At 47.6% G+C, this 131,565-nt stretch overlaps 1 protein-coding gene and 1 long non-coding RNA gene across 2 annotated transcripts; one reads left to right on the top strand and one right to left on the bottom strand.

The window, feature by feature from the left end:
- Positions 1–11,938: 11,938 nt before the first annotated feature.
- Positions 11,939–34,962, bottom strand: LOC144889487 (uncharacterized). Its single transcript, XR_013621799.1, has 3 exons — positions 34,939–34,962; positions 13,710–13,755; positions 11,939–12,590 (listed from the first exon to the last, which is right to left on the bottom strand). It is a non-coding gene; the product is annotated as an uncharacterized LOC144889487 (long non-coding RNA).
- FAF2 (Fas associated factor family member 2) lies at positions 34,935–95,504 on the top strand. The gene is made up of 11 exons (XM_068098184.2): positions 34,935–35,253; positions 35,518–35,586; positions 37,893–38,033; positions 38,130–38,206; positions 69,394–69,532; positions 75,866–75,951; positions 79,134–79,225; positions 83,996–84,176; positions 90,695–90,866; positions 91,272–91,415; positions 93,958–95,504. Exons 1-11 carry the CDS (start codon positions 35,197–35,199, stop codon positions 94,135–94,137), a joined length of 1,338 nt encoding a protein of 445 aa, XP_067954285.1. The 5' UTR covers positions 34,935–35,196; the 3' UTR covers positions 94,138–95,504.
- The last annotated feature ends 36,061 nt before the right edge of the window (positions 95,505–131,565 follow it).

Below are 131,565 nucleotides of genomic sequence, written 5' to 3'. Positions count from 1 at the left end.
TGGAAACCCATACATTCGTCAGAAAGCTTCACTTGCTGAGATGTAGCGGGCATTCACAAAGGTCTCAATTTCATCCCTGACCTGTGCATCGTTTCCGGCCTCATCCCTAACTGTGAAGGTGATTTGATCACTGCCCTTGCATACAGTATATATTTATACAAATACTTTACGGCCTGTACGCTGTGCACAACTTCACAGTTAATGTGCGATTCATATTGAAGGGAGAGAAAGGGGATGTGGGGAAGCATCAACCTATTGTCCACAATGAAATGTGGTTGTCCTCTTTTTTTTGAGCATATAGGTCAATCCTCCATTTTCTGAAGAGCGCCTCCTGTATTCTGGATAGGAATTCTCTCCCACAGTTTTTGCATTTCTGAGTGGCGTTCCTGCCCTTGTCTTTTCATGCAAGGAGAATGCAGATTGTTGGAACCACATGGACCATGAATGTTGTTGGATGTGATTACGTCATGCAACTTTGGGTTATTTTCTTTGTCATGGATTTCACAGCAAACCACATGGTCAATATCCTCTGGTGTTCTTGGCTTGCCATCAGCATCCATAATGAGCAGTATGTGAGCATAGGTTAGTCCTTGTTTTTGCCACTCAAATGTCGCTACGTGTGCCTTCACTTTATCAAGCACGTAGTTATTGAGCAGATATTCCATCAAGTTGTCGCATTTCAACTTGAAGACCCGTGCACATATGTCAGGTCTATCTCGGGGCTCTTCACCTTCAAAAAGGTTTCCTTTGATCTCTTTCCACTTGGGGTTGGTAGTGAAAGTAATGAAGTAGTCTGGCTTACCCATATGATGGACCAAAATCATGTTGTTTTGGAAAAGGTCATTGTAGAACCTTGGTGGTGAACCATAGATTGTTGGAGGTATGATGACCTTTCTGCCAGCATTTACTCCATACCTTCTGCCACTGCATCATACAGACATTGGTAGTTTTCTGCTTGGACGGTGCCGTAGTTGCTTTTTGCCCAATTCAATCGGCTGTGCTCAATCTTGGCCTGGGCATCAACAGCATACTGTGCATCAGTCGCCTGCTCCTCATAATTGTGTTGTTTGGGTCATTCTGTCTCTTTTGAAGACGATATGAATATAAGTCTGTTGCACTCAATGATCTGCCATCTTTTTGTCCCCCGTCGCACTGCGGAGCGAAAGGGGGACTATGGTTTTCCCCTCCGTCCGTGTGTGCGTGCGTCCGTGTGTGCGTGCATCCGTGCGTGCATGCGTGCGTCCGTGCGTGCATGCGTCCGTGCATGCGTGCGTCCGTGCATGCAGGCGTGCGAACGTGCGTGCGTGCGTCCGTGCGTGCGTGCATGCGTAAGCGAAGGACCGAATTCTAATTTGGTGTGTGGGTGCAACCCACGTCAAAATCCAAGATGGCCGCCGCCATATATGTCTGACGCCATGAATGTCTGAACCTTGTGAGCGGAATATCTTGAAAAATAAGCGAAGTACCAACTTCTAATCTGGTGTGTGGGTGTATCTAGGCATAAGGAATAACGCTATTGAAAATTGGGTCACCACGTCAAAATCCAAGATGGCCCTTCCCTCCTAAACCAAGATGGCCAAGATGGGGCAGATGGCCGCCACCGATGGGGATGGGGCGGATGGCCGCCACCATAGATATGTCTGAACCTTGTGAGCGAAATATCTTGAAAAATAAACGAACTACTAACTTCTAATCTGGTGTGTGGGTGTATCTACGCATAAGGGAGAACACTATTGAAAATTGGGTCGCCACGTCAAAATCCAAGATGGCCGCCTTGCGTCTTCCACTTTGTCAACTCACATCACTTCACCGACGGGGGACCTAGGCGTAACGCTTGTTTCAATCCAAGTTGCCATCCATCAGTACCATATGGAAAAAGCAATACATAATGCAACGGATCATAGGATCAGAGGACTTGGTTGATTCTTTGCAGTGCTCCATCCCTGCAGTGTATCACTACATCAAGTTCTCTACTTTTGGCCCAGGAATGATTGCTGCCACCTCTGAGGCTTGTGGAAGGTTGTAGGTATGACAATGTGCATCTTTTGGTTTAGAATTTTTGTTGGCAGAAGCGCCACTTGTAAGTCGCTTGATGTGTTTAATTCAATTGCAGCCTTGAAGCTCCTGATCAAGTGATTATGAATGTGCAGTTGCTCTTCAAGGTCTTGGCCAATGGCTGGTTCAAGCTGAGCATGTAGCAAGCAGTTCTGAAGCTCATTATCGGAGTCATAAAAATAGAGTTGGGCAAACTTTGGGGGACTTCCACCGGTGCTTGGCAAGAGAGATCCAATCTTGTGGCGGAGTTTCCGCTGCACCTTGAACGTGGGGTTAAATCCATAATATGTGATCTCTTTGCAGGCGATGGAGGCCAGGGATAGGTTTTGTTGTATGCCCTGATGGTGACGGAGGAATCTCTTTCCTGCTTGTGCGATGTCAAAGTATTGCTTTATTTTTGGTGGAGGTGCAGGACCACAGCACATTGATGTTAGCTCTTTCTCCCATATGCATGCTGTGCAATGCATGCAAAGATTTATCTTTGAAATTTCCTGCATCATGCTGACCGTCACACATTGTAGACAGAACATGGTTTTCGTCGAACAACTCCACATTGCTTCTGTGGTTGTGAAAAGTAGCAATGGCTTTGTTTTTGTCTGTGCTGTTGTGCCATCTTAGCCAAACGTGAGCTTTTTATTGAGGGCTGTTCAGCAGCAAGTTAAACTCGCTCACCCTGTGCCTTGCATTGTAGCCTCCTGCTTCTTGTCTGGTCACGTGATTCTACAGCTCTTTGCTTGTGTACTTGTGACATTACCTCATGATGTTCTCTCCTCTGGTCACGTGATTCTACAGCTCTTTGCTTGTGTACTTGTGACATTACCTCATGATGTTCTCTCCTCTGGTCACGTGATTCTACAGCTCGTCACTTGTGTAATTGTTGTGACATTACCTCATGATGTTCTCTGCTCTGGTCACGTGATTCTGCAGCTCGTCGCTTGTGTACTTGTGACATTACCTCATGGTGTTCTCTCCTCTGGTCACGTGATTCTGCAGCTCGTCACTTGTGTACTTGTGACATTACCTCATGGTGTTCTCTCCTCTGGTCAGGTGATTCTGCAGCTCGTCGCTTGTGTACTTGTGACATTACCTCATGGTGTTCTCTCCTCTGGTCACGTGATTCTGCAGCTCGTCACTTGTGTACTTGTGACATTACCTCATGGTGTTCTCTCCTCTGGTCACGTGATTCTGCAGCTCGTCACTTGTGTACTTGTGACATTACCTCATGGTGTTCTCTCCTCTGGTCACGTGATTCTGCAGCTCGTCACTTGTGTACTTGTGACATTACCTCATGGTGTTCTCTCCTCAGGTCACGTGATTCTGCAGCTCGTCACTTGTGTACTTGTGACATTACCTCATGGTGTTCTCTCCTCTGGTCACGTGATTCTGCAGCTCGTCACTTGTGTACTTGTGACATTACCTCATGGTGTTCTCTCCTCTGGTCACGTGATTCTGCAGCTCGTCACTTGTGTACTTGTGACATTACCTCATGGTGTTCTCTCCTCTGGTCACGTGATTCTGCAGCTTGTCACTTGTGTACTTGTGACATTACCTCATGGTGTTCTCTCCTCAGGTCACGTGATTCGGCAGCTCGTCGCTTGTGTAATTGTTGTGACATTACCTCATGATGTTGTCTCCTCAGGTCACGTGATTCTGCAGCTCGTCACTTGTGTAATTGTTGTGACATTACCTCATGATGTTGTCTCCTCAGGTCACGTGATTCTGCAGCTCGTCGCTTGTGTAATTGTTGTGACATTACCTCATGATGTTCTCTCCTCTGGTCAGGTGATTCTGCAGCTCGTCGCTTGTGTACTTGTTGTGACATTACCTCATGATGTTCTCTCCTCTGGTCACGTGATTCTGCAGCTCGTCACTTGTGTACTTGTGACATTACCTCATGGTGTTCTCTCCTCTGGTCACGTGATTCTGCAGCTCGTCACTTGTGTACTTGTGACATTACCTCATGATGTTGTCTCCTCAGGTCACGTGATTCTGCAGCTCGTCGCTTGTGTAATTGTTGTGACATTACCTCATGATGTTCTCTCCTCTGGTCAGGTGATTCTGCAGCTCGTCGCTTGTGTACTTGTTGTGACATTACCTCATGATGTTCTCTCCTCTGGTCACGTGATTCTGCAGCTCGTCACTTGTGTACTTGTGACATTACCTCATGGTGTTCTCTCCTCTGGTCACGTGATTCTGCAGCTCGTCACTTGTGTACTTGTGACATTACCTCATGGTGTTCTCTCCTCTGGTCACGTGATTCTGCAGCTCGTCACTTGTGTACTTGTGACATTACCTCATGGTGTTCTCTCCTCTGGTCACGTGATTCTGCAGCTCGTCACTTGTGTACTTGTGACATTACCTCATGGTGTTCTCTCCTCTGGTCACGTGATTCTGCAGCTCGTCACTTGTGTACTTGTGACATTACCTCATGGTGTTCTCTCCTCAGGTCACGTGATTCTGCAGCTCGTCGCTTGTGTAATTGTTGTGACATTACCTCATGATGTTGTCTCCTCAGGTCACGTGATTCTGCAGCTCGTCACTTGTGTAATTGTTGTGACATTACCTCATGATGTTGTCTCCTCAGGTCACGTGATTCTGCAGCTCGTCGCTTGTGTAATTGTTGTGACATTACCTCATGATGTTCTCTCCTCTGGTCAGGTGATTCTGCAGCTCGTCGCTTGTGTACTTGTTGTGACATTACCTCATGATGTTCTCTCCTCTGGTCACGTGATTCTGCAGCTCGTCACTTGTGTACTTGTTGTGACATTACCTCATGATGTTCTCTGCTCTGGTCACGTGATTCTACAGCTCTTTGCTTGTGTACTTGTTGTGACATTACCTCTAGATGTTCTCTCCTCTGGTCACGTGATTCTACAGCTCTTTGCTTGTGTACTTGTTGTGACATTACCTCAAGATGTTCTCTCCTCTGGTCACGTGATTCTGCAGCTCATCACTTGTGTACTTGTTGTGACATTACCTCATGATGTTCTCTGCTCTGGTCACTTTATTCTGTTGTCAAGTGTTACCCTCGCCAGAGGGGAGGGTATTGCATTAGAGTCCGTTCGTTTGTTTGTCTGTTTGTCCGCACAGAATAAATATGATTTTCTCTGCAACCGTTGGTCAGATTGACAGTAAAGTTTCTTCACCTGTGCAATATTTTAATGATACCGTAATTATGAAATCATAGGTCACGTGGTTCGGCGCCATCTTGGAAAACCCGAAAAACTTTGCACCTCTATATCTCCGAAATGGCTGAATATAAAAAATTGAGACATGGCTCATTGTAAAGAACTCTCCATAGCGAATAAAATGGTAATGATGATGTCATCGGTGCCTCCATTATGACGTCATAATTGGACAAGTACAAAACTTCATCCGATCAAGATGAAATTTATTGAGCATCATCTAGAGCTAAATTTGGTGGAGAAAAAAAACAAAGGATGACGTTATCGGTCACGTGGTTCGGCCACCGTATTTGTTTCAACACAAAAGCCTAAAAAAAAAAACACTGAAAACACCTCCTGGTGAGGGTCTGCAGTCTTTGATTGCTCTTTCCTGTTGGTTTGTGATATTTGTTGAAGTCTCTTTGTCATTTGTTCAATGGATTATTTTGTAAGCTTTTCTTTCTGTTTTTTTCTTTTTTGCCTTCTCGGCCTTTCTTTCTTCTTCATTTTGAAACCTTCTAGGCCTTCTCATTGATGAAGATGGGAAAGTTCCTGTGGGAGTTGGGGGGGGGGGGGTGAGGGCATGGGGGAGGGGGTTATTTTAAATATGAATAAAAAGGAACTCAACACAAATTATTTGATTTTAAATTATCAGTTAGAGCTGGAAGGGAATGTCAACACAAATTTATCAAAAACTGGAATGGAATTTTGAACTGCCAGCCTTACAGAGCAGACATACCCCCAATATACACTGCTTTGCCACGTGGGACAGGTAAGTCACGAATGTGTTTCTCAGGTGAGCTTTGTATATATTGTTGCGCTTGTGCCATAAAAGCAAATTCCCTATAGTCAATTGCACGACAACATGTAGCCTGCAGTAGTCAGTTATGTTTTATTGAATGTAAAGATTAGCCCTTTCCCATTGAGTAGTAAAAAAAGACCAAATATGCGTTGAGTTAGGCAGAATGTCAAACCCTTGTGTGGTTAAGGGAAGCCATAACACCAGATGTGCAGAAAGGCGTGGCCAAAAGCATGGCCCATGTGACCAATGGCGAGCCGGGAACCCGTCGCCATGAAGCGACAAGCCTCAGCAAATGGGAGGCTGTGGAACATTTTGAGGGGCGTGGGCGGATCTAGTAAAAGCCCACCCGGATCGCAATTTCATTCTCCTTTGCTTGGGATTTCGCCACGTCGACGACCTCCTGCTCTGTTCTCTCTTTGCCTCATGGACGACATCATTCTCTGGCTTTTTGGACTTCGCGAGGACACACCTGAGCTCTTGCCCTTTTCGCCACTCCAACGACGAGGCCTTGCTTGCTTTTTCGTTCCTCCCACGACACGTGTTTGACCTGTGTGTTCTTGGTCGACACCCATCGTGTCTGCGCCGATCTTTTGCGCCATCCGGCTGACCTGCAAGCGTGGGCATTTCTACATGACTCACCTGCACTGAAGTTCATCTACCTGTGCTGAGTTCGTCCGTGCCAACTTCGAGGCGGCGGTTCGTCCTGCAGACCTGACGTCACGATCGAACTGCGAGCCACGCACACACACCAGACCACGTGGTCACCAGCAAGGAATCCCAGCACGTACATCGGTACGCCCTTAACCAGAGTGTCTTTTGTCCCTGTGAGTGTATGAGTGTGTGTCAGAGTGTGAAGGCGCCAGTGGGGTTTATTAAGATAGGTAAGAATGGTTAAGGTAAATCTTCGTCTCTGTTTCTCTGTGCCTTCCAAATAAAAGGCTGTACATTTTGTTCTTACTTCCAACCTGTTCGGTACGTCTTTTCTCCATTGGCCTAGCATCATCCGGGACCGAATTTGGCTGGACTCAGGTCCATAAATCTCGTGGGGTAACGCCACTTTCCACACCGTGCAAAACCGCTCGGCACGCAATTGAATAAGGTGTGTGAAAGTGAGGGCTCGATCGCCGTCTTCGGTGACGTGTGCACCTTGAAGGTATTTGTGATTTTCCGGTATTAACCGAGGGGAATCACGCAACAAAATTGTTGTGCAAGAAGGGGGGTTTTGAACCCGACCCCCCTCAACAAACTGGCAGTCATGAGTGGGATTTGAACCACCCGGCACCACCGCAACAAATTGGCGTGCGGGAGTGGGATTGGACCTGCAGTACGTTTTTACGTACTGCGAAATTACGAGCATGTGCAAATTTAGTTTAAAACAAAATTAAAATTAAATTCGGATGATGTCGGGCCAAGACGTGCAGGTTCCGGTGGGTATAGAAAATGTAGAGGATAAGGAATTAATGGCCCAGGACATAAACGAAGAGATTGACCTTGGAGTTAATCACGGCGCAGCAAGGAGAGGAGAAATGGCGGCGCTTCGCACGCGGAGGCCGGGCCCGTTGTGCAAGCGGGTTTTAACATGGAGTTATTCATGACTCAAATCAGAGCATCCTTTGAGGTGCAAATGGAAAAGATGAGTGAGAAATCAACCAGGGAAATGAACAAATTGGGTGATCAGATGGACACCATGGGGGAAGAATTTTGGCGAAGAATGAGCGAGGAGTTCGTGGGTGCACGTCACGAGGTAAAGCGGAGTGAGATGAGCGTCCAGCGAGGGCTGAAGGACAGCACGGCCAAACTGACTGGGGCAATGGAAGTATTGACGCGTGAGGTAGAGGAACCGACGAAGGTAGTGATGGAGCAGGAGATTTTGGGAGCACAGCGGGAAATAACGAAGGGGAACCAGAAGCTGGAGGAGGTGGAAAAGGAAAAAATAGGTATAATAGAAATTGAAAAGACATAAGACGAGATGGGGAATGAATTAGGAAAGGAATTGCAGGAATGTATGCAACAGTGGTGCTCGGACCGTGATGAAATGCCTGTTAATGAAATACAAAAGATTGCAGGTTCATGAAGAGGACCAGGAAAAGGTGAGTCCCGAGGTGAGTAGTGATATCGGGAATGTGTTTGGTGCGAGTGGGTGCTCGGCGAGCTTGGGAGAAAGGCCAGACCCGGGGGTTCGTGAAGGGCCCATTGTGAGGGTTACGAATGAGACGGAGTGTGTGGAGAAAGTGTGCGCAATGGTGTGTGCGATGACGGAGGGTGTGGAGAAAGTGTGTGCACCGGTGTGTGCGATTACGGAGTGTGTGGAGAGAGTGTGCGCACCGGTGTGTGCGACTACGGAGTGTGTGGAGAGAGTGTGTGCACTGGTGTGTGTGATTACGGAGTGTGTGGAGAGAGGGTGCGATTACGGAGTGTGTGGAGAGAGTGTGCGCACCGGTGTGTGCGGGTACGGATTCTGTGGAGATAGTGTTGCGCACCGGAGTGTGCGATTATGGAGTGTGTGGAGAGTGTGTGCGCACCGGTGTGTGCGGGTACCGAGTGTGTGGAGAGTGTGTGCACCGGTGTGTGCGGGTACGGAGTGTGTGGATAAAGTGTGCGCACCGGTGTGTGCGATTACGGAGTGTGTGGAGAGAGGGTGCGCACCGGTGTGTGCGATTACGGAGTGTGTGGAGAGAGTGCGCACTGGTGTGTGCAGGTACGGAGGACCGCGGCAAGAGCTTTGTGTGGAGAGAGTGTGCGCACCGGAGTGTGCAAGTATGAAATGGAGTGCGAGAAATCATGCGGCTCAGGCATTGACACCGACCGGGGTAGTGCTTCGTGGGACGAATAGAGTACACGAGCCCCCGATGTATGGTGCACCGTGGGGACCGGAGGGAATCGGTGCTGCGTCGGTCTCACAAGGACCGGCGTACACGATTCGTACCTCCGGCACCCACACGGTATTGTTGGCGCCGTACCGCGGCAAGAGCGATCGGCGAGGTTCGAGGGGAAATTCGGAGTTTCGGACAAACGTGCCTTACCGGGTGAGGTGCTCTAACCGTGGCTGGTTGGGTCATCGTGCGTGGAACCGCAGGGCCCTGCGCAGGGATGGACCCCGGCACCTGTGCTCACCAATTCCCCCCCACCCCCCTCAGATCGTCAATGCCGGCCTGATATCACCCCATACAGGCGTCCAACCACTCGCATGGATCACTCGGCCCTTAGAGGCCGCGCCGCGACCAAGTACCTCCATATATGGGGGCTCATAGTTTAGGGGACTGGGGGAAGTATGTGCCCCACGTGGGGGTGTGGTGGTGAGACCATTCCCCGAGTGCACGGGGCCCATGAGCACTAGTTTAGGGGGATGGCATTGTTAGGCCCATGGAGGGGCCAGCAATGGTTGCTCCATGGGGGCACCGAAGCACTAGCTGAGGGAGGGCTAGGATAATGATTAGGGATCTAGAGAGACCATAGAGACAGAGATTTAAGTAGTGACAATGAACAGTAGTGGGGACATAGAGAGTTCAGCTGGTTGCTAACAAAGGGGGTGCGTCGTGTAAAGGGACGACGGGGAAGCACGAGTGATAGGGGATATCAGTTAGATAGATGATGCAGTGTGTTTGAGAATAAATGGAGTTGTGGTGTGGAAATAGTGGTGTGCAAATAATTGGTGTGGAATGCATGGTGTGGAATGCATGTTGCGAAGGATTGAATGGTGGGAGTGGAACCCATTCACGAAGGCCCGGGTGGGTAGTTTAAAGTTAGATAGAGGGTGCAGGTAAATTACCTGGATATTGACACCTGTGGTGCTGGTTTTGGAAATAGTTTTTTTTTTGTAAGGTGCATGAGGCGGTGGAATGGCTGGGTGTGTGGCTTAATTGGTAGAAATAGTTATTTGGGGCACTCCATCACTGGGAGCTCGTCGGCCAGGTAAGGCCACAGGTAGGCTAAGGGAGCCAGTTAGGTTAGTATGAGTGGGGCCCGAGGATCCAAGGAAGGACCCGGGTTGCCCAATGTCAAGGTGGGCATCAGGTGGTAAGCATCAGGGAGGGCCTCCCCAGATAGATTAGTGTGAGGAGCAGGCAAGCTCGGGAGGCAGCTCCAGTGAACGGAGGGGTGCAGGTAGGTAGACCTGCTAGTGGGGCCACACGACCCAGCCCCAAAATTGTGCGAGCGCACGAATGGAAAATTGATGGGGTAAGACCCAAATTCGGAGGGCACCACAGTGTGGGTAATGTGAATTCTGGTTCTTAGAACCACATAGTTTAAAGAAGGCCGATTCGCAGGGTGCAACCCGGCGAGATTAAAATGTGTAAATGATGTTCGTGTTGTGAGAATTTTGTGAAGACCCCTTCGCACCATCCACAACCATCCACAAGGGGATGGATTTCGCACCATGGGACTCAATGTTTGATTGGTAAGATGCATCACAACATGAGTACGAAACATTGTGTTCATTCCGCCTTTCCTTCCTGGGAGAACCTGGGGGGATTTGGGGACGAATTTGGCATGAAGAGGGGACGTGGGAGACAAGACGTAGAGACGAATTGTAAATACAAGGAGGGCATGGGTAGTGTCGTTAATGGTGGGAGGCACGAACGGGTATGGCGAGGCTCGACTTCACTCTGCCGGCATTCCTCTCACCCGCTTGTTTTTTCAAAATTTTCATGTCTTTTCCTTTTTGCTCGTTGCGTCTTCTCTTCCTGCCTGATCCAGGACCATCACAAGGACTTACCTTGCTGTCGCAGCAACTTGCTGCCATCCACACTCACATCCATCCACTCATCACCTTATGGACCACTTGCTCAGTGGCCACACCCATTTCCATTGTTTCACCTCTTGGCTGCCCCATCATCTTGCCACACATGGATCACCTGTTGAGTGGCACTGACGCCACGCATTTGGACCACGATTCGAGTGGCCTTGCTCAAGAAATAATAAAGTGATCCATTTGTGCAATTATGAAGATTTAGATGGCCCTGATCTTTAAATGGCCTGCATGCCAGTCAGGGCCAGCCGGTTATGTTAGCCCGCCTACCAAGGCAAGAAGCATGAAGATGACTCCAGCTACAAGTGCTCCAAGGGTTATTCCTCAAGTCCAGGTCCTGGGTCATAGTTTTTGTAAAATAAATTCTGTGTCGTGTAAAATGTAAAAATGTTTCCCACCTTAGGAAGGTGTTTCCCACCTTTTGCCTTCGTCTTCCTCTTCTTCACATCCGTGTCGTCTTTGTGATTTCTCCATTGGGCACCTGTGGCACGATTTGGCCGACGTTTCAGGATCGGGTCTAGTCTTGGTGAATGGCTCACGCCGCGGATCGCTTCGCTTGGCGCAACATCCATTACGCTGCGGCCGTGAGCGGGGAGTGTTCCTTCGCGTACCGGGAAGTGCTGGTATTTAGGTCATAGGACTTGTGGGCCTAAAACCCTACCCAGCGCCGACCGGGCGTGGCGTCATACCCCCGGGACCACGTCGGTCAGTAACAGATGAGGGGCTTAATCCCCCCTCGAAGGGGAACCATAGGCCGACGTCAGGTCTCTACGCCAACCCAATGTACCCTTTTTCGTTATGTGTTTAGTTTCAAAATTCCGGCAATACGTGAACAGTATAAGGTTGTGGGTGTGAATCTGTTAGGTAGTTTCTCAACGCATTAGGAGGGACATATTTAGTTTAAAAATGTACATTTAAAGGTTTAAAAAAATTCAAAAAAATTAAAAAATGTCGCACACACTGGGATTAGAGTTAAAAATGTTAGGGGAATCACATCTACGTGTCACACTAAAAGTAATGTTTAAAAGAATGCCAGCTCACCCCAGCCGCTCCATGTGGACGACTCGGGTCGAGTCTTGGTGAGAGAGGGGGGTAGTGTTGCGGTTGTGCCATAAAGGCAAACTCCCTATAGTCAATTGCATGACAACATGTAGCCTGCAGTAGTCAGTTACGTTTTATTGAATGTAAAGATTAGCCCTTTCCCATTGAGTAGTAAAAAAAGACCAAATATGTGTTGAGTTAGGCAGAATGTCAAACCCTTGTGTGGTTAAGGGAAGCCATAACACGAGATGTGCAGAAAGGCGTGGCCAAAAGCCATGCCCACGTGACCAATGATGAGCAGGGAACCCGTCACCATGATGCTACAAGCCTCAGCCAATGGGAGGCTGTGGAACATTTAGAGGGGCGTGGGCGGATCTGGTAAAAGCCCACGAGGATCGCAATTTCATTCTCCTTTGCCTGGGATTTCGCCACACCACGACCTCCTGCTCTGTTCTCTCTTTGCCTCATGGACGACCTCATTCTCTTGCTTTTGAGACTTCGCGAGGACACACCTGAGCTCTTGCCCTTTTCGCCACGCCCATGACGAGGCCTCGCTTGCTTTTTCGTTGCTCCCATGACACGTGTTTGGCCTTTGTGTTCTTGGTCGACACCCATCGTGTCTGCGCCGATGTTTTGCGCCATCCTGCTGACCTGCGAGCGTGGGCATTTCTACATGACTCACCTGCGCTGAAGTTCATCTACCTGTGCTGAGTTCGTCCGTGCCAACTTTGAGGCGGTGGTTCGTCCTGCGGACCTGACGTCACGATCGAACTACGAGCTGCGCACACACACACCAGACCACGTGGTCACCAGCGAGGAATCCCGGCACGTACATCGATACGCCCTTAACCAGAGTGTCTTTTGTCCCTGTGTCGAGATGGTTCTTCTTCTTCATGACAGTCGGAGCATGATACCTACACAGATCTACCTGATGTATATATCACTCTACCCCAAAATTCATAACACAGTCCACCACCTGGAACCTTAGCCCCTGCTAGGTTCACTGCAGGCGCTACCATTCCAGTCTTAACACTTACTGTCTCACACGTAATTAACCAATGAAATAAATTAGGAGGGCTGTGGGAAGTGAGCCGAAGCTACCTACATATTCTCCTTAACATGCTACCCCCTTAAACAACCATCACATTTCAAATATTTACAAAATTATTGAAGTTCATGCTCCTGGCGAGGAAGAGAAAAACAACACGCAAACCTAACTTAAACACAAACCTTAACCCTATGCAAAACTTTTAAAATTCCTAAAAACATTTGTACAACCGCAGTCTTCAGACCGCGTCCCCCGGTGGATACCACAACACTCAACGTTACCTGCGGGGCCAACCCAATGTACCCAAATTTCCACGTGACCTGTCCTGGTCTTACAGGTGAGTGACATGGCTCAGTGGATTTCATCCCCATTCACTCACACAAATCACATAACCATTCCCACATGTTTCAAAAATCATCAAAGCACAAAATCATCAAAGCACATATTTCACCCCCCCTGCAAGACGATGGCATCGATGTCAATTTATATGCGTGTGCATTTCTACTTGGCAGCGGGGAAGAGGGAGGGGTACAAGCAAGATGGTGGGGACGGTTCAGGCTGTGGTGCTCGCAGTTCAAAAACAAGTCGACCGACATATGACCTCTTCACCAACCACCCCTTTAACTCTTGCCCTCCCCCCCCCCCCCCCCCACCCCCCGTGACAGCCAAAACAGCTCCTTGTGCTGTTGTCCCGTTGGGCTGGTCTCCACACCAGGCTTCCACACCTTAGGCTTTCATACAGCCTCACGGGTCGCCGAGGGTCTCCACACCGCAGGGCGCCCAAACAGACCCCCCCCCCCCCCACCAACGGGCTCCCAATTTCCACCAATGGCCACCAGTGGCAATTACCGTAGAGGGGGCCGCAGTCACCACTCCTCCAGAGCTTGATCCATACCTGCAGACACACACACCTTCTCCACCGACAAAATCCACGATAACATTTCCTTACCCACTGCCATTCAATTCTCCCCCACATATTTCCAATAAAAGATGTCACAAAAAGATGCTGCCATGGCCTATTTACATGTGAAATCCCCATTCACATTTTAACCACATTACACAATAATCACAAGTCATTCTCCATTCTCACGACCACACAAAAACACAAAACTTTGACACTTAAACAAACGCCACCCACAAGACACTTTGTGGCACATACACCAATCCCCTCATGCCATGTCATGTCATAGCCATGTCATCACTCAAATCCGCCCCCCCTTCCACATTCTCATGTCCCAATTTATAAGAGCAAGTACTGAAGGCTGGGACAGTACACCTCAAGGCATTTACCTCAAGTGCAGGTAGTGTAGGTTGGTCGGGTCCAATAGTGACATCCACCACACCCAGTTTCCCTATTTATCCCATGGGCCTATCAAATTTCACCAAATTTCCTTTTGTCCTCGGTACTGGCAAGTATGTGGATCTGCCGCCACCGGTGTCCTTTACTACACTACTGCCCTTGGCTATGACAGCACTGCCCCTTTACAGTGCAAGCGTCATTGGGTAAGTGGAGCAGCCGAAACGCCAACATGGCCACGAGTGCCCACAAGGGCGCAAACGCTACCTGCCCCAAATATCGGCTTGGGCCACCTGCGAGGAACACGGCTCCACTAGCCCCAGCTGGCCAATGTGGTGAGCACCTGCTGCCAACTCCACCATTCCCAAGGCCTTGGACATCGGACGGTCGCAGTGCGTGGCATCCACATCACATCCCCTGCACCTCTCACATTCCCCAGTCCACTCACATGCAGCCCCCAGTGCCCACCCACACTTGACCACGCCCAAGGTCTAGTCGACAGCCATGCTCCAGCAGGAGACTCGATCTAAGAAGACATGGTTCACACACCAAGGACACCCATAGCACCACGATGACCTCCAGACTACCCAACTACAACTCCATAATCCCGCGTCCCAAATATCGGCGCCATCGTCCCCGTAGCCAGTTGAAGGTTGTGTCCTGCGAGTCTATCCATTCTTATTTTCCCAGCCTCCAACAATTTGGTTGAACACACCTGGATCAATAATGGTGTCACTGTTGTCAGTTTCCACCTTGACCTCACAAAATTCACCTTTAAATTTACATCTAACCCTCAGATTTCCCATGTCAATTATTTTTCACAATTCACTAATTTCACCAAAGAAGGGTGCTGCTCCATATCCCTACCCCCCACAAACGTAAAAATATATATATATACATACACTACATGACCAAAAGTATGCGGACACTCCTAATTAGTGGATTCGGCTGTTTCAGCCACACCCATTGCTGACAGGTATATATAATCAAGCACACAGCTATGCAATCTCCATAGACAAATATTGGCAGTAGAATGGGCCATACTGAATAGCTCAGTGACTTTCAACGTGGCACCGTCATAGGATACCACCTTTCCAACAAGTCAGTTCGTCAAATTAATGCCTTTCTAGAGCTGCCCCGATCAACTGTAAGTGCTGTTATTGTGAAGTGGAAATGTCGAGGAGTAACAACAGCTCAGCCAAGAAGTGGTAGGCCATACAAGCTCACAGACTGGGACCACAGAGTGCAGAAGCGCATGACGCGTAAAAACTGTCTGTCCTCGGTTGCAACACTCACTACTGAGTTCCAAACTGCCTCGGAGTGGTGTAAAGCTCGCCGGCATTGGACTCTGGAACAGTGGAAATGCATTCTCTGGAGTGATGAATCACGCTTCACCATCTGGCAGTTGGATGGACGAATCTGGGTTTGACGGATGCCAGGAGAACGCCACCTGCCCAAATGCATCGTGCCAACTGTAAAGTATGGTGGAGGTGGAATAATGGTCTGGGGCTGTTTTTCATGGTTCGAGCTGGGCACCTTAGTTCCAGTGATGGGAAATCTCAATGCTACAGCATACAATGACATTCTAGACGATTGTGTGCTTCCAACTTTTTGGCAACAGTTTGGGGAAGGCCCTTTCCTGTTTCAGCACGACAATGCCCCCTTGCACAAAGCGAGGTCCACACAAAAATGGTTTGTCGAGATCAGTGTGGAATAACTTGACTGGCCTGCACAGAGCCCTGACCTCAAACCTATCGAACACTTTTGGGATGAATTGGAACGCCGACTGTGAGCCAGGCCTAATCGCCGAACATCAGTGGCGGACCTCACTAATGCCCTTGTGCTGAATGGAAGCAAATCCCCGCAGCAATGTTCCAACAACTAGTGGAAAGCCTTCCCAGAAGAGTGGAAGCTGTTATCGCTGCAAAGGGGAGACCAACTCCATATTAATGCCCATGATTATGAAATGAGATGTTCGATGTTCGGGTGTCCGCATGCTCTTGGTCATGTAGTATATATGTATATGTGTATATATGTATATGTGTATATATATATATATATATATATATATATATTGTTGCGGATATGGGACTTGGCCTCAATATCCGCTTGTAAATACTCCCCTATTTCCCCAATACTCCCCAACTATCCCCAATCCCCCATTCCCTAGTCCCATTGCCTGTAAATAACACTCTGTAGAACCGACCTTCCCCTTTTTCCCCCATTAAATGTCGTGCCCAGGTCCACCGCATCTCACGTAGACAACTTTCGGACATCTTGCTAGTTATTCTTAGTCTATGTCAGTTAAGGACTCGTTTCCATTAATTCTGACTCTTCGTTGCACCAGAATGTGATTGTATGGCACCAGTAGTGAGTTTAGGACCTCCCCTTACCTCCTCCCATCTTCCCCATGAAACAACAACAACAACAACAACAACAACAACTACAACAACAGAGGAGATTGGGGGCGGCGCGGCGCGGGGAGTGTGCGTCCTCACTCCGGCGTGGTTAGCCGCCATTGCCCATGCGCTCCACGGGGTTACCACGAAGGGGCTGGCTGTCAGCTCCTCGTCAAGGGCGGAGCCGGTAACCCCCCGCAGCCAGTAAGAAGGGCGGACTGATTCCATCTGGGGCGGAGCTAACTAGCCGAGGGCGTGTCACTCCCCGCCGGATATGCGCAGCGACTTACCGGACGTGACGTCAGATGCGCCCCGAGCTTGAAGAAGAGACAAGTCGCGACCTCCGAGCGCTGAGCGACCTCCCCGCATCTACTGGACCGGACCGGGTCGATTTTGCCCCTGAGCCAAGGTGCACCTTGAGCCATCGACTACCCGCTTTCCTTGCCATCAATCCCCGTGTGAGTCAGTTTTGTCCTGTTTATCTGTCGTCTGTCGGGGCTACTATATAAGACCGTAATTAAGTGCCTACCTTACTATGCTGTCCCTCTCATTCCTGTAATCTAACCTTCCGCCATATTATAAACTCCTCCGGAGGTCTTGAGAACCGTATCCCTGGTGTCGTGTCATTTTAATCCCAGCCGTTGTGTCCTTTTCCTCAATTGATTTAGCGTAGCGCGACTCGGCCAACGTTCGAGTATAATCGGGTAAACGTGCAGACGCGGTCATACCAAACCGCTCGGTAAACCAACATCCACAACCGCGTCTGTAACAATTGGTGTCAGGAGTGTCGGATTCGGACCTGGGACTAAATTCATTTAGCCCAAATTTTGGAACACCAATTGTACCACTAGGGTAACAATTGGTGTTGGGGAGGTAGAATTCGATCCGGAGCGCGTTTCCCGCGCTCGAAATTATAACGGCGAAATTTGATTTTGTTTTACGAAAATAAAAACCCGAATTTTGAAAGTCGCGCTATGGCGGATCAAGACAGCTGGGTTCCGGTAGAGGAGGGTGAGGCAGGGTCGGTCCAGGACCAAATTGAGGGACGCGAGGAGAGCGAAGCAGCGAGAGTAGCAGACGCACAAAATAGCGTCGTTGCGCCCGACGTTGCGGGTGCGCAAAATGGCGCCTCGCTGGTCGCGGCGCCCGCGACCGTGGCAGCGCCCCTGGTGGATTCGAACCTTTTTATGTTGCAAATGAGGGCCCTTATGGAACGAATGGGAGACCAAATTGTGGGAATGAGGGCTGATAGTGAGCGGTTGGGAAACCAAATGGGGGTAATGGGAAACCAAATGGGGGTAATGGGGAACCGGATGGATGCTCAGAGTGAGCAATTGGGGGTAATGGGAAACCAAATGGGGGTAATGAGGGACGAAGCGAGGGGTACCGGTGAGGGATTAGACAATAATTTTAAGGGATTAGACAAGAAATTTGGGAAGTTAGACAATAATTTTGAGGAGTTAGACAAGAAATTTGGGAAGTTAGACAATAATTTTGAGGGGTTAGACAACGGGATAAAAGAGGTGAGAAATGGGTTAATGGGGGTAGAAAACAGAATGGCCGCTCAAGAGAATCAAATGGAAGGGATGCAACAGGGGTTAGAGGGATTAGAAAACAGGATGGAAGGCAAATTGAGGGACATGAGGGACCAAGCGGAAAGGGAAGTTAAACAAATGGGGCAGCAGATAGAGGGGGTTAGAATGGGGGTAGAAACCAAACTGGATGCTCACAGGGAGGAAATGGAGCAGATGAGGGTGGCATCTGGGCAGGAGATGCAAGTGATGGGAGAGGAGATCAGAAGAGGAGTGAGTGAGGAGGTCGGAGGAGTGCGCGAGGAGGTGAGGCACTGTAAGGAGCACATGGAGAAGGAGGTGAGAAAGGGGACTGTAAAGTTACAAGGGGGCATAGAGGACCTGACGCAGGAGGTGGAACAGCTGACGGAGGGACAAAAAGGACTAACGGAGCAGGTTCAAAGGAACACTGCGGTATTAGGAGGTTTAAAAGCGACACAAAACGACATAAAAAACGACTTAATAGCGACAAAGAGGGAATGTCAGATGGTACGTGAGGGACTGACAACGAGGTTGGACGAGGTGATAGAGGTAATGGAGACGACGGACCGGCATGTGAGGACGCACATGGAAACGGTCAAGGTAGCCTTAGAGGATGAGCTTGAGGAGACGTACCGGGGAATAAAAGAGGTGAAGCAGAAATTAGAAGAAGTGGAAGAAGGGGTGAGCGAAATTAAGAAGCGACGGAGAGAGGATAAGAAAGAGATAAAAGAGGAGGTAAAAGAATTGGTCCAAAGTCTGTGTTTGGATCGTGATGATGTGCTCATTAACCGGATGAGGGATTCGCAGGTGATGGAGGAGAAGCGAAGAGGAAGAGGACCCGGTGTAAGTGGTGACCAATATGGTCGTGCGTATGATGCGCCAGGTGATTTAAGAAGCTTGGGGGTCGAGATGGACCCGGGTGTTCGTGAGAGGCCGTTGGTGAAGTGTGCGACAGGTCTGGTGTGCGAAAGAGGAGGTGTGCGAGAAAGTCCGACTCTGGGGTGTGTGAGGAAAAAGTGCGTGCCAAGGAGTGAGGGTGCTGGCGAGAGTGAGTCGGTCGTAGCGCGTGTGCGAGGGGGCACATGGAAGCGCGGTGTGGTAAGTGTTACAGAGGGTGTGACGGGAGAGTGTGCGTGAGAAAGGTGTGTGACGGACAGGTGCATGGGGAAAGAGTGCGCTGTCAAGAGTAAGGGTGAGTGCGCTGTCAAGAATGGAGGTGAGAGTAGTGAGAGTGACAAGGAGAGTGAGTTGGTTGTGACAGGTGAGCGAGGATGTACACCTGGGATGGGAGGATGCACACCTGGAATGGTAGAGCGTGAGTGGGAATGCACGCTGGAGTTGGTGGTGAGGCACGTGGTTGGGTGTGCGAATGAGAGCACACCTGTGATTGTCACAGAGGAGGTGACAGAGGAGGGGGCGCGAGGAGGTGTGTTGGTGGGGTGTGCGGCCAACGAGTGTGTGCCGGAGTGTTCGGTGGTCGGGTGTGTGACCAGGGCTGTGAGTGGAATGAGGGTACCTGGGTGTGTAAGGAAAGGTACGAGGAGCATGGAAACGGCTGGATGTGTGAGCAAGGAACGGGCTGCGGGGTGTAAGCGTCCAGGTGAAGCATCGACGGTAACCGGTTTAGAGGTTAGAGCGACTTTTAGCCGAATCGGGCCCTCGGTGCGTGCTGGGCCTCGCTTTGAACGGCCGCGTCCGTGCTCCACTAGGCGGAGCGGGCAGCCCGATAGAAAGGGTCGTCATGGCGACCACTTTTTGTTGAGGCAGTCCGGCAGGTCGAGATCGGGACATTGGATGGCTCCACGCCGAGATGGTGCGTGGGATCTCGGCCCGGGTAAGCCCCCGTCCCTGCACCGAGTGCCGGACGCATCCAGCCGCTGGCACAGAACAACCCGCATTCATGGCTTGGCTTTACGAAGCCGGGCTTTGGACAGGAATTGGCGCACCGAGAGGCATTAGTGAGTAGACTGGGTGATGAGGATAGTGTTTTGGCCCCAAAATTAGAGAAAAACAAAATTTGATGATTGGCAAGGGATTGTCAGTAGTGATTGGCAGATGATGGGCAGTGATTGGCCAAATTTTTGATTTGTTGAAATTTGATGTGCAAAATTGGTAGTGAGCGATGGGCCCGGTGGGTAAGGGGGGCATCCCTGCCACCCTTCCCATGGGGGGCAAAGGAGCAATAGCTTATGGGGTTGATGGCAGTGAAAACTAGCCCGGGTGGGTTAGGATATGGATAGGGATCTAGCGAAGATGACATTAGGTAACGTTAAGTTTAGTTAGTGACTGATACCTGTAGTGGGGACGCAGGTAGATTAGTATGGATGATAATGACGAGGGAGCGCAATAGTTTAAAGGGACGACTGGGAAGCGCAAGTTTCAGAAGGGAGTAGTTAGATGAGATGATGCCGTGTGTGTGAGAATTGAACAGGTGTGATTGCACAGGTGTGCAACTGGACAGGTGTGTGGAACAGTGTGTGAGTAATGAGTGTTGTGGATCAGCGCGAATGCGCTTGGGGAGAGAAGGGTGCAGGCGGCACCAAGAATGAGAGCACAGGTGTGCAAGTACAGGTGTGTGGAGAGAGTTGGAGTAAGTGGTACGGAGTGGTGTGCATGGTGCGAAGGTGTGGATGGGGGAAGAGTGGACCCCTTTCACGAGTACCCGGGGCGGGTAGTGTAAGTGTTAGGTAGAGGGTATAGGTAAATTGTGGTTGGATATTGGCATTTGTGGTGCGGTTGCAGAATGGTATTGCGGATGGGTGCATTAGTGTTGTGGAAATGGCTGGGCGTGTAGCCTGTTAGTGTGTGTAGTTGGTTGGGCACTCCACCACTGTGAGGATGTCGGCCAGGTGAGGCCGCAGGTGGGCTCTGGGAGCCGTTAGTGTCAGTGGGTGCCTGAGGATCCCGGGTGTGGATCGGGTAGCCCAGTGCCAGAGAGGGCACCGAGTGGGGAGAGCGCCAGAGGGCCTTCCCCAGGTAGTTAGGTTAGGGTAAGGAGCAGGTAAGCTCGGAGGCAACTGCAGTGGTGGAGGTGTGCAGGTGGGTAGACCCGCTGGGAGAGGTACTCGCCACAGCCCAGAAATTGTGCGAGGGCACCGGGAGATGAATCGGGGGAGTGAGACCCCCAAATTGAAAAGCACCACAGTTTGGCCAATGGGAATTGGTTTTTAGAACCCATAGTGTAAGAGGGCCAATGGTTTGGCCGGAGAAAGACCCCGGGTAATGTAAAGTTGTTAAAGTCATTTAGGAAATAGTTAGGATTGATGAACCTGTCGCACCATACGCAGCCACTTACCTGTGGTGATGATGACTCCACACCTGTGTTTTCTTTGTTTTGTTGCAGGAAATGAGATTGCTGTGGATTTGTGAGACGCATCACGACGTGGATGAGACATTGGGGTGATTCCATCTCTCCCTCCCTAGGAGGGACTGATGATGAATTGGTGATAGCAAATTATGATGTTCAGTTGGAGATGGCAAATTTTGATGAGAGTTGAAAATGGCAAATTTGATTGGTTAGGAGGGAGAGAAGACGAATTTGGTTTATGGGAGGAACGGGGAAGACAGTAGGGACGTTTGTTGATTTGTAAAGTAGATGTTTATGGGTAGTGTTGTGTTTTGTGGATACAGTAAGGGGTAAGGGAGGGGCCATGTAGGTTACCTGGTGGGGGGGGGGGGGCGTACGGTAGGAACGTACCTGTCTCACCTGGTTCCCATGTGCCCCCAGTGTGCATCATCTTATATTGCGTGCACTTTTGCGCCCTTACCACCTTACTCACTTGTCTGCTTCTTTTGTCTCCCACCTCCGAGGATCTGGCTTTGGGGTAGAGAGAGAGGAGAGAGAGGTGCTGGCTATGCAGTTGTGGGCCTGCACTTTCGCTGCTTGCTGCCTGGATCGATACACCATATGGACCGCAATGTTGGTGGCCACCCACAATGGACCGCAGTTCTTTTGCGGCCAAGCACCACCCATGGATGGACCTATGGGTCAACGTGGCACCTATGCCATACAGGTGAACCACTTTTAGTTGACACCACTGAAGGCCACAATACAGAAATGGACGCGGTTGGCGCCTTTCTTTATTTTTGAAAGAAGCCAGAAGGCCAAGTGCACCACACGAAGAGCAAGAGACACCTGCAGGGTTAGGGGTTGTTGTTTTTATTTTAATGAACAATGGTGACTGCACCGATTGGTGCTGGGGTGGTGCTGTTGGTGCTTGGAAGGGGTGCTCTGCACATTATTAAAGGCCGTAAGGCCACAGAGCACTCGTGGGTTGGTGTATCGATGCTGGCATGCGTGCTCTCTCTATGCATAACATCTGCATGTGTTCCTCCAAAAACAGGTCCTGGATCGTAGTGTAAATAGCAGCGTAGTCTTGTAAATAATGCTCCCTACCGGCTGTATGTTTAGTTTGCGAATTCTTTCCGCGATTCGGTTATCCTGTGGGCGTGTTTCTGTGAGGAGAAGGGTGCAACGTCGCAGGGGGACATATTTACTCATTTGTGAATATCTGTAAAACTGTCGCACTCAGGGTAGAGTTAATAGTAGAGGGAACTACATCTGAGTGCCACACTAAAATAGGTAAAAATTTATCGGGTCGGGACGCCCCGAGGGTAGAGAAGGGTGCAATGTTGCGGATATGGGACTTGGCCTCAATATCCGCTTGTAAATACTCCCCTATTTCCCCAATACTCCCCAACTATCCCCAATCCCCCATTCCCTAGTCCCATTGCCTGTAAATAACACTCTGTAGAACCGACCTTCCCCTTTTTCCCCCATTAAATGTCGTGCCCAGGTCCACCGCATCTCACGTAGACAACTTTCGGACATCTTGCTAGTTATTCTTAGTCTATGTCAGTTAAGGACTCGTTTCCATTAATTCTGACTCTTCGTTGCACCAGAATGTGATTGTATGGCACCAGTAGTGAGTTTAGGACCTCCCCTTACCTCCTCCCATATTCCCCATGAAACAACAACAACAACAACAACAACTACAACAACAGAGGAGATTGGGGGCGGCACGGCGCGGGGAGTGTGCGTCCTCACTCCGGCGTGGTTAGCCGCCATTGCCCATGCGCTCCACGGGGTTACCACGAAGGGGCTGGCTGTCAGCTCCTCGTCAAGGGCGGAGCCGGTAACCCCCCGCAGCCAGTAAGAAGGGCGGACTGATTCCATCTGGGGCGGAGCTAACTAGCCGAGGGCGTGTCACTCCCCGCCGGATATGCGCAGCGACTTACCGGACGTGACGTCAGATGCGCCCCGAGCTTGAAGAAGAGACAAGTCGCGACCTCCGAGCGCTGAGCGACCTCCCCGCATCTACTGGACCGGACCGGGTCGATTTTGCCCCTGAGCCAAGGTGCACCTTGAGCCATCGACTACCCGCTTTCCTTGCCATCAATCCCCGTGTGAGTCAGTTTTGTCCTGTTTATCTGTCGTCTGTCGGGGCTACTATATAAGACCGTAATTAAGTGCCTACCTTACTATGCTGTCCCTCTCATTCCTGTAATCTAACCTTCCGCCATATTATAAACTCCTCCGGAGGTCTTGAGAACCGTATCCCTGGTGTCGTGTCATTTTAATCCCAGCCGTTGTGTCCTTTTCCTCAATTGATTTAGCGTAGCGCGACTCGGCCAACGTTCGAGTATAATCGGGTAAACGTGCAGACGCGGTCATACCAAACCGCTCGGTAAACCAACATCCACAACCGCGTCTGTAACAATATATATATATATATATATATATTGTTACGGATCCGGGGGACGGCACTCCCGTTAGCAAGGGGGGGGGGGGTTAATCCCCTTGTCCTGTTAAGCTGGCCGTTCGAACGGTCCTGGGGGTATGACGTCACTTCCGGTCGATGGTAAGTATGGTTGTAAGCCCAATTTGTCTTAATACCTAAATACTACCACCGGCCGTAAGCGAGGAAAGACTCCCACCCGGGCCGCAGCGTGATTGGATTGCGCCGAGCGAAGCGAGCTGGGACTCGGGCCGTTATCAAGAGACTAAACCCGATTATAAAGCGTTGGCCGAATCGTGCCACAGGTACTCAATCGAAAGAAAGGACTAAAGCGATCGGGGGAGAATGAAACCAAAGAATAAGAAGGAACAGGTGTAATTTTATTAATTATGTACAAAACCAAAGAAACCAATGAAGAAACGAAAGCAATATACAGAAGAAGAAGAAGACACAGGGCAAACCTTAAAACAATCTTATATTATTTCCCAGACAACAAACAGGACAGACAAACAGACTTACACGACAAGGGAGTATCAGGCAGGAATGACTGGAAGAAGGGATGAGAAGGCCCAGGCAGACGGTGGGCATCGAGGTCCGGCTCCAGGATTCGACTCGCGTCGTGGCGGGAAACCCTGGCAGGCAGCGAGCGCGTATCGTTCACCGCGAGCGGACGTTGCATACAGTGATGGGATTGGGATGCTCCGTCTTCTTACGCGTCTCCCCTTGTTCATTCCTCATTCATCTCCCAACCGTGCCTTCTCACCGACTCTGGATCATGTCTCTCTCTGCCTTTTTCGTAAGAAGGCTTCGCGCCCGCGCTTATATTACGCATGTTGCAAATCAATGCGCGCTTCATGGAGCCACGCCCACGATGGTACCTTGCCAGCCCTGGTTGGTCGGTAGGGGCTCGCTGACTCCACCTCGGGTGGTGCGTCGGCGTGCCACGCCCGTGATCTGGCGGCTCTGCCCCCTTCTTTCTCGGCTTGACCGCATGGCTAATGGTGGCATGGTGCCAACCCGAATCAAGGCAAGGAGCAGCGAACGCTGCTGGCAAACGAAGTACTGGGGCCTATCTTATTTGATTAATGCAACGCAGATTCAACTACTGGGAACAGATCCTTAACTGAAACACATAATAATGAAATAACTACGAAGAGGTCCTATGGTTCGCTCCGTGTTGTTCATGGACTAACTAGGGTGCGATCTTTAACAAACCAATTGATGGGGATATTTACAGGGGAACATTTATAAGGGAAACACTTACTAAAATTTACTAGTGAAGGTTCTAAAAACCGTAATAATATATATATATATATATATATATATATATATATATATATTGTTACAGATCGCGGTTAGATGTTATAGACCGAGCGGTGGTGTAAGACCGCGACCTAACAAACTCACCCGATTCACCCAGACTTTGGCCGTATCGCACCGTAGCTGCCCAATGGGGAAAAGACAAAGGCGACGAATGCAAAGAGGAAAAAGAAGGCCAAGACGAAAGACAAAAGGTTTGAAATATTACTACTGAATTTATTTACTATTTACACACAAGCAACAAAAAGCAATTCAGTTTATTTACAAGTACAAGACGCAGATGACACAGTGCAAATTTAGCTTATCTACAGACTTAACTAACCCAGGACAGCACAAACAGAACACTGACTCACGCGGGGAATTGATGATAGGACTGGCGGGAGATGGATGGCTGGCGGGATAGGGAGGTCCACTGGTCCTTCAGCACGATTGACTCGTTGGGCAGCCGCCGCTCCTCCGCGGCCGTGCTCCAAACTGCCGTCCAGGCCTCACGCTGCTGTGGCTGCTGTTTCGGTGGCTCCAGCTGCAGCAAATGCAGTTGCGGTGGCTCGAGCTGCAGTTCAACTCTGGACTTCTTGGTTGGACTCAACTCCTTGGACTCCCTCTCGTCTCTCGGTAAAGGCTCATCTCCCGTCTGCCTGTCTGGTCCAAACCCTCACTATTTCTTCTTTTCTCTCACTCCTCACCACCGCAACCACTGACCCTCCTCTGGCAACCGACTCAGACCAACTCATCTCTCGTTGCCACACCCCTGCCTTGGGTTATATAGGCCCCCGCCCCTCAACCTTTGCGAACCTCCCCCACCGCTCTTCCTCCGCCCTCTGTAGCCAAACCCCTGGCTCATGGTTGGTCGAGCGGGGCTGGTTCACTCCTCCCCCTCTATGACGAGGTGGAGACACGCCTTTCTTCCCCAACCCTGCCTCGTGGCCAATGGCGGCAATTGGATCGGAGGGGAGGTAATATGGGCAATCGAGGCTTTTGGGGATGGGAAGGAAAGGGGGTCTATTCTCTTTCACTGGTGCAATGGAGTACTTTTAATTAATGGGAGACACAGCCTTATCCTAAAACACAGAATAAGAGATAACTATCAAAAGAAAAGATATATCGTGACCTACATGTATGTTTTTCTATGGACTAACTACGGGAACGCCCTTTGACCTTTATACAACCACAACGGAGGGAGGAGGGGTGATATTTTACAACAACCTTTTACAACAACCTTTTACAACATTTTACCACCACCACAAAATAAAAAAAAAACACATTCTCATATTCACAACAATATATATATATATATATACACATATACATATTATATACAGTGCATTCAGAAAGTATTCAGACCCCTTCACTTTTTTCACATTTTGTTATGTTGCAGACTCATACTGAAATCTTTTTAATTTTTTCCCTCATCAATCTACACTCAATACCCCATAATGACAAAGAGAAAACAGGATTTTCGAAAGTTTTGCAAATTTATTAAAAAGAACAAGCGTTACGCCTAGGTCCCCCGTCGGTGAAGTGATGTGAGTTGACAAAGTGGAAGACGCAGAAAACATGCTATGATATGATATTTCGCTCACAAGGTTCAGACATACATGGAGGCGGCCATCTTGGATTTTGACGTGGCCACCCAATTTTCAATATCGTTCTTCCGTATGCCTAGATACACCCACACACCAGATTAGAAGTTGGTACCTCGCGTATTTTTCAACATATTCCGCTCACAAGGTTCAGACATACATGGCGGCGGCCATCTTGGATTTTGACGTGGCGACCCAATTTTAAACAGCGTTCTTCCTTGTGCCTAGATACACCCACACACCAGATTAGAAGTTGGTACCTCGCGTATTTTTCAACATATTCTGCTCACAAGGTTCAGACATACATGGTGGCGGCCATCTTGGATTTTGACGTGGCGACCCAATTTTCAATAGCGTTCTTCCTTATGATGCGATACACCCACACACCAAATTAGAAGTTGGTACTTCGCTTATTTTTCAAGATATTCATCTCACAAGGTTCATACATACATGGCGGCGGCCATCTTGGATTTTGACGTGGCCACCCAATTTTCAATAGCGTTCTTCCTTATGATGCGATACACCCACACACCAAATTAGAAGTTGGTACTTCACTTATTTTTCAAGATATTCATCTCACAAGGTTAAGACATACATGGCATCAGACATACATGGCGGCGGCCATCTTGGATTTTGACGTGGGTTGCACCCACACACCAAATTCGAATGCGGTCCTTCACTTACGCAGGCATGCACGCCCGCATGCACGCACGCACGCACGCCCGCACGCAAACACGCACGCCCGCACGCACACACGCACGCACGCACGCACGGACACAAGGACGGAGGGGAAAGCCATCGTCCCCCTTTCGCTACGCTGTGCGACGGGGGACAAAAAACTGAAATATCACATTGACATAAGTATTCATACACTTTGCTATGACACTTGAAATTTAGATCAGGTGCCTCCCATTTCTCTTGATCATCTTTGAGATGTTTCTACACCTTGATTGGAGTCCACCTGTGGTAAATTCAATTGATTGGACATGATTTGGAAAGGCACACACCTGTCTATATAAGGTCTAACAGCTGACAATGCATATCAGAGCAAAAATCAAGCCATGAGGTCGAAGGAACTGCCTGCAGAGCTCAGAGACAGGATTGTGTCTTGGCACAGATCTGGGGAAGCCTACAAAAAAAAAATCCCTGCTGCATTGAAGGTTCCCAAGAGCACAGTGGCCTCCATAATTCTTAAATGGAAGAAGTTTGGAACAACCAGGACTCTTTCTAGAGCTGGACGCCCGGCCAAACTGAGCAATCGGGGGAGAAGGGCCTTGGTAAGAGAGGTGACCAAGAACCCGATGGTCACTCTGGCTGAGCTCCAGAGATCCTGTGTGGAGATGGGAGAAACTTCCAGAAGGACAACCATCACTGCAACACTCCACCGATCTGGGCTTTATGGCAGAGTGGCCAGACGGAAGCCAAACAGTTCAATCTTGGTTTGCATCAGACCACAGAATCTTGTTTCTCACAGTATGAGAGTCCTTTAGGTGCTTTTTTGCAAACTCCAAGCGGGCTTTCATGTGTCTTTCACTGAGGAGTGGCTTCCGTCTGGCTACTCTGCCATAAAGCCCAGATCGGTGGAGTGTTGCAGTGATACTGGGATGTTATTTGCTGAATTAACACATTGGCCACACCTGTGTGGAAGCCGTCGCTTTCAATATACTTGGTGTCCCTCATTTACCCAGGTGTTTACATCTTTTTGTACACTACCTGGACATATGTGATGAAGGTCAGTCTTCTCAAGCTCTTGTTCTGAAGGTCAGGTCAGTCACCCCTCAGGTGAGGTCCGTCTTTTGAGACTGCCACTGATGTAACCCAGTGCTACCTGCTGCATTGTGTTAACATCTAAACCGACACCCCACACTGGCTTTGGTAGTGGGGAGGGTGACTGTGACGCCCTGTCAGGAACAAAAACAACACCTGGCAAAGGGCGGATGAGCTCCTGTAGGGAGCCAAAGGTCATCTAGTAAGGAGATGGTTTGTCCTAAAAAACACCCATCCGGTTTGGACCGGTTCAAGTCATACCAAATACTTTAAAAATGGTATGTGCTGCTTCATTGCTTGAAAAGGACAGAGTACAGACAATCCCCATCGGTTGGCTTCCATGGAGAGGCGGAAATTCCTCGCTGAGTGAGTACGGTGAGGCAAACGGCGCCATTGTTATGACGTTTCTGGTACCCAGAGTATCCCGGGAAGTGACGTTAGTAACGGAACTTCCCCCAAGCCCAGTGGCTGTGTTAAGTGTTTGTCTCGTCAGTATGTCTGTGTGTGTGTGTGTGTGTGTGTGTGTGTGTGTGTGTGTGTGTGTGTGTGTGTGTGTGTGTGTGTGTGTGTGTGTGTGTGTGTCTGCTCTATGACGAGGCTTAGACCAAGTATAAAAAAAAATTTAAACAACTAAATATTTCTCATACCGTAGCCAAATTTGCTAGCATATCAAACTTTTCCCCATAAAAATCGAAATTCATGTCAATTGAACATAATCCTCATCCCCAAAATGTTGAAAACATTTATTATTAATCACAGGTGAAATATCCTTCATATAGTAGACTGCGATAAAAATGTTACTGATTAGTTGCTAAAAATCAGGCAAAAATAATATATTTTGATAACCATTTTTACGCTAGTCAGAGGAGAGGGTATTGCATTTGAGTTGGTTTGACTGTCTTTGTTTGTTTGTCTGTCTGTTTGTCCGCACAGAATAAATGTGATTTTATCTGCAACTGTTGGTCCGATTGACAGGAAATTTTCACTAAAGGTATGCTTCTACGAATTTTAAAAGGCTAATTATGATGTCATAGGTCGCGTGGTACGGGCGCCATCTTGGAATAACCAAAAAACTTTGCACCTCTATATCTCTGACAGTGCTACATTGTAAAAATTGAGACATGGCTCATTGTAAAGAACTCTCCATTAGGAATGACATATGTTAATGATGATGTCATAGGTACCTCAATTATGACGTCATAATTCGACAAGTACAAAACTTCATCTGATCAAGATGAAATTTGTTGAGCTTTGAGCGGGATAGAGCAGGCCGCCTGTTGAGCGGGATTAATTTGTTGAGCGGGATAAATTGGTGGAGAAAAAATAAATAAATAATGATGACGTCATCGATCTCGTGGTTCGGCCGCCATATTTGTTTTAACACCTGGAAATATATCCTGGCGAGGGTTTGCAATCTCTGATTGCTCTTTTTCTTTTTAATTTATGGAAATGATAGGATACCTGTTAAAGACTGTAAGTGTGGCGGACACAAAAGCCCACTGGCGTGGTGACATCATTCCGCGCACCAAGTGGGCGGTGGCCACGCCCGAGGGGTAGGCGTGGCCTCATGATATACACCGGGCACGCAGCCCGGAGCGCCAGTGTTACAGTGAGCTCCTGAAATAAAGACGCTTATAAGTTACCGCTTGTCCGCTTCCTCCTTGCTCGCAAGCAGCGCGCGTAATGCCGCGCTTTACTGGTGACCCCCTCGACGTTGGATCTGCCGGAGCGATCCTTCCACACGCGACGCCATTGCCATGGCCAACTTCATCAAACTTCCCGAATTTTGGGAGGCTCAGGCCGAAGTCTGGTTCGTCCAGACCGAAGCCCAATTTCAGCTTCGGCGCCTCACCGGCGATGACACGCGCTATTGCCACGTCGTCGCCTCCCTCGGGCCCGGCACGGCCGCTCGAGTTGTGTCCGTCCTTCGCCACCCACCGGACGGCCACAAGTACGAGGCACTCAAGCGGCTACTCCTAGCCACGTTCGGCCTCACGGACGACGCACGGGCGGACCGCCTCCTGGATCTCCCCGAGCTCGGTGACACGCGCCCGTCGGTCCGAATGGACCATATGCTGTCACTGTTGGGCGACAAAGCCCCCGGTTCTCTATTCCGGGTGCTTTTCCGTCGCCAACTTCCAGCGCAGGTTCGCCTCGCGTTGGCCGGGACCGGGCTAACGGAACCCCGCACATTGGCAGCCGAGGCGGACAGGTACTTCGCCGCTTCGGACACGCGGGCGAGAGTCGGCGTGGCCGTCACGGCCCTCGAGGCTGATGCTGCTGTTGCTGCTGATGCTGCTGATCCACAGCATCAGCTTATACAGCATACGCAGCATGCTGATACGCACCTCGTGACCGCCGCCACGCCCCGCCCACCGCCGCGGCAAAAACCGCCACCGCGGGGAAACCCGCCAACTCCACCGGCCTGGCAGAGCCAGCCGCGCTCCTCCAGCTCCACCACCTGGTGCTGGTTCCACGCCAAGTTCGGCCACGAAGCTCGGCAGTGTCATCCGCCATGCTCCTTCAACAGGTCGGGAAACGCCCGGGCCGGCGCTCAATAGTGGCGATGAGCGCCGGCCGTTCGAGCAGCCTGCTGTTCATAACGGACACCTTCTCCGGGCGCCGTTACCTGTGCGACACGGGAGCGCAGGTGAGTGTCATTCCCGCCGGCACGTCAGACAAGCACACCGCGGGTGGGGGCCCCGCGCTGCTTGCCGCAAACGGGACGCCCATCCGTACGTACGGAAAACGCTGCCTCTCTCTGCGGTTCGGAGGGCAGGTTTTCCGATGGACGTTCGTCACCGCCGACGTGCCCATGGCACTGCTTGGCGCGGACTTCCTGTGCGCTAATGGGCTCCTGGTCGACGTCAAGCGCAGACGTCTTGTCCAGGCCGAGATGTTCAGCTCGCTCGCTTGTGCGTTGCCCAGCTCGTCGAGCAGCTCAACGAGCGGCTTGCCAAGCGGCTGGCCAAACGGTTCGGTTCCGGCCACGTTGGTCTGTACACTTCCGGCAGCGGACGCATTCACCCGCCTCCTCGCCGGCTTCCCGGCCCTCACACGGCCCACCTTCTTGGCGGGGGCCGTCAAGCACGGGGTGGCCCATCACATCCCCACCGTCGGGCCACCGGTCTACGCCCGGGCACGCCGACTCGAGCCGACGAAGCTGGCGGTGGCAAAAGCGGGGTTCGCTACCCTGGAGCGACTCGGCATCGTTCGGCGCTCAGAGAGCGCTTGGGCGTCGCCGCTGCACATCGTGCCGAAGCCCAGCGCGGGATGGCGACCGTGCGGGGACTATCGCCGTCTCAATGACGCCACGACTCCCGACCGCTACCCCGTCCCCCACATTCAGGACTTTTCCACCCGTTTGGCGGGCATGTCCTTCTTCTCGAAGGTGGACCTCATACGCGGCTACCATCAGGTCCCCATCAGGCCGGAGGACGTCCCGAAGACGGCGGTCATCACGCCATTCGGACTCTTCGAGTTCCTGCGCATGCCCTTCGGTCTGAAGAATGCGGCTCAGGCATTCCAGCGACTGATGGACAGCGTCCTGCGCGACTTGGATTTTGTCTACGTCTACCTGGACGATATCCTCGTCGCCAGCGCGTCCTGCGAAGAGCACCTACGCCACCTCCGCACGCTCTTCGAACGCCTGGGCCAGCATGGCCTGATTGTGAACCCCGCAAAGTGCCGGTTCGGCGCCGCCATAATCGATTTTCTGGGGCACCGTGTCACCAGGCACGGAGTCGTCCCCCTGCCGGCCAAGCAGGAGGCGGTGAAGGGGTTTCCGCGCCCCCGCACGGTCAGAGGGCTGCAGGAGTTCCTGGGCATGGTGAACTTTTACCATCGGTTCCTGCCCCGTATCGCCCAGTTCCTGCGCCCCCTGCACGAAGCTCTCCGAGGTAAGCCGGGCAAAGGCGACGTTACCTGGACCGAGCAGATGGACACGGCGTTCACGGGCGCGAAGCTCGCCTTGGCTAACGCCACCATGCTCGCGCACCCGGCGCCCGATGCACCGATCGCCCTCACCACCGATGCCTCGGACTACGCGGTGGGCGCGGTGCACGAGCAACGGGTGCGTGGAGCTTGGCAACCGCTGGCGTTCTTTAGCCGGCAGCTTCGCCCGCCCGAACGCCGTTACAGTACCTTCGACCGCGAGTTGCTCGGGCTTCACTTGGCGGTCAGGCACTTCCGCCATCTGCTCGAGGGCCGTGCGTTCACTGCCTTCGTCGACCACAAGCCGCTGATCTTCGCGATGGGCAAGGTCACCGAGCCGTGGTCGGCCCGGCAGCAGCGTCACCTCTTGGCCGTGTCCGAGTACACGACGGACATCCAGCACGTCGCGGGGAAGGACAACCTGGTGGCGGATTGCCTTTCCCGGGCCGTCGCCCACGCAGTCCACCTCGGCATCGACTATGCCCGGATGGCAGCGGACCAGGCCGCTGACCCCGACGTCCAGGCCTTGCGGACCGCCGTCACGGGCCTCCGCGTCACCGAGGTGCCGTTCGACGGCGCGGGCGCGGCCCTCTTGTGCGACGTCTCCCTCGGGCGTCCTCGCCCCATCGTGCCCGTGGGCTGGCAGCGCCAGGTGTTTGACGCCATCCACGGCCTGTCCCACCCGGGCGCGAGGGCCTCCCAAAGGCTGATCGCTGACAAGTTCGTCTGGCATGGCCTCCGGAAGGCCGTCCACGGCTGGGCCTGGACGTGCGTCGCGTGCCAGCGCTCCAAGGTGCACCGGCACACCCAGGCCCCTTTGGCCCCGTTCACGGTGCCGGAACGCCGGTTTGACCACGTCTACGTGGACCTGGTGCGACCTCTGCCCCCCTCGCGGGGTTTCACCTACGTCCTCACCATGGTGGACCGCACCACCCGGTGGCCGGAGGCCGTGCCCTTGGCGTCGACAATGGCGGCCAATGTCGCGCAGGCTTTCATCGCCACCTGGGTCGCCCGGTTCGGCGCCCCCTCAGACATCTCGTCCGACAGCGGCCCCCAGTTTACCTCGGAGCTCTGGGGGGCGGTCGCGCAGGGGCTCGGGGTCCGGCTGCACCGAACCACGGCCTACCACCCCCAGGCTAACGGCCTGTGTGAGCGATTTCACCGCTCATTGAAGGCCGCGCTCCGGGCCACCCTCCGTGACGGCTGCTGGGTCGACAGGCTCCCCTGGGTCCTGCTGGGCCTCCGGACGGCGCCCAAGGAGGACCTGCGCGCATCCGCGGCGGAGTTGGTCTTCGGGCAACCGCTGCGGGTGCCGGGCGAGTTCCTCCCTGACTCCACGGCACCATGGTCCGCGGCACAGGAGCGCTCCGCTCTGCAAGAGACCGCCCAGAGGTTCGCCCCGGTGCCAACGGCATGCCACGGGCACCCACCGACGCACGTCGCCCCGGAGCTTCGCACGGCGGAGTACGTCTTCGTCCGCCACGATGCCCACCGGACACCACTGCGGCCCCCGTACGACGGGCCTTTCCGCGTGCTGGAGACCGGGGCGAAGCACTTCACCCTGGACATCGGCGGTACTCCTGACCGCGTTTCGGTAGACCGCCTCAAGCCGGCCCACCTCGACGTGGACCATCCACCGCCAGTGGCCCGACCCCCACGTCGTGGCCGCCCCCCTGCGGGCAGACCCCCGGCACCGCCCAGCCCCGCCGCCACGCCGCCCCCCGGTCCTGCACCCATCCCAGGGGCAGCCAGGGGCATCCCACCTGGCATCCCTGCACCCCGGACGCCGCCGATCGCCAGGGGGCGCTTCGGCCGGGTTATTCGTCTGCCCCGCAAACTGGCCCTCCAGGTGCGCGGGAATTCTGGGGGGGGCGCGTGTGGCGGACACAAAAGCCCACTGGCGTGGTGACATCATTCCGCGCACCAAGTGGGCGGTGGCCATGCCCGAGGGGTAGGCGTGGCCTCATGATATACACCGGGCGCGCAGCCCGGAGCGCGCGGCGCGCCAGTGTTACAGTGAGCTCCTGAAATAAAGACGCTTATAAGTTACCGCTTGTCCGCTTCCTCCTTGCTCGCAAGCAGCGCGCGTAACGCCGCGCTTTATAAGTGTATATAATGTATTCAGTATGTCAAAGGCATGGTTTAACATGTTTAAACATTGAAAATAGCTTGATTACAAGTGAAAATGTGGTCAAAACTATTTTATGACTAATAGTAATATTGTAGTTGTCATCTTGGATTTATGTAAATATGCTATTCCACGAGCGGTACTTTTGGAGGACTTTTGCTATGTTTTTCTGTGGTATTTTCTGAGAAGAATCGTATTTTGCAATTTGTGGTGGTTCATTGCACACATTGACAAATATATTCCTAAGAGCTCTTGTGTTAACAATAAGTCAATCCATATTGACCTCACCCATTGTGAAGAGAAGGGAAGAGAAGAAGAAGAGCAGAAGAATATAAATGGTGGAGAAGAAGAGGAGCATACCTAGAAGAAGAAGACGCTCATCGCACAGGCAGTGCAATTCGTATTACGATTCTCAAGAAACGATGCTCATGACGGGCGGGCGGTATATTAGACGTCACGCGAATGCAATAAATATGTACAAGTACGTCGTAATTTAAAGTCGTTTTAGTTTTCCGTTATCCGAAGTTCGGGGAAGCGGAAAATAATGACAATTCACGTGAGAAAAAAAGTGACAGGAAGTTGGGAAACCCTTGCGTTCCGAGGCCGGCGCCTTGCAAAATGGCGGACCAAGAAGGTTTGTCTGCTGAACAGACGGAGAAGTTGTTGCAGTTTCAGGTAAGACGTGAACTTTATGAGTTCATGAGATTCGTGGTCCCGCATTTTTGTATTATATTTATCGGTGGTTGAGGTGTGGGATGTTATGTTTATCTGTCCAGGTGGAGATTGTGGTGGTGAAAACGTGTTTATTCGCGTTGTGATTCCGATCCCGCGCCTGATGTTTGTATGAAACCGCAGCGTCATGTCATGTTCGTTTTCGAATGGGACAAATGTACAGTTTGAGTTGCTAAACTTATCGGTTTCATCAACTGCTTCCTGCAGGATCTCACAGGTATCGAGTCAATGGACCAATGCAGACAAACGCTACAAAGACATCACTGGAACATCGAGGTACATACATTGAAATGCCTTTGGTGTACTTATACAAAGTTAACAAACACCGGTTTCTATCCTTTTGAAATGTTACTTGTGAAGTTTGTACTCTTGTTGTAAACGCCTTTGTAACGTGTCCTTGTGGTTCATTGAGTGGACAATTCCATGAAAAGTTTGGATCCGACGATCACACCTGGAAATCTCGTTTCGAGTGGATCGCAATTTCTATTTTCTTCCATAAACATTGAATGGCTTTCGTCCTCGGCTTCTTGCTCCACCTTTTCGTACCAGATTATAAGCATTTTTTGTGGATTATGTCCTTTGCTTCTTCCTCTGTCCTCTTTCCCTGTATGTTCGTGGGATTGAAATGCGACCTTTATTAATATTAGCCTCTCCACCCGCGCAGTTGGACACGGGGTTGTGTGTGTCTGTGTGCCTGTGTGCGTGTTTGTGCGCGTGTGTGTCTGCGTGTGTGTGTGTGTGTGTCTGTGTGCGTGTGTCTGTGCGTCTGTGCGTGTGTGTGTGTCTGTCTGTCTGCGTGTGTGTCTGCGTGTGTGTGTCTGTCTGCGTGTGTGTCTGCGTGTGTGTGTCTGTCTGTGTGCGTGTGTGTCTTTGTGCGTGTGTCTGTCTGTGTGCGTGTGTGTCTTTGTGCGTGTGTGTGTGTGTGTGTGTGTCTGTGCGTGTGTGTGTGTGTGTGTCTGTGTGTGTGTGTGTGTGTCTGCGCGTGCGTGCGTGTGTGTCTGTGCGTGCGTGTGTGTCTGTGCGTGCGTGTGTGTCTGTGCGTGTGTCTGTGCGTGCGTGTGTGTGCGTGTGCGCGTGTGTGTGTGTGTGCGTGTGTGTGACTGTGTTTCCAAGGCATAACCTTTTTTTTTATATAATAATAATAATAATTGGGTCAAAACAGCAAAGGGTAATGTCACAGTAAGTACAAATAGCCCATATTAGTCCGGCCACCGCTGGCGCTGCACAGCGCGAGACGGCCAGGTTTTTAAAATCACTTCCGTGTTTCTCTATTTATTTACCAATGAGCTTCAGTGTATCTGTTTAGGCCATAGCCTTTTTACCATTTGAGCTTTTGTCATAAATTTTTCACCTGCCCTTTCTTATAAGAATACGGATAACTATAATATTAACTAGAACGTCACTCAGTAGAGAGCATAACTCCGCTTGGTTGGCCATATCACTCAATGGTGAAAAATCACTTTAAAAATTCGACTCGCTGGTTCCGGATCCGCATCTTCACCAAAATTGAATCGATTCTTCCTTGTCTCACACACACAACCTGTCCAACAAGTTTCGTCCAAATCCATCCAAAACATTTTGAGATATCCTGCTATGTGTCGTTTTTGGCCCTATCTCTCAATGGCGAAGAATCACAAAAAAAATTAGAGTATCTGTATCCGAATCCGGATCTTCACCAATATCTAATAAATTCGTCCTTGTGACATACGCTACATCTCTGCCAAATTTCGTCCGAATCCATCCACAACTTTTTGAGATATTTTGTTCACAAACAGACAGGGGTGAAAACATAACCTCCATCCACCTTTGGTGGCGGAGGTAATAATTGTGTCAAAATATTAAACGACAAAGTCACAATAAGTACAGACAGCCCTTATTAGCCCGTCCTCCGCTGCACAGCACGAGATGTCTGGATTTTTTAATCACGTCTGTGTTTCTCTGTTTTCTCGGCTTACATATTCAGATATATGCTTTTTAGTTTACTGTTTGAGCTTTCGTCATCAAATTTTCAACAAACTGTTATGAGAATTTGTAGAACGTTATTACATTTTTCTGTATTATTTATATATATTATACATTATTTTACATTATTTACGTTATTACAAGCATTATTACAAATTTTTTTTTTTTTTTGCTGTCCTTTAGTTTGAGTACAAAACAGACTTGTACGGTCTTTACATTTTGGAATGCTTTCTAGTCTTTTGTTTTATCTTCTTCTTCAGTTCAACCTTATCTTGAAGACCATGCCTAAAATAATAAATTGGTATAGTTGTAACAATCACCATGTGTGTAAACATTTGTTATCCTTCGAGTTGAACTGGGTCTTTGCATCTTGTGCTTGTGCTTTCCATCTTGTGCATCTTTACATGTCTCTCTAGATTTATCAAAAAGTTTAATATTCGACCCCGGAATGAAACTAACTCCTGCCCCAACCCCTCCACCCTCTCCCCCCAAAATGCTTCCACCATATTGTGTAGCATGATTGGTATTGATAGTCAGTTGTTTTGGAGTTGGGGTTGGGGTAGAAGTGAAGGATTTCCGAAGAGCACAAACAGCGTCTACATTGGCTGCTGTCTTTCCAGGCAGCTGTGCAAGACCGATTGAACGAAGAAGAGGGAGTACCACGTGTATTTGACACACCGCTTGTTGCGGCTCACCTTCCAATTGTGAACCCGATGGACAACCGCATATATAGCTACATTGTCCCTAGACCCTCTCCTCGGGTAGGTGGTTGTGACCCTTCTTTGGAACCCCAGTGTGATAACACATCTCAGTGTCGATTTTGCTTCTAAGGTGCATTTTCTTCTCTTCTCATGAAGGGTTTTTTTGGGTGGAGTTACTACTTCTTGATGATTCCCTTCCGGTTCACTTACTACACAGTCATGGACATTTTAAGGTACGAGGTAGATAAAAGTGCGAGTGGTTAAAACTATAAACTTGTACGAGTAATTAACAAATTGCATCCTTTGCAGGATGAAGTCAATTTTCACTGTTTTGGCTGATGTTCCTGAGATTAATTATTTTATGTCAAAGTCTACAATCTACATATATTGGGGGACTGGCACCATCGACAGGTGCAAATAAGTGAGATTCCTACTGTCTCCTCCCCCCGCTCCCTCCCAAAAAACACCATCTTCCCTCCTCTCCTTGTCCTGTTCTGCATATACATTGCGACTGTCATTTAGCCATGAAAAACGTGAAACGGAAAACGTGAAAGATGAGGAAGTTGTTGTGGTAGGAGGAGACCTAAATGGACATGTGGGAAGGAGTATGGATGGTTTTGACGGAGTTCATGGGGGTTACGGATATGGTGTGAGAAATGGAGAAGGTGAAAGGATTTTGGAATTTGCTGATGGAGCTGATTTGTTGATTTGTAATACTCAGTTCCAGAAAGAGGATAATAAGCTTGTTACATACACGTCAGGTGGGTCGTCGACAACCGTTGACTACCTGATGGTGCGTAGGCGAGATAGGGGGCACCGCCGGGACACAAAGGTGATCCCGGGGGAGGAGGCTGTTTCACAGCACCACTTGGTTGTCTGCGACATAAGGGTGAAAGGTGCGAGGAGAGCTCGGCGGGTGAAGTACCAACCGAGAATGAAGGTGTGGAGGTTGAAAGATGACAGTAAGGGAGGCATTAAAAGAGAGGCTGAGTAGGGTCGAGGATGATGTGGTTGAGCTTGAAAGTGGTTGGATGTCAATGAAAGCTAGTCTGTTGGGAGCCGTTGGTGAGGTATGTGGATGGACAAAAGGACCACCGAGGCACTCGGAAACATGGTGGTGGGATGATGAAGTTGGAAAGAGGATTGACGAGAAGAGGAAGAAGTTCAAGGAGTGGCAGAAGGCGAAGGGTACGGGAGCAGAAACAGCAGAGCATGAAAGTTATAAGGCAGCCAGGAAGGCTGCAAAGAAAGAGGTAGCAAAGGCGCAGAAGGCATGTAGGAAAATGTTCAGAGAACGCGTGGATTCGGAAGAGGGTCAGAAAGCAGTATTCAGGATTGCAAAGCAGATAGCGAAAGAGGTGTGATGTGATGGGGGTGAGTTGCTTGAAGGATGAAGTGGGAAAAATCGTTGTCGACCCAGATGGAATTAAAGGAAGATGGAAAAGATATATGGAAATGCTGTTGAATACAGAGAATGAATGGGATGGCAACATAGAGAGTAACCCAGTTTTAGGACCGGCAGAGAAGATAACTGAGAAGGAAGTTGAGGAAGCGATAAAAGCAATAACCACCTTTAAAGGTGGTTGGATGCGATAAAGCGATAAAAGCGATGTTGAAGCTATAAAAGCAATGAAGGGTAGAAAAGCGGGAGGGCCGACAGGAGTTGTGGTAGATATGTTGAAGGCAGCAGGAAGTTGGGGTGTGAAGAGAATGACAGAGATCTGTAATCTGGCGGTGAAAGAAGGCCGCATTCCAGTGGATTGGGAACTGAGTACCCTCGTCCCTCTATACAAGGGGATAGGTGACCCTCTGGAGTGTGGCTCGTACCGAGCGATAAAGTTATTGGAGCATGGAATGAAGGTATTGGAAAGGGTGTTGGAGAGGAGGATAAGGAAGAAAGTGAAGATTGACGAAATGCAGTTTGGATTTATGCCAGGAAGAGGAACGATAGACTCGCTTTTCATTGTGAGGCAGTTGCAGGAGAAGTACATGGAGAAGAGGAAGAAGTTGTTTCTTGGGTTTGTTGATCTGGAGAAAGCATTCGATAGGGTTCCATGCAAAGTATTGACATGGGCATTGAGGAAGTTAGGAGTGGAGGAATGGTTGATCAGAGTAGTGATGGCAATGTACAAAAGAGCGTGCACAGCTGTAAGGACGAAGGACGGGAACAGTGGTGAGTTTGAGGTGAAGGTGGGAGTGCATCAGGGGTCGGTACTAAGTCCACTACTATTTGTAGCTGTGATGGAGGTGCTGGCTCAGAACGTAAAGGAGGGTTTAGCGTGGGAGTTGTTGTATGCAGATGATCTGGTGTTGATTGCGGAAAGTATGGATGGACTGAAGGAAAAGATGAACAAGTGGAAGGAATGTATGGAGACAAAAGGTCTGAAGGTGAATATCGGAAAGACGAAGGTGATGGCAAGTGGTAAAGCATGTGGTGAGGTGGAAAGAACTGGGAAGTGGCCCTGTGCTGTGTGTAGGAAGGGTGTCGGAGTGAACTCCATTCAATGTACAATGTGCGCTGAGTGGGTTCATCAAAAATGTAGTGGTCTGAGAGGGTCATTAACCAGTGTGGCAGCTACATTCAAATGTAAGGTCTGTACAGAGGGAGCTGCAGATGGAGGAAATGTTGAGTTGGATCTTGGAGACGGCGTGAAGCTGGAAGGTGTGAAAACATTTTGCTACCTCGGAGACATGCTGAATGGAGAAGGTGGATCAGACTCGGCAACGGTTGCTAGAGTGAGATGTGCATGGAAGAAGTTTCGGGAACTGAGTGGCGTGCTGATGAGGGGAGTGTCATTGAAGCTGAAGGGAAAGGTGTATGCTGCATGTGTGAGAAGTGTTATGATTTATGGGAGTGAGACATGGGTAATGAACGTAGAGCAGCAATGAAGGTTGGAAAGGGTGGAAATGCGAATGGTTCGACGGATGTGCGGAGTGTCGTTGAGAGAGAGGAAGACAAATGATGAATTGCGAAAGATGATGGGAATAGAGCCTGTGATTGATGCTGTGAAGAGGAACAGGTTGAGATGGTTTGGTCATGTGTTGAGGAAGGATGAAAGTGACTGGTTGAGAAGAGTGATGGAAATGAATGTAGAAGGAAGTAGAGGACGGGGAAGACCGAGAAAGACTTGGCTGAAGATGGTGGAAGAAGAAATGCGGGCAAGGGGGTTAACAAGGAGAGATGCAGGAAATAGGGCAAAATGGAGAAGATTGTCATGGGGACCGCAAGGCTAACCCCCGCTCTCGTCGGGAAAATGGCCTTTAAAATGCATGTTGTTTGTTGTATTTAGCCAATGCAATCCATGTGCTTCTTCAATATGAGCTGATGTCTTCAGTAATTGTTCCAAAAAAATTGTTTGTTGTGTCAACGTCCACAGCGTCCATCCCTGGTGTTGGCTTAGCGGTTAGGGTGCTGGCTTAGGATCCGAGGATCCTGGGTTCGAATCCCGGTCGATCGCTGAATTAATGCCGGGGGGTTGACTCAGCCTGTCATCCTTCCGAGGTCGGCAAATTGAGTACCAGCTTGCTGGGATGAATGATCCTGGTGTGTACCCCGGTTCAGAATAGGTACACCGTATCCCTGCGCATCGTAAGAGGCGACCAAGGGTTGGCGTCAGGAAGGGCATCCGGCCATAAAAACATTGCCTCAAACAGGTAACCATGATTGTCATGGGGCCCGCAAGGCTAACCCCCGCTCTAGCGGGGAAAATGGCCTTAAAAAAAAAAAAGACCATTCATTCATTGTCAACCAGTTTGCTTTTTATCTTGCCCAATGCAAGGCACAAACGTAGCATTTTTGCTTGCTTATTTCGTTTCCTTCTGGCTTGATTTTTTTTTTTTTGTCCTTTCGGCTTCATAAAATTTAAATATAACCTTTTACATTACTTCATTACCAGACACGGTGGTGCAATGGTTAGAGCGTCTGCTCCGACTCTGGGAGCTCTGCAGTTCAAATCCAGGCTGGGTCATACCAAAAACTTTTTTAAATGGTATGTGCTGCTTCCTTGTTTTATGATCAGCATTTAAAAGGATAAAGCACAGACAATCCCCATCGGTCACCAACTATGGGGAGGAGGAAATTACTCCTTAAGAAATGCCTCGCTGAGGGCAGCGAGATTGGTGCACCATTATTGTGCAGTTACTTGTATACAAAGTAGCCCAGGAAGTGCCAATACTTCTCCACAGCTTCGTGCCTGTGTTCATGTTCTCGTGTGTGTTTTGTGCATGTATTTGCACTCAGCTAGTCAGCTCCATTAGAGCCTTAGATCCTGCAAAAAAAAAGAAAAAAAAAAAAGAGTAAGGTACTGGACATCAAAAGTTACTTAATTTGGCCAGTACACTCGGTGGGCCAGTTCTCTCATTGGTTGTTCCCTCCAATTATGCGTGAGATACGTGATTGGGCATTTGGTATTTATATATTGACATATATTGTATATATATAGACCGGTGACCGGTGTGTACCCTGGTTTAGAATAGGTACACCGTATCCCTGCGTGTCGTAAGAGGCGACTAAAAGGGTTGGCTTCAGGAAGGGCATCCGGCCATAAAACATTGCCTCAAAAAGGGAACCATGACAATTACAACTACATATGGGCAGGGTACAGCCCAAAGTACCCCTTGGGGGACCTCACTCCCTCCAGTCAAAAATCAGGTGGGGAACCCGATCGAAGCAAGGGTGGAAATCACTCCATTTATGACGACGAAACGTCTGATGCCCCATGTGGAGATCGGTTTCTGAGGTTTGGGACATGGAATGTAGGGACAATGACAGGCAGATCAGGAGAAGTGGTGGAAGTATTGGTCAGAAGAAGAGTGGACATATGTTGTGTGCAGGAGACGAGATGGAAGGGAAGTGGTGTGAGAATGGTGAAGGGTAGGCAGGGGCAGAAATACAAGTTTGTGTGGCAAGGGTGCCCGGAAGGCGTGTATGGTGTTGGTGTCCTGTTTTCTGAGGAGTTTGTAGACAGTGTGGTGAGTGTGACTAGAGTGAGTGAAAGGTTGATGATGGTGAAAATGATGATTGGAAAGCTCTTGGTGAACGTCATCTCGGGATATGCTCCGCAGGTCGGTCGGAGCAATGAAGAGAAGGACAAGTTCTGGTGTGCAATAGAGAAGCTGATGGAAAACGTGAAAGATGAGGAAGTTGTTGTGGTAGGAGGAGGCCTAAATGGATATGTGGGAAGGAGTACAGACGGTTTTGAGGGAGTTCATCGGGGTTATGGATGTGGTGTGAGAAATGGAGAAGGTGAAAGGATTTTGGAGTTCGCTGATGTAGCTGGTTTGTTGATTTGTAATACTCGGTTCCAGGAGGATAATAAGCTTGTTAGATGCACGTCAGGTGGGTCGACGACAACCGTTGACTACTTGATGGTGCGTAGGCGAGATAGGGGGCACCTCCGGGGCACAAAGGTGATCCCGGGGGTTCACAGCACCACTTGGTTGTCTGCGACATAAGGGTGCAAGGTGTGAGAAGAGCTCGGCGGGTGAAGTACCAACCGAGAACGAAGGTGTGGAGGTTGAAAGAGGTGACGGTGAGGGAGGCATTGAAAGAGAGGCTGAGTATGGTAGAGGATGATGTGTTTGAGCTTGAAAGTGGTTGGAAGTCAATGAAAGATAGTCTGTTGGGATCCTTTGGTGAGGTATGTGGATGGACAAAAGGACCACCGAGGCACTCGGAAGCATGGTGGTGGGATGATGAAGTTGGAAAGAGGAGTGATGAGAAGAGGAAGAAGTTCAAGGAGTGGCAGAAGGTGAAAGGTACGGGGGCAGAAAAGACAGAGCATGAAAGTTATAAGGTAGCCAAGAAGGCTGCAAAGAAAGAGGTAGCCAAGGCGCAGGAGGCATGCAGGAAGATGTTCGGAGAACGCTTGGATTTGGAAGAGGGTCAGAGAGCGGTATTCAGGATTGCAAAGCAGATAGCAAAAGAGAGGTGCGATGTGATGGGGGTGAGTTGCTTGAAGGATGAAGTGGGACAAATCGTTGTGGACCCAGATGGAATTAGAGGAAGATGGAAGAGATATATGGAAATGCTGTTCAATGCAGAGAATGAATGGCATGGCAACATAGAGAGTAACTCAGTTTTAGGACCGGCAGAGAAGATAACTGAGAAGGAATTTGAGGAAGTGATAAAAGCAATGAAGAGTAGAAAAGCGGGAGGGCCGACGGGAATTGTGGGAGATATGTTGAAGGCAGCAGGATTTTGGGGTGTGAAGAGAATGACAGAGATCTGTAATCTGGTGGTGAAACAACAACAACAACAACATGCATTTTAAAAGGCCATTTTCCCTGCTAGAGCGGGGGTTAGCCTTGCGGTCCCCATGACGATCTTCTCCATTTTGCCCTATTTTCTGCATCTCTCCTTGTTATAACCCCCTTGCCCGCATTTCTTCTTCCACCATCTTTAGCCAAGTCTTTCTCGGTCTACCCCGTTCTCTACTTCCTTCTACATTCATTTCCATCACTCTTCTCAACCAGTCACTTTCATCCTTCCTCAACACATGACCAAACCATCTCAACCTGTTCCTCTTCACAGCATCAATCACAGGCTCTATTCCCATCATCTTTCGCAATTCATCATTTGTCTTCCTCTCTCAACGATGCTCCGCACATCCGTCGAACCATTCGCATTTCCAACCTTCGTTGCTGCTCTACGTTCATTACCCATGTCTCGCTCCCATAAATCATAACACTTCTCACACATGCAGCATACACCTTTCCCTTCAGCTTCAACGATACTCCCCTCATCATCAGCACGCCACTCAATTCCCGAAACTTCTTCCATGCACATCTCACTCGAGCAACCGTTGCCGAGTCTGATCCACCTTCTCCATTCAGCATGTCTCTGAGGTAGAAAAATGTTTTCACACCTTCCAGCTTCACGCCGTCTCCAAGATCCAACTCAACATTTCCTCCATCTGCAGCTCCCTCTGTGCACACCTTACATTATGAATGTAGCTGCCACACTGGTTAATGACCCTCTCAGACCACTACATTTTTGATGAACCCACTCAGCGCACATTGTACACTGAATGGAGTTCACTTCGACACCCTTCCTACACACAGCACAGGGCCACTTCCCAGTTCTTTCCACCACACCACATGCTTTACCACTTGCCATCACCTTCGTCTTTCCGATATTCACCTTCAGACCTTTTGTCTCCATACATTCATTCCACGTGTTCATCTTTTCCTTCAGTCCATCCATACTTTACGCAATCAACACCAGATCATCTGCATACAACAACTCCCACGGTAAACCCTCCTTTACGTTCTGAGCCAGCACCACCTGGTGAAAGAAGGCCGCATTCCAGTGGATTGGGAACTGAGTACCCTCGTCCCTCTATATAAGGGGAAAGGTGACCCTCTGGACTGTGGCTCGTATAGAGCGATAACGTTATTGGAGCATGGAATGAAGGTATTGGAAAGGGTGTTGGAGAGGAGGATAAGGAAGAAAGTGAAGATCGACAAAATGCAGTTTGGATTTATGCCAGGAAGAGGAACGACAAGACGCGCTTTTTATTGTAAGGCAGTTGGAGGAGAAGTACATGGAGAAGAGGAAAAAGTTGTTTCTTGGGTTTGTTGGTCTGGAGAAAGCATTCGATCGGGTTCCACGCGAAGTAGTGACGTGGGCATTGAGGAAGTTAGGAGTGGAGGAATGGTTGATCAGAGTAGTGAGGGCAATGTACGAGAGAGAGCGCACAGCTGTAAGGACAAAGGACGGGAACAGTGGTGAGTTTGAGGTGAAGGTGGGAGTGCATCAGGGGTCGGTACTAAGTCTACTACTATTTGTAGCTGTGATGGAGGTGCTGGCGCGGAATGTAAAGGAGGGTTTACCGTGGGAGTTGTTGTATGCAGATGATCTGGTGTTGATTGCGGAAAGTAAGGATGGACTGAAGGAGAAGATGAACAAGTGGAAGGAATGTATGGAGACAAAAGGACTGAAGGTGAATATCGGAAAAACGAAGGTGATGGCAAGTGGTAAAGCATGTGGTGAGGTGGAAAGAACTGGGAAGTGGCCATGTGCTGTGTGCAGGAAGGGTGTCGGAGTGAATTCCATTCAATGTGCGAAGAGTGGGTTCATCAAAAATGTAGTGGTCTGAGAGGGTCATTAACCAGTGTGGCAGCTACATTCAAGTGCAAGGTGTGCACAGAGGGAGCTGCAGATGGAGGAAATGTTGAGTTTGATCTTGTAGACGGCATGAAGCTGCAAGGTGTGAAAACGTTTTGCTACCTTGGAGACATGTTGAATGGAGAAGGTTAATCAGACTCGGCAGCGGTTGCTGGAGTGAGATGTGCATGGAAGATGTTTTGGGAACTGAGTGGCGTGCTGACGAGGAGGTGGCGAGCCGTTGAAGCTGAAGGGAAAGGTATATGCTGCATGTGTGAGAAGTGTTATGACTTATGGGAGCGAGACATGGGTAATGAACGTAGAGCAGCAACGAAGGCTGGAAAGGGTGGAAATCCGAATCGTTCGGTGGATGTGTGGAGTATCGTTGCGAGAGAGGAAGACAAATGATGAATTGCGAAATATGATGGGAGTAGAGCCTGTGATGGATGCTGTGAAGAGAAACAGGTTGAGATGGTTTGGTCATGTATTGAGGAAGGATGAAAGTGACTTTTTTTTTTTCTTTTTTTTTTGTGTACTGAATCGAGGCTCGTGAAATAGCTGACATTTACTTCACAAACAAATCAACCAGACAAACAAAATATACAAAAAGAGGGAGCGGAAGACAAGATGGGGAGAGAAGGGGAAGCACACAAACACTTGAGAGCACACAACATTTGAGAGCAGGAAAATGTGTGGGAGGGAGAGGGCTTGGGGGGAGGAGGTGAGGGAAGGGGGGGGGGGGGGGGTGGGAGAAGTATAAAACACAAGGACACCAAGGACTTCCAGGACAGAAGTTGGTATTTCAAAAAAGTGGAATTGGGGTGAAATTAGCGGGGGTAGAAAAGATCAAGGTTTCGGATGGGGGAAGAAAAGAGATGGTGGTGAACAGCTGTTTTAAAGACCTGGAGGGTGGAGTGGGATTGAAGAGAGTGAGGGAGTTTGTTTTAGAGGCGGGAGAAAGGAGGATGAAGGTGAGCAGAGAGTCTTGATTTTGGCTGGCTGAGAAGAATGATAGAAATGAATGCAGAAGGAAGTAGAGGACGGGGAAGACCGAGAAAGACTTGGCTAAAGGTGGTGGAAGAAGAAATGCGGGCAAGGGGGTTAACGAGGGGAGATGCAGAAAATAGGGCAAAATGTAGAAGATTGTCATGGGACCCACAAGGTTAACCCCCGCTCTGGCAGGGAAAATGGCCTTAAAATGCCTGTTGTTGTTGTATATTGACAGCTGTGGTACATTGCATTGGTGGGGCATGGTTCTTTCTTTGCTGTTGCTGTCTATTTGTCAATATGTATTGAAAACGATCCGTGGCTGATGTGGTGCATGTATCACTGGGGTTCCCATGCATGTGCTGCTTGGAAATGTCAGCAGCTGTGGAGGAACTCTCGTCGAGTTGAAATAGCAAAGGGATTACTTTGGGTTTGCATTCTTGGTTTTTCGATGCAGCTTCCTTGACTTGAAGGGCCACTTGTTGGAAGATCTGTGTGTACGTATATATAATGTGTATATATATATTTTGATGTACCATACTTGTTACAGAATGTCGATGGTGCTGATTCAGTTTCTTGGCCTAGGGTTGTACTGGTTGGTTTGTCATTGCCTTCCCAGCAGTAGTGTCGACAAGGACCAAAGGTTATTAGAACTAAAGTCGGTCGTCTAACAAGGAAAAATAACAGAAATCAGAGTGTACCTGTCAGCTGGTCAAACTGGACGGAGTAGTGACTTCTTTTGTATGCAGCACAAGGCTGCTGGTTGGTGTCATTGACTGAGAGCATGGGTGTGCCTCTGATGCAGTGCCCTCTGTAGGTTAAGGCAGGTATTTGGAATTTGTTCAGGGTACGGCGATAGCTCGCCTACTCTTCGTGAAAGACATCGTGGGATATTTAACGTTCAGCAACTAATGGTGGCAGACGGGATGCCCAGTTTAACATTTATCCGGGGGATGGCACCCATATTGATGAATCGCCCTGCCTGTGAAACACTGGGATGACAGTTTAGAGCTGGGTCGGGATTCATACCCAGGCTAGACAACTTAGAGGTGTGTGCCTATCTCTAGGCCATCCCGTCAGCCTCCGACAGGTTCTATTCAATCCTGCCTAGTCTCTGTCTCGTCAATCTTCCGCTGCGTATTGCGTGTTTTCCCCACATGAGTTTCTTAGTGAAGTTTAGTAATTAATCAAAGTAAGTTTAGTAATTAAGCCTCCGATCAATCGTGGGCATGTTGGGTATTTATTCAAATTAATTTGTTACTTCTGCCGCCGAAGGTAGATGCATTTATTTATTCACCTCTTTTTGTTTGTCTGTTTGTCTGTGAGCAGGATATCTCAGAAAGCTGTAGACAAATTCAGACGAAACTTGGTGGAAGTGTTAGGTGTGTGACAAGGAAGAATTTATTAGATTTTGGTGAAGATCCAGGTGTGATATTTTAAAGTTGTTCTTCACAATTGAGAGATGGTGCCAAAGAAATATGTGTCGCACGATATCTCACAAAGTTGTGGACGAATTTGGACGAAACCTGCTGGTGGAGTTGGGTAAGTGACAAGAACAAGCCGATTATATTTTGGTTACGGTCCGAATGCACATCCAGCCTATCAGTTGGATACAAAACGTAAACTGTTCAGCCTGGCTGAGGTATACGATCTTAGAGTGCCGTTCTATTTTTCAATTTGTTTCACCGCATGTGTGGTCGTGTTCTTCTCTTCTCTCCCCTGCTTTGTTAATACGTTCCCTTGTTAATGAGACCATGTTTTGTAGTCATTTTGCAACGGGAACTCAATAGCACATGTAGAATTTGTGATTATCCCGTTAACTGAAGTTTGGGTTTGCGCACTCGTCAGCGGATTCCGGACAAAGCTCCGCTTGGTTATTCTCGTTAGGCAGGCCTGCCCATGGTCGTGTGGTTTTAAATGCTGACTCACACCTAAATTATGGGCGGCTGCAGAGACCTTCCTGTACCCTACCCTGCCGACAGGTGCACCCGATGTTAGAAACTCACAGCCATGTATATATTTCAATATATATATATATATATATACAGTGCATTCAGAAAGTATTCAGACCCCTTCACTTTTTTCACATTTTGTTATGTTGCAGCCTTATGCTGAAATCATTTAAATTCATTTTTTCCCTCATCAATCTGCACTCAATACCCCATAATGACAAAGAGAAAACAGGATTTTAGAAAGTTTTGCAAATTTATTAAAAATAAAAAACTGAAATATCACATTTACATAAGTATCAGACCCTTTGCTATGACACTTGAAATTTAGCTCAGGTGCCTCCCATTTCTCTTGATCATCTTTGAGATGTTTTGAAACCATGATTGGACTCCACCTGTGGTAAATTCAATTGATTCGACATGATTTGGTAAGGCACACACCTGTCTATATAAGGTCTCACAGCTGACGATGCATATCAGAGCAAAAACCAAGCCATGAGGTCGAAGTAACTGCCTGCAGAGTTCAGAGACAGGATTGTGTCAAGGCACAGATTTGGGGACGCCTACAAAAAAAATTCTGCTGCATTGAAGTTTCCCAACAGCACAGTGGCCTCCATAATTCTTAAATGGAAGAAGTTTGGAACAACCAGGACTCTTCCTTGAGCTGGCTGCCTGGCCAAACTGAGCAATCGGGGGAGAAGGGCCTTGGCAATAGAGGTGACCAAGAACCCGATGGTCACTCTGGCTGAGCTCCAGAGATCCTGTGTGGAGATGGGAGAAACCTCCAGAAGGACAATCATCACTGCAACACTCCACCGATCTGCGCTTTATGGCAGAGTGGCCAGACGGAAGCCTCTCTTCAGTGAAAGACACATGAAAGCCCGCTTGCAGTTTTTTTTTTTTTTTTTTTTTTTTTTTTTTTTGTATACAAGATCGAGGCTCGTGAAAGAGCGAACATTAATCACACAGAAAGACAAACAGACACATAAAACAAATAACATCGGGAGCGGTAGACAAGATGGGGAGAGAGGGGGCAGGACACAAACACAACATTTGAGAGCAGGGACCGAGAGACATGGAGACATCGAGACATCTGTGGGAGGGAGAGGGCTTTGGGGGGGAGGCATGTGAAGGGGGTGGGGGGAGGCATGTGAAGGGGGGGGGGGGGTGGGAGAGGTATAAACATATGGACACTGCCAGGACTTCCAGGAAAGAAGTTGGAATTTCAAACAAGGTGGATCTGGGGTGAATTAGTGGGGGTAGAAAAGATCAAGGTTTTGGATGGGGGAAGATAAGAGATGGTGGTGAACAGCTGTTTAAAAGACCTGGAGGGAGGAGTGGGATTGAAGGGAGTGTGGGAGTTTGTTCCAGAGGCGGGAGAAAAGAGGAATGAAAGAGTGAAGGTGAGCAGAAAGCCGAGATTTCGGCAGTTTAACCATCAGAGGGTTGCTGGCAGATCTTGTGCGACCTGTAGGAATATTTGGGGGACAGACCACAGAGAGAGCTGGGGGAGCAAGGCCGGAGAGGAGTCGGTAGAAGACAGAAAGACCACCTACCTGCCTGCGGTGAGTGAGTGAAAGGCCCTCAGAGGTAGCTTCATCGCGGGAGATTCCAATGATTTTGAAAGCTTTGGATTCAACAGCGTGAAGCCGGGCCAGGTATGAGGCAGGAGCACCAGCCCATAGGGGAGAACAGTATTCCATTGAACTGCGGATGAAAGCCTTGTATGTGGTGAGGAGCTCAGGTGTGCCGAGGAAGGACTTCGCACGACGGAGGATGCCCAGTCGGCGACTGGCTTTGGAGGCCAGCTTGGAAATGTGGTTTTCCCAAGAAAGATCCTGGCAGATAGTGAGACCCAAAAGCTTGAGCGACAGAACTTCTTGGAGAGGATTGTTGAGAAAGTAGATGGGAGGGTTGTCCAGTCGATCTTTTCGGAGAGACATAGTAAGAGAGTGAGATTTGTCAGGATTGAAAGTAGTGCTGTTAGCTAGATTCAAAATCCCGTCTCGGAACCGTCTCGATAAATTTTCAATTTTCATAACGGGATCTCCGCTCGGCTCGGTTCCTGGCAAAGTAAAAAATAAAAAAAAATTTTTTAAAAATAAATAAATAAATAATAAGGCTTCAAAAATAATGGAATTTCATTACAATGTATAAACAACAATGAAAAAAATTCATTTCTGATGTTGAGTACTTAAATTCCGACTTAGCTTCCATTTACCGGGATGAAATAAAATACACCGCCTACATGCAGATGATCGGCCACCGATGGGACCGGGTTATCTCATTACAGTTTGTATTGTCGTGTAATTTCTTGCTCGGAATGTCAGAGAGAGGGAGAAAATGTTTCTGCCCAGGCATATTCGAGTCCCGGTTGGAGTTTCATTATCATTTTGTGAGTTGTGATCGCCAAGGGGCTCGCTCCCCCCCCCCCCCCCCGTTCCCCTCCCCTCCCCCGCCCGGCAATGCCGGGTACTTCTGCTAGTAAATTATAAAGCAGGCGGTGTAGTGATCACCCCCCCCCCACCCCCCCTCCTTATTTTGACTCTGTGACTAAAGTAAACGTAATCAACTTATCAGGCCTAAAGTGGAGATAAGATAACCAAAATACTTTCACATTCAAACCGTCACACCAAACCCCGAGGGATTCTTACAATTTATAGATTTAGCGTTGCAATTAAACATAAACGTTCATCAAAAACTCATTTCATAAAACTACATAATGTATTGTACTTGTATTAATACATTGTGTGTAGAATAATCCGTTATAAACGTGTTTTTAATCTAAATAAACATCGTCCCTCCATTCACGGGGCCTCGAGCGAGTCCCTCGATATTAATGTGCAAAAGACCATAGCAACCACATCCTGTAACTCGTCTCCAAGGACGGACACGTGACCGCAGCGGGGCGGGGCGAGGCGGAGTGATACAGCGGAAGGATTCGACGGTTTAAATAAAGTCGCGATGCGGGGGATTTTCATTGGGACCTTTATCCTGATTTCGTTACCTCCGCCACCAAAGGTAGATGGAGGTTATGTTTTGACTCCTGTCTGTTTGTCCGTTTGTTTGTGAACACAATATCTCAAAAAGTTGTGGACGGATTCGGACGAAATTTTGTGGAGATGCAGCGTGTGTGACAAGGACGACATGATTAGATGTTGGTGAAGATCCGGATTCGGAATTCGGATTCGTTTGCAGTGCATTGTTTGTTGACGAGGGGAAAATCCTGGAACAGTGAGTTTACTTTATCTATCATCGTTTGTCAGTTCAGCTGCACTTGCGAAAAATGATGCTTGTGCAGAAGCAGAGTAATGAAAGCAAGGCTCAATAAATGCCTCTATTATGGAAAATATCTGCAAGAAGTTGGAATTTTAACCGGGATTTTTTTACCGAGAAATTGCGTCAATCAATTTATCTCGGGACCGTCCCGAGACCGTCTCGAAAGCCGAAACCGCCGGGATTTCGTCCCGGTCTCGGCTCGGTTGACAGCCCTAATTGAAAGACATGTTCCACTTGTTTGACCAGTCTGTGATTTTGTCCAGGTCTTCAGAGAGTGAGGAGGCTGCAGACTGCCGATCTGAGGGAAGAGGAATGGAGCGGCAGAGAGTGGAGTCATCAGCAAAGAGATAGAGAGGATTTTCCAGAGAGTCGGAGAGATCATTGATAAAGACCAGAAAAAGCACAGGGCCCAGCACACTGCCTTGGGGAACTCCAGCCTGAACAGGAAGGGGAGATGAGAGAAATCCATTTAGGGCCACATGTTGACTACGACCAGAGAGGAAGTCCGCAAGCCATGCATGGAGATTTCCATGGATACCATAGGAGGAGAGTTTGGTGAGCAGAGCTGGGTGCCAGACCGTATCAAAGGCACGTGATATGTCAAGGGAGACAGCTCTGATTTCCTGTTTGGCATTGAGGACCTCCATCCATTGTTGAGACAGCAGAAGCAGCATGTCCAGAGTAGAGTGACCTGGTCTGAAACCAAATTGATGATCAGAGATCAAGCCATTGGAGAAGAGGAAAGATTTCATATCCGAAGCAATGATGGATTCCATGACTTTGCTGATAATTGGGAGCAGGCTGATTGGTCTGTAGTTGCAAGGATCTGTTTTTGCACCTTTTTTGTGTAAAGCGGTAATGTTAGCTGATTTCCAGGATGCTGGCAGATGACCTTGAGCAAACGATAGGGTGAAAAGAACAGAGAGAGGGTGAGATAGAGCGGCAGAGCAGGATTTTAGGACCCGTGGGCTGATGCCGTCTGGTCCAGTTGCAGAATCAGAGTCGAGGTTTGACAAAAACTCCTCCACCTTGTCAGGAGAGAAGGACACAGAGTTCAGGAGCAGTTGGGTTCGACTGGGAAAGGTGGGAACAGAGAGAGATGGGTTTGGGACTAAGGATTTTGAGGCAAACACAGAGTTGAGGCATTCGGCTTTGTCACGTGCAATGTCAACTGTGTGGCCATTTGAGGTAAGGGAGGGGATGGAGGGGGAACAAACACCAGAAACGGATTTGACCAGACGCCACCAGGATTTGGAGGAAGGAGACAGGTTTGAGAGTTCATTCTTGAGTGAGGAGAGATAGTGCTTCCTGGCACTCCTGAGGGTAGACACACACTTGTTCCGAGCTTGGTGGAAGGAACTGAGATTGCCTTCAGTTGGATTAGCCTTCCAAGAGGCAAAGGCAAGTTGTTTCAGGGCAACTGCCTCCCCACAAGATTCAGTGTACCATGGACGGGAGGAAGGGTAAGACAACTGAAGGCGAGATGGGATAAATCTGTGCATGAGAGAGATCAGTTTGCTTTGGAAGAATTCCCAGGAAGAATTGATGTCAGAGGCAGTGGAGATGGGAGACCAATCCAGACGATTGATGGCTGCTTGAAGACCGTCCCAGTCGGCCTGAGTGAAATGCCAGACTCGTCGACGCTGAGGAGGCTCTCTGAGAATGGCCAGAGAGATGTCCACTTTGACAAGCACATGATCAGAAGAACCGATTGGAGCAGAAGAAGAGCAGCAGACATTAGCAGGGAAGTTTGTCATAAACAAGTCTAGAAGAGAAGATACTCCATTGGCTGAGATCCGGGTCGGGAAATTGACAGATTGTGTCAATCCCAGTGAGTCACAGAAGTCCTTTGCTGAGGTGCCATGACTGGTGAGAGAGGAACCCACACCCAACCAGGTGGCATGCTGACAGTTGAAGTCACCACATATGAGGAAGAGAGAGTTGGGATGAGTGGATAGAAGTTGGTCCATGTTGTCAGACAGTGAAATGTAGATGGAGTCATCACTGTTTGGGGGATGGTACAGAACACATATGAACAAAAGGTGGGAGCGGAGAGGGAGCCGTAGCCAGAGGTACTCCTGGGGGTGAGGAGGAAAGAGGGCAGTGCAAGGAGAGTGAGGAAGAGAGTTTTTGATAAAGATAGACACCCCACCACCAGGCCGAGGCTCAGGTCTATCATACCGGAGGAGGGAGTAACCAGGAAGAGATATTAAGGAATCAGAGACATCTTGAGGGAGGAAAGTCTCTGTTAAGCAGATCAAGTCTGGATTGTCAGAAGCAACCTGTATGGAGAGATCAGTCAGGTTTGAGCGAAGGCCCCGGATGTTTGAGGTCCATACCGTTAATGAAGAGAGAGGGGGAGCATCAGGTACAGGACAGGGGAGGGGAGGAGTAGGGTAAGATGAAGGATGAGAGGGGGAGGTAGGGAGAGCAGTTGATAGTGTGTCAGATATTGCAGAAGAGTTCCAAGAAAGGGAAGGATGAGGAGGATGAAAGGTTTGATGGTGAAGGGATGAGGTACAGTGAGGGGTTGTTTGAGGGGGGGCAGAGGAAAGTAGAAGGTTTGGGGGGGTGGAGGTATGAGATAGAAGGGAGACGAAGTGGGGAGGAGGCAGCTTGGAGGAGGAGGAGGGGGGAGTAGGGAGAATTAGAGAGGAATGGTATGGGGGGGAGAATTGAATGGGAGGGGTTAGGGGGGAGTTTTGAAGGGGAGGAGTGAGGGGGGAGTTTAGGAGGGGAGGCGCAAGGGGGGAGTTTTGGAGGGAAGGGGCAAGGGGGAAGTTTAGAAGTGGAGGGACAAGGGGGGAGTTTAGAAGTGTAGGGGCAAGGGGGGGGGATTTGGAGGGGAGGGGCAAGGGGGGAGTTTAGGAGGGGAAGGTCAAGGGGGGAGTTCAGGAGTGGAGGGGCAAGGGGGGGGGGTTTGGAGGGGAGGGGCAAGGGGGGAGTTTAGGAGGGGAAGGGCAAGGGGGGAGTTCAGGAGTGGAGGGGCAAGGGGGGAGTTTAGGAGTGTAGGTGCAAGGGGGGGGGATTTGGATGGGAGGTGCAAGGGGGGGGATTTGGATGGGAGGGGCAAGAGGGGAGTTTAGAAAGTGGATGATTAATGAAAGACGAACATTGATAACAAATTGGGTTTGTTGTGATTTTCAAGTTAGCAATCCGATTCAGAACGATGGAGGAGGGATGGAATGAATGTGAATTTAGACCATGTAGTGAGGGAGACGTATAAGATATTGAATTTCTTTTTTTTGAAGTGGAATGCGTTGGAGAGGAAATTGAGAAAAGCCTTTTAAATAGGAAGAAAAACAGCGTGTTGTAATATACCACTGAAATAAACACAGAAGGGGAAAGGTTAAACATATTTAAATAATATTTAAACAGAACTGTGAACAATCTTCTATGCACAAAATACCAACGGGGGGAGAGCCGAGAGGGACCACCACGAGTCACGTGAACATGGCAAATGGTGGATGGCAAAGAGATAATGGGGGCGGGGCGAACAGCACACCTGGACAGAAAATACAGGATGAGACAACAGTACACGTGGAGAAAGGAAAATAAATGTTTGTTTTTTTTTTTTTTTTTTTGGGGGGGGGGGGGGGGTGGGTGGGGATTTAGAACGTTAGACAGAGTATTATGTTCGGGGTAGAAGGGAAAAAACTAAGAGCCAAGCAAAACACGCTTAAGTTAACAAAACACCGACGGGGGTACAACTACAAGGCCACACACGAGGAGCAGAACACGATTAATTAATTACGAGTTACAGGAAATTCAAACCAAAACTAACTATAATCAAACAATAACGCATGGACGATAAAATAACGAGTTGAAATTTGACAATCTATCTGGGGAAATGGGGGAGAAACACGTGGTCAAAGAACGAACGAACAAATAAGAATGAATAAACGAATGAGCACAGAGAAGGTAATGTCTTATTTTTTTTGTTTTTTTGAGTTGAGATTTACATAAGGAAGTAGGCTATGGGGTGAAAAGACTGGGAAAACAGAGAACGAAAGTTATTGGTTTCACAAACGACGGACCGCTGAGAGAAAAACAAAGCCTCAAGGTTGTACAGTGTTCACTGTACAAGGCCTCAAGACACGACACGAATTAACACGATTTTCAATACAGGTATGAAAGATTTGCACCGAAAATCTTCGTCGGGACAATATACGTACATACACCATAAAATAAATACAGTTAACGAAAATACAAATGGGAACAATTACTTAACTTCGATTTCGATGGAGAGCGTGTGGAGCTGCGAATAAACGAACCCTCGCCAGCAAGACCGGAAACGGAAGTCCCAAAAAAGTTTGCAAAAAAGCACCTAAAGGACTCTCAGACTGTGAGAAACTAGATTCTGTATTGTATATACTAGGGCATGCCCGTACTATATATATGCCCGTACTATATATCTATCTAAAATTATATCCCCCCCCTCTATTTACATGAAATGGTTTGGTCCATTCGCAACGCCAAAGCGAACGGCGAACGGCTTGCGAGTACAGTGACAATGCCCCCCCTCTATTTACATGAATGGTTTGGTCCATTCGCAACGACCACAGAACCCCCCCCCCTCTATTTACATGCAATGGTTTGGTCCAAAGCGAACGGCTTCCGGAGTTTGGTAAAGAAATCGCCATCGCGTGCACAAACGCGCAGGAAAGCGAATGAATCGCAAATTCGTTTTTATTAGTTGTAAAACATAGTTTAACGCCAACATAGTTTGCAAACGTGAAATAAATGAATACGCTCTCAAATGTGCCATCCGAGGCAGAGTGTGCCCGCCACGTTCGGCACACGCGATCGTTCGCTGCTCTCTGATTGGTTGAATCGTTTTTTGGACATAGCTCGGTAAGTAATTGTCCGATTAATATGAAACCTTGAAAAGGCACATCCTCGGGTCCCCAGCAATATACCTGGCAAGTTAAAAGTATATCGGACCCGTGGTTGTCGAGAAACAGCGGTCACAGACAAACGTACAAACGTACAAACGTACAGACAGAGATTACTGGAATTATAGATAGATATCCAGTCACGTGAAAAAGTAAGTACACCCCATGTAAAATTTTGACTTTTTCAATATATTTCAACATATTTCAACATACAGCTATTTGGTCTTCATTTCAACAATATTGATAGATAAAGGTGATATAATATAACAAATATCATGAAACATTTACATTTTGTAGTCCATTGTATAATTTAAATAAACATAAACGCAAATTTCGCATGTGGAAAAAGTAAGTACACCCCTACATTTATCACTACTTCAAATACCTAAAATTAGAATCAGGTGCACCAGCTCAGGTGCTAATTATTAGAACATCGTTGGAGAGGATCTTGGAGGTACCTGTCTTATTTAAACCTCAGACATTTAGTTTGGTTTGCTCTTTGTTGTTGAAGTGTGTGGCGTCACCATGCCTAGATCAAAAGAGCTCTCTGAGGCCTTCAGAAAGAAGGTCATAGATGCCTACGAGTCTGGGAAGGGATTTAAAAAGATCTCCAAACAATTTGAAATCAATCATTCGACTGTCTGGAGGATCATCTACAAGTGGAGAAGATTCCAAACATCTGCCAACTTGTTCAGGCCAGGCCGCCCCAGCAAGTTCAGCCCGAGAGAAGACCGCAAGATGCTGAAAGAAGTCTCTGAGAACCCCAGAATTTCATCACGGGACCGACAGGTAGCTCTTGCTCCTGTTGATGTCAAATTGCACGAGTCTACCATCAGAAAGAGGCTGCACAAATTTGATCTACATGCAAAGTGTGCCAGGAGGAAACCTTTGCTGTCCAGAAACAACATCAGGGCAAGACTAAAGTTTGCCAATGAACACCGAGGCAAAGACCTGCACTTCTGGAACAATATGCTCTGGACAGATGAGTCAAAGGTAGAGCTATTTGGCCTCAGTACCAGAAGACATGTTTGGCGAAAACCAAAGACAGCATTTGACCACAAGAACCTGATACCAACTGTAAAGCATGGTGGTGGAAATATGGTTTGGGGCAGCTTTGCTGCATCAGTGCCTGGGCAGCTCACCATCATAGAATCCACTATGAATTCTTCATTGTACCAGAGGGTGCTTGAGGATAATGTGTGGCCATCTGTCGGAAAGTTGAAGCTCAACCGAAGGTTGACCTTGCAACATGACAATGACCCTAAATATACCAGTAAATCCACCAAGGAATGGCTGAAAAGAAAAATGGTGGGTTCTGGAATGGCCAAGTCATAGCCCGGATCTAAATCCCATCGAGATCTTGTGGGGGGATTTGAAACGAGCTGTACATGCAAGAAACCCCTCAAACATCACACAGCTGAAAGAATTCTGCATGGAGGAGTGGGCAAAAATTTCTCCCAGTCGATGTCAGAGACTGGTAGACAGTTATAAGAAACGCCTACTTTAGGTTGTTCCTGCCAAAGGGGGCAATACCACCTATTGGAGCCAAGGGTGTACTTACTTTTTCCACATGCGAAATTTGCATTTATGTTTATTTAAATTATACAATGGACTACAAAATGTAAATGTTTCATGATATTTCTTATACTATATCACCTTTATCTATCAATATTGTTGAAATGAAGATCAAATAGCTGTATGTTGAAATATGTTGAAAAAGTCAAAACTTTACATGGGGTGTACTTACTTTTTCACGTGACTATATATAAATATATTTATGCCGTGAAGCCGTATGGTTAATATATGCATTCATTATGTACTGTGTGAACGCCGGTTGAATCCTGCCTCTTAATTCTGTACGTCTATTAATTACGTACTGTTGGAATATACCTTTCGACCCATTCGACTGCTGAGATCTCTTCGACCTTTGACGACCATTAAGACCACAAAGACCCTGAAATATTCAAAAGACCCAGAGGACCCAAAAGTCGTCGGATACCCAAAAGATCCAAAAGACCGTGAAGATCCGTAAGTTCCTTTAGACCCATTAAACTTCAAGAACCCCAAGATCCAAAAGACCACTTTTACCTTTAAGACCCTTTCAATCCTTTAGACATATTTAGATCCCTTCACCGTTCCAACCTTTTTATACCTTTGAAACCTATACACTCCAGTCCCTTTTGACCCCTTAGATCCTAACACCATTAAGACGCCTTACTCCCTTCAGACTGATTGGACAGGTTGGACCTTATGGTGGAGCTTAAAAAATTTAAAATTTTTTTTTTTTATTGTTGAAGGTCTTACCCCCTTCATCTGTTCCATATAATATAGAAACACTGTATAAAAAGTTTGAGCACTAAACTATTATGTTTAGGGGTAGCTCAAGGGCCGCAAAGATTATGAAAATTATAAAAATTCAACGAATTACGAGTATATCAGACTATATCGTAATTTATTTTAAACAACACACTTGAACACAGTATTTATTTTTGAACACGTTAATAGTGAATTCTTTGTTCAGTTTCTGACAGTTCATAGTATCAGTCTGACAATGTCCAGCAAACCCCAAATTTATTATTTTCATGGCATCCCGGACAGTGTATGTTTTCTGCTATCAGGGTACATTCTGCGATGGTCCTCGACAACTTGCAGCAGGAATTGCAGCTGAGTTTCATCGCGGGTTATTAACCCACTCTACTCCTGAATGAGTGCCACTCCACGTTCAGCATAGTCATTGACAACTTTTAGAGAGTTGACTGTTTCTGCAGCCTGCTTGTAGTCGTCTGTCATCCCACAAGTCCGGATCAACCGCAAGAAATCCATCTGGAAGTTCCATCATTCGCAGAAGTTTCATTGACCTTGCTGTGACGAAATCTTCCAAGTTCTTGTCCTTGAATGAATCAAGAGCAACAGTGATTCGCTTGGAATGATCCTGATCTTGGTCTTCTTCATTCTTCATGGCACTCACCATCAGTCTCTTGGTTGCCGAACTGACCCGACTGTCGAAGAAAGCCAAGCTAACAAGTTCCTGTGACAAGTACCACACGTGATTGGAAAACTTGCGTGATGTTGACTTTGAGATGGCTGGATGGATTGATGAGTATTCAAGCAGTGACTTCAGCAGCAGCAGGTCACTGTAAGGAGCACCTGATGCTTGTGGTGCAGAGATCCAGGCTGTCAGGTAGACACATACTGTGAATACACACACATCATGTAATCCTCTCTTTTCTGCAGGAGTCAGTTTGAATTGAGCCTTGAACATCCAGATCTTGAGACAGTATATTACTTTGGAGATCCAGCGGGCGTGGTGCATTGCTCCGGGTGACATGAATCGCACTCCTCTGGCAGGAGCAGCACCGAGAAAGACAATCACAAGTTCCAAGAATTCTTTATAATCATCTCTTGGCTGACTCTGTTCAAGATGCTTGTTGGCATAATCGATAGTGCCTTGCTTTATGTCTTCCACTAGACTTGCCACATCATCAGCTGCAATCCCTGGTTCATACTTGGCCGTGTCTATGAATCCCCAGTATTCCTGGAAGCGTTTGAAGAGTGGAACCTCGGGAGAAGATTTGGCTCCCAATCCCATACACACTTGGAACACTGCACCAATTATCAATTCCATAATGTGATGCCTGCAAGCTAGTGACAAGAGCTCCTTCTCAAGCTTCTGCTCTAGGAGGACACAGGCACCAGCGATCCGACCAGTGTTTGAGCTGGTCGTGTCAAAACACATAGCTCGGATGCTGTCGGCTACGCCCCAGTCTTCAATGGCTCCAAAGACAGCAGCAGCCTGAGCCTCGCCTGTTCCAGATGGAAGCTTGGCAACTGTGAGTAGCTGAGAAACTCCTTTCCCTGAAACCAATTCTGGCAGGCGATCAACCTTCTCTTTTCCAATTAGATCAAGGATCAGTTTGCCGTCCCAGTGAACAACAAGGGGAACGTTACCCTGAAACTCCGCCTTTATATTTGCAGATCTCCGGACTCGGTGTTGTACTCTATGTCGGCGAATTGAGTCTCTGTTTAGAGCAAGTTCATCAATGTTCTGTCCCAAGCTTTTGGCAGTTTCTGCTATAACAAAAACGGCTTTGCGGTCTGACACTTTTGTGCGATCTAAAGCGGCTGCGAGTTCTTCAGTAACAGTTTTTCGCCCCTCTTTCTTTTTCATGTCTGAAATGTGATGCCTCCAGCAGCTCCCTCACTTGCATTGTCCCCAGTTTCCATCTTTTCACTATCTTCTGCTGAGCTGTTTTCAGATTCAGAACCAGATGAAATCAGTTCAGCTGTAGAAGCTGCTAACTGTTTCATTTGCTCCATTCGCTGTCACCTGGCAAGCATTTCCTCCTCTCTTTTGGACGCCGTTTTCTCCTTCGCAGCAAGCTTTACATCTACTCCAGCCAGCGACCCCCTTCTTCCCTTTTATCGCTGGGCTAACAAGAAATCCTTGTCTTGTAATACTGACGTATTGGTCAGAGCATCAGCATGAGCGACATCAAAAAGGTCTTCAAGCCTGGAAACAAAAGCCGACTCTCTCGCGAGTTGAGTTGGTGACGTTCGCGCTTTGTTCTTTTTCAGAAGACGCCATTCTTCAAATGTCTGCTCAAGCTTGGTTTGGCAGTTTTGATGAGCTCTCATCGGGATTCTAGCTTTCTTCCAAAAGTTAGCTATTTCCGTGATGGTAACATCCGACGATTGTCTTACGGTCTCCTTCAGATCGAGATGGTGATGTAGGAAGAATCCAAGAGCCATACGCAATGATGGCAACTTGCTGCCACTTAATTCAGTCACAGAGTCGCCAAGGAGATACAACTTGGTTTGAGATCTTGTTGCTTTTTCCACAGATGACATTTTCAATCAGATATGAATCTGAAAGAAATAGAACATAGCATTAAGAAATTAAGAATCAAGAAAATTCAAACAGTTCTATTAATAACTGAGCAGTGAGCACAATGCCTCAAGCAATTACACAAACATACTGCTGCAACAGTGTTGCAGCTGTTGCTTAGTCAGCATAGTCAGTCCATTGAGTCCAAACAGTAAACAAGTCTGAACATGTCTGGAATATAAATTCATGGAAAATTTGCATTATCAATTTATCAGCAAAACAATGGGGTTCGGATGATTGGTTGGATAAATAGATATTGTTACAGACACGACTTTGATGTTAAAGTGGGCCGAGCGGAATGGCCGTCGTGTCCGCACAAATTACCCGACTATACTCGACGTTGACGAAGTCGCGCGATGCTGGCTCAATAAGAAAAAGAAGACACCCGGCTGGATTACAATAACACAATACGACACCAGGGGTTCAGTTCTCAAGACCTCCGGAGGAGGTTATATTAAGGCGGAAGGTTAGATTACAACTACAAGAGGGACAGCATAGAAAGACAAGCACTTAGACACAATCTTATATTATTCCCAACAGACGACAGATAAACGGGACAAAGCAGACTCACACGGGGATTGATGGAAAGGACAGGCGGGTAGCGATGGCTCCAGGTGCACCTGGGCTCAAAGGTCAGAATCGACTCGGTCCGGTCCAGAGATGCGGGGAGGTCGCAGCGCTCGGATGGCGTCTTGTCTGCTCAAGCTGGGGGTGCATCTCTCTCAGCGCTCGCAGGTGGCTTTCCTTCTCCAAGCTGGGTGCGCATCTCTCTCAGCGCTCGCAGGTGGCTTTCCTTCTCCAAGCTGGGTGCGCATCTGACTCAGCGCTCGCAGGTGGCTTTCCTTCTCCAAGCTGGGTGCGCATCTGACTCAGCGCTCGCAGGTGGCTTTCCTTCTCCAAGCTGGGTGCGCATCTGACGTCACATCCGGCGCGGGGCCGCGTATATCCGGCGGGGAGTGACACGCCCTCGGCTCGTTAGCTCCGCCTCGTGGAATCGGCACGTTGCTTCTCATTGGGTGCGTGCGGGGGGTTTACCAGGCTCCGCCCTTGACGAGGAGCTGACAAGGAGCCCCTTCGTGGTAACCCCGTGGAGCGCATGGTCTATGGCGCTAATCGAGCCGGTGTGAGGACGCATCCTCCCCCGCTCCGCCGCCATCTCCTCTGTTGTTGTTGTAATTGTTGGGGAAGAAGATGGAAGGAGGTATGGGAAAGGTCCTAAACTCACTACTGATGCCATATAATCACATTCTGGTGCAACGAAGAGTCATAATTAATGGAGACGAGGCCTTAACTGACATAGAATAAGAATAACTAGGAAGATGTCCGAAAGTTGTCTACGTGTGGTGCGGTGGACCTGGGCACGACATTTAATGGGGGAATAAGGGGAAGGTCGGCTCTACTGATTGTTATTTACATGCAATGGGACTAGGGAATGGGGGATCGGGGAAAGTTGGGGAGTATTGGAGAAAATAGGGGAATATTTACAAGCGGATATGGAGGCCAAATTCCATATTCGCAACAATATGAACCAGTTGAACCACAATGATTATGCTTCTATAATCTGTGATAATATTATACCATGTTTATACACCCATTGTGTCTGTGATTCTCTGCAAAGCCTGTGATAACTTCGTTTTTATTTTCAAATAGTGTTCTGTGATACACCTATGTACAGTGTTTACTTTTAGATACTATGGTGATAAGCGTTCCCAGGTCAGCGCAACATCTCATTTTAGCATTTATTGTCTAGCAGACTCTAGCTCAACGAACATTTTACTCTTTTATTATAACAGATATTGTGTATGTACAATGTACATATTACTACTGTAATTATTTATTTAATGGAGCACAGAGTTTTATAACTTAAAGGTTTTATCTGTGTTCCCAGTAATTAATTTTACCACAATGATTGCATGTTGTGTGTATGATGATAGGAGAGAGTGTCAATTTACTTAGTAGTTAAAATTGGGTTCTTAATTTATCAACGGAATTAATCTATTATCGGTAGTATGCGAAATAAAAGGGCGGCCGCAGCTTTGGGGTATCAGAAACTTTACCATCATTGAGCTACCCCTAAATATTGTTCACTTGTGCTCATATTTTGCCTGCATTCTTATTTCATATATAGGAACACATTGAGAGGGTAAGAGGATCATATTTCAAAAGTTCAAAAATAAGCTCCACCCTGTTAGACCTGTGTTACGTGTTCCTCTACGATCTCCTGGTCTCGTTACACCTCCGAACCCGAGAGGGGCCACGGCAGAAAAATATGTTACTCTGTGTTAGAAATCAATAGTGAAACCACACCAATGATTATTATAAATGAACAAATAATATATTGAAAATCACACAGGAATAACAGTACAACAAATGGCAATTAAGAGTGCACTCTATGTACCATCAATAAAAAACCACCGTTTAGAGGCCATTTTTCCCCGCAAAGCGGGGGTTGGCCTTTTCGGGGACCGTGGTTGTTGTTGTTTTTTTGGTCCCCTTTTTGAAGCAATGTTTTACGGCCGGATGCCCTTCCTGCCGCCAACCCTGTTTGTCGCCTTTTACGACAAACAGGGAATTACCAGTGAACGGGTCCTCAATTTGCCGACCTCGGAAGGATGACAGGCTGAGTCAACCCCCCTGGCGTTAATTCAGCGATCGACCGGGATTCGAACCCAGGATCCTTGGATCCTAAGCTGGCATCCCAGCCGCTAGCCCAACACCAACACTATGTACCATCAATAAAGTCGGATAACTCACTGCGCTCCCAGCGAGTGAAACTGACACTCCTCAATGTCTCTAACCTTTTCCAAGGCGAATGTGATTCGCTCCAGCGGTCACTAGAACGATATCCAGTTGAAGCCCGAATCTCGCTCTCCAGTCGATATTCGAATCGCGTTCAGTTGACAATGGTGATCGCCCCGCCGAAACTGTACAACGGCGCCCTTCAGAGGGGCACCTTCACCGCTCACTCAACGAACCGCAATGTAATTGGAGACGAAGCGGTCACACACACACATCCCCGACAAACGGTAGGATGTTGGGGTGAAGATGACGCGAGGCAAAACCTTTGTAGGTGTCCGAAGCACAGTGTTCAAAATGGCCGACGGCTCTTACTTGAGCCGATGCGACTAGGCGAGGATTCGTCGAAATCTCAGCACCCAAATCTGACTACGCCGATTTTCCACTCCAGCGATAATTCCTATCGCCGTATGTCCCTTCAAGGAACTCAAAATTCCCTCGCGACTTTCGGTAGACCAGCCTCGCTATGGAGCCTTGACGTCACGCGTCTTCTCCAACTTTGCTCGCGCCGCCTCCTCCTCTTCACCTCCTCGTCTTCCGGTTCGGTTTCCTGTATCATTTTAAGTTAACCTTTTTAACTTTAGATAGCTGTTCCTGAATAATAAACCTTTTGAGAATAATAATAGTACATAATATCAGAAATATGTCCAGTGGGTGAAAACCACAACAGCGGAAGTGACGAATCCGTAACAACCTGTGACCATTTAGACTTTAGAGCTTTGCACCACTTGAACCTTTTTTGATTACAAATAAAAAATATCACCAATATTACAAATAAATGTGTATTAAAGAAATGTTTGTATTTTGATTGAGTGTAAATCATGACATCACAGCAACTCAAATTCACTCACGTCATTATCCTCAGTTAAAACAAGAACGTGCCTCATATAGACACATATGTACATATACATATAGACACACATACATAAATCAGGGGTGATTATGGGGTCTTTGGCCCCTCTTGATGTAATTTTTGAGTCACACGTAGTGCGAAATAATATCGAGACCATGAATGAAAAACAAGTCCACTTATAAAGGAAAGAGGAGAAGAAGAACAGAACACTGTAATTTACGAACCAGAAACTAGTGCACCTCGTGTTGCAGAGTAGAGAACATACATTGCAGTCCAAAGTGTCATGGAATGTTTGGTATGTTAAGGATATAATATGGCAAACGTCATGGTAAGAGGCCTGAAGCAGCATGCCGTGTAATAAAATGCACACACGGACAAAATGATTATTTCTCCATGTCATTTACTTGAACATATTGCCGAGAAAAACAAGTGGTCACTTTTTTTTTTGCAAACTAAGTCGAGGCTCGTGTAAGAGCTAACACATGGAACATATAATAAAGGAAGTGGGAGACAGGGGGAGAGAGAGGGAAGCACAACAACAGTAGAGAACAGGGACATCAGGAGATCTGTGGAAGAGAAAGGGCTGGGGTCGGGTTCATGGGATAAACAAGATGGACACTGTAGGGACTTTCAGGAAAGAAAACGGAATTTTGAAGGATGTGGAGTTGGTGTGGATTAACAGGGTAATAAAAGATCAAGGTTTTGGATGGGGGAAGATAAGAGATGGTGGTGAACAGCTGTTTTGAAGACCTGGAGGGAGGAGTGGAATTGAAGAGAGTGTGGGAGTTTGTAGTCCGGCAGCTAAGCTAAATATAGCATAACAATTGTGCATTTTGTGAGGAAAGCACCAAATTTGGCACACTAGTAGACTATCATATTATGAAAAGATCTGGATATTGGGCCATCTCATATTCAGAGATTTGATTTTTGCAAGATTTGCAGATTTTGCAGATTTTCAAGCTGAGATTGCAACGCCAGGGACGGCCGACTCCTTCCTGTGAGCTGCCCACGTCACCCGCACAATAAGAGCTCATCAAATCACTGCAGCGGCACTGCACATCCTGCAACACCATGCGTATGAACGCCACTGTATGACATATGCTGATGATGCAGAAGACCTGCCTGAGTTCGAAGACTGGTATCACCAGAGAGGAGAAGACATTCCCAACTTTCAGTACTGGGCAACTGTGCTGGAACTAGAGATGTTGGTACTGGTCTACGTGCGTTCTCTGCGGCAGGCTTCATTCACGATGTACCTTGATGCCCTGACGGAACTGGTCCCATGGTTCCATGCCTTAGACCACACACACTATGCCAGGTGGGTCCCTGTTCACCTGAGGGACATGGTTGCACTCCCAATGAAGCACCCAGATGTAGCCAGAGAATTCAGGACTGGCAACTTCACTGTACAGAAGACGAAGAAGGTGTTCTCTTCGATCCCAAACGAATCGAAATCTTGCAAAAATCAAATCTCTGAATCTGAGATGGCCCAATATCCAGATCTTTTCATAATATGATAGTCTACTAGTGTGCCAAATTTGGTGCTTTCCTCACACAATGCACAATTGTTATGCTAAGTTGCCCCACTATTGTTCCATAGATAGGAAAAAAGAGGAATGAATGAAAGATTGAAGGTGAGCAGAGAGTCTCGGTTTTGGAAGTTTCACCAGAAGAGGGTTGCTGACAGATCTTGTGCTTCCTGCGGGAATATTTGTGGGACAGAGGTCAGACAGAGCTAGGGGAGCTAGGCCGTAGAGGAGTCGGTAGAAGATAGAATCATTTTAGCTGTGTGATCTAAAATAAAGATAGCGGGACATTTGGGCCGACCAAGTGAATTCGCACCCTCGTCGATTCAACACTATTTCTCTAAGATTAGCAAAAAATACATGTGAAGATTGTTGTTAATTTTTTTGACAAAATATACAAATCCAGTTTTTATGTAACATACATTTTTAATGGTTAATAACCATTTACTGTAAAGTTTGAAACTTCAGCTTAACACCGGTAAATGTTGTTTATAGCAGGTAAAATGTTTGACAGCAAGAAATGACTTTGCTTCATTTTTTGGGGGGAATTGATCGCAATCGACTCTCAACCCTCAATTAATATTCTATGTGTTATTATACGTTCAAAAATCCCTTTCATCTCCTATTTCTGAAAATGTAAACTTTTCCCTGAACTTCTAATTTATTTTTTTTGTGCATGGGCCCCGTGATGGCCTGGGCCCTTGCTCGGTGCCTGGCTGCTCATTCCTCCCCCCCCCAACCCCCACCCCCCCTGATGTACATATATGCATATGTATACTTGCGAGGTACCCTTGCTATGCACGGTTGAGGCCAAATGCAACAACGAATGCTAAACCATGAACCAATAAATTTTACATTCCTGTGACACCTTCAGTCGAACGTCGAGCATTGACAGCCGGTTCGTGAATGACTTGGCGGAAAAAACGTACTTCAGCTGAATGCTTCTATACCCGGTCAATGGCGAATCCACAGATGTCACAGGTAGAAACCCTCACATTTCCTCATCCTGGTTTGAACGCAATCTCTCCATATTTTCATTCCCAACAGCATCATTCCAATCACAAATTAATACTATTCCATTAATATAACAAAATACAATGTTGCAAACACTCATGAGGTAAACGTATATGAACACCATTCTAACGTGATAACCAATACAGATGAATCTGCCGACAGGTCATGGCAGATACGTAACACCTCCTACGGATGGAAAATCAAAATCGTAATTGTATTTAGATATTATCAAATCAGCGAATGTTTATGCCGAACTCGTGATTGCACCCGGAGACGGAGCAGTTTCATATGGATCAAATCTCAAAATCCTAATTGTATTGAGGAATTTTTGAAACCACCCTAGGACACCCGCTGGGACTCCAAAATGTTCCATAGAAGGTATGGCGGTGATAGCCCCGAAATTGAGGGAGTAGTTCGGGGATGGGCTGATACTCCTGCTTTATAATATATTGGGCCTGGCTAGATAGCTTGAGGTATGCAGACTCACAATTGATCTGTTTAACCTGGTTTCGAATTTCAGCAAACCTGTCTGTGTCTGCTACCATCGTTGTTCATGGATGTTGAAGATGCCAGGGTGTCTTATGCTAAGAGTCGGCAAATTATCTTCAGCAAAAAGATATACCACTTATCATCATTCTTGCCAAGAGACTCCTTCGGCCGCACCAGTGCTTTGTTAGGAGCGTGGTACGTTGACGATTCTGGTGGTAGCTGAATCAACTTGTTCAACATCACTTATGAACCATGGTGTACCCTATATTACTACATCTCCTGTTGTTGCTGCTCCTGAACTACAGCTGTCTTTCAAATATAGAAAATGTGCAGGAATTTGAACAAGATGAAATGCCCTTGAGGCAAGCTGCCTTTCTTTGAAGTACGTTGCCACATTTATTTTTCTTTTTGAAATCGTCCTTTGAAATCAGGTTGAGACCTCAACCCACCCCTTCCTTCACCCAAATTGTAGTTGTTTAAGATGTTGTGCATTTAAAGCAATAAATTCAAGTACAGTACTTCGTTTTTGGCTGATTCCTGTGATGTAATCATGGAAAGCCTCAAGTTAAAAATATTATTAACATGTTAAAATTATTGATTATGCTTTTGACTTGTGAATTCATTACCACGTGCTGAGCAGGTTAGCTCTACGAATGCTACGCCCAGATCCCCGAGCGCAGGTGACAGACCCCGTGGGTGACGTCTCCTCATTCATCCAGTACTTTGAGGAACAATATGACCAGCAGCATCCTGTGTTTTATCACGGATCTTACAGTCAGGTAACACAGCTGCCAACCCTTTATTGGTCCCACTTATTTGTGATTATCTTTTTTCTCCTTCTTTCCTTTCTGTTCTGTTTCCTCCCTCCCCCTCTTGCTCATTTGTCCTTTTCCCCTCCTCATTTGGTCTTTGCCTCTTCCTCTTTTTTTTTTTTCATCCCCACCTCTTCATTCATTCATATTCACCGCTTGTCATTCGCTCCTCTTTTATCATGACCCTCCCCTCTTTTGTCATTACCCTCCCCTCTTTTGTCATTACCCTCCCCTCTTTTTCCGTTACCTCCCCTCTTTTGCCATTATCCTCCCCTCTTTTTCCATTACCTCCCCTCTTTTTCCTTTACCTCCCCGCTTTTTCCTTTACCTCCCCTCTTTTTCCTTTACCTCCCCTCTTTTGCCTTCACCTCCCCTCCCCTCTTTTGCCTTCACCTCCCCTCCCCTCTTTTGCCTTCACCTCCCCTCTTTTGCTTTCACCTCCCCTCTTTTGCCATTTCCCACACCTCTTTTATTCTTTCTCACTCTATTTGTCCTTTCCACAACCACTCTTGCCAATGTTTAACATCTATAAATTTTGATCTTTACCTACCTGTAAATAAATGCAATTGTGAGTTGGTTGTCTTCCTTCTGCCATTCTTGTGCACTTGAATATTTGGGAATTTGTATCATAGGTTTATCTGTAAGTTCTTAATTCGTAGTGATCTGGCTTATCCAAAATACCTTGCACCATCCAAGAATAAATCAGCAATTTGCTTCCCTTTATGCTTACTCGTTTGCATCTCTGTGAAACGGACAGTCAGAAGATCTAATCTTCAATAAAATTAAATGGCCACTATCTTTTAATCCACATTCGACTGTTATTGGCTTCATGTTACAAATATCATACATAGCTTATATTTCAAGATTTTGACAATAAGCCCTTCTGCCTCATTTGTCAATAATTAATTAACAGGATATCGCAAATCACTCAACACATTTCCATCGAGTTACATGGGGAGGAGGAAATCCAGACTCTGTGTCCTCTGCTAGGGAAATTACTTCCTGGTCCTGTACAAGAAACGTAAACTTTCATTGATTATGAAGCTATTGAGTGCAGACATACTAGAAATGGACAGTGTGGAATTACCCCAGTTCACGCTAGGTGCACATGTACCGTGTACTCACTCAGTTTATGTATGTGTGCAGTCTGTACTGTTTGCAACAATTAAAGATCCTCACGTATATCATAGGGGTTCAGAGATTAGGTTTTGAGTTTGGAGTGACCCATCCAAAAAAAGTGAACTATCCCAATATCAACAAGTCATCTTGTCTGAAATATGGCATGCAGACTGGCTTTCTGCCTCGTGATGACTGGACCAACTCTTGACTGTGGTAAGGGAAGTGGGAGGATTTGTCTCTGATGTGTCGTGAGGTCACAGCCTTCCCTGATTTACAATGCTCTGTGAACCACAATTTTAAAGTCTCCATTCTGAAAATTTCAGGGCTTGAAGAGCATGCATGGCGATCCAAATATCTGAAATCTAAAAAGGGGGCAGGAGGGTCGGGGTGGGATTTGGGGAGGTGTTTTGTGTATGGTTCAGTCAAAGGCCACAGAACAAATCGCAGTCAAAAAAGGAAGAAGTTAAATCTCAGAAAAAACATAGAGCAAAACATTTATTTCTCTCTGAGCAATGCATGAGCCCTTAACGTGCTTTTGTGTTCTAAAGCTGCCCACCCTTCAAGAACCCTCCTTGGGAAGTCATAACACTGTCCTGCTATCTCACCGTAAGAGTTCTGGCTGCACTCCTGCGATTCAATTTTCTATCTGGACCTTTACATGATGGCCCATGTCACGTTAGCTGAGCCCTTTCCTTTCGAAGGCAACTTGGACAAATATATTCTGCCCAGGAGAGTGATAAGACAGTTGCAAACCAACAAGCTTTGCACTTTATGAACAATGACACCGACCACATGTTATTTTCCCATCACACAGACGATTTACTTTTAAAATAAGGGCCAGATCCCTGGGCGCTCACCTGATGGAATAAAGCAGTATAATACGCCGAATAAAGGTATTTTAACAGTATCGCTGTAATTTTAACCAATTTCAATGGTTGCTAGAAGACAGGGCAGCATGGAGAATCGTACTAAAGAAATCATAAGATTTTAGACAAACAAAAAATACCGATGTGTTTTCTCTTTATGTCTTTGTGTTTATGTGTTGCTCTTATACGAGCCTCGACTTTGTATACACAAAACAAACAAACAAAAAAGTTGTGTGTGAGTGCGTTAACAACAATAAACTTCTGGAATTTTTTATATGACCTTTAAAATCATTATTTTATTTCAATTGAATTATATACAGAGACATGACAGAAGTAAATAGACACCTTAAATTTAATCATTTCTTCTGCATAGCGCAGTTTTACTCAGTGATTTGTACTAATATTGGACTTTTTTGCAGAAACGAGTTCCTTGTATGACAATTAACTATGCCTCGTGTTACGTGCTCCCCGACCCCCTGGTCACGGTGTACCTCCGAGCCCCGAGAGGAGTCACGTCAGAGAAAATGTGTTATTCTGTATGTCAAAGATCAATGGTGAAGCCACACCAATTGTTACTCACAAACAAATATTGTATTAAGATCACACAAGAATAACAATACAACAATAAGATGAATCAAAAGTTAAAGTACAATCAATATTCTATGATGGTACCATCAGTGTTATAATATATAACTCACTGTGCTCCAAGTGAGTGAAACCAGAACATCCCCAATGCCTCTTATTCCCGGCTTCAAGCCATAGTTGATTCGCTCCAGCGATCGCTAGAATGAGGTCCAATCAAAACCAGAATCCCGTGCGGATGGCAAGAACAGTCACACAGCCGAAGCTGTACAAAGGCGCCCTCAAGGCGACTGGGAAATCCAAAGGCGCTCTACAGGCGACTGAGAGATCACACCCTCGGGTATGGACGAAGTAACCTTCAAAAAGCCACGTCACACACACGCCCCAGATCGACGTCTGAATGCGGTGACAATGGTCGAAAAGAAACGAAACCGCGAGCGAAGCACAAGTCCTGCGGAGTCAAAATGGCCGACGACCCGCTCTTGAGACGTACCGGCCCGGCGCTAATTCTCCTCGGAATCCAACGCCCAAAACCTGACATGCAGGTTGATCGATCACAGCGATGACAACTCTGTCGCAGGAATTTCCTATCCTGGAAACCCGAAAGTTCGCTAGTGACTCGAGCTCGCCAACGTTCGTTTCAGAACTCGGAGCAACTCGGCTTTCTTGTCCGACTCGACTCGCTCCGCCTTCTTTCTTTCCTCTTCTTCCTCTTCATCGCCGTCCGGTTCCTGTTTCATTTTAAAACATTCCTTTTACCTTTTGACAATAATAATTGCTATTTCCCTCAAACAACAATAATAATAATACATGGAACCAGAAATGTCTCAAGTGGATGAAAGCCACCACAACAGAAGTGACGAATCCATAACACTTGAACCCAGGGAGCACACAAACTTTCTGATTTTCAAAGAGGACGAATTGTTGGCCATTTGGAAGGTGGACTCAGCCAGCGTCAGATAGCTCAGAACCTTGGCAACCCGCTTTTTACGGTCAATCGGGTGATTGTGCCATTCACCCACGAAGGCAAGGCCAACATTCAAACATCTTGCCGTTCTGGTCGACCTGGGCCCTCAGAAAGGTGTTTTTGAGCTGTCAAGCGATCAATTGAGAAAACATCCCGTTGCAAGGCAGCAGATGTTGCAGAGGAGGTCCAAGTTAGCTCAAGCACTGCCATGCAGTACCTTCATCAACGGGGCTACTATGGGAGAGCAGCTAGGAGAAAACCTCTTCTTAGACCAGCCAACATTCAAATGAGAAAGAAGTTGGCTGACGAGATGGCCAACAGACCCTTGGAGTTTTGGCAAACTGTCATTTTTTCAGACAGTGGACGCGTACAGGTCTGGAGACTTCCCAGTCCAGAGTTTTCTTTGAACCGATTGCAGCCAACTGTCAAACACGATAGTTTTTCAGTGATGGTGTAGGGGAGCAATCTGGAATAGCTGGTCGGTCAGACCTTGTTGAGTGTGTTGGCAACATCAACTCTACAATACACATTTCTATCCTTGGGATGGACTTCTCCTTGTCTTCTCCACTGGTCAGATGGTCAAAAAACAACACTGTTCATGGAAGATGGAGCGCCATGCCACACTGCAAAAAAGACCAAAGAATGGCAGGACAGAAATGGGATCAAGCGACTTCCATGGCCAAGTCAGTCTCCTGATATGAATCCATTGAACACCTCTGGGCCATATTGGATCGAGCTGTGCGGAAAAAGTCCAGGAAACTAACATCACGGGTAGAATTGCTAAACCTTTTGCGTGAAGCCTGGGCAGAAATACCACAATATAAAATTTCAGAACTCGTTAGTTCTATGCCTGAAAGAGTAAAAGCGTTGAAATCTACAAAATACAAATATATTTATTAAAATGGATCAAATGTACTTCAGAACTACTATATAAGAGAGGTGTGTGTGTGTGTGTGTGTGTGTGTGTGTGTGTGTGTGTGTGTGTGTGTGTGTGTGTGTGTGTGTGTGTGTGTGTGTGTGTGTGTGTGTCGCCATTTTTCTCAGAGATGGCTGAACGGATCTTCGTCAAACTTTCAAAAGTTCATCAGTGAGTGCCTGGGAGTGTTTTGGGCAAAAAAAAAAAAAAAAATTTGTTTTTTTGGATTTAACAAAAATCTATAGTGCCTAATCCTTTTTGATTGATGACAGTTATAATTATATACAAGTACACATTCACATAAATAAATACAAAACAATTCACAAACATTTGAACACAAATAAATCAAACAATTCTGGAAGTGTACGAAGTTGGTAGTAGAGCTTCTTCTTCTTCCTGAATGTCATTTATACTTTTTTTTTTTCTTTTTTTTTTTGTATACAAGATCGAGGCTCGTGAAAGAGCGAACATTAATCACACAGAAAGACAAACAGACACACAAAACAAATAACATCGGGAGCGGTAGACAAGATGGGGAGAGAGGGGGAAGGACACAAACGCAACATTTGAGAGCAGGGACCGAGAGACATGGAGACATCGAGAGAACTGTGGGAGGGAGAGGGCTTTGGGAGGGAGGCATGGGAAGGGGGGGGGGGGGGGTGTTGGGAGAGGTATAAAACATATGGACACTGCCAAGACTTCCAGGAAAGAAGTTGGTTAAATAGGAAGAAAAACAGCGTGTTGTAAAATACCACTGAGTAAAACACTGAAGGGGAAAGGTTATACATATTTAAATAATATTTAAACAGAACCGTGAACAATCTTATGTGCACAAAAATACCAACGGGGGGAGAGCCGAGAGGGACCACCACGAGTGTTTGAGAGGGACCGAGAGGGACCACCACGAGACCACCACGAGTACTTAACTCAGAAACGTGATGAACGGCACATTCAGCAGCAGATATTCAACGAAAAGGTAAAATTGTGATTTGACATTTGTGATGGATTCTGATTTGGATGTAATTGTGTTTCCATTATATTTGCCCTCATTTCAAATATGTTAATGTTTCTTTTTCGCTTGAGTAACGCCGGGAACTCCAGCTATAAACACTTATATACTTTACTCGGGGTACAAATACAAACACAACTTTGGCTGGGGGGTAACATAGGCTATGTGGCTGCGGCCTCATTCAGGGGTGTGGGGGACTGGGAGAAGAGCGTAAATTCTCTTTGTAAATGTGTACCTTTAGCGCCACCTGGTGATTGTGGCAGAGGGTATTACAATTTCCTTTTTTACCTGGACAACACTGAGGTTAAAGCACTCTTTGCACGGGTAAATTCTTCCTCCTTCCCTTCCCCCCCCCCCCCTCCTCCAAAACGGAGGAGCCTGTCAAAGCCCCCCCCCCCCAAAAAGATGTATATGTAGTATATCTTTCCCCTCCTACTACCTTCCCAACCCCATCCCCTGCCGCTTACCCCACTCCCTTCCTCAACCCTCCGTCTCCAGCCACCTCCTCCCCCTCAACCGGCAATGCCGGGTATTCCTAGTGTTCAACAAATAAATTTATTTAAAACCATGGTGTCTATTTACTTCTGTCATGTCTGTGTACTTAAACACTGTGCGGGGTAAGGTGTTCTATGAACTCCTTAGTGTTTTTCCTCCTCTTGATGGAGCAGTAGTTTTCATCTTTAAAAGGACAACTTTCTTAAAGTGTCAGGTGAATGCTCTTATGTCAGTAATCGTGAAACTAACAAACATCAGTTGCACATGCTTCTCCGTTAAAGGGTGAGGTGGTTGCTCATTTGCTTCTTTTTCGATGTGGAGCTTTGAGGTGCGCGCACTTGTGCAGGCACTGAACGATGCGAAGAGAGAGCTGCGCTTCCTGCTTGTTTACTTACATGCTGATGGGAACACAGACGCTGCGCTGTTCTGCAGGTTGGAAATTCTACCGGAGCAATATTTCATGTTTGTTCTTCATTTGCATGCATGCATTGATGGAAAACATTGTGCTCTGTCTGCTTCTTGCTTTGCTCACTGGTTTCTGGTTTTGCTGATTACTTCAGTGGATGGTTTGAGGAACATTTATTATGTATTGAATCTGTTGCGTGCAACTTTGGTTTTGGTGAATCAAATTATAAGAAGCATTTTGCATACTTTTAATCTTTGCATTTCCTTTACTGTAGTTTATCATCAATATCCCCACACTTTTTGAAAAAAAACGGGTGATATTGTAATTGACTCTGTCTGTCGCTCTCTGTCTGTCCGTCTGTCATGCAATCTCCTAAACGTTTGTACAGAAATTCACGGTAGTTATGATTACCACATGGCAAGAAGGTGCAAGAGCAGGACTTATTATTTTTAGCTCCACCCACCTGGGGCAGGTCAAATACCAAAAAATGCAATTATGGTCACATTTTAAATTAAACTTTGTACAGTGCATTCAGAAAGTATTCAGACCCCTTCACTTTTTTCACATTTTGTTATGTTGCAGCCTTATGCTGCAATCGTTTAAATTCATTTTTTTCCCTCATCAATCTACACTCAATACCCCATAATGACAAAGAGAAAATAGGATTTTAGAAAGTTTTGCAAATTTATTAAAAAGAAAAAACTGAAATATCACATTGACATAAGTATTCATACCCTTTGCTATGACACTTGAAATTTATCTCAGGTGCCTCCCATTGCTCTTGATCATCTTTGAGATGTTTCTACACCTTGATTGGAGTCCATCTGTGGTAAATTCAATTGATTGGACATGATTTGGAAAGGCACACACCTGTCTATGTAAGGTCTCACAGCTGACGATGCATATCAGAGCAAAAACCAAGCCATGAGGTCGAAGGAACTGCCTGCAGAGCTCAGACAGGATTGTGTCGAGGCACAGATCTGGGGAAGCCTACAGAAAAAAAATTCTGCTGCATTGAAGGTTCCCAAGAGCACAGTGGCCTCCATAATTCTTAAATGGAAGAAGTTTGGAACAACCAGGACTCTTCCTAGAGCTGGCCGCCCAGCCAAACTGAGCAATCGGGGGAGAAGGGCCTTGGAAAGAGAGGTGACCAAGAACCCGATGGTCACTCTGGCTGAGCTCCAGAGATCCTGTGTGGAGATGGGAGAAACTTCCAGAAGGACAACCATCACTGCCACACTCCACCGATCTGGGCTTTATGGCAGAGTGGTCATTTCACCAGGTTGGGACACATTGTGTGACATGAAAGTGAATTTTTTTTAATGGCAATGAATTACATCCTCTTGCACCTCAAAGGACAGAGTACATACATTGCTTTCATATTCCAAGAGATTTAGTGGAAAGCTTGTTGCAAAAAAAATGTAAGCATGTGCACATATTTGATCTGTGTGTGCACATATTATGCAGACTTAACGTGGACACCATATTTTTAACTTTTGCTCCTGTAAATTTTTATTGCATACGTATTTCTCTCTCTTCAGTCACTGTCACATAACATTATGGGAGGGGGTTATTGTAATTATAACCATTCAAAGAATGAAACCAGTGTTTTGAGGAAAAATGGATTTAAAAATCCATTTATTGTGGCTTTTTCAATAAAATTGAAACATTAACATGAAAGTTTCAACATCAATGGAAAAATTGCTTCAAAGGAAAACAAAATGTCTAATTTGCCTGTTCGCAAATTGTTGAACCTTTTATGCAACATTCATTTACAAAGAAAGGTCTAAAAATGATATTGTAATGTCAGTTAATCACTTTCATCAGGACGTCAGGAAGGGCATCCGGCCGTAAAACATTGCTTCAAAAAGGGCACCGAAAAACAACAACCACGGTTCCCGAAAAAGGCCAACCCCCGCTTTGCGGGGAAAAATGGCCTCTAAAGGTGGTTATTTTTTTTTATATATAGTTAATCACTTTCATCACGGTCTCTGACGGTTAACTGATTATTTAATCTGATTAAATCTGATTAAAGTTAGTGATGCCGCTACCACGGAAACGACCCAATATCATGCCAGGAAAGTCGTCTGATATCGAGTAGAGATGTTCGCGCGACGATCATTGCATTGGTTGATACCATTTCCGGATAAGGTGGGAATTTTATTCTTTAGATGATGAAATACTCTGACGTAAGAAAAATCAACAAGACACCCACGTGGCAAATATTCTTTTTATGAGTTTGTGAAAAAAAAAGAAGAAGGACGTTTCAGAAAAACTTCATACCATCATTCTCTGTATTAATCCCCTCAATTAAAGTAGTTAAACTTGCCTAGACCTACGAATATCATAAGGGCTCTTGATAACGGGCCGGTTCATCGATGTAACAAGGATTTTTATTGACACCATGCGTCGATGTTTCCCCACAATGGTGTTACATGATTTGTGCACTGACAGGACATGTAATGTTCAGACTTGTGCACACTCACATCTATGCCACTGACCTACTATTCATGAGTATTGCTGATTATTGTCTAAACGTTTTCTTCATGAAATGTAAATTTGAATCTATCACAGAAATAATGTCACACTTTGGTAACATTTTTTTGCCCTGGACACCAGTATGATTTTCCAATCTAAAATATAGTATTTCTCTCTAAAATTTTGTATTATTCATGAGATATACAAGCATACACACACCTTTTACCACAAACCAGTTTACATCAGAAAACATAGAATTTCTGTGATATTTTGTCCCTTTCATACATGAACTATACCCAAGTCAGTGTGACCCAACCTGGTGAAATGACCCATATGCAATCAACATTGGGGGATGCATGAATATATTTCACGATTTTTTTGGACTTGCCCCCAGTTTCATACTTCGGAGGATGCGCATGGGAGGAGGGAGGGGGGGGGCATTGGGTCACAGGGGTCAAAACAGTGAATTTTTTTTAACTCCAAATTTGATGTTGGGTATCCTGGTTGAACTTTATGCCTCTTTCAACTTTGCTTTAAGTGGGAAGCATCAGGATTTGCAGTGGCGCACCATCGATTTTGCTCTTGTTTTTAGCATGTTGGAACCGGCAATCGTGTTGGACAAGTTGTATCCAAAGTCTTAAAATGAGCAACAATAATTTATTTGTCAGTGATTTTAGCATGGATTTTCAATACCAATGTTTGATTTAAACTGATTGCTTGTTGTGTGCAGAGAAACACTGTGCTCTCCAGATGTAATCAATTTCATCAATGGTCGTGCGCTCTTCTGGGCCTGCTCTGTGAACAGGCCTGAAGGCTTCCGGGGTATGTTTACACTTGCTACATCGTGTGGCTCATCACTCCACTCACTATCTGCACTGTTTCTTCTCTGATTATTGCTTTGCATTTTGACAGTTCCACTTTTCCATGGGCGATACTCCTGTATAGAAGGGAAATCCTTTATTTGTAATCTATATAAGAGAGCTGTGTGTGTGTGTGTGTGTGTGTGTGTGTGTGTGTGTGTGTGTGTGTGTGTGTGTGTGTGTGTGTGTGTGTGTGTGTGTGTGTCGCCATTTTTCTCAGAGATGGCTGAACGGATCTTCGTCAAACTTTCAGAGGTTCATCAGTGAGTGTCTGGGAGTGTTCTAGGCAAAAAAAATTTTTTTTGTTTTTGGGGGATTAAAAAAAGAAAACTCGCTCTATAGTGCCGAAGCCTTTTTGATTAATGACAGCGATATACAAGTACACATTTGCATAAATAAATACAAAACAATTACCAGACATTTGAAAACAAATAAATCAAACGATGCCGGAAGCGGTCGAAGTTGGTAGTACGGCTTCTTCTTTTCCTGAACGTCATCATACTTAACTCAGAAACGTGATCAACGGTACATTCACCAGCATATATTCAACAAAAATGTAAAATGATGATTTGACATTTGTGATGGATTCTGATTTGGATGTAATTGCTTTGCCATTATATTTGCCCTCATTTCAAATATGTTAATGGTTCTTTTTCACTTGAGCAAAGCCGGGTACTCCAGCTATAAACGCCTGTGTACTTTACTCAGGGTACAAATACAAGTACAACATTGTCTGGGGGTAACATAGGCTATCTGGCCGCGGCCTCATGCGGGGGGTTGGGAGGGTGGAGGAGGGCATAAATTCTCCATGTAAATGTGTACGGTGTAGCACCACCTGGTGATGGTGGCAAAGGGTATTACAATTTCCTTTTTTACGTGGGCAACACTGAGGTTAAAGCAGTCTTTGCACAGGTAAATTCTTCCTCCTTCCCTTTCCCCCCTTCCCCAAAACAGAGGGGCCTGTCAAAGCCACCCCCCCCCCCGCCCCCAAGATGTATATGTAGTATATCTTTCCCGTCCCTCTCCCCTCCCCTCCCCCTTCCACTCCCCACACTCCCTTCCTCACCCTTTCCTCTCCTGCCTCCCCCCTCTTCCCCGCCCCCCCCCCCCCGGCCCCAGGCAAAGCCGGGTTCTCCTGCTAGTGACCCATACGGAGATTTTCGTCGTCAGAAAAACATGTCGCGATTATAGGGAATTGAGGTGCTATTTCGACATGCTGATTAGTGTCTGGCCCATTTAATCTGGATGTGGTGCAGTGCTAATGCGTCGTGACCATAATTATGTGAATTACTCCCATGGTAGTTTTTTATGGGGTATTTTGTGGAGGTTAGTTAGGTACAAAAGCTTGTAAGCACATTACTGTGATCAGTAAGGTGATCAGTATGATCTGCCAGGCAGGAGAAAGTCGGTCTATGTCGGTAAATACGAAAATAGCGTCCATTATTGCATTTTCCCATCGCCGTTCCCTCCTCGGAACCTCACGGAAAATACCGAAGTGCCGTCTTTACATTGCATGAAGTAAAGACATGATTTTGCTGCACACACATACAAAACCCGATAATGTGCGTTGGTCATGGTGACGTTCGTGACCACATCAATTTGAGACAAATAAGTCTTAACTAGGAACTTTTATGCAGGAGGAGGCCATTTGGCTCATCATGCTTGTGCTGCACTGCCGCCATTAAATAAATCAGGCTTTCAACCCGGTTTCACTAGGGAGGGGGAGGAGGAGTGAGTGAATGAATGAATGAATGATCGTTTTAAGGCCATTTTCCCCTGCTAGGGGTTAGCCTTGCTGGCCCCATGACGATCATGGTTCCCTGTTTGAGGCAATGTTTTTATGGCTGGATGCCCTTCCTGACGCCAACCTTTAGTCGCCTCTTACGATGCGCAGGGATACGGTGTACCTATTCTAAATCGGGGTGCACACCGGGATCATCCATCCCAACAAGCTGGTACTCAATTTACCGACCTCGGAAGGATGACAGGCTGAGTCAAGCCCCCTGGCATTAATTCAGCGATCGTCCGGGATTCAAACTCAGGATCCTAGGGTCCCAAGTCGGCACCCTAACCGCTAAGCAAACACCAGGCTAAAGGGGGAGGAGGAGTGGGGAGGAGAAAAGTGTGGAACGCACAGGAACTAGAGTGTTATAAATGCAATTAAAATAAATATTCTAAAACTCATTCGTTTATTACAACTTTCAACTTTCCCTTGTTCACTTGGCATGGTGTGTTTACTGACCTCTGCTTTGGAGAACATTACCAATTTTAACCTCCCCCAGTGATTTGCCATTAAAGCCGAGCCAAAATTGTTTCTTGCGTGCTATATCTGCAATAGCTGGTCACCACACCAAACGTGTTCTTACAGAATAATAAATAAATAAAGTACACTGGTGATCTGATGTAACAAAAATCCACTTGGTACAGGAAATATAATCTCATCAAAATCGCCATGAGCACACAACATGAGGTGCCAAGTGAGGTCTTTTGGGCAGACATTATGGTGATAAGTCCAGTTTTCACCAAGTAAATAAATGAGCAGAAAACAAACATAAGTGAATGCTCTGGTTTTGCACCACGAGCGAGGGTGATTCTGGTAAACTACCCCAGTACATGACGCGTGACACCCCTCCCTCCCGCCCCCCCCCCCCCTCCCCTTTAAAACATTTGTATTAACAGTCCTGGAAAGGTACGTGTTATTCAGTATTCATTTATTTTATAATATCAATGCTGTGCGAACTGAAAATAATCTTCCCAGCAATTTTTTTTTTTCCCCCCAAAAGTAACTTTCTTATTTGCATCGTCTTTTTGTTACAATCTGGACAGGGTCCATATTCCTGGATCTCTCGAGTAAGGATTCGTTTTGCTTGTTGCTTTCCTCTTTTCAAAACTTCTGCAGTTTCACGCATGCATTCCTTGTTATAAAAAATAACCACCTTTAGAGGCCATTTTTCCCCGCAAAGCGGGGGTTGGCCTTTTTCGGGAACCGTGGTTGTTGTTGTTTTTTGGTCCCCTTTTTGAAGCAATGTTTTACGGCCGGATGCCCTTCCTGACGCCAACCCTTTTTGCCGCCTTTAACGACAAACAGGGAATTACCAGTGAACTGGTACTCAATTTGCCGACCTCTGAAGGATGACAGGCTGAGTCAACCCCCCTGGCGTTAATTCAGCGATCGACCGGGATTCAAACCCAGGATCCTAGGATCCTAAGCCGGCACCCTAGCCGCTAGCCCAACACCAACACCTTGTTATAAACTATTGTTATGTCGGTGGGGTAGTGATATGTAGAGCCAGATAGATCTGTGTAGGTAGGTATTCGTCTGTCGCGGTAAGGAATCTGCCCTGCAATAAGTTCTTCATGTGTAGGCGTTTTGTCGGGTAAGAGAATACTTGTGACCATACCAGGATGTTCGAGTGATAAGTAGAGTTAGGGATTAAAGAATAAAGCCCCTGTATGTCTCACCTGGTCAGCCAAACCTTTGTCCTGTATGGCAATGCACACCTGTAGACACTTAGCTAGGATCTCCTTAGTGCAACATTAAATGACTCCCCTTCCTGACAGTGACATTGAAAGACGAACAGGCAAGGAAACCAGGCCGGGGCACCGTCGATGGGTGCCGCCGCCAGTTACACCTCCGACAGGCCTAACCACATCGGGTGCCAATTTCTAAAATTGTCAATTTTCATCCAATAGACTTGAGGTTTGAAGACTATTTGCATTTTTCGTCATTTAATTTAACTACCAATTATTTTGAGGTCAATGTAGGCCATACGCTCAACATAGGCCAAAGGTCCACAACTTAGATGTACTTTCTAAAATCCTCAAATCTCAAAAAGGTGGGGTGGGAGGAGGTAGGGGAAGGATGTGATGAGGGAGGGGTGGAGGCATGAGGTGGGAAGGGAGGAGTTGGGAGGAGCGAGTGAGAGGGGTGGGGTTGGGTGGGAGTCCCGAGGGAGGGGGCAGGGTCGTAGGGGGTGGAGGAGGAGGAGGAGGATGTAGGGGTGGGATGTGAGGAGGAGAAGGAGTGGAAGTCCGGAGGGAGGTGGGATGAGGGAGGTGAGGGGGAGGAGTAGGAGGAGGAGGAGGGAGTGGAAGGGGTGGGTGGGGCAAGGGTGGAGTGGAGTGGGATGGAGGGAGGGGGAAAGTTTGGGTGAGGGAGGGGAAAGGGTGGGGTGAGATTCTGGAGGGAGGGGAAGAGGTGGGGTGAGAGTCTGGAGGGATGGGAGGGAAGGGGTGGGGTGAGAGTCTGGAGGGAGGGGAAGAGGTGGGGTGAGAGTCTGGAGGGAGGGGAAGGGGTGGGGGTGAGAGTCTGGAGGGAGGGGAGGGGGTGGGGTGAGAGTCTGGAGGGATGGGAAGGGGTGGGGTGAGAGTCTGGAGGGAGTGGAAGGGGTGGGGTGAGAGTCTGGAGGGAGGGTAAGGGGTGGGGGTGAGAGTCTGGAGGGAGGGGAAGGGGTGGGGTGAGAGTCTGGAGGGAGGGGAAGGGGTGGGGTGAGAGTCTGGAGGGAGGGGAAGGGGTGGGAGGAGGGACCCTATGCTGCCCGGCAATGACGGGTACCTTTGCCAGTATTATAATAATAATATTTTGAGCAAAAATTGCCTACTATAGTTTAAATTGGGATCCTTCACATGTTCTTTTCTTTTGTATCGATACATATTCTTTTGTGGAGATGTGTCGAAGCTTGTTCACGCCATTGAGGCACACAATGTAACTTTATATTCTTACCCCTTTTAGTGTCTCAGGCCTTGAGGGAGACATCATCTTATCCCTTACTGGCACTTATTCTGCTTAAAGAACACCGTATGACGGTTGTAGCACGGCTGGAGGGCCTGGTCAAGCCCAGAGATGTGATATCTCAGCTCACCCTGGTCATGGATGCCAATGAGCACTTCCTCCTCACTGAACGTATCGAAAGGTATGTGAGGATTGGTTTGATTTCCCATCCCCTGTCCCCCTCCAAACTTTTGATAATTGTTGTTGTAAAATCAGTCTCACAACTGCTTTCTTGATCCGAGTTTAATCTGAATCGATCTCAAACAGCGTATAAGGAAGAATACATAACAGCCATCATTCATGTGCACTAATAGGCATCAGGGGTATATATAATATCCTCCTGATTGGGTGTTCACAGCCATTGCTGTGACGTCATAAAGTTGTTCTGTGACATCACCAACACAAAGCAAACTCACTCAGATAAAGCAGCTTGTACAAAGGCTCTGAAGGAAACAAATTATTTAAGCCTGTTTGAGAAATAAATTTTTTACCTTCTGCAAGATCTCAACCAGAAGTATAATGAAGAGAAAACAGAAGATATCAAAGAAAGATGATGAGGAGGAGAGAGAGTGTAAGAAAAAAAGGTGATTTATTCCTTTATCCTCAGTATAAAAATGTACATATAAATGAATGGAAGTACTATTTGTAAGTCTGAGATGTAGGCAAGTTGCGTGGTGCAACATGTTGTTACGTTTATGAGGGGTGGGGTCTGCAGTTTGCTTAAGGCCTTGTGCATCATAAATTGTGTTCGGATAGAATCTTGGGACGTTTTACCTCCGCCACCAAAGGTGGACGGAGATTATGTTTTCACCCGTTTGTTTGTTTATTTGTCTGTCGGTGAGCAGGATATCTCAAAACGTTGTGGACGGATTTTGATGAAACTTGGTGGACAGGTTGGTTGTGGGTCAAGATCTGGATCTGGATACTGGACTTTAATTTTTTTTTTTTACAGTATAACATGTGGTACGATATCTCAAAAAGTTGTGGACAGGTTATGGCAATAGTTTGTGGATGAGTTGGGTAGGTGACAAGAACAAGCCGATTCGATTTTGGTGTGTGACAAGAACTAATGGTCCGGATGCAGATGTGGCCTATCGGGAATATAAAACATAAACTGTTCAGCCCTTGCAGAGTTATGCACTCTACCCAGTGCTGTTCTACTTAACTCTGCATTGAGGACATGTGATACTATGATAGAGCCAAATGTGTGGTGTACGGCCTGTGAGAGAGACTGGGTTGTCTCTTTAGATGGTGAGGGGATTAGGACATCCTGCTCATCTGTTCTCGTGTCAAACGGTGTGAGGCTCGACAACGAGTACGTGAGGTTATACCGATGAATCTGGGTGGTGCCATAAGTCGGCGGGCAGGAGGGAACTGGAAGAAAAGGCGTGTTCTTGCCCATTGCTCATGGCTCTACTCGCTCGCTCCTTTGACGACCTGTGCACTGCACTGCCTGGGGTCAGCTCTGCAATCAATAACCTGGGGTTTTTCACCCTGTGCTATTTCTCCCTCACCTGCCCAGTTCAGTGTTAATAACAGAGTGTTTTAGGGCCTTTGATGAACGGGATCTAGTTTTTGGAGTTCATCAATTATCGTGTTTATAAAATCTATCTTTTCGTGTTCTGGATTTATTGTGTTCTGTTTCAGGTGAAATTAAATTATTAATTATTCTCTCCCCGAAGGGGTGCAATACTATTGCAGTGCGTGTGTGTGTGTGCATGCATGCGTGTGCGTATGTGCGTGTGGTGTGTCCTCGTCCGCGTCTATATATTTTTGCTTTAAAAATGTTTTTCTCTGCAATTGCTTGATTGCAATTGTGCTTGAATATGTGCGTGCTTCATTGCGATCAATGTGAAACTTTAAACATAGGAGCGACTCCCCATGAATAATATTTTATTGCTAACTCTAACGTCATAGGTCACATAGTACGGTAGCCGTATTAGATTAAAGGAAAAAAATTGGACATCATTTTCTCTGAAACTGCTTAACGAAAAAAATTGAAACTTGGCATATTTTTAGGTTGTAGGTTGTAGACAGAAACCGCCCAGGGTAGTTACTACCGTTCTGACTTAGGAGCGTTAAAGTGGTGCCTGGAACCATCTTACACTCTCCGTGTCAGGATTGCTGATCTTACAGTCTCACTCAAATTACAGCCGGCCGAGCTATCTATCTCTATCTTACAAACAAACATCATACACTTTTATTCTCTTTTATATAAGGCCTGGCCTCGATGACGACTATATGGTCTGTCACTGGAGCCTTCAACATAAAAAAAAAATCATCAACTCCCCCATGGGATATATAGAGTAACTAGCGGGGTCACCTGTGGGAATCCCACGGGCATGGATGTGTGACATTTCGACATATTGAGTTAGATGCTGCACATTCATTTTTACAAAATGGTTACTGGCAAGTCATCAGATCCAGAAATGGTGTGATGAACACAATTTATTTATTTCACATAATATGTGACCCCTCACTCCTCTCCACCTGACACTCCTGTCTCCACCTGACACTCTCCTCTCTCCACCTAGCACTCCTCTCCTCTCCAATCCCTCACATTCCTCTCCTTTCCAATCCCTCACCTCTCCAATCCCTCACACTCCTCTCCTCTCCAATCGCGCCTCACACTCCTCTCCAATCGCGCCTCACACTCCTCTCCAATCGCGCCTCACACCTCTCCAATCGCGCCTCACACTCCTCTCCAATCGTGCCTCACACTCCTCTCCAATCGCGCCTCACACTCCCCTCCAATCACTCCTCTCCAATCGCGCCTCACACTCCCCTCCAATCACTCCTCTCCAATCGCGCCTCACACTCCTCTCCAATCGCACCTCACACCCTCTCCAATCGCGCCTCACGCTCCTCTCCAATCGTGCCTCACACTCCTCTCCAATCGTGCCTCACACACCTCTCCAATCGCGCCTCACACTCCTCTCCAATCATGCCTCACACTCCTCTACAATCGTGCCTCACACTCCCCTCCAATCGCTCCTCACTCTCCTCTCCAATCGCTCCTCACTCTCCTCTCCAATCGCTCCTCACTCGCCTCTCCAATCGCTCCTCACTCGCCTCTCCAATCGCTCCTCACTCGCCTCTCCAATCGGCTTTCCATCTCTCGTTTCTCTCGTTTTTCTCCCGTCTCGTTCTTTTTCTTGCTCCAAATCGGCCCGTCTCGCCTGTCGGAATCGGAAATCGGCCTGTCTTGCTTTCGTGCTTGCGCGTAAATAAATTGTGTTCATTACACCATTTCTGGATCTGATGACTTGCCAGTAACCATTTTGTAAAAATGAATGTGCAGCATCTAACTCAATATGTCGAAATGTCACACACATCCATGCCCGTGGGATTCCCACGGGTGACCCCACAAGTTTGCATTGACGTTCGTCGATGGACTCGTTTGCCCGTCTAATTCGTTTTCTTGCTACATCCTGTTTAAGTCTGCGTTCTTCATCGATCGTCTCATTCATTTTGGAAATAGAAGTTTCCACGCAACGCATGAATTGTCACGATCCTCAAGAGGAATTTGTCTCGTAATCATCAAATGATAAATGGCAAGTAAATTATATTGTGGAAAATTAAAGATTTCAAATAAACCTATTTAAAGTGTATGCGCACATAACTAATTTTAAAAAACGAAGAAATATCTCTCGGTAATTTCCTGAAACATATTTTACTTCCGGATAATAATGTTGAATGAAATAAAAACGAAGAAATATATGTCGGCATCATTGTTGACGTTTTTGTGACGACTGTCGTCAAACGAAAAAGTAATATATCTTAACGGAAAAGCAAAAGCGAATTTTTAATATATATCGATACGTTGCCGTCGGTGTCATGTTGGGCGGTGTATGATACACCATGACGCGATTTTAAAAAATATATCTCTGCATTTTCCCGCGTGTGTGGAATGTTCTCAATTATTGCTGACGTGAGACTAAGTCTAAGTCTAAAACCATCGATAAAAATGAAATCATATGGTGAGTTAGATTGGAGATGAAGGCGTGAGAGAGACTCAATGGCCTTGAAGTTACAGGCGTTTGAGAATTCATTTCGTTCTATAAAGGGCAACTTTCATCGGATTTTCTTCCCGTTTTTTTTCAACCGAGTCTAAAACTATGTTAGCGGCTGTCAAAAATGAAATGATATATCGAATTTGATTTGAAATAAAACTGGGAGAGAGAGCAAGACACCACGGGCCTACAAAACAGGCCTCAAAGCTATGCGAGTTAATAAAATGGTGGATATTTGTTTATAATTATATGAAGCCTCTCCCAGAATGGGTGGAGCTACTCTGCAAACCGAGTAAGCCACACCCCGGACAGACACCCAACAGACAGACAGACAGAATCATCTACGGCTATTATAATATAGATAACGATGACGTAATCGGTGAAGTGGTATTCCAGCCATTATTGGTTGAATTGAAATCTTTATCCAAAAATTCTGAAGGTTCATATAATCTGATCTTTGACCTGATGTGAGTGAAAAATTAAATTTATGACGGTCATAGCCAATGCAAATAAACTACTGTCCTGACCAAAAATATTGGCACCCCTGCATTTTTCATATAATGCACCATTTCTTCCAGAAAATTGTTGAAATAAAAAAAATATTTTGGTATCCACACATGCATTTCTTTGGTTTGCAGTGGAACAAAACAAAAAAAGCTGAAAGAATTACTAAATCTTAGCTTATGCCACATACATTGTAAAATGGCCCAGGCAATATTATTGGCACCTTTTAGAAGTTGTTATAAATAATTAGATTTCAAGCAGTTGATTCTCCTTTACTTTGGAATTGAACTCACTGTGGTGAGTTGCAGGTGCCTGCAATATAAAATCACTCACTCAACCAGTTTGAATAGAGAAAAGGAGTCATTCTACTGTTTTGTGTCACTGTGTGTACCACAATGAGCATGGAGAAAATAAAGAAAACCAGATAATTGTCTGAGGAGGTCAGATACAAGATTGTAGTCAACTACGGACAATCTCAAGGATACCAGTCCATCTCCAGAGACCTTGATGTTCCTGTGTCCACCGTACGCAATGTTATCAGGAGGTTTAAGGCCCATGGAACTGTAGCCAACCTCCCTGGACGTAGCCGCAAGAGAAAACCTGATCGAAAATTGCAGCGAATGATTGTTCAAATGGTGGAGAAAGCACCTCGATCACCTGCAAAACAGATTCAAGCTGATCTTCAGACACAAGTTACGACAGTTTCAACTTGCACCATCCGCCACCAACTCAATGAAAGCTGGTTCTATAGTAGGAGACCCAGGAGGAGCCCACTGCTGAGAGAGACAGAAGAAAGCCCGGCTGGAATTTTCCAAAACACACCTGGACAAGCCAAAATCCTTCTGGGAGAATGTCCTGGGGACAGATGAGACCAAATTAGAGCTTTTTGGTAAAGCACATCATCTCTATGTTTACAGAAAACAAAATGAAGCCTTCAAAGAAAAGAACACCTTCCCTACAGTCAAACATGGAGGAGGTTCAGTGATGTTTTGGGGTTGCTGTGTTTTGGGGCCTTGAATGTGTGCATGGCATCATGAAATCAGGAGATTACCAAGGCATTTTGGAGCGCAATATTGAACCCAGTGTCAGAAAGCTGGGTCTCCGTCAAACGTCATGGGTCTTGCAGCAGGACAATGACCCCAAACGCACTTCAAAAAGCACCCAGGAATGGTTCACGACAAAACGCTGAACTGTTCTGAAGTGGCCAGCATTGAGTCCAGATCTAAATCCCATTGAATACCTGTGGGGAGATCTGAAAACAGCAGTTGGGAGAAGACACCCTTCAAATCTGGGAGAACTGGAGCAGTTTGCACAAGAAGGGTGGGCCAAACTGCCAGTAGAGAGGTGTCGGAAGCTCATTCATGGCTATAGGAAGCGCTTGACTGCAGTTATTTTGTCCAAAGGCTGTGCTACCAAATATTAAGTCTGGGTGTCAATAATTTTGTCAATGCCATTTCTTTTTATTTTCTGATTTAAAAGGATATATTAAGTTCTGAATCAAAACCAAATGCGCTGTAATAATAAACAGTGAAATAAATAATTGTGGAGCCAAAATACTTTTGTCAATTTCAACTTATTTTTAGAGAGAATTGTGAGTTATTTGAAAAAAGTGCAAGGGTGCCAATATTTTTGGCCACGACTGTATGTGACATAATAGGGTGCATGGAAGATGTGGTGGACAGGTTGGGTGTGTGTATACAATGCGTGATAGACGGATTAAATAGCAGTGGGCCATAATAGTGGCATGTTCAGTTGGCGATGGTTTTTTTGTTCAGCGTGAACGAGTGGGGCGAGACTATGCACTCTACCGTTCTAGTTCTAGTTCTAGTTCTAGTTTCTAGAGTGCCGTTTTAGTTTCCTTAAGAGTTGTTGTGCTACATCGCTGTTTGGATTTAATTGGGACCCTAGAAGGATTAAAATGGTATCACTTTATTTAATTAACAATGTATCTTTCAGACACGTACAGGAGTAACGACACGTCAAGCAACTGCTCGGATGTTGCATTGGCTAAATTGGCCCTATTCTTTCATCCTTGGAGCACTAGCTCCAGTGTGTATGGTTCCCGCACCAATACTTGTTATCGGTTCTGGGTGAGGGCTGACGACGAAACAATGTTGTGATTTGTTTTGTCTTTTCTATGCAGGCAGGAGAGGGTAGAGACTCAGGCTTTGAGACGGCAACAAGATGAGGCTTACTTTGAGTCTCTCCGAGCTGACCAGGAGAAAGAGAGGCGACGGCGTGAGGACCGCGAGCAGGAGCAGCGCATTCAAGAAGAGGGGTTGCGCCAGGCAGTAGAGGAAGAGCGTAAAAGAGAGGTGAATCCGTGCACCTTGCTATTTGTTTATCAGGAAATTCAAACTGAGAGAAATTTAATTTGGCCCATTAAGCCATAATATTGTGTAAGTGGATAATAATGTTTCAAACTCACTCAGACCTTGCTCTCACCCTTCTGCAATTTCCTCTCCTTGTGCTGTGTATCTTTTGTGAATTCTCATCCCACCCTTCTCCCTTCTCCCTTTGCCCTGTTCTGACTGTTGAGCCATTGACCCAAGTTCTGCTTTTCTGAGATGCTCGATAGCCAAATCCAAAAAAGACCGTAGCATGTCTTCATAACATTGCTCAAGCATGATTCGTGTAAAAATAGCAAAAAACATCATGACTTGCATTCCCCCAACCTCTTTTTCCACCCAACCATTTTCCCTCCCTTTATTTTTCACTAGAAACTTGTGGAAGCCAAAGCAAAGTGCTCTAAACAGCTTCCACCTGAACCACTCACCACAGACCCTGAAGCAGTGGCAATTGTCTTTCGACTGCCAAATGACTCCAGGGTCGAGCGTAGATTCCTCTCTACAGATTCGCTCTCGGTCAGTATTATTTCCTATTTGTTTTGTTCTTGTTGGTATGTGCGTGTGTGTTGTGTTGTGGTGTGTGTGTTGTGTCTATTGGTACGTGACCTATTTTACCATTTGAGCTTTTGTCATCAACTTTCCCACAAACCATTATTATGAGAATATGGAGAACACTCATTAATAATCGAGTCAAAATATGAAAGGTAAAAGTCAGTGAGTAGAAATAGTCGTTATAATCCCACAAGCAGCGAATCAGCATGAGATGGATGGGTAGCTGTTGTTTTTTTATAAAATTTCCTTCGAGTACAAAGCTGATGCGGGCAGTCTTTGCATTTTGAGATACTTTCTTGTTCATGTTTTGTAGTTTGTAAGCAGCCCCCTATACACCTATAGCTTAGGGGAAAACATTGTTGTTGTAGGGTTTGTTTTTGCAATTGACACGTCCAATATTTAATGGTACCACAGTGTTTCCTAGACCCCCAAGAGTACTAAACCAATGTTTAGAAAATTATTTTTATGCCTCGCTGACCAAGTCACACAGCGCATCAGCGTGCTGATGTCGCATTATGCTTTCGGTTTGTCCATCCGGCTGTCTGTCCGTGCATGCGTCTGTCCGTCTGTGATAGGATTTCGTTACCGCGATAACTTAAGAATGGCTGAAGGGATCCAAGTCAAACTTGGTACAAGTATGTATCATGATGTCGAGATAAACGGATTAGAGTATGGGCCCAAGAGGTCAAAGGTCAGAAGTCCCATTCGGTAAAGATTCTGTTACTGTGCTAACTTATGAATCAGTGATGGGGGTTTGACCAAACTTGGTATAAGTATATATTATGATGCAAAGATGAACTGATTAGATTTTGGCATCAAATGTCGAAGGTCATAGGTCATGTCAGGTAAAAATGTGATATTTGAGAACAGCTGAAGGAATTTAAATCACACTTGCTACAAATATGTGTAATCTACCATATAAAACACAATGTCTGTTTGTGTGGTTGTACAAATGTCTGTCCCGCTTCATAAGGGTAGGTTTTAAACGTCAATAAATATTATTTTAACACTAATGTGTGTTCACTACGGTCTATTTTTGAGGATAAAATAAACTCGAAAAACATTTTCCATAAAAGGGTAATTATGTCCCTTTGAAATTGTAGACGGTGGCTTGCAAAACAAGCCTCGAGGGCGGTGCACAGAAGTGTTTTTTCAAATAACAATAAATACAAGGTGCAGGGAATTGAAATTCACTGCACGTGATGTGCAACGTGCACAGAGTAAAACGAGTGTTCATGTACGTCCGCAGGATGTCTATTAAATAAGATATAAGTGCACCTGACACTCGGCCAAGGCTTCAGATGTTGGCATGGTCACGAGGCTGTACCGTCGAATAAACTGTTCCAACCTGTGATTTTTGATGGGCTTTTTAATAGTGATGTAATAATGTGGGCGGAGGCATATCAGTCGATGTTGCGACGTTGAAGAGTGCCGTTCTAGTTTCTTCCTGCCCTCCCAACACTCCAAATCTCCAAACTGTATCAATTTATGAGCTGTATCTCGGAGCTGGCTGGAACTTTCGGAATGCAATTCTGCATCAATAATGGGAATAAAAGGTATACGGAGTTGACCTATTTTTACATTGACATAATATTTAGCTCACCTGGAACGACGTTCAGGGGAGCTTATGCGATGGTGCGTCGTCCGTCCGTCAGTCTGACCGCCCATCCGTAAACACTTTCAACCTCTTCTCCGAAACCGCTGATGGGATTGCGAACAAATTTGGCACAATTGATAATTGTTGTGTTGTGACTAAGGCTTGTTCACTGCATTAAAAAAAATCTGCCCCTTTGAGCGTCTACAGGGGGGGGGGGGGAGGGGTTGCCCCCCAAAATAGGTATTTGCTTTCTTCTCAGAAACTAAACATGCAATTTCGATGAAACTTCACCACAACCTTCATTACCCATGATGTACCAATGTTTGTCCAAGCCCCTCCCCCCAAGTCCTCTCCCTTCCACACATCTCCCTGCTCTCAAATGTTGTGTTTGTGTGCTTCCCCTTCTCTCCCCATCTTGTCTTCCGCTCCCTCTTTTTATATATTTTGTTTGTGTGGTTGATTTGTTTGTGAAGTAAATGTTAGCTCTTTCACGAGCCTCGATTCAGTATACAAAAAAAAAAAAAAGTCATGAGAAAAATTGGGGTCTGAGGAGGTATCGGGGTTGGGGGAGTGAGGGGGGGAGGGGATTTCCCCTCAAAATAGGTATTTTTTGGTTTGTTTGTTTAAAGTCTTATGATTATGTTAGTATGATTCTACATGCTGCCCTGTCTTCTAGCAACCATTGAAATTTGTTTAAAATACCTTTAGTCAGTGTAGTATACTGTTTATTCTACCAGGTGAGCGCCAGGGGTATTGCCCCTATGTTTATTTCTCTCTTTGAATAAATTCTTACTTCTTTAGGCTTACCCAACAGACATGAATTTTTTAAACTCTCAAACTACTTCGATGAGAAATTACTTGCAATGTAATTAATACCTCTCGTCTTCCATTGAAAATTTCCTTTTCCAGGTCATTCATGATTTTGTGTTCTCGTTGAGCGGTGCACCCGAGAACTTCCAGCTTGTGTCGAACTTCCCACGTCGTGTTCTTCAGAGCACCCCCACCACTGAAAACTCCCAACCTCCCAACCTGCGCGATGTCGGCTTGCAGCACTCCGCAGTGCTTTTTGTGCAAAACCTCTCTGATTGAAGCAGTTTATTTTATTTCCCTCCATGCCACCATTGTGTCAGCGTCACCATTTTTCCAACCTGTGATATATTTATTAGCGATGCTACCCAACTTTGAGCCACAGCGTGTCTTGCTGTGCTTCTCCGTGTAAAGGTATCTGGCATGGGAGATTGGACTACTTTTTATCTTTATTTTGCACCATCGTCCCTTTCAATTTGAAATTATTGGTTTCAATGCCTTTTTTTTTTCTTTAGCATTATCTTTTGTTTCTTCAATTTGGCAATCCAATCCCATTCCTCACCCCATGGTGCTCTATTAAATATATGTATGATTTTCATTTTTTTGTGCACATTTCCTCCTGTCCAAACGTTCTGATACTTGCTATACCACTGAATAATTATTGAGGTACGTACATAAAGTTTGTAAAGCTAGCGTAACACCGTTGTCTTGGTTTATAACATCTTATAATCAAATCATCTGATCGAAAATCAGACTTTTGTGCTTTTCGAATGCGAGACATTTCTGCCCCCCACCCATCCCTGTCGTGATCGAGTTCTCTGCTCTTATGCTTTCTTCTAGTCGTATGCAAAATTCGTTACTGCAGCCTTTAGAATCATTATGGGTGCACTTCTAGCTTAAACTCTTTTTGGAATTGGCCTCCCTCATAGCACTGCGGCCCTCGTGATCTGAATAAAAGTCGACGTTTATGTGAGAGATCTGAACCCCTGGTAGAAGGTCCGTTGAAAGGCAACGAGAAAGGGGGAAGTCGTGGATGTCATTTTAATGTCAGATTTGGTGCATTAATACAGACAAAGATTGAAGGTTTAATTTTTGAATGATTAAAAAAGAAAAATTCGTTTTATTTTCGTGCAAGAATGACGATTCGTAATGTGCATACAACCGATTGTATTTGTTTGAGGGTGTTAAAAAAATTTCACTCTTTTGTTTTGTCCTACAGCAAAGAGCACAGCGCCATCTTGAAAACATTGACTTGATCGGTTGAAATTTTCCGCTTGATAATGAATTGGCACGATGAAAATGAGTCATTTTGTACTACGTGCTGTAATTGCAAGTCTTTTGCCCAAAGCGCTGGCTATATTGTCGTTCATTTCACATTTGGGGATGTAGAGCTTCCCAAAGACCGAGTGCAGGTGTGCATGCACTTGGGAGTTAACTTGCGATCCGCAAGAAGCAGATCCCTTCTCATTTGAATGGATCGTATTGGAATACCTTGACACATTGCCCGTTCTCAAAAATTCTGCAAGGGGAAGACTCCAAACCCAGGGAGAGGATTTGTAGCCATGGCACGTTTGCCGTGTGCGGTTTCTCCCAGTTTCCTGAAGCATGTTAAGAAATATTGTGAAATAAAAGTTACCTTTGTTTTGTAATTATGCTTTGGAACATTGCTCTCTCTGTCTGTTCTATTGGTCTGACCAGCTAGGGTGTAATATTGTGGGGTTATGATTTGTAGTATATTCTGTAGCCACCGCTGAATAAGATGATTCTATTGTTTAGACTTGACTTGTGGTAAAAATGAATGTTTTATGTACTTTTGAATCCTTTGGGGACATGTATATAACCTACTAGCAGGTGTACCCGGGTGAGAGGGGGGGGGAGGGGAGGCTGGAGAGGGAGGGTTGAGGAAGGGAGTGGGGGTGATTGGAGTGGGATGGGGAAGGGAGTGGAAGGGAAAATATATACTACATATACATATTTGGGGGGAGAGGAGGGGGGGTTTGACAGGCTCCTCCGTTTTGGGGGAGGTGGGAAGAGAACGAGGAAAATTTACCCATGCAAAGAGTGCTTTAACCTCAGTGTTTCCCGGCTAAAAAAAAGGAAATTGTGATACCCTCTGCCACCATCCCCAGGTATACGCATTTACATAGAGAATTTACGCCCCTCTTCCAGTCCCCCACAACCCCGAATGACACCGCGGCCACATAGCCTATCTTACCCCCCAGCCAAAGTTGTATTTGTATTTGTACCCCGAGTAAAGTGTATAAGTGTTTATAGATGGAGTACCCGGTGTTGCTGAAGCGAAAAAGAAACATTAACATCTATCTATAATTCCAGCAATCTCTGTGTGTATGTTTGTATGTTTGTATGTTTGTATGTATGTTTGTCTGTGACCGCTGTTTCTCGACAACTACCGGTCCGATATACTTGAAACTTGCCAGGTATATTGCTGGGGACCCGAGGATGTGCCTTTTCAAGGTTTTAAATTAATCGCAGAAGTAGTTACCGAGCTATGTCCAAAAAACGATTCAACCAATCAGAGAGCAGCGAGCTATCACGTGTGCCGAACGTGGCGAACAGACTCTGCCTCGGATGGCACATTTGAGAGCGTATTCATTTATTTCCCGTCGGCAAACTATGTTGCCGTTAAACTATGTTTTAAAACTAATTAAAACTAATTTGCGATTCATCGTAACTGCGATTTGCGACCTTCCGGACAGTCAAATGAGGACGTCACTTCCGGACTTACGTAGCGGCTAGCGGGCGCCATTTGGAGGAGCTGGGAGGACTCAGTCGTGATAGAGTGAGCCTGAGTGAGTATATCAAGACAAGAACAAGATCTAGAAGGAGGTATGTACGGTGCGATTCATATAATATATTGTTTAGTTATCGTCGATGAGGAATTTGGGGGCCCGATTAACTGCAGCGCCATCCGAGCTGCGGCGTCGGGACGATACATTCATTGTACGGTAACATCACGCACTTACGGGCACGTCCTATATATATAGTACGGGCATGCCCTAGTATTTGAAATAAGGCAAATATAATGGAAACAATGACATCCAAATCAGAATCCATCACAAATGTCAAATCATCATTTCACCTTTTCGTTGAATATATGCTGCTGAATGTGCCGTTCATCACGTTTCTGAGTTAAGTATGATGACGTTCAGGAAGAAGAAGAAGCCTATTACCAACTTTGTACACTTCCGGAATTTTGATTTTTCCGTGTTCAAATGTTTGTTTTGTATTTATTTATGGGAATGTGTATTTGTAAATAATATTATAAGTGTCATTAATCTAAAAGGTTTCGGCACTACGGTTTTTGTTTTTTTGTTTTGCTAAAACCCCCAGGCACTCACTGATGAACCTCTGAAAGTTTGACGAAGATCCGTTCAGCCATCTCTGAGAAAAATGCCGACACATAGACAGACTGACGGCTCTTATGTTGTAGATTATGATTACAATTTTGATAAAGGTGTTATTATTTTCTGAAGAAATTGAAAATTGACAGGATTTGACTTTTAACAACACCAACAACATGCACAACCAAACAACACGCACAACCAAACAACCCGCACAATCAAAAAACACGCACAAGCAAACAACACACAAAACAAGCATTCTGAGTATTGCACTGCAATACATGTCCCCTACCAAAGTTCAAAGTGCCATAACTTTGTCAAAAATGATCGAATATGCAAATTTATGCATGGTTGATGCTGGTTTTCAAACTTGATCAGGTATGCTGAGACACATGTGTGTCACGCCTCACCTCGTTGATAAGGTCGCTCCGTGGAGCAGCCTGCACGTGTTGCACTGTGTGAATTATGTAATTACCAACTCACGGTCTGAGGTACGAGCGATTCAAGAGATATCCATTTTTTTTTCTTTTTCGTTTAATTAACGATATCTGCCAAACCACGTGACCTATCGCAAATTCCAAAAGGACATTTTAGTAGACTGACATGCTGAACAGATCTGTGAAGTTTCCCCTCGATTGGATCACAAATGAGGGAGGAGCTCGGTTTTAAAGGTTCATGGTTAAAAACGTCATAACTCTGAAATCATGTGACGCATGACATCATGCTCGCTGACTTTTTTATTCGTCATGGGTATGCGATTCTGCCTGAAAGTTTGGCCTTTTTTAAAGGAAATTAAAACAAAATGGCACTGAGTTAAGGATCATCAGAATTCCCAAAGTTCAAAGTGCCATAACTTTGTCAAAAATGATCGAAACGTCGTGAAGTTCGAAATTGATCTGTAACTTATCATGAGGAAACCATGTGCCCAGTTTGAAATCATTAGCATTAAGCGTTTAGAAAAAAAGTCCGGAAAGCTGTTCTTTGCATGACGGACTGATAGACGGGAGGGACGGAGTGCAAACCTATAGTCCCCTCCGGTGTACACCGGTAGGGGACTAATAACACAACAGACAACAATAGAGGTGGATACTTTGAGACTTGGTAGGTCTTCGTTCCACCTCCTGAAACCAACCCACATGTGTAAATAACAGTGAGCAACAGCACCTTACACACATACACACACAGGTGGATGCTTTGAGACCTGGGAGGACTGTTCCACCTCTGAAACCTGCATATGGAGATAACAACCAACCACACACACCACAACCAAGCAACAACTAGATAAACAGACAACTTACAGCAACCAAACACACACAACAACCGGACCCAACACACAGCAACCGGACCCAACACACAACAACCGAACCCAATAAACAACAACCGTACCCAATACACACAACAACCGAACCTAATCCACATAACAACTGAACCCACCACACAACAACCGAACCTAACGCACAACAACCGAACCCAATACACACAACAACTGAACCCAATACACACAACTATCGAACCCAATACACACAACTGAACACAACACACCCAACAACCTACTAGGGGGGGTGGGGGAGGGGAAGGTTGGAGAGGAGGAAGGGTAGGAAATTAGTTCCCGACGAGGAAATTAGTTATTTATATTATTTATTGGTAAAAGTGCAGCGACCCGGAGTATAATTCTATTTTTTCAATTTCCCAGGGTGTATCGAGAGTTCAGTTAAGGCGAGTTAACTCTTTTTCAACTATGTCATTATGAAATACTTCGGAAAGACTTTGTGTGTAATAAATTGTATATGTGGACGAACTATATGGAATACAATATTTATTAAATAATAACGTGTGGTTTTAATCCAGTTTTAATTTGTTAAAACGAAGTGTATTCGATGCTTTCAAGATTAAAAATGAACAACACGAGTAAGTCGGTCAAAGCAGGTTCTCCCCTCTCCCTCCTCTCAAGGCGTCAATGAAGTGAAAGTAGAAGTGTCACTCTTCCCCCTACCCTTCCTCCTCTTCCCTGTGTGCGATCCCCTACCCCTCTGCTCTCCACTGGCCCTGTGTACGATCCTGTGCAGTGTGAGGTGTGCGGGGTTGGAGAGGAGTGCGGAGTTGGAGAGGAGTGCGGGGTTGGAGAGGAGTGCGGGGTTGGAGAGGAGTGCGGGGTTGGAGAGGAGTGCGGGGTTGGAGAGGAGTGCGGGGTTGGAGAGGAGTGCGGGGTTGGAGAGGAGTGCGGGGTTGGAGAGGAGTGCGGGGTTGGAGAGGAGTGAGGGGTTGGAGAGTGAGGATTTGGAGAGGAGTGAGTGGGTCGATGTGAGGAGTCAGGGGTTAGAGAGGAGTGATGGGTGGAGAGGCATGAGGTGGGACAGAGAAGAGTGAGGAAGGGAAGGAGGGGAGTAGTGAGGAGGAAGATGAATGAGGATGGAGAGGAGTGAGGAGTCGCATATTATGTAAAGTAAATAAATTGTCTAAATTAATCATTTCTGGATCTGATGAATTGGCAGTCCCCATTTTGAAAAACGGAATGTGGAGCATCTCAGCAACACTCAATATGTCCAAATGTCATACACGTTTGTGCCCGTGGGTTTCTTACAGGTGTCCCACTTGTCTATATATATATATATATATATATATATATATATATATATATATATATATATATATATATATATATATTGTTACAGACGTGGTGGTGGATGTTATTTACCGAGCGGTTTGGTATGACCACGTCTGCACAAGTTACCCGATTATACCCGAACGTTGACTAATCGCGCTACGCTAGGTCAATGAAGGAAAAGACACACGGCTGGGATTAAAATGACACGACACCAGGGATACGGTTCTCAAGACCTCCGGAGGAGATTATATTAAGGCGGAAGGTTAGATTACAACTACAAGAGGTACAGCATAGTAAGGTGGGCACTTAGACACACTTATCTTATTCCCAACAGACGACAGATAAACGGGACAAAAGGCTGACTCACACGGGGATTGATGGCAAGGAAAGGCGGGTTGGTCGATGGCTCCAGGTGCACCTGGGCTCAGGGCAGAATCGACCCGGTCCGGTCCAGAGATGCGGGAGGTTTCACAGCGCTCAAGGTGGCGTCTTGTCGTCTCAAGCTGGGGGCGCATCTGACCTCACATCCGGTAAGTCGCTGCGTATATCCGGCGGGGAGTGACACGCCCTCGGCTCGTTAGCTCCGCCCCAGATGGAATCGGCTCGTTGCTTCTCATTGGGTGCATGCGGGGGGGGTTACCGGCTCCGCCCTTGACGAGGGGCTGACAGGGAGCCCCTTCGTGGTAACCCCGTGGAGCGCATGGTCATGGCGGCTAACCGAGCTGGTGGGAGGACGCACACTCCCCCCGCGCGCCGTGGTTGTAGTTGTTGTTGTAGCTGTAGTTGTTGTTGTTGTTGTTGTAGCTGTAGTTGTTGTTGTTGTTGTTGTTTGGGGAAGAAGATGGAAGGAGGTATGGGAAGGTCCTAAACTCACTACTGGTGCCATATAATCACATTCTGGTGCAACGAAGAGTCAGAATTAATGGAAAGGAGTCCTTAACTGACATAGACTAAGAATAACTAGCAAGATGTCCGAAAGTTGTCTACGTGAGATGCGGTGGACCTGGGCACGACATTTAATGGGGGAAAAAGGGGAAGGTCGGTTCTACAGAGTGTTGTTTACAGACAATGGGACTAGGGAATGGGGGATTGGGGATAGTTGGGGAGTATTGGGGAAATAGGGGAATATTTACAAGCGGATATGGAGGCCAAATTCCATATTCGCAACATTGCACCCTTCTCTACCCTCGGGGCGTCCCGACCCGATAAATTTTTACCTACTTTAGTGTGGCACGCAATGTAGTTCCCTCTACTATTAACTCTACCCTGAGTGCGACAGTTTTACAGATATTCACAAATGAGTAAATATGTCCCCCTGCGACGTTGCACCCTTCTCCTCACAGAAACACACCCACAGGATAACCGAATCCGGAAAGAATCCTCAAACTAAACATACAGCCGGTAGGGAGCATTATTTACACAAGACTACGCTGATATTTACACTACGATCCAGGACCTGTTTTTGGAGGAACACATGCAGATGTTATGCATAGAGAGAGCACGCATGCCAGCATCGATACACCAACCCACGAGTGCTCTGTGGCCTACGGCCTTTAATAATGTGCAGAGCACCCCTTCCAAGCATCAAGCACCACCCCATCACACAGTGAGCACCATCCGGTGCACCAATAAAGTGTTTATGAATCATTGTGTGGTGTCGCAGCCGGCCGATGTTCTGCCGCTGGTCTTGCCTTCGTGTGGTGCACTTGGCCTTCTTACTTCTTTCAAAAATAAAGAAAGGCGCCAACCGCGTCCATTTCTTTATTGTGGCCTTCAGGGGGCCAACTAAGAGTGGTTCACCTGTTTGGCATAGGTGCCACGTTGACCCATAGGTCCATCCATGGGTGGTGCTTGGCCGCAAAAGAACTGCGGTCCATTGTGGGTGGCCACAAACATTGCGGTCCATATGGTGTATCGATCCAAGCAGCAAGCAGCGAAAGTGCAGGCCCACAACTGCGAAGCCAGCACCTCTCTCTCCTCTCTCTCTACCCCAAAGCCAGATCCTCGGAGGTGGGAGACAAAAGAAGAAGACAAGTGAGTAAGGTGGTAAGGGCGCAAAAGTGCACGCAATGTAAGGTAATGCACACTGGGGGCACATGGGAACCAGGTGAGACAGGTACGTTCCTACCGTACGCCCCCCCCCCCCCCACCAGGTAACCTACATGGCCCCTCCCTTACCCCTTACTGTATCCACAAAACACAACACTACCCATAAACATCTACTTTACAAATCAACAAACATCCCTACTGTCTTCCCCGTTCCTCCCATAAACCAAATTCGTCTTCTCTCCCTCCTAACCAATCAAATTTGCCATTTTCAACTCTCATCAAAATTTGCCATTACCAATTCATCATCAGTCCCTCCTAGGGAGGGAGAGATGGAATCACCCCAATGTCTCATCCACGTCGTGATGCGTCTCACAAATCCACAGCAATCTCATTTCCTGCACAGAACAAAGAAAACACAGGTGTGGAGTCATCATCATCACCACAGGCAAGTGGCTGCGTATGGTGCGACAGGTTCATCAATCCTAACTATTTCCTAAATGACTTTAACAACTTTACACTACCCGGGGTCTTTCTCCGGCCAAACCATTGGCCCTCTTACACTATGGGTTCTAAAAACCAATTCCCATTGGCCAAACTGTGGTGCTTTTCAATTTGGGGTCTCACTCCCCCGATTCATCTCCCGGTGCCCTCGCACAATTTCTGGGCTGTGGCGTGTACCTCTCCCAGCGGGTCTACCCACCTGCACACCTCCACCACTGCAGTTGCCTCCGAGCTTACCTGCTCCTTACCCTAACCTAACTACCTGGGGAAGGCCCTCTGGCGCTCTCCCCACTCGGTGCCCTCTCTGGCACTGGGCTGCCCGATCCACACCCGGGATCCTCAGGCACCCACTCACAACTACCGGCTCCCAGAGCCCACCTGCGGCCTCACCTGGCCGACATCCTCACAGTGGTGGAGTGCCCAACCAACTACACACACTAACAGGCTACACGCCCAGCCATTTCCACAACACTAATGCACCCATCCACAACACCATTCTGCAACCGCACCACAAATGCCAATATCCAACCACAATTTACCTGTACCCTCTACCTAACACTTACACTACCCGCCCCGGGTACTCGTGAAAGGGGTCCACTCTTCCCCCATCCACACCTTCGCACCATGCACACCACTCCGTACCACTTACTCCAACTCTCTCCACACACCTGTACTTGCACACCTGTGCTCTCACACCTGGTGCCACCTGCACCCTTCTCTCCCCAAGCGCATTCGCGCTGATCCACACACTCACTACTCATCCATTGCTCCACACACCCGTCCAGTTGCACACCTGTGCAATCACACCTGTTCCATCCTCACACACACGGCATCATCTCATCTAACTACTCCCTTCTGAAACTTGCGCTTCCCAGTCGTCCCTTTAAACTATTACGCTCCCTCGTCATTATCATCCATACTAATCTACCTGCGTCCCCACTACAGGTATCAGTCACTAACTAATCTTAACGTCACCTAATGTCATCTTCTAGGGCCCTATCAATATAACCTAACCCACCCGGGCTAGTTTTCACTGCCATACACCCCATAATCTAGTGCTCCTTTGCCCCCACTTGGGAAGGGTGGCAGGGATGCCAGCCTTACCCACCGGGCCCATCGCTCACTACCAATTTTGCACATCAAATTTCAACAAATCAAAAATTTGCCAATCACTGCCCATCATCTGCCAATCACTACTGCCAATCCTTTGCCAATCATCAAATTTTGTTTTTCTCCAATTTTGGGTCCAAAACACTAACCTCATCACCCAGTCTACTCAATAATGCCTCTCGGTGCGCCAATTCCTGTCCAAAGCCCGGCTTCGTAAAGCCAAGCAATGGATGCTGGTTGTTTTGTGCCGGCGGCAGGATGCGTCCGGCACTCGGTGCAGGGACGGGGGCTTACCCGTGCCGAGATCCCACGCACCACCTCGGCGTGGAGCCATCCAATGTCCCGATCTCGACCTGCCGGCACGTCTCCACAAAACGTGGTCGCCATGACGACCCTTCCTATCCAGCTGCCCGCTCCACCTAGTGGAGCCTGGACGCGGCCGTTCAAAGCGAGGGCCCGGCACGCACCGAGGGCCCGATTCGGCTATAAGTCGTTCTAAACTCTACCCCGTCTAACGTCGATGCTTCACCTGGACGCTTACACCCCGCAGCCCGTTCCTTGCTCACACATCCAGCCGTGCCCATGCTCCTCGTACCTTTCCTTACACACCCAGGTACCCTCATTGCACTCACAGCCTTGGTCACACACCTGACCACCGAACACTTTGGCACACATTCGTTGCTCGCACACCTCACCAATACACCGCTTCGCGCCCCCTCCTCGGTCACCTCCTCTGTGACAATCACAGGTGTGCCCTCATTCGCACACCCAACCACGTGCCTCACTACCAATTCCAGCGTGCATTCCCACTCACGCTCTACCATTCCGGGTGTGCATCCTTCCATCCCAGGTGTACATCCTCGCTCACCTGTCACAACCAACTCACTCTCCTTGTCACTCTCACTACTCTCACCTCCATTCTTGACAGCGCACTCACCCTTACTCTTGACAGCGCACTCTTTCCTCGTGCACCTGTCCGTCACACACCTTTCTCGCGCACACTCCTGCGCACACTCTCCCGTCACACCCTCTGTAACACTTACCACACCGCGCTTCCATGTGCTCCCTCGCACACGCGCTACGACCGACTCATTCTCGCCAGCACCCTCACTCCTTGGCACGCACTTTTTCCTCACACACCCCAGAGTCGGACTTTCTCGCACACCTCCTTTTTCGCACACCAGACCTGTCGCACACTTCACCAACGGCCTCTCACGAACACCCGGGTCTATCTCGACCCCCAAGCTTCTTAAATCCCCTGGCGCATCATACGCACGACCATATTGGTCACCACTTACACCGGATCCTCTTCCTCTTCGCTTCTCCTCCATCACCTGCGAATCCCTCATCCGGTTAATGAGCACATCATCACGATCCAAACACAGACTTTGGACCAATTCTTTTATCTCCTCTTTTATCTCTTTCTTATCCCCTCTCCGTCGCTTCTTAATTTCGCTCATCCCTTCTTCCACTTCTTCTAATTTGTGCTTCACCTCTTTTATTCCCCGGTACGTCTCCTCAAGCTCATCCTCTAAGGCTACCTTGACCGTTTCCAGGTGCGTCCTCACCTGCCGGTCCTTCGTCTCCATTACCTCTATCACCTCGTCCAACCTCGTTGTCAGTCCCTCACGTACCATCTGACATTCCCTCTTTGTCGCTATCAAGTCGTTTTTTATGTCGTTTTGTGTCGCTTTTAAACCTCCTAATACCGCAGTGTTCCTTTGAACCTGCTCCACTAACTCCGTTTGTCCCACCGTCAGCTGCTCCACCTCCTGCGTCGGGTCCTCTATGCCCCCTTGTAACTTTACAGTCCCCTTTCTCACCTCCTTCTCCATGTGCTCCTTACAGTGCCTCACCTCCTCGCGCACTCCTCCGACCTCCTCACTCACTCCTCTTCTGATCTCCTCTCCCATCACTTGCATCTCCTGCCCAGATGCCACCCTCATCTGCTCCATTTCCTCCCTGTGAGCATCCAGTTTAGTTTCTACCCCCATTCTGACCCCCTCTATCTGCTGCCCCATTTGGTTAACTTCCCTTTCCGCTTGGTCCCTCATGTCCCTCAATTTGCCTTCCATGGTGTTTTCTAACCCCTCTAACCCTTTTCGCATCCCTTCCATTTGATTCTCTTGAGCGGCCATTCTGTTTTCTACCCCCTCTAACCCATTTTTCACTCCCTCTATCTGATTCTCCTGGGCAGCCATTCTACTTTCTACCCCCTCTAACCCATTTTTCACTCCCTCTATCTGATTCTCCTGGGCAGCCATTCTATTTTCTACCCCCTCTAACCCCTTTTGCATCCCTTCCATTTGATTCTCTTGAGCGGCCATTCTGTTTTCTACCCCCATTAACCCCTCCTGTATTTCCCCTAATCTATTGTCTAATTTCCCAAATTTCTCGTCTAATCCCTTAAAATTATTGTCTAATCCCTCACCAGTACCCCTCGCTTCGTCCCTCATTACCCCCATTTGGTTTCCCATTACCCCCAATTGCTCACTCTGAGCCCTCGCTTCGTCCCTCATTACCCCCATTTGGTTTCCCATTACCCCCATTTGGCCCTCCAATCGCTCACCCATTTGTTCCATAAGGGCCCTCATTTGCAACATAAAAAGGTTCGGATCCACCAGGGGCGCTGCCACGGTCGCGGGCGTGGACGCCGTGGCCACCTCGTGCGTGACAACGCTATTTTGCGACCCTGCCGCCCTCACTGCTTCGCTCTCCTCGCGTCCCTCAATTTGGTCCTGGACCGACCCTGCCTCACTCTCCCCTACCGGACCCCAGCTGTCTTGGTCTGCCATAGCGCGACTTTCAAAATTCGGGTTTTTATTTCCGTATAACAAAATCAAATTTCGCCGTTATAATTTCGCGCGGGAAACGCGCTCCGAATTGCTTCTACTACAAATTTGGGCCTAATAAATTTAGTCCCGGGTTCGAATTCCACTCCTCGACACCAATTGTTACAGACGTGGTGGTGGATGTTATTTACCGAGCGGTTTGGTATGACCACGTCTGCACAAGTTACCCGATTATACCCGAACGTTGACTAATCGCGCTACGCTAGGTCAATGAAGGAAAAGACACACGGCTGGGATTAAAATGACACGACACCAGGGATACGGTTCTCAAGACCTCCGGAGGAGATTATATTAAGGCGGAAGGTTAGATTACAACTACAAGAGGTACAGCATAGTAAGGTGGGCACTTAGACACACTTATCTTATTCCCAACAGACGACAGATAAACGGGACAAAAGGCTGACTCACACGGGGATTGATGGCAAGGAAAGGCGGGTTGGTCGATGGCTCCAGGTGCACCTGGGCTCAGGGCAGAATCGACCCGGTCCGGTCCAGAGATGCGGGAGGTTTCACAGCGCTCGAGGTGGCGTCTTGACTCTTGTCGTCTCAAGCTGGGGGCGCATCTGACCTCACATCCGGTAAGTCGCTGCGTATATCCGGCGGGGAGTGACACGCCCTCGGCTCGTTAGCTCCGCCCCAGATGGAATCGGCTCGTTGCTTCTCATTGGGTGCATGCGGGGGGGTTACCGGCTCCGCCCTTGACGAGGGGCTGACAGGGAGCCCCTTCGTGGTAACCCCGTGGAGCGCATGGTCATGGCGGCTAACCGAGCTGGTGGGAGGACGCACACTCCCCCCGCGCGCCGTGGTTGTAGTTGTTGTTGTAGCTGTAGTTGTTGTTGTTGTTGTAGCTGTAGTTGTTGTTGTTGTTGTTGTTTGGGGAAGAAGATGGAAGGAGGTATGGGAAGGTCCTAAACTCACTACTGGTGCCATATAATCACATTCTGGTGCAACGAAGAGTCAGAATTAATGGAAAGGAGTCCTTAACTGACATAGACTAAGAATAACTAGCAAGATGTCCGAAAGTTGTCTACGTGAGATGCGGTGGACCTGGGCACGACATTTAATGGGGGAAAAAGGGGAAGGTCGGTTCTACAGAGTGTTGTTTACAGACAATGGGACTAGGGAATGGGAGATTGGGGATAGTTGGGGAGTATTGGGGAAATAGGGGAATATTTACAAGCGGATATGGAGGCCAAATTCCATATTCGCAACAATATATATATATATATATATATATATATATATATATATATATATATATATATATATATATATATATATTACGGAAGGACACAGCAAACGTTTTGGACTCGTTTCCACAGTAGATTCCCACTTTCCCATTTTGGTTCGTTAACTCCTGTACTCCATATTTCACTGGCCTGTTCCCCGCGCTGCGGGAGATGGCTTTTGCTATATTCTTTCTGTCCGAGCGGTAACTTTTTAAAAACTATTTGACCTTTTGTCATCAAATTTTCAACTAAGCTTTATTATGAGATATGGATATGGAGAAGACAAATTAATATTTTGGTCAAGTGTCGGCGTCACACAAAATCGTCAATTTTCATCCGTTTGGCTTGAAATTTTAAGAATTTGCATATTGGGTCACTGAATTAGTTCACCAATCAAAAGGTATAACTATAAGCCGATGGTTATTTTTTTTAGATAAAAAGGTCAAGATTGCATAAAATATAAATACGTCAGTGACCTAATATGATCCAATACATCGAGTGTAACCTGTTCTGTCAAGGTCACTATCGTCATTTTCATCTGATTGACTTGAAATCCGTGTAGAGTTTGCACATTGGATCACTGAAGCTTATTGCTTTTGAGGCCAAAAGGTCAAGGTCGCCAAAAATCGTCAATATTGTACACAGCACCTTTCCTATGCCATCTCTAGGCATTGCAAATCGTCATTTCCGGGCACCAAAGGGGGCTCGGCAGTGACGCACGCTGAAAGGGAGTACTCAGTTTTCACTCTGTTGTACACGGCACCTTTCCTATGCCATCTCCAGGCATTGCATAACGTCATTGCCGGGCACTGAAGGGGGCTCCGCAATGACGCACGCTGAAAGGGAGTACTCAGTTTTCACTCTGTTGTACACCGCACCTTTCCTATGCCATCTCCAGGCATTGCAAATCGTCATTTCCGGGCACCAAAGGGGGCTCGGCAGTGACGCACGCTGAAAGGCAGTACTCAGTTTTCACTCTGGTGGTTTGTTTGTTTTCTTGTTTTCTTGCTTTCTTGTTTGTTGTACACCGCTCCTTTCCTATGCCATCTCCAGGCATTGCAAATCGTCATTTCCGGGCACCGAAGGGGGCTCGGCAGTGACGCGCGCTGAAAGAGAGTACTCAGTTTTCACTCTGGTTGTTTGTTTGTTTTCATCTTTCTTGTTTGTTTGTCGGGGTGATATCTCAGCCATTCTTTGAGCTAGGAAGCTGAAATTTCGGCACAATAGTGTGCAAGTCCTTTGTCAAAAACAATATATATATTTTTTGATTAATCAATAAATTGAGGAGTTATTTAATTATTAGCGATTAATTAAGTACTGTGTAGCGGTTACCGCTGGATGCACACAATCGCCTTGCACCGGCCAGAACACGGCCAGAAGCGCCTCTCCCGGGCATGCCCGGACTCACTGTTCCCGGGCACGCCCGAACCTCCCGGGCACGCCCGGTCTCGTCTTTCCCGGGCATGCCCGCTCTCGCCTTTCCAGGGCTCGCCCAGAGCGTCCGGGCATGCCCGCTATCGCCTTTCCAGGGCTCGCCCAGAGCGTCCGGGCATGCCCGCTATCGCCTTTCCAGGGCTCGCCCAGAGCGTCCGGGCATGCCCGCTATCACCTTTCCAGTGCTCGTCCAGAGCGCCCGGGCACGCCCAGCCTCGACTTGCCAGGCCGCAGCCAAACACGCCCGGGCAGGTCCAGACTCGCCTTTCCAAGGCTCGCCCTTGATACCCGGGCATGCCCGGTATAGCTTTTGCCGGGCAAACTTCCCGACATAAATGTGTATATATATTGCTGCCCGATAAACGGGCTTGTCAGAATACCTGAGCTGTTTTGTTTCAACAAAGCAACTCGGACGAATTCCGTCTTTGGTCGCGTCAATTCTTTCGACTCGCGTTGGAGCGCAGTTCCTTCAACTTGTTTAATTAATCAAATTTCCTTTCTCTTCTGACCATTAGTTAGGAAGGCACCTTTTGAGTTAGGAAGCTGATATTTGGACATGCCAATGACCAGGTGATTTGGCTGCAAAGGATATTTTTGATTTATTAATTAATCAATTAATCGATTAATTATTTAATTATTCTATTAATGACAAAAACTTCTTTTTTTTTAAAGTTACAGATTCTGATGAAATAGTGGTAGTTTATGTGTTCTCTGACCAAATTGATTAATAATTTAATTTTTTTTATGATTATTATTTATTTCTTTTCATTATTAATCATTTATTTATTTCCTTTCTCATTTGGCCAATATCTCAGGCACCTTTTGAGCTGGGAAGCTAATATTTGGACATGAGTGACCAAGTGATGTAGCTATCAAGGATATTTTTGATTTATTGATTAATCATTTCATCTATTAATTATTTATTGATTAATCGATTAATTATTTATTGAGTAATCAATTAATTATTTAATTTTTTATAAATGACTTATTTAATTAAATTTCTAAAAGATACATCTTCGGATGAAGCACTAGTGGTTTAGTTATGCGATTAGCCAATTGATTATGAAAATATTTTGTGATAATCTTTTATTGATTTTAATTATACAATTAATCAATTAGTGTACACCTCTCCCTCCCAATGCAGCCTCAATGAGCTGCACTGCGGTATTGCCGGGCGCTAGAGGCGCCCTGGCAATGCCACACTGCAGCATATTTAATTATTTGGCATGGGGCGGTGTACTTTGAATGTATGTGTACTTGTTGTACACCGCTCCTTTCCTATGCCATCTCCAGGCATTGCAAATCGTCATTGCCGGGCACCGAAGGGGGCTCGGCAGTGACGCGCGCTGAAAGAGAGTACTCAGTTTTCACTCTGGTTGTTTGTTTGTTTTCATCTTTCTTGTTTGTTTGTCCGGGCGATATCTCAGCCATCCTTTGAGCTAGGAAGCTGAAATTTCGGCACAATAGTGAGCAAGTCCTTTGTCAAAAACTGTATATATATTTTTTGATTAATCAATAAATTGAGGAGTTATTTAATTATTAGCGATGAATTAAGTACTTATTTAATTAATCAAATTTCCTTTCTCTTCTGACCATTAACTCAGGCACCTTTTGAGTTAGGAAGCTGATATTTGGACATGCCAATGACCAGGTGATTTGGCTGCTAAGGATATTTTAGATTTATTAATTAATCAATGAATCGATTAATTATTTAATTATTCGATTAATGACAAAAAATTTTTTTTTTTTAAAGTTACAGATTCTGATGAAATAGTGGTAGTTTATGTGTTCTCTGACCAAATTGATTAATAATTTAATTTTTTTATGATTATTATTTATTTATTTTCATTATTAATCATTTATTTATTTTCTTTCTCATTTGGCCAATATCTCAGGCACCTTTTGAGCTGGGAAGCTAATATTTGGACATGAGTGACCAAGTGATGTGGCTATCAAGGATATTTTTGATTTATTGATTAATCATTTCATCTATTAATTATTTATTGATTAATCGATTAATTATTTATTGAGTAATCAATTAATTATTTAATTTTTTATAAATGACATTTAATTAAATTTCTAAAAGATACATCTTCGGATGAAGCACTCGTGGTTTAGTTTTGCGATTAGCCAATTGATTATGAAAATATTTTGTGATAATCTTTTATTGATTTTAATTATACAATTAATTAATCAATCAATTAGTGTGCACCTCTCCCTCCCAATGCAGCCTCAATGAGCTGCACTGCGGTATTGCCGGGCGCCTGAGGCACCCCGGCAATGCCGCGCTGCAGCATATTTAGTTATTTGGCATGGGGCGGTGTACTTTGAATGTATGTGTACTTGTTTTCTTGTTTTCTTGCTTTCTTTCTTGTTTGTTTGGTTGTCCGGGCGATATCTCAGCCATCCTTTGAGCTAGGAAGCTGAAATTTCGGCACAGTAGTGAGCAAGTCCTTTGTCAAAAACAGTCTTTTTTGTTTTTTGAATAATCAATTAATTGAGGAGTTATTTAATTATTAGCGATTAATTAAGTACTTATTTAATTAATCAAATTTCCTTTCTCTTCTGACCATTAACTCAGGCACCTTTTGAGTTAGGAAGCTGATATTTGGACATGCCAATGACCAGGTGATTTGGCTGCAAAGGCTATTTTTGATTTATTAATTAATCAATGAATCGATTAATTATTTAATTATTCGATTAATGACAAAAAATTTTTTTTTTTTTAAGTTACAGATTCTGATGAAATGGTGGTGGTTTATGTGTTCTCTGACCGAATTTATTAATAATTTAATTTTTTTATGATTATTATTTATTTATTTTCATTATTAATCATTTATTTATTTTCTTTCTCATTTGGCCAATATCTCAGGCACCTTTTGAGCTCAAAAGCTAATATTTGGACATGAGTGACCAAGTGATGTGGCTATGAAGGATATTTTTGATTTATTGATTAATTAATTAATCGATTAATTATTTAATTATTCGATTAATTACAAAAAAAATTTTTTTTTTTTCAGTGACAGATTCTGATGAAATGGTGGTGGTTTATGTTTTTTTTTTTTTTTTGGTTTTTTTTTGTATACTGAATCGAGGCTCGTGAAAGAGCTGACATTTACTTCACAAACAAATCAACCAGACAAACAAAATATATAAAAAGAGGGAGCGGAAGACAAGAGAATGGGAAGCACGCAAACACTTGAGAGCACACAACATTTAAGAGCAGGGAGATGTGTGGGAGGGAGAGGGCTTGGGGGGAGGAGGCGTGGGAAGGGGGTGGGAGAAGTATAAAACACAAGGACACCAAGGACTTCCAGGACAGTAGTTGGTATTTCAAAAAGTGGAATTGGGGTGAAATTATCGGGGATAGAAAAGATCAAGGTTTTGGAAGGGGGAAGATAAGAGATGGTGGTGAACAGCTGTTTTAAAGACCTGGAGGGTGGATTGGGATTGAAGAGAGTGAGGGAGTTTGTTCCAGAGGTGGGAGAAAAGAGGAATGAAGGAGTGAAGGTGAGCAGAGAGTCTTGATTTTGGCAGTTTAACCATAAGAGAGTTGCAGGCAGATCTTGTGCGACCTGTAGGAATATTTGCGGGACAGAGCCCAGAGAGAGCTGGGGGGGGCAAGGCCAGAGAGGAGTCGGTAGAAGACGGAAAGACCACCAAGCTGCCTGCGGTGAGTGAGTGAGAGGCCCTTGGAGTTAGCTTCATCACGGGATATTCCAATGATTCTGAATGCTTTGCTTTCAACAGCGTGAAGACGAGCTAGGTGTGAGGCAGGAGCACCAGCCCAGAGGGGAGAGAAGTATTCCATTGAGCTGCGGATGAAAGCCTTGCACGTGGTGAGGAGCTCAGGAGTGCCAAGGAAGGACTTCGCACGACGGAGGATGCCCAGTCGGCGACTGGCTTTGGAGGCCAGATTTGAAATGTGGTTTTCCCAGGAAAGATCATGGCAGAGAGTGAGACCCAAAAGTTTGAGTGACAGAACTTCTTGGAGAGGATTATTCAGAAAGTAGATGGGAGGGTTGTCCAGTCGGTCTTTTCGGAGAGACATCGTAAGAGTGTGAGATTTGTCAGGATTGAAAGACATGTTCCACTTGTTTGCCCAGTCTGTTATTTTGTCCAGGTCTGCAGAGAGTGAGGAGGCTGCAGACTGCCGATCTGAGGGATGAAGAATGGAGCGACAGAGAGTAGAGTCATCAGCAAAGAGATAGAGAGGATTTTCAAGAGAGTCGGAGAGATCATTGATGAAGACCAGAAAAAGCACAGGGCCCAGAACACTGCCTTGGGGAACTCCAGCCTGAACAGGAAGAGGAGATGAGAGAAACCCATTCAGGGCCACACGCTGACTACGACTAGAGAGGAAGTCCGCCAGCCATGCGTGGAGATTTCCATGGATACCAACAGAGGAGAGTTTGGTGAGCAGAGCGGAGAGCCAGACCGTATCGAAGGCACGTGATATGTCAAGGGAGACAGCTCTAATTTCCTGTTTGGCATTGAGGACCTCCATCCATTGCTGAGAAAGCAGGAGCAGCATGTCCAGAGTAGAGTGACCAGGTCTGAAACCAAATTGATGATCAGAGATCAAGCCATTGGAGAAGAGGAAAGATTTCATGTCTGAAGCAATGATGGATTCCATGACTTTACTGATAATTGAGAGAAGGCTGATTGGTCTGTAGTTGCTGGGATCTGTTTTTGCACCTTTTTTGTGCAAACCGGTGATGTTGGCAGATTTCCAAGCAGATGGCAGATGCCTTTGAGCAAAAGAGAGTGTGAAGAGAACAGAGAGAGGGAGTGAAAGAGCGGAAGAACAAGATTTTAGGACCCGTGGGCTGATGCCGTCAGGTCCAGTTGCAGAATCAGAGTCGAGGGTTGACAGAAACTTTTCCACCTTGTCAGGAGGAAAGGACACAGAGTCCAGGAGCAGCTGGGTATGACTGGGTACGGTGGGTACAGAGAGGGATGGGTTTGGGACACAAGATTTAGAGGCAAACACAGAGTTGAGGCATTCAGCTTTTTCACGCGCCGAGTCAGCCGTGTGGCCGTTTGAGGTGAGGGAGGGGATGGAGGGGGAAAAAACACCAGAAACAGAGTTGACCAGACACCGACACCACCAGGATTTAGAAGAGGGAGACAGGTAAGAGAGTTCTGTCCTGAGAACGGAGAGATATTGTCTCCTGGCTCTCCTGAGGGTGGACACACTTGTTTCAGGCTTTGTGAAAGGAAATGAGATTTCCTTCCGTTGGATTTGCTTTCCAGGAGACGAAAGCAAGTTGTTTCTGGGCAATAGCCTCACCACAAGATTCCGTGTACCATGGACGGGAGGAAGGGTATGACAACTCAAGACGAGATGGGATAAATCTGTGCATGAGAGAGAGCAGTTTACTTTGGAAGAATTCCCAGGATGAGTTGATGTCAGAGGCGGTAGAGATGGGAGACCAGTCCAGATGATTGATGGCTGCTTGAAGACCATGCCAGTTGGCCTGAGTGAAATGCCAGACTCGTCGATGCTGAGGAGGCTCTCTGAGAATGGTCAGAGAGATGTCCACTTTAACAAGCACATGATCAGATGAGCCGATTGGAGCAGAAGAAGAGCAGCAGACATTTTCAGGGAAGTTAGTCATGACCAAGTCCAGAAGAGAAGATGCTCCGTTGACTGAGATCCGGATCGGGAAATTGACAGATTGTGTCAGTCCCAGTGAGTCACAGAAGTCCTTTGCTGAAGAGCCATGGCTGGTGAGAGAGGTACCCACACCCAGCCAACTGGCATGGTGACAATTGAAATCACCACATATGAGGAAGAGAGAGTTGGGATGGGTAGATAGAAGTTGGTCCATGTTATCAGACAGCGAGATGTAGATGGAGTCATCACTGTTTGGTGGACGGTACAACACACATATGAACAAAAGGTGGGAGCGAAGGGGAAGCCGTCGTCAAAGGTATTCCTGGGGGTGAGGTGGAGAGAGGGCAGTGCAGGGCGAGTGAGGAAGAGAGTTTTTTTATAAAGATAGCAACCCCCCCCCCCCCTCCAGGACTAGGCTCAGGGCTATCATACCGGAGGAGGGAGTAACCTGGGAGAGATACCAAGGAATCAGAGACATCATGAAGGAGGAAAGTTTCTGTTAAGCAGATCACGTCTGGTTTGTCAGAAGCAACCTGTATGGAGAGATCAGTCAAGTTTGAGCGAAGGCCCCGGATGTTTGAGGTCCATACTGTTAAAGAAGAGGAAGGGGGAGCATCGGATACAGAACAGGGGGGGTGAGCGGTAGGGTATGATGTGGAAGAGGAGGAAGAGGTAGGGAGAGCTGTTGAAGGTGTGTCAGAGATTTCAGAGCAGCTTGGAGAAAGGGAAGAATGGGGCGGACAAAAGGTTTGATGGTGATTGGGTGAGGTGCAGTGAGGTGTTGTTTGAGGAGGGGGAAGAGTGAGGCAGAAGGTTGAGGGAGATGAAGGTGAGAGTTGGAAGGGGGAAGAAGCGGGGAGGACGCTTTGAGGAGGAGGGGTGAGAGGGGAGTCGAGGAGTGGAGGATTGAGGGAGGGTCTCAGAGGGGAGGGGTGTGGGGGGAGTTTAGGAGGGAAGGGGCAAGGGGGGAGATCTGAAAGGGATGGGTGATGGGGAAGATTTGGAGGGGAGGGGCAAGGGGGAAGATTTGGAAGGGATGGGTGATGGGGAAGATTTGGAGGGGAGGGGCAAGGGCGAAGATTTGAAAGGGATGGGTGATGGGGAAGATTTGGAGGGGAGGGGCAAGGGGGAAGATTTGAAAGGGATGGGTGATGGGGAAGATTTGGAGGGGAGGGGTGAGATTGGATTTTGAAAAATGTACGATTGATGGGAAACTGTAGGAGCTGTGCTCCCACGTAATCGGAAGAATGGACGCGACAAAAAGCTGGAATTCGTCCGAGTTTCTTTATTGAAACAAAACAACTCGGGTACTCTGAAAAGCCCGTTTATCGGGCAGCAATATATATACACATTATCCCGGAGCGTTTGCCCGGGAAAGGCGAGAGGGGGCGTGGCCGGGCGTCCTGGACGCAGTCTGGCAAGTCGAGGGCGGGCATGCCCGGGCGTCCTGGACGAGCCCGGCATGGTGATCGCTCCGCATCCTTGGTAGGTGCAAGGCGATTGTGTAAATTCAGCGGTAGCCGCTACACACGTCCCCCCAGAATCGACTTGCGCGGGCAGGGTCAATTTAAGGGGGGTCCTGATGACCCGGCCGAAGCGACCCCTGGCGGGTCGTGGGGGGGGGGGGGGGTGCGGTGTGGTGGTGGGCGGTCGAGTGGGGGGCACCGTGGACGGGGGGCGGCATCCCCGCGTCGGAAGGGCCAATTGTGGTGGTTGGTCGATGTCCACATGCGCCGGCTTGAGGCGGTCCACCGCAATACGGTCTGACCTGCCGCCGATGTCGATGACGAACGACTTGTCGTCCCGTCGCAGGACCCGGAAGGGCCCGTCGTACGGCGGCCGGAGTGGCCCCCGATGTGCGTCATGACGCACAAAAACCTACTCCGCTGTGCGAAGCGCTGGGGGGGACGTAGGACTGGGGGTCACCGTGGTGGGACGTTGGCACGGGCGCAAACCATCGGGCGGCCTCCTGGAGGTCCGAGCGCTGGTGAGCTGCGGACCAGGGACTGGTAGCGTCGGGCACGAATTCGCCCGGGACGCGTAGCGCCTGGCCGTAAACAAGCTCGGCGGTGGATGCCCAGAGGTCCTCCTTGGGGGTCGTGCGGAGGCCCAAAAGGACCCACGGCAGCCGGTCGGCCCAACCGCCGTCCTGAAGGCCGGCCATGAGCGCGGCCTTCATGGAGCGGTGGAATCGCTCGCACAACCCGTTGGCTTGGGGGTGGTTGGCCGTAGTACGGTGGAGCTTGACCCCCAGGTTGCGGGCGACTGCGCCCCACAGCTCGGAGGTGAACTGCGGTCCGCGGTCCGACGAGATGTCCGCCGGTGCGCCGAAGCGGGCGATCCAGGTGGCGATGAAAGCCTGCGCCACGTCGGCGGTGATGGTGGAGACTAGGGGAACGGCCTCCGGCCACCTGGTGGTCCTGTCCACCATGGTGAGCAGGTGTGTGAACCCCCGTGATGGGGGGAGGGGGCCCACCAGGTCCACGTTGACGTGATCGAAACGTCATTCGGGCACGGTGAAAGGTGCCAGCGGGGCCTGGGTGTGTCGGTGGACCTTGGCCTGTTGGCAGGCTGTGCAGGTGCTGGTCCAATCGCGGATGTCCCGTTGAAGGCCGTGCCAGACGAATCGCGCCGACACCAGCTTCTGGGAAGCTTTCCGGCCCGGGTGGGAAAGGCCGTGGAGGGAGGCGAAGATGCGGCGTTGCCAGCTAACGGGCACGATGTGGCGAGGCTGGCCTTGGGAGACATCGCAGAGCAGGACAGTGTCCGCGAAGGGGATGTCGGCCAGGCGGAGGCCCGTGTCCGCCGCCCGGAGGGCTTGCACCGTGGTGTCGGTGGTTTGGTCCGCCGCCATAAGCGCCAAGTCCACACCGAGGTGGACCGCGTTCGCGCTGGCCCGAGAAAGACAGTCGGCCACGGCGTTGTCTTTGCCGGCGACGTGCCGGATGTCCTTGGTAAACTCCGACACGGCGGAGAGGTGGCGCTGTTGGCGGGCCGACCATGGCTCCATGACCTTGGCCATTGCGTAAACCAACGGCTTGTGGTCGACGAACGCCTTGAAGGGTTGGCCCTCCAGGAGGTGGCGGAAATGGCGAATGGCCAGGTGTAGACCGAGGAGCTCATGGTCAAACGTGCTATATTTGAGCTCGTTCGGCCGGAGCTGCCGGCTGAAAAAAGCGAGTGGCTGCCAAACCCCGTTCACCCATTGCTCATGTACGGCGCCCACCGCGTAGTCGGAGGCCTCCGTGGTGAGGGCGATGGGAGCGTTGAGCACCGGGTGAGCGAGCAATGTTGCGTCGGCGAGGGCCCGCTTTGAGCTTTTGAAGGCCGCGTCCATTGCTGCAGACCAGACGATGTCGTGCTTGGCCGGCTTGCCCCGGAGGGCTTCGTAGAGGGGCCGCATGAGTTGAGCAGCGCGGGGCACGAAGCGGTGATAGAAATTCACCATTCCCAGGAATTCCTGCAGGGCCTTTATGGAGCGGGGATGCGGAAACGTGGTGATGGCCTCGACCTTGGTTGGCAGCGGCACGGCCCCGTTCTTGGTGATGTGGTGGCCCAAAAAATCAACGGCCATCGTGCCGAAGTGGCATTTGGCCGGGTTGACGATGAGGCCGTGCTCGCTGAGGCGCCCGAACAGTGTTCGGAGGTGGAGGAGGTGCTCGGCCCGGGACGTGCTGGCGACGAGGATGTCGTCCAGGTAAACGAAGAGGAACGGCAGGTCACGCAGCACGCCGTCCATCGAGCGCTGGAACGCCTGAGCCGCGTTCTTGAGGCCAAATGGCATCCGCAGGAATTCGAACAAGCCGAACGGCGTGATGACGGCCGTTTTAGGGACGTCGGCCGCCCTGACAGGTACCTGGTGATATCCCCGTATGAGATCGATTATCGATATCCCCGTATGAGATCGATTTTTGAAAAAATGACCCGTCCTGCCAGACGGGCGGAGAAGTCTTGGATGTGCGGGATCGGATACCTGTCGGGGGTGGTAGCGTCGTTAAGGCGGCGGTAGTCGCCACATGGGTGCCAGCCGCCCCCTGGTTTTGGGACGATGTGTAGTGGCGAAGCCCACGCGCTATCGGAGCGCCGCACAATGCCGAGGTGTTCCAAAGTGTCGAACTCGGCTTTGGCCACGGCGAGCTTGGCTGGGTCGAGGCGGCGGGCTCTGGCGTAGACCGGCGGGCCCGTGGTTGGTATGTGGTGCTCGATCCCATGTCGTACTGCGACGGCCGAAAATGTCGGCCGCGTGAGAGCCGGGAACTCCGTGAGCAGGCGAGCATACTCATTCGCCGCTGTGAGGGCGCATGCCAGCTCGGTCGGAGCGGAGCTGCTCAATGTGCATACCAGGGAGCTGAAGGTCTCGGCGTTGATGAGGCGACGCCGTTGGACGTCCACCAGCAGTCCGTGTGCGCAGAGGAAGTCGGCGCCTAGCAGAGCCATGGGCACGCTTGCGGTTACAAAAGTCCAATTAAAGCGTTGGCCGCCGAAGCAGAGGGTGACGTTGCGTGGGCCGAAGGTGCGGATGGCCGATCCGTTGGCTGCAACCAAGGAGGGGCCACAAACTGCGGACTGCCTGTCCTGATCGGAGGCGGGTATGACGCTCAGTTGGGCGCCGTTGTCGCACAGGAAGCGCCGTCCGGACGCTTTGTCCGTGATGAAAAGTAAGTTGCCCGTGTGGCCGGCGCTCATGGCTGGTAAAGAACGCCGGCCCGGCCGTTTCCCGGCCTGCCGAAGGTGCACGGGGGTCGGCATGTCCGGGCCTTCTGTCCGAACCTGGCATGATAGTAACACCACGCTTGGTCAGGTGGAAGCCCTGGTCGTCGTGCTGGAGGTGGTCGGCTCGGCGGAGCGGCCGCCAATTGCGTCGGCAGTTCGGTCGTCGACCGTGCCGGGTGCTCGGGCGCCATGGGCGTTGCGTCGGACGGCGGTGGGCCCCAGGTCGCTGCTGCAATGCGTTGGCCTGCCGCGGAGATCTTGTCGGCTTCCCTGGCCCTGGCGAGGGCGCGGGGATCCGTGATCATCGTGCTCGCCAGGGCGAGGCGTACCGGGCTAGGCAGCTGACGGAGGAACAGCTCCCGGAACAGGAATGCCGGAGAGTGCTCGCCGAGCAGCGAAAGCATGTAGTCCATTCGCTCGGACGGGCGCGTGTCGCCGAGCTCGGGCAGGTCGAGCAGGCGCAGTGCGCGTTCCACCGATGAGAGGGCGAAAGCGTCGAGGAGGAGCTTTTTAATCGCGCCATATTTGTCAGCGGCTGGCGGGCTCTCGAGGAGGCTCAGGGCGCGGGCCGCGGTGGCTGAGCCGAGCGCTGCTACCACATGGTGGAAGCGGGTGTCGTCGGCCGTGATGCCTCGCAGGGCGAACAGGGAGTCCGCCTGGGCGAACCAAACCGCCGCGTGCGCCTCCCAGAAGGTAGGCAGTTTGAGGGCAACTGCCATGTCCATGTCGGTAGGTCACCAATGTAGGAGCTGTGCTCCCATGTAATCGGAAGAATGGACGCGACAAAAAGCTGGAATTCGTCCGAGTTTCTTTTTTGAAACAAAACAACTCGGGTACTCTGAAAAGCCCGTTTATCGGGCAGCAATATATATACACATTATCCCGGAGCGTTTGCCCGGGAAAGGCGAGAGGGGGCGTGGCCGGGCGTCCTGGACGCGGCCTGGCAAGTCGAGGGCGGGCATGCCCGGGCGTGCCCATGCATGCCCGGGCGTCCCAGACGAGGCCTGGCAAGTTGAGAGCGGGCCTGCCCGGGCGTCCTGGACGAGCCCGGCATGGTGATCGCTCCGCGTCCTTGGTAGGTGCAAGGCGATTGTGTAAACCCAGCGGTAGTCGCTACAAAACGAACATTTCTTGCAAAATGAGTTTCTTGCGACCTTCGAGTCAAAAATACGTTTGAGTACGCTGAAGGATGGGTGGAGTTCTGGAGAGTTTAGGGAATGAATGAAAGAGGCACTGTAGCTGTAAGAGATGGAATTTTTTTTTGGAATGAATAGATTTGGTGAGCAAGTCGAAAGCATCCTTTTATAGAACAAGAAGAAAAAGGTGTTATAGTATATGACAGAATACCATTGTTCAGGGGACAGATGAAACATTTTTTAATGACGTGAACACGTGATCACGAACAACGTGGTCAAAGAACGAACGAACAAATAAGAACGAAACGGATAAGAACAGAGAAGGGAATATATATATATATATATATATATATATTTTTTGAGTTGGGATGAAAACAGAGACAGAGACCGAACGTGAAACGTGAAAAATAGAGACCGAAAGGAATTGCGAGCGCAATCGAAGAAACCGCTGAGACAGAAACAAAGCCTCAAGCCAAGGGCAGACACGGTCGCGTCCTACTACTAGTCCTACGCTTGGCGTCAGAATATGCGACACGAACTGTACCGACGATTCTGTACACAGGTATTCTGTACACAGGTATTCTGTACACAGGTACACACACAGGTATTCTGTACACAGGTATGAAAAACCAACACCAAGAATACTATAAGAGACACACCAATAGTTACATGCACACCGAAAGAAAGATAAAGTTTCGACCTGTGGTAAAGCCGGTATTACGACAAAAACACAATTGTGAAAAGTTACTTATTAACTTCGAAAGCGTGCGCGCATGCACAGCTTTGAAGAGACGTGACGTCACGTGACTTCCCGAGACGAGAAGAGACGTGAAGAGACTTTGAAGAGATTTAAAACGTTAGACAAGTGGTCGATGTTCGGGGAAGTTAGGGGGAGAAGAGAAAATCTAAGAAATAAGCAATACAGCCAAGGAAAGAACTTAAATTCGCAGAACACCTATGGGCCGAGATAAACTAGGCCGCGCACGCGGTGGGACAGAAAAGGGTTAAATTATACAAAAGTTTGCAGGAATTGCGAATCAACAGCAACTGGAAAACACCCTGCAACACATGCACAATAAAAAACGAGTAGAAATTGACGAATACACGAATGGAAAAAATACTTTAACTTTTGCTGCCGTACAGAGGTCGAACACGCTTCCTTGCTCCAGGAAGGAGCAATTCTGTGACCGAATTGATTAATAATTTAATTTTTAAATGATTATTATTTATTTATTTTCATTATTAATCATTTATTTATTTTCTTCCTCATTTGGCCAATATCTCAGGCACCTTTTGAGCTGGGAAGCTAATATTTGGACATGACAGTGACCAAGTGATGTGGCGATCAAGGATATTTTTGATTTATTGCTAAATCATGTAATCGATTAATTATTTATTGATTAATCGATTAATTATTTATTGATTAATCAATTAATTATTTCATTTTTTATTAATGAGTTATTTAATTAAATTTCTAAAAGATACATCTTCGGATGAAGCACTTGTGGTTTAGTTATGCTATTAGCCAATTGATTAAGAAAATATTTTGTGATAAACTTTTATTGATTTTAATTATACAATTAATCAATCAATTAGTGTACACCTCTCCCTCCCAATGCAGCCTCTATGAGCTGCACTGCGGTATTGCCGGGCGCCAAGGCGCCCCGGCAATGCCGCGCTGTAGGATATTTAATTATTTGGCATGGGGGCGGTGTACTTTGAATGTATCTGTACTTGTTTTCTTGTTTGTTTTCTTTCTTGTTTTCTTGGTTGTCCGGGCGATATCTCAGCCATCCTTTGAGCGAGGCAGCTGAAATTTCGGCACAGTAGTGAGCAAGTCCTTTCTCAAAAACAGTATTTTTTGTTTTTTGAATAATCAATTAATTGAGGAGTTATTTAATTATTAGCGATTAATTAAGTATTTATTTAATTAATCAAATTTCCTTTCTCTTCTGACCATTAACGCACCTTTTGCACCTTTTGCACCTAAAGCACCTTTTGAGTTATGAAGCTGATATTTGGACATGCCAATGACCAGGTGATTTGGCTGCAACGGCTATTTTTGATTTATTAATTAATCAATTAATCAATTAATTATTTAATTATTCGATTAATGACAATTTTTTTATTTTTTTTACGTGACAGATTCTGATGAAATGGTGGTGGTTTATGTGTTCTCTGACAGAATTGATTAATAATTTAATTTTTTAATGATTATTATTTATTTATTTTCATTATTAATCATTTATTTATTTTCTTTCTCATTTGGCCAATATCTCAGGCACCTTTTGAGCTCGGAAGCTAATATTTGGACATGAGTGACCAAGTGATGTGGCTGTCAAGGATATTTTTGATTTATTGATTAATCAATTAATGGATTAATTATTTAATTATTCCATTAATTACTAAAAAAAATCAAAAAAATCTGTTACAGATTCTGATGAAATGGTGGTGGTTTATGTGTTCTGTGACCGAATTGATTAATAATTTAATTTCTTTATGATTATTATTTATTTATTTTCATTATTAATCATTTATTTATTTTCTTTCTCATTTGGCCAATATCTCTGGCACCTTTTGAGCTCGGAAGCTAATATTTGGACATGACAGTGACCAAGTGATGTGGCTATCAAGGATATTTTTGATTTATTGATTAATCATTTAATCGATTAATTATTTATTGATTAATCGATTAATTATTTATTGAGTAATCAATTAATTATTTAATTTTTTATTAATGACTTATTTAATTAAATTTCTAAAAGACACATCTTCGGATGAAGCACTAGTGGTTTAGTTATGCTATTAGCCAATTGATTATGAAAATATTTTGTGATAATCTTTTATTGATTTTAAATATACAATTAATCAATCAATTAGTGTACACCTCTCCCTCCCAATGCAGCCTCAATGAGCTGCATTGCGGTATTGCCGGGCGCCGGAGGCGCCCCGGCAATGCCGCGTTGTGGAATATTTAATTATTTGGCATGGGGGCAGTGTACTTTGAATGAATCTGTACTTGTTTGTTTTCTTGTTTGTTTGTCCGGACGATATCTCAGCCATCCTTTGAGCTAGGAAGCAGAAATTTCGGCACAGTAGTGAGCAAGTCCTTTGTCAAAAACGCTATTTTTTGTTTTTTGAATAATCAATTAATTGAGGAGTTATTTAATTATTAGCGATTAATTAAGTACTTATTTAAATAATCAAATTTCCTTTCTCTTCTGACCATTAACTCAGGCACCTTTTGAGTTAAGCCTCAGTCACACTGGATCGTACGTTTTCTTGATCGTGCGATTGGTGGCAATTTGGCCGAGGTACGACCAATCTGCAATGTTTGCTACGATCTCCATTTGCGATCGCATACTGCGATTGCTCTGAAGACTGGTGTTCGGTCATCGTACGATTGGTGGTATGCGTGGTCGTGCGATCACGAACGATTGGAGAAGATCGAACGCAAGATCAATCATAGGTAATCGTGCGACTCGTGGTGGCGATCAGCGACCGATCGTACGATCAATCGTGGCGACCTGCGACCATTCGCACGATCGATTGCAGCCAGTCGCAGCCAGTCGTGAGATGGGTCGCTCGATCAGATCTAAAGGCTCGCGATCATGCGTCAGCATCAGTCGTCACCTACCTCTCAAGGAGTACACTTCGTCGAACTTTTCAACTGAAACTATAATTCGCTATGCCTCCCAAGAAGGGAGCTGTGGCCTGGCAGCTTAGTTCTGCACATTACTTTTTTGTGTTAAAGATTTTACTTTGACAAAGAACTTTGTTTGTGTATATATGTATTGATTTAATTTGTATTTAAAATAAAAAAAATTCCCATTGTAATATAAACCAGAAATATTTATTGCTCAGACCATACACACACAATAAAGACAACTAATTATTACTATTTCTCCTGACATACCATGAAATAGCATGCTTATTGTACAAGTTCATTGCAAAATAGATATGCAAAAATAGATCATACACATAGCATATAATATATGATGCACATACAGTCACGTGAAAAAGTAAGTACACCCCATGTAAAGTTTTGACTTTTTCAACATATTTCAACATACAGCTATTTGATCTTCATTTCAACAATATTTACAGATAAAGGTGATATTGTGGCGGACACGGAAGCTCACTGGCGTGGCGACATCATTCCGCGCACCAAGTGGGCGGCGGCCACGCCGAGGGGTAGGCGTGGCCTCAGGATATACACCGGGCGCGCAGCCCGGAGCGCGCCAGTGCTACAGTGACCTCTTTTAATAAAGAACATTAAACTTACCGCGTTGTCCGCTTCCTCCTTGGTAGCAAGTCGCTCGCGTAGCACCGCGCACCTCATTGGTGACCTCCGACATTCGAGTCAGCCGTCGCTGACCACCCGAAACCGCCGCAACAATGGCTACCAACGCGGTCTCCATCAAGCTCCCCGAATTCTGGGAGTTACAAGCCGAAGTATGGTTCCTGCAGGCGGAAGCCCAGTTCCGACTTCGAGGCATCACGGTGGACGAGACCATGTACTGCCACGTGGTCGCCGCCCTCGGGCCCGGCACGGCCACCCGCATCGTATCGGTCCTAAGGGATCCACCTGCCGACGGCAAGTACGAGGCGGTCAAGCGTCTCCTCCTCGCCACGTTCGGCCTTACAGTGGACGCATGGGCCGATCGCCTCTTGGACCTCCCCGAGATCGGGGACACGCGACCGTCGGTCCGTATGGATCATATGCTGGTGCTCATGGGCGACGAAACCCCGAACGCTCTATTCCGGGCGTTATTTCGACGCCAGCTGCCAGCACGAGTCCGCCTCGCTTTGGCCGGTTCCGCGTTAACGGAACCCCGTGCGCTCGCTGCCGAGGCCGACAAATACGATGCGGCTTTGGACACGCAGGCGAGTCTTGGCGCGGTCGCCACTCCCGAGGCAGCTGAGGCTTTCCCTGATGCACCGCACCTTGTGTCCGCCGCCACGCCCCGCCCACCACCACCGCCGCCGCCACGAAGAAAACCGCGGCCTCCGATGCCGCAGCCGCCCACCTGGTGTTTCTTCATGCCAAGTTCGGCCACGAGGCTCGGCAGTGTCGCCCGCCGTGCTCATTCGGCAGGTCGGGAAACGGGCGAGCCGACGCTCGGTGGCAACTGTGAGCGTCGGCAATTCAAACAGCCTTCTGTACATAACGGACACCTTGTCCGGGCGCCGTTACCTGTGCGACACGGGAGCGCAGGTGAGTGTCGTTCCTGCCGGTACGTCCGACAAGCACACCGCGGGCCGAGGTCCCGCGTTGCTTGCGGCCAATGGTACGTCTATACGCACGTACGGAAAACGCTGTCTCTCCCTGCGGTTTGGAGGGCAGGTTTTCCGTTGGTCGTTCATTACGGCCGACGTGCCCATGGCACTGCTCGGCGCGGACTTCTTATGTGCTAATGGATTACTGGTCGATGTAAAGCGCAGAAGGCTTGTCCAGGCTGAGACGTTCAGCTCGCTCGCGTGCGCGCTGCCCGGCTCGTTGAGCAGCTCACAGAGCGGCTCATCGAGCGGCTCGCCGAGCGGCTTGCTGAGCGGTTCGGTTCCGGCCAGATTGATCTGTACGCTTCCGGCAGCGGACGAATTCACCCGCCTCCTCGCGGGTTTCCCGGCCCTCACGCGGCCGACCTTCTCGGCAGGGCCCGTCAAGCATGGGGTGGAACACCACATCCCCACCGCCGGGCCACCGGTCTACGCCCGGGCACGCCTCCTCGAGCCGACGAAGCTCGAGGTAGCGAAAGCGGATTTCGCCACGCTGGAGCGGCTCGGCATTGTGCGGCGCTCCGAGAGCGCATGGGCGTCGGCGCTCCACATCGTGCCCAAGCCCGGCGGGGGATGGCGACCGTGCGGGGACTACCGGCGCCTCAACGACGCCACCACCCCCGACCGCTACCGCGTCCCCCACATACAGGACTTCTCCGCCCGGTTGGCGGGCATGTCCTTCTTTTCAAAGGTGGACCTCGTGCACGGCTACCATCAGGTTCCTGTCAGGCCTGAGGACATCCCGAAGACGGCTGTCATCACGCCATTCGGGCTTTTCGAATTTCTTCAAATGCCCTTCGGTTTGAAAAATGCGGCTCAGGCGTTGCAGCGCCTAATGGACAGCGTCTTGCGCGGCTTGGATTTTTGGTATGTCTACCTGGACGACATCCTCGTCGCCAGCGCGTCCCGCGAAGAGCACCTTCATCACCTCCGCACGCTCTTCGAACGCCTGGGCCAGCATGGCCTCATCGTGAACCCCGCCAAGTGCCGGTTCGGCGTCACCAGCATCGACTTTTTGGGGCACCGCGTCACCAGGCACGGGGCCGTCCCCCTACCGGCCAAGGTGGAGGCGGTGAAGGGGTTTCCGCGCCCCCGCATGATCAAGGGGCTCCAGGAGTTCCTGGGCATGGAAAACTTTTACCATCGGTTCCTGCCCCGCATCGCCCAGCTCCTGCGCCCCTTACACGAGGCCCTTCGAGGGAAGCCGGGCAAAGGTGACGTTACCTGGACCGAGCAGATGGACACGGCATTCGTCGGCGCGAAGCTCGCCTTGGCCAACGCCACCATGCTCGCGCACCCGGCGCCTGATGCACCGATCGCTCTCCCCACCGACGCCTCGGTCTACGCGGTGGGCGCGGTGCACGAGCAATGGGTGCGTGGTGCCTGGCAACCGCTGGCGTTCTTCAGCCGGCAGCTTCGCCCGCCCAAACGCCGTTATAGTACCTTCGACCACAAGCCGCTGGTTTTTGCGATGGGCAAGGTCGCCGAGCCGTGGTCGGCCCGGCAACAGCGTCACCTCGCGGCCGTGTCCGAGTACACGACGGACATCCGGCACGTCGCAGGAAAGGACAACCCGGTGGCTGATTGCCTTTCCCGGGCCGTCGCCCACGCAGTCCACCTTGGCATCGACTATGCCCGGATGGCGGCGGACCAGGCCGCCTACCCCGGGGTCCAGGCCCTGCGGACCGCCGTCACGGGCCTCCGCGTCACCGAGGTGTCCTTCGACGGCGCGGGCACGGCCCTCGTTTGCGACGTCTCCCTCGGGCGGCCTCGCCCCATCATGCCCGCAGGCTGGCAGCGCCAGGTTTTTGACGCCATCCATGGCCTGTCCCACCCGGGCACGAAGGCCTCCCAGAGGTTGGTCGCCGACAAGTTTGTCTGGCATGGCCTCCGGAAGGCCGTCCGCGGCTGGACCAGGACGTGCCTTGCGTGCCAGCGCGCAAAGGTGCACCGACACACCCAGGCCTCCTTGGCCCCATTTACGGTGCCGGAACGTCGGTTCGACCACGTTCACATGGACCTGGTGGGACCTCTGCCCCCCTCGCGGGGTTTCACCCATGTCCTCACCATGGTGGACCGCACCACCCGGTGTCCGGAGGCCGTGCCTTTGGCGACGACGACGGCGGCGGACGTCGCACAGGCGTTCATCGCCACCTGGGTCGCCCGGTCCGGCGCCCCCTCGGACATCTCGTCCGACCGCGGCCCCCAGTTCACCACGGAGCTCTGGGGGGCGGTCGCGCGGGGGCTCGGGGTCCAGCTGCACCGAACCACGGCTTACCAACCCCAGGCCAACGGCCTGTGCGAGCGCTTCCACCACTCCTTGAAGGCCGCGCTCCGGGCCACCCTCCGCGATGGCGGCTGGGTCGACAGGCTCCCCTGGGTCCTGCTGGGCCTCCGGACGGCACCCAAGGACGACCTGCGTGCCTCCGTGGCAGAGTTGGTTTTTGGACAACCGCTGCGGGTGCCGGGCGAGTTCCTCCCTGACCCCACGGCACCATGGTCCGCAGCGCAGGAGCGTTCTGCGCTGCAGGAGACCGCCCGGAGGTTCGCCCCGGTGCCAAAGGCGCACCACGGGCACCCTCCCACACACGTCGCCCAGGAGCTTCGCACCGCGGAGTATGTCTTCGTCCGGCACGACGCCCACCGGACACCACTGCGGCCCCCGTACGACGGGCCTTTCCGCGTGCTGGAGACCGGGGTGAAACATTTCACCCTGGACATCGGCGGCACTCCTGACCGGGTCTCCATAGACCGCTTCAAGCCGGCCCACCTCGACGTGGACCACCCACCGCCGGTGGCTCGCCCCCGCGTCGGGGCCGCCCCCCTGCGGGTGGACCCCCGGCACCGCCCAGCACCGCAGGCACGCCGCCCCCCGGTCCGGCACCCATCCCGGGTACAGCCGGGGGCATCCCACCTGGCATCCCTGCACCCTGGACACCGCCGGTCGCCAGGGGGCGCTTCGGCCGGGTCATTCGTTTGCCCCGCAAACTGGCCCTCCAGGTGCGCGGGAATTCTGGGGGGGCACGTGTGGCGGACACGGAAGCTCACTGGCGTGGCGACATCATTCCGCGCACCAAGTGGGCGGCGGCCACGCCGAGGGGAAGGCGTGGCCTCAGGATATACACCGGGCGCGCAGCCCGGAGCGCGCCAGTGCTACAGTGACCTCTTTTAATAAAGAACATTAAGCTTACCGCGTTGTCCGCTTCCTCCTTGGTAGCAAGTCGCGCGCGTAGCACCGCGCACTTCAATATAATATAACAAATATCATGAAACATTTACATTTTGTAGTCCATTGTATAATTTAAATAAACATAAATGCAAATTTCGCATGTGGAAAAAGTAAGTACACCCTTGGCTCTAATAGGTGGTATTGCCCCCTTTGGCAGAAACAACCTCAAGTAGGCGTTTCTTATAACTGTCTACCAGTCTCTGACATCGACTGGGAGAAACTTTTGCCGACTCGTCCATGCAGAATTATTTCAGCTGTGCGATGTTTGAGGGGTTTCTTGCATGCACAGCTAGTTTCAAATCCCCCCACAACATCTCGATGGGATTTAGATCCGGGCTTTGACTTGGCCATTCCAGAACCCTCCATTTCTTTCTTTTCAGCCATTCCTTTGTGGATTTACTGGTATGTTTAGGGTCATTGTCATGTTGCAAGGTCCATCTTCGGTTGAGCTTCAACTTCTGACAGATGGCCTCACATTATCCTCAAGCACCCTCTGGTACAATGAAGGATTCATAGTGGATTTTATGATTGTGAGCTGCCCAGGCCCTGATGCAGCCAAGCTGCCCCAAACCATAATATTTCCACCACCATGCTTTACAGTTGGTATAAGGTTCTTGTGGTCAAATGCTGTCTTTGGTTTTCGCCAAACATGTCTTCTGGTACTGTGGCCAAATAGCTCTACCTTTGACTCATCTGTCCAGAGCACATTGTTCCTGAAGTGCTGGTCTTTGCCTTGGTGTTCATTGGCAAACTTTAGTCTTGCCCTGATGTTCTTTCTGGATAGCAAAGGTTTCCTCCTGGCACACCTCCCATGTAGATCAAATTTGTGCAGCCTCTTTCTCATGGTAGACTCGTGCACTTTGACATCAACAGTGGCAAGAGCTACCTGTCGGTCCTGTGATGACATTCTGGGGTTCTTCGAGACTTCTTTCAGCATCTTGCGGTCTGCTCTCGGGCTGAACTTGTTGGGGCGGCCTGGCCTGAACAAGTTGGCAGTTGTTTGGAATCTTCTCCACTTGTGGATGATCTTCCGGAGAGTCGAATGATTGATTTCAAATTGTTTGGAGATCTTTTTAAATCCCTTCCCAAACTCGTAGGCTTCTATAACCTTATTTCTGAAGGCCTCAGAGAGCTCTTTTGATCTCAGCATGGTGACGCCGCACACTTCAACAACAAAGAGCAAACCAAACTAAATGTCTGAGGTTTAAATAAGACAGGTTCCTCCAAGATCCTCTCTAACTATGTTCTAATCATTTGCACCTGAGCTGGTGCACCTGATTCTAATTTTATGTATTTGAAGAAGTGATAAATGTAGGGGTGTACTTACTTTTTCCACATGCAAAATTTGCATTTATGTTTATTTAAATTATACAATGGACTACAAAATGTGAATGTTTCATGATATTTGTTATATTATATCACCTTTATTTGTCAATATTTTTGAAATGAAGATCAAATAGCTGTATGTTGAAATATGTTGAAAAAGTCAAAACTTTACATGGGGTGTACTTACTTTTTCACGTGACTGTATCTCAAAAAAAAATCAAAATTCCAACATTCACACAACAGTTCCTAGATCATGTTATCCTGCCATGGGACACTGCCAACGTTGTGGTAGGGCTTGAGGTAAATGCGCACAGCTTTGGCGAGCTAAAGACTGCGAGCTGCGAGCTAAAGACTGGTGGTACCACCAATTGTAAGGTGGTGCAACCAGTCAGGACAGGTCGTGACTGGTCGCACTACCGATCGTGAGGTCGTACGACAGGTGGCACCACCAATCGTCAGGTGGCAGGACCAGTTGCACGACCAATCGTGCGACTACTTGACCCGCGATCATGCACGACTGGTGGTGCGTGCATGCGCGACTGATGGTACGACCATGTACGACCTGTCTGCGACCTCTTACGATTTGGAATCGCAGGTCAGAAGTTTTGAACATGACCATCGACGTTGCTGCGACTGATTTTGCTCTGGCGATCACCCACGACCTCTGCGACCAGTCACGCGCTCTTTCTACGATTTGCCCGCGATTCCAACATTTTTCGGTTGCAGCTACGTCGTAATCTGGTCGCAGGCCCGGTGTGACTGGGGCCTTAGGAAGCTGATATTTGGACATGCCAATGACCAGGTGATTTGGCTGCAAAGGCTATTTTTGATTTATTAACTAATCAATTAATCATTTATTTATTCGATTAATGACTAAAATTTTTTTTTAAAGTTACTTAATCTGGTGAAATGGTGGCGGTTCATGTGTTCTTTGACCGAATTGATTAATAATTTATTTTTTAAATGATTATTATTTATTTATTTTCATTATTAATCAATATATTTTCTTTCTCATTTGGCCAATATCTCAGGCACCTTTTGAGCTAGCAAGCTAATATTTGGACATGACAGTGACCAAGTGATGTGGCCCTCAAGGATATTTTTGATTTATTGATTCATCATTCAATCGATTCATTATTTATTGATTAATCAATTATTTATTTTTTTATTAATGACTTATTTAATTAAATTTCTAAAAGATACATCTTCGGATGAAGCACTAGTGGTTTCATTATGCTATTAGCCAATTGATTAAGAAAATATT

This window comes from Myxine glutinosa, chromosome 1 (genome assembly GCF_964187855.1).
Source record: "Myxine glutinosa chromosome 1, kmMyxGlut1.1, whole genome shotgun sequence".
Classification (NCBI taxonomy): domain Eukaryota; kingdom Metazoa; phylum Chordata; class Myxini; order Myxiniformes; family Myxinidae; genus Myxine; species Myxine glutinosa.
The sequence above is the reverse complement of the archived record's forward strand: the minus strand, read 5'-3'. Positions and strand labels throughout refer to the sequence as shown.

Bases quoted from the DNA above. Each gene is read 5' to 3' on its own strand.
- FAF2 (XM_068098184.2), top strand. From the start codon at position 35,197: ATGGCGGACCAAGAAGGTTTGTCTGCTGAACAGACGGAGAAGTTGTTG. The intron at 38,034-38,129 runs GTAGGTGGTTGT...CTTCTCATGAAG, and splicing joins TCCCTAGACCCTCTCCTCGG to GGTTTTTTTGGGTGGAGTTA. The intron at 69,533-75,865 runs GTAACACAGCTG...GCACTTGTGCAG, and splicing joins ATCACGGATCTTACAGTCAG to GCACTGAACGATGCGAAGAG.